The 111,313-nt window shown below is 33.6% G+C and overlaps 11 protein-coding genes and 2 non-coding genes across 15 annotated transcripts; 7 read left to right on the top strand and 6 right to left on the bottom strand.

Moving 5' to 3' along the window:
- Nucleotides 1-2,449: 2,449 nt before the first annotated feature.
- On the top strand, nt 2,450-4,571 carry LOC109011517 (sphingolipid delta(4)-desaturase DES1-like). The gene is made up of 2 exons (XM_018992767.2): nt 2,450-2,768; nt 3,564-4,571. Exons 1-2 carry the CDS (start codon nt 2,607-2,609, stop codon nt 4,380-4,382), a joined length of 981 nt encoding a protein of 326 aa, XP_018848312.1. The 5' UTR covers nt 2,450-2,606; the 3' UTR covers nt 4,383-4,571.
- Nucleotides 4,572-4,601: 30 nt separating this feature from the next.
- Nucleotides 4,602-7,199, bottom strand: LOC109011519 (tetraspanin-19-like). 2 transcript variants are annotated; one of them, XM_018992768.2, is made up of 6 exons: nt 6,867-7,197; nt 6,203-6,302; nt 5,848-5,928; nt 5,637-5,741; nt 5,123-5,302; nt 4,602-4,984 (listed from the first exon to the last, which is right to left on the bottom strand). In XM_018992768.2, the coding sequence occupies exons 1-6, from the start codon at nt 7,022-7,024 to the stop codon at nt 4,973-4,975; spliced, it is 636 nt and encodes a 211-aa protein (XP_018848313.1). In that variant the 5' UTR covers nt 7,025-7,197; the 3' UTR covers nt 4,602-4,972. The 2 variants fall into 2 exon arrangements, with proteins under 2 accessions (XP_018848313.1, XP_035544915.1); XM_035689022.1 differs by having other exon boundaries at nt 4,674-4,984; nt 5,123-5,434; nt 6,867-7,199.
- A 575-nt stretch (nt 7,200-7,774) lies between these two features.
- On the top strand, nt 7,775-7,847 carry TRNAV-UAC. The gene has a single exon. It is a non-coding gene; the product is annotated as a tRNA-Val (tRNA).
- An 815-nt stretch (nt 7,848-8,662) lies between these two features.
- On the bottom strand, nt 8,663-17,595 carry LOC109011516. Its single transcript, XM_018992765.2, has 5 exons — nt 17,342-17,595; nt 15,221-15,274; nt 13,962-14,065; nt 12,211-12,249; nt 8,663-9,254 (listed from the first exon to the last, which is right to left on the bottom strand). Exons 1-5 carry the CDS (start codon nt 17,415-17,417, stop codon nt 9,120-9,122), a joined length of 408 nt encoding a protein of 135 aa, XP_018848310.2. The 5' UTR covers nt 17,418-17,595; the 3' UTR covers nt 8,663-9,119.
- An 8,295-nt stretch (nt 17,596-25,890) lies between these two features.
- Nucleotides 25,891-32,979, top strand: LOC109011515 (endonuclease MutS2). Its single transcript, XM_018992764.2, has 5 exons — nt 25,891-26,528; nt 27,520-28,474; nt 28,560-29,084; nt 29,863-30,321; nt 31,648-32,979. The coding sequence occupies exons 1-5, from the start codon at nt 26,041-26,043 to the stop codon at nt 31,957-31,959; spliced, it is 2,739 nt and encodes a 912-aa protein (XP_018848309.1). The 5' UTR covers nt 25,891-26,040; the 3' UTR covers nt 31,960-32,979.
- Nucleotides 32,980-34,593: 1,614 nt separating this feature from the next.
- LOC109011524 (heat stress transcription factor B-2a-like) lies at nt 34,594-36,087 on the bottom strand. The gene is made up of 2 exons (XM_018992776.2): nt 35,677-36,087; nt 34,594-35,058 (listed from the first exon to the last, which is right to left on the bottom strand). Exons 1-2 carry the CDS (start codon nt 35,971-35,973, stop codon nt 34,729-34,731), a joined length of 627 nt encoding a protein of 208 aa, XP_018848321.1. The 5' UTR covers nt 35,974-36,087; the 3' UTR covers nt 34,594-34,728.
- Nucleotides 36,088-38,881: 2,794 nt separating this feature from the next.
- On the top strand, nt 38,882-38,954 carry TRNAV-UAC. The gene has a single exon. It is a non-coding gene; the product is annotated as a tRNA-Val (tRNA).
- Nucleotides 38,933-42,491, top strand: LOC109011514 (pentatricopeptide repeat-containing protein At2g20710, mitochondrial-like). The gene is made up of 2 exons (XM_018992761.2): nt 38,933-39,470; nt 40,735-42,491. Exons 1-2 carry the CDS (start codon nt 39,219-39,221, stop codon nt 41,938-41,940), a joined length of 1,458 nt encoding a protein of 485 aa, XP_018848306.1. The 5' UTR covers nt 38,933-39,218; the 3' UTR covers nt 41,941-42,491.
- Nucleotides 42,492-50,566: 8,075 nt separating this feature from the next.
- LOC109011513 (E3 ubiquitin-protein ligase RMA1H1-like) lies at nt 50,567-53,917 on the bottom strand. Of its 2 annotated transcripts, XM_018992760.2 has the most exons (3): nt 53,765-53,917; nt 53,492-53,622; nt 50,567-51,648 (listed from the first exon to the last, which is right to left on the bottom strand). In XM_018992760.2, exon 3 carries the CDS (start codon nt 51,597-51,599, stop codon nt 50,871-50,873), a length of 729 nt encoding a protein of 242 aa, XP_018848305.1. In that variant the 5' UTR covers nt 51,600-51,648; nt 53,492-53,622; nt 53,765-53,917; the 3' UTR covers nt 50,567-50,870. The 2 variants fall into 2 exon arrangements, with proteins under 2 accessions (XP_018848305.1, XP_018848302.1); XM_018992757.2 differs by lacking the exon at nt 53,492-53,622.
- An 11,591-nt stretch (nt 53,918-65,508) lies between these two features.
- LOC109011525 (CASP-like protein 1C2) lies at nt 65,509-66,733 on the top strand. Its single transcript, XM_018992777.2, has 3 exons — nt 65,509-65,913; nt 66,061-66,163; nt 66,280-66,733. The coding sequence occupies exons 1-3, from the start codon at nt 65,753-65,755 to the stop codon at nt 66,499-66,501; spliced, it is 486 nt and encodes a 161-aa protein (XP_018848322.1). The 5' UTR covers nt 65,509-65,752; the 3' UTR covers nt 66,502-66,733.
- A 3,849-nt stretch (nt 66,734-70,582) lies between these two features.
- LOC109011512 (probable ubiquitin-conjugating enzyme E2 24) lies at nt 70,583-80,249 on the bottom strand. Its single transcript, XM_018992755.2, has 10 exons — nt 79,829-80,249; nt 76,925-78,021; nt 76,633-76,705; nt 75,075-76,513; nt 73,186-73,323; nt 72,401-72,811; nt 72,245-72,308; nt 71,980-72,119; nt 71,444-71,755; nt 70,583-71,083 (listed from the first exon to the last, which is right to left on the bottom strand). The coding sequence occupies exons 4-10, from the start codon at nt 76,500-76,502 to the stop codon at nt 70,838-70,840; spliced, it is 2,739 nt and encodes a 912-aa protein (XP_018848300.1). The 5' UTR covers nt 76,503-76,513; nt 76,633-76,705; nt 76,925-78,021; nt 79,829-80,249; the 3' UTR covers nt 70,583-70,837.
- A 7,469-nt stretch (nt 80,250-87,718) lies between these two features.
- Nucleotides 87,719-91,905, bottom strand: LOC109011511 (50S ribosomal protein L21, mitochondrial). Its single transcript, XM_018992754.2, has 5 exons — nt 91,320-91,905; nt 91,154-91,234; nt 89,208-89,309; nt 88,361-88,435; nt 87,719-88,274 (listed from the first exon to the last, which is right to left on the bottom strand). The coding sequence occupies exons 1-5, from the start codon at nt 91,809-91,811 to the stop codon at nt 88,155-88,157; spliced, it is 870 nt and encodes a 289-aa protein (XP_018848299.2). The 5' UTR covers nt 91,812-91,905; the 3' UTR covers nt 87,719-88,154.
- Nucleotides 91,906-102,303: 10,398 nt separating this feature from the next.
- LOC109011523 (linoleate 13S-lipoxygenase 3-1, chloroplastic-like) lies at nt 102,304-108,218 on the top strand. Its single transcript, XM_018992774.2, has 9 exons — nt 102,304-102,690; nt 102,783-103,054; nt 104,694-104,931; nt 105,110-105,445; nt 106,067-106,152; nt 106,281-106,388; nt 106,524-106,825; nt 106,970-107,236; nt 107,328-108,218. Exons 1-9 carry the CDS (start codon nt 102,309-102,311, stop codon nt 108,082-108,084), a joined length of 2,748 nt encoding a protein of 915 aa, XP_018848319.2. The 5' UTR covers nt 102,304-102,308; the 3' UTR covers nt 108,085-108,218.
- Nucleotides 108,219-111,313: the final 3,095 nt, after the last annotated feature.

Here is a 111,313-nt window from a genome sequence, read left to right as displayed (position 1 = left end):
TCCACCCTCACAAAACTGAGAGAAAAAACAAAAAGAATAAAAACTAAGGAAAAGTTTTCTTTTTGTTACAATGGGCTCCCCGACAATTTATCATGAACCAAAAACTCAAAGGAAAAAGAAGATAAAATGCAATGTGGCTTTACCATCTTGATTGAGAGCAAGAGAGCTAGGGCTTAAATGGGTATTCGCATAAATCAGAGAGAGGACTCAAACAAAAATACTCATTTCCATCCCTTCTTCCAAAATGGTTTTTTGGGTAGACTTCTATTGATATACTATTCACTTGCAAAAACAGAGAAGAGAGAGAGAGAGAGGGGGTGTGGAGTGACGCTGAGCTGCTATGATAACAGTAGTAGGTGGAGTAGATTTCTTCGACTAGAGTGATTTTTCTATTTTTTGTCTACTTTTGCTTTTTTTAGTTTTTTTTATTAATATATCGGATGACGTGGCCAGTCGATTCCCCAAGGTACCACAACCGCGGTTATATGTAATAGAATTGTAAAAAATTCGAGATATTTTAAATTCTTATTCGAATATTAAGTTTTGAGTGAGAGACACACAAAAAATGAGTTCTACATAATTTATTACACTTCATATAAAATATTTAGAATATCATTAAATAACTAATAAATATTATAAATTTTACTTAATATATTTATCTCTATCCTGAACCTTAAACTCAGATAAGAATTTATCTGAATTTGAGTGAATGTTTTAAATAGAAATAGGCTTTTATGTGTCTACTCGATTCTCAAACCCAGCTATATGGAGAAGCAAAAACACAAAACAAGCTTTGCCCAAAAGTGACGTTGGGCTCAAACAAGAAATAGGCTTTTTTTTTCTTTTTCTTTCTTTTTTTTTAAAAATTTTTTTTTTATTTGTTTATGGGAAATAGGCTTTTATTTGTCCATTCGTTTCTAAAACCCAAGGCTATATGGACTTAAATCCAGAGTGATAAATATTTAGGCTCGTTTAGAACTTTGACCAACTGAAATCAATTTAGTTGAATCTAATTTTAAATTGAGTTTAATATTTATATATTTAATTTTTAAATTATTAAATTTATCTCAATTTAAAGGAAATTTTTATACACTATATTTCATCTCACTAAGTATAATGTGACATATTTATCACTATTAAATGATCATTTATTATATTTTTTATCATCTAATAGTGATTAATGTGTCACATATTACTTAGTATGATCAAAATAATTTGAAAACGTGGTGTATAACATTACTTTAATTCAAAATCTCTTTATATGTGAGACTTGCAACGTTTTTCAACTCTATACCTATTTACACACGAGACCCATAATATTTTTTAACTTTTTATAAATATATCTAAACTCATATTAATCTTAAAATATATCTATACTCATCTTAAATAGACCTTACAAAACTCATTTCACAAACATAACATACTACTATTTATAAAAAAAATTAAATTAAATTAAATTAAATTTAACATCCATCCAGACCTTCAAATACAAGTGCGCATAATTCATTTTTATTGGATCGACGTGGTTATTATTTTCCTCTAATCAAGTCAATGCTACATCATATGAACCAGAAAGCCAGGGATATAACATTTACATGATTACTATATAATTTATCTACGTGATAATTATTATATTTACAATACAGATCAAAAACTTATTGGGCAGTTCGGAAGTTCACCACGGCCTTCTCTTCCTGAGAATTCATACATTTCTTATCTGTATATGGAGAGCTCTCTCTCGAACACTGGTTTAGATTCGATTTCAATGAAAAAATAAAACGGAACATCTAACAATATATCTTCACAGACCAATAAATGGATGAAAAATATATAAATCCTGCCTTCTTGTTCTTACAAATATTGTATTAGCTGGTGGTAGAAAGTCACTGTAAAAAGCTAAAAAAAAAAAAAGGGTATGAATTTTTTAAAATTTTATGTTTTATAGTTCTTACAACAATAGATATTGTATTGACTTTTTGGCAGAAATTATGAAAAGCTCTGAAAAAAGTGTTGAATGGGAATTTCAGGAGGTCCCAATATGAAGAAATTTTATGATCCACATTTTGTATGGGAATTTTAAGGATTTGTTTGGAAATATATATCATATCATCTCATTTATAAACATAGTTTAAATATAAATATTTTTAAATTAATTATTATAATTTTTTAAAATTTTTAAACAAGAAATAAAAAAATAATTCAATTTTTTTAAATCTTTAAATAAAAATAATATTTTAAAACTATATTTTAACAATATTTTAATTTTATAATATTTTTTATTTAATTTTTTCTCTCATTTTTTAAAACTCAAAAAATTTTTAATTTAAACTATCTCACTATTATTTATAAATTATATTATTATTATTTACTAAATTATCATCTCACTGGCACGAATACTATTACGAAACTTCCGTGAATAAATCCTAAAATTGGAAAGACGTTGGCCCATGTCCCACGGCAAGGGGTCCGGACGAAACGGTCTGCTCTAAAAAAAGTCACAGATCATTCAGATTCATCTGCTTCACAGTCAGCGTGAGGAGAGGGAGAGAATATCGTCTCCCACGTTGAGAACGGGAGGGAAAGGACCGGAAGAGAAGAGAAAAGATATGGGGGTTAGAGGGGAAGAGAAAGAAGCGGAGGGAGTAATGGCCACGGACTTCTTCTGGTCGTACACGGACGAGCCCCACGCTTCCAGGCGCCGCCAGATTCTCTCTCAGTACCCACAGATCAAGGACCTTTTCGGCCCCGACCCCTGGGCTTTCCTCAAGGTCCTCTTACTATCTTCTCTCTCACTGTCTATCTCTCTCTGTATCACTCCACAATTTGAATTTATTATTTTCGCGGTTGTGTGTTTTTCCCCGTTGGGTATGGATCTGATACAATGTGGTTAAGCCATGAGTTTTATTGGGATGATTTATGCTTAATGTTTGTTCGTACTCAAATTGGACTTCTGGGTTTCGTTTCTTATGCCATTATATCAGTCTTATCTGTCAGGCTTTTGATTGTTTAGAATTATATTTGACGGTTTCTGCGAGAATATATTATTATCAATTGACGGTGCAGTTTTAATCCATTTGTTCATAATGTTTGATGAATCTCAGAATCTGCATTTGATTATGCTTGTAATTTTGGATCTGTTTTCTCTAATATATGTTCTAAGTCACGCCATGGATTGCCATTATTAAATTTCTCCCATTGAAAATTTAGTTCACTTTGGATCTATTTGCTGATTGAAAAATTATGAAAACTATGCCACTTCCGAATCCACCAAATTATGAAAATTTTCGAAGGGTTTAATGAGACCTCATTGTATAAGTGCTTTCTGTGCTCGTATGTCCTATTTTATCCTCTATCTTGTAAGAAACAAAAGAGTAGATCTGAGATCTATGCGTTCCAAGAAGTTCTCAAGTGCCTGGTTTCCTAAAAGCTTTCTCAATTTTTGCATTGATAGTTTCTCCTTTAAGATTTTTGTTTTTCTTTATAGTATATTGAGACCTACTTGAACATGTCAGCTATTGATATCAAACTTTCTGTTTCATTTCCTTTTAATTGTGGTGATGCAGGTTTCGGTTGCTGTTTCGCTTCAGCTATGGACTGCTACTTTTCTTCATAATGCTGGCTGGCTGAAAATACTGGCAATTGCCTACTTCTTTGGCTCTTTTCTCAACCACAACCTATTCTTAGCCATCCATGAGCTCAGCCACAATCTTGCCTTCTCAACTCCGGTCTACAACCGTTGGCTTGGGATTTTTGCTAACCTCCCTATTGGTGTGCCGATGTCTGTCACATTTCAAAAATACCACCTTGAACATCATCGCTTCCAAGGAGTAGATGGCATTGATATGGACATCCCAAGCTGTACTGAAGCCCATCTTGTGACAAATGTTGTTTCTAAAAGCATATGGGTCATCTTCCAACTCTTCTTCTATGCTCTCCGGCCTCTATTTCTGAAACCAAAACCTCCCGGTTATTGGGAGTTCATCAATTTATTTGTTCAGATAGCCCTTGATGCAGCCATGGTTTACTTTTGGGGCTGGAAATCTTTTGCCTATTTGATTCTTTCCACATTCGTTGGGGGTGGGATGCACCCAATGGCTGGTCACTTCATTTCAGAACATTATGTTTTCAAGCCTGAACAGGAGACATATTCTTACTATGGCCCCCTGAATCTTATGACATGGTGTGTGGGATACCACAATGAGCACCATGATTTCCCCAGAATTCCTGGGAGCAAGCTCTACAAGGTGAAGGAGATTGCACCGGAGTATTATGAGGGTTTAGAGTCATATAAATCTTGGAGTCAGGTCATTTACATGTATATCATGGACCGGGCAGTTGGTCCGTTTAGCCGAATGAAGAGAAAGGCAACAAAATCTGAATAGTTCTTTTATTCTATACTACTTGTTCCATATTTTTTGTCCTCCCCTGGATTGGCAATATTTATTCTCTCTAATTTGCTATTATGTATAACATCTGTGTGGAGTGCTGTAGTTGTAGGCTGAAATGATCTAGTTGTTTGTTTATTCGTTGACAATGCAGAAGTCTTGTTTATTTGGTTTATGTTGCCAATCCGTGCTTTCTTTGACTGGTTTGATTATTTGTAAAATTGAGCATATTTTTTCTGCCTTTTATTTATGAAAAATTCTACTTGCAAGCCGATATGGAAAACACACATTCCACACCACTTACTTGTCAAGATTTGATTTACAAGAAAAGTTTAGAGGGAGATTTTTCTGCTATGAACTTCCTAGACTGCATCATAAGGAAAATAGAAACAAACATTAACATGCAAGTGTTACTTATACATTGTTACATCCACTAGAAAAGCTCTAGGGGCACACATTCAACCAAAATTTCATCATCTTCGCTTGTATCAGAGTCCTCCACCTAAACGTCAAACTCGCCATCAAATGCCAAAATGATTACTCCCTCTCTCATATGCTCCTTACAAGAAAATCTTACACTGGTCTCTTCACTTGTTTGCCTGAGAAGGCCATAATATAACCATTAAAAACTTATTAAAAAAAAACAGAAGAAATCATAATGCCCATTGAAAAAAATTGAAAAAACAAAGGAGTAAGCTATGGGTTATGGAAGTTGAGAAGGAAAACAGAAAACTTACATTCCAGGTGTTATAATTAATGGCAGAACGAGGATCGGACAGATCCTTAACGTAAGGTGGAGGTTGAACTTTATTGTTTACGAGCGGAAGCCTCTCGGGAGCATAATCCCCATCAGAATCATAGTTATAATAGGATGGCCCTAGAGTTCTCAGAGCTACTGCCAACAGAATCGAAAATCCCTGCAGGTGAAGGACATGTGCATTCAGGTCTAAGGAAAATATCTTTGAACAAGCTGGCTTGAATGGCACATAAAAATGAGTCCTTAATTGCATGTTGGTTATGGTTGTGTAATTCTGAACCATCACATTTCCCTGTAAAAATAAAACATCTGCATAAAAGCCTGACTGAATACGTCCTGCCTTTTCTTTTGTTGATAGGCAAAAGGAAGCAAATTTAGTTCAACTAGTGCAGTAGACTCCATAAATATACACAAGCACACTGCACACACGGTTTAAGAAAAAACTGAGACCCTTCATCTTTTCTTGCGCAACCACATTAAGGTCAATGTATTACCTGAGCTAAGATGATCATAAAGCCTATCCATTTGCAAAAACCGAAGTTTGACTTCACAAAATCTTCGAAATCATGGAACCTCCCAGTTGGATCCTCAGGCAAATCCTGAAGTAGATTGTCATAGCAGTTCAAGTTGAGAAACAAATTTACATGTCAAATGTGGAAAAGAATATTTGGGAAGTAAGTATGACAGCAATCAAGATAAAATCACCTTCTCCCAGTCAGAATTCAGGAGTATATCTGCTGACATTGCAGTTTCCAATAGTAGAAGAAAACTGATAATCACCACATACTTTGTTGATTTAAGGCTAACAATATTAAAGAGGCATGAGCCTGAAAGTGGGGACACATCTTGCACAGAAAACGAAGCTACTATATATGGTGTTCTAGATCTAATTTCAATGAAAACCATACATATATCATGTTTTCAGGAACATGAACCCATTGACAGTTAAAAATCACCTTAAAAATTGACTTTCGAAAACATTTTATTTAGGGATTCACTTTTAGTCACAAAACATGCTCCTATTATCTGCACAAGGATATTCAATAATTGAGAAGGATACACAAGAGAGGCAATAACCGTGTGCACTATCGGCAGCAATATGGCCTAGGCAAGTTATCACACCCATGGTAACACCAATTCCAAGAAAAGTGTACATGAACCTGCAATTTTCAAGACAGATTATACTGCTAACTGAGCATCAATAACAAGTAAATCGGACTCGTTTGGATTCGTAAGTGATCTCAGCTCATCTCAACTCATCTCAGTTCATCTCAGCTCATTTCAACTCATCTCACTACTATTCAGCAACTTTAACTCATAAATCTCACTACTATTCACAACTCATCTCATTACTATTCACAATCCATCTCAGCTCATCTCAGCTCATCTCAAATCATCTTCGAATCCAAACGTCTCTAAGTTTCAATACTCGAAAGATATTGAACAAATAAATTCTTCTGAACATTAGTTTACCAAAATATTGATCAGCATTCATTGTTGATGTAATCACGGAATGAAGGGAAAAAGAAGTATATCATTCTTATGGGGTGAAAGTTAAGCTTCTGCAAATAAAATCAATCTAAAACCAGTGCAGAAGCAAGCAAGAATCTTATAATGCCATTGTTCCAAGATCCCAGAAACGATATTGGAGCACTAAATTCACTTGAAGAATGACTAGACAGGCTAAGGCAAAGACAAGGAAGAATGACAAAGAACTACCTTACCATGGACAAGTAGAACTATAATCAACATAGGATGAATCTCTCTGCCAAACTCTAATCATCCAACAACTATACAGAATCAGCATAATCCCCACAATACCCATAGCGGAATTCGCAACTTTCAGCAATGACCTTAGGCAAGTCTTCGCAATACTTCCCATTGTGACAACCCGGGGCCAACTTCTCAAGTCCTCTTGGAGAAAGTGAGGAACACGGTATTGGAAGATTTACAACCAAAATTAAGATCGAACTTGGTTTATGTACGAAAAGCAGACACAGACAGAACTTGGTTTATTGATCAATATTATTAACGACTGTGTTGATTCATAAATTCTATTTCCAAGCACATATATTAATACATTAAACATACCACCGAAGCCTATTGCATTAATTAATAAAAAAATATCTATGCTTGGACGTTTTTATAATTATAATAGGTCTCATGATAGGTGACGTCAAATATACCGACTTGTAAACAGCAGAACTCTATACAATGTTACATGTATCTTAAAGAGATTAAAATATGGGGACTTGTAGAGACAAAAATTAAACTCCCTCACAACAGTTGCCCATATAGTAAGGACAAAGTTGGGGGGTTTTGTTAACTGGTGAAATGTTCTTTCTTTAAGAACTTTGGTGCCACAAAGCTAGTGTAGAAATCATGAGAGGAATGATGGGAAGAGGTAGGGAAATTTCTTAGAAACAAGGTTCTCTCTGTCCTTTTATATTTTTGGGCCTTAGAGGCTTCTTATGCTGGTGACATGACCATCGATATCATCTCCTTTTGTCTCGACGCGGGATGAAATTTCGTCCCCTCAATACCGGTCGAGCCGGAAATAAGCGAACCCAAATGATGATGAAAGTATGTGATGTTTACCAACAATTTTTAATAGACAACATATGAAGGAAGAGTTGCTGTGGTGTAGTGGTTATCACGTTAGTCTTACACACTAAAGGTCCCCAGTTCGATCCTGGGCAGCAACATTCTGATTAACTTCGATGTTTTTTTTTTCTTTTTTTCCTTCTTAAATCCTAGGAAAATTGTAAATTTAATCTATTAAAAGTTTTTCCACTTCTGGCATTACTCATTTTCTTAGATTTTCGATCAACGTCCCCTCATCTTCAAGGTGCGAGGGAAGATGCAAAAGATGGATAAAAGGAGCCATGGCCGGATGAATACTATCCTTCAAGTGTGCCGCTAAATTTAATATTTATGCAAAGATGCCTGAAACGATTCGAAACTAGACAACTAGTGGTGATATTAGTTTGCAACATATTGCTCTTTTCTTTTATGTTTTCTTTATGTTATAAACTTGTAAAAGCAGCAATAAAGCCAAGGGCCTTTCGCTAGACGTGGCTTGTTTGTATCCACCCTGAGCTTTGAAAAAGTATTGTAGACAAACTTTAATCTGCAACATCTACCAAAGAGGCAGCAACATCTGCCTTGCACTCCATAATCATAATGGCTTTGATTTTCTCAAGTAAGTCTAGCTATTAATGTTTGTTGTTTTAGGTATCTTTGCACATAAAGCAAGATTTTGTTAAATCCTAGAAAAGTTTTGTCGATAAGACTGCTTGCTAGGTGAGATATTTCATATTTGTCAGTAAAATCAAACCTTTTTTTTTTTTTTTTTTTTGTCAACTAATTTTTCCTTTCATCTGGCATATCTCCCTTTGTCATGCATGATAATGCTATAGCCTTTTTCCCATCAAAGACCTATCGAGAACGACGGATGCAGAAATTTTACCTTTGCCAAAGACTACATAAAAACGATGAAGCACACAGCATAAGACGTATATAAATATAAAAACACAATCTCATTAAACTAGGTTGGACGGAATTTATATAGGATGGGGCTAGTCCAAAGTCTATCATAATACAGGTGGTTATTTCTGAAAAAATAGATATGCCAAAATTTCTACCTGGATGAAGCATGATTGACCAAATATTCCTAACATGAAACTTGGTACAAAATCTATCAGTTACTTCTCTGTCTCCATCAATATTGAACAGGGACCCAAACTGCACTTTGGTTACCCAGGGTATGCTTATAAAAAAGGAATGAGTGCCAGTTGCTAGGTGATATGAAGATTGAGGAACCCAATGAGGAATAAAAAAGATGTACTTCATCAGTTAACAGAGAGAGCCTAAGGTAGAACTGATCTGAACTTATGTGGCAAAAAAGATGTTCCTGCAATGCTCACCAATTTGTTAGTTTCTGATATTTTGTCAGCAACACTATGCCTGGTTTCTCGTTATGCAGAAGTGCTAAGTACGTCTTCAGCCGTCACATTGGGATCAACAGGTGGTCGAATAGGCTTTGGGACAGGGGGAGGCTTAGGTGGCCTGTTCGGACGAACTTTATCAACTTCCTTTGAAGGAATATCAAACTGCAAAGTAAAATATATATCATTGAGTTACTACGGTTAAAAAAAGATACTTTAATCCAGTGAATTCGTGCATCAAATTTATAGGAATACACTAGCAAAGTAGTGCACCGAAGGTCCAAAATAAATTGATTCTCTAGTAATGACCAGAAATTGGGAAATTAAACAAGAAAAACCCCAATCCATCATCCCTATATGTGTGTAATTAAAATTTAGAATCATATAAACTGCCAGTTTATTGTGCATCTCTAGCACTCTTAATGATGGTGATGTGAGTGGAAGAGAAAATGAAACGAGTCCGGGGAAGAGGGGGGTAGAAAAGTTGTTTAACTGCCACACAAACGATTGTGACCGAAATCCTTACAAGACAGAAACCACTGAATCAAACTAGGGGTACATACCCATGTCCTTCTTCAATTTAAAAAGCCAGATCTAATCAAATTCATCAAGTTCACATCATTACTGGTGAGACCATAAAGCCCATTGACAATGCAAAGCCTCCTTAATGCGACTTTCATTGTTCTCATTCCTAAGAAACAGGGGGCATCAACTATTGAGGACTTTCGTCCAATAAGTCTCATTAGTAGCATTTATAAGATCATTTCAAAGGTTCTTGCTAACCGGCTTAGTATGGTGCTAGAACCTATTATTTCCAAGTCCCAAAACGCATTTATTCGAGGGAGACAAATTCTTGATTCGGTACTCATTGCAAATGAATGTTTGGATCACAGACTACGGGGGGGAGGTTCAGGTGTTCTTTGCAAGCTTGACATGGAAAAGGCATATGATCATGTGAATTGGAAATTCCTTCTATATCTACTTAAGAGGTGTGGTTTTGGAGATAGGTGGATTTCATGGATGAGGCACTGTATTTCAACCGCCCGGTTCTCAGTTTTAGTTAATGGCACACCTGCTGGTTTTTTGATAGTTCGCGGGGATTGCGGCAGGGAGATCCTCTTTCTCCCCTTTTATTTGTTATAGTTATAGAGGCTTTAAGCAGGATGGTACAGGCTGCTGTTGGGGGAGGTTACTTGTCTGGTTTTCAAGTGGGTAATGGCTCAAGTGGTTCTGTTATCATCTCACATCTTCTTTTCGCAGATGACACTCTAGTCTTCTGCGAAGCGGATAATAGTCAGATCCAAACTTTGCGAGCACTGTTACTCTGTTTTGAAGCAGTGTCAGGGCTTAAGGTGAATCTTGGCAAGTCTGAGATGGTTCCTGTGGGTGCGGTTTCTAATATCCATAGTTTAGCACGCCTTCTGGATTGTAAGGTGTCTTCTTTTCCAATGCAATATTTGGGGCTTCCGTTGGGTGCAACTTTCAAGAATAGAGCTGTATGGGACGGAGTGGTGGAGAAGGTAGAGAAAAGGTTGGCTGGTTGGAAAATGGTGTATTTATCAAAAGGGGGCCGCCTCACTCTTATTAAGAGTACTCTCACTAATCTCCCCACATATTTTTTATCTTTGTTTTCTATGCCTGCAGGGGTGATGAACAGAATGGAAAAACTCTTTAGGGCATTTTTATGGGGAGGTTTGGGAGAGGAAATGAAACTTCATCTAGTTAGATGGAGTACAGTTTGTGCCTCAGTTGTGAATGGGGGGTTGGGAGTGTGTAACTTGAGAACCTTTAATAGAGCTCTTTTGGGAAAATGGCTTTGGAGATATCACTTAGAGGGGGGATCATTGTGGAAGGAAATTATTGACGCTAGATATGGTGTCACTGGGGGTGGTTGGTGTTCCAATGAAGTGAGGGGGGGCTATGGTGTGGGTTTATAAAAGTTTATAAGGAAAGGGTGGCCATGCTTTGCAAATCATATACGCTTTGTAGTTGGTGAGGGTAATCGAATCAGTTTCTGGAGGGATGTGTGGTGTGGAGATCGAGCATTGGAAAGGGCTTTTCCGGGATTATATCGTATTGCAGTTAACAGGGAGGTTTCAGTGGCGGATGTGCGACTACTTTCTCATGGCTCGTACCAATGGAATATTCTTTTTATTAGAAATTTTCATGATTGGGAATTACCTATTGTTTCAAACTTTTTCAGCATACTACATTCCTTGGGGACTTCAATAGCACAGCGAGATAGATTGAAGTGGAGGTCTAAAAATCACAAGATATGTATTGTTAAGGCGTATTATAACATCTTGACATTACAAGAGCGTACTCCATTCCCTTGGAAGAAGATTTGGTGGTCCCATGTGCCTTCTAAAGTAGTTTTTTTTGTTTGGACTGCCGCTCTTGGGAAGATATTGACTACGGACAACCTGAGGAAGAGAGGATGTATAGTAATGGATTGGTATTACATGTGTAAAAAGAATGGAGAATCTGTGGACCACCTTTTATTGCATTGTGAGGTAACAAGGGTGTTGTGGGATGAGATCTTTCACAGGGTTGAAGTTGCTTGGGTTATGCCTATGAGAGTAGTGGACTTGTTGGGTTGTTGGAGAAAGCTGTACGGTCGTCATCAAGTGGCAGCGCTATGGAAGATGATTCCGTCATGCATCATGTGGTGCATTTGGACGGAAAGGAATGAGCGTTGCTTTGAAGACAAGGAACGCACAATGGCCGAGATGAAGAATTTTTTGTTACACACTTTAATGTGCTGGTTTTCTGCTATTGTATTGCATGGGGACGATGTTCATGATTTTTTGTCTTTAATTTATCGCTCTTAGAATGTATTTAGGTGTTCTTCTGTATACTCTCTTTGTACATAGGCTATGCCTCTTTCATTCATATATATAATATTGATCTCTTACTTATCAAAAAAAAAAAAACAACAATGCAAAGCACAACGTGCATGCAAAAGTTCATGGGTGACAGGCATTAAGAAAAAAATGCAAATGATCCAGTGCCACTTTTGTACAAAGAACCAGCCATCTAATAGAAGTGCTGCATCTATTAATCTTCTGCAAAAGAATTCTTCAGTGAAACCAAAAGCTCATATCACCGAGAACATACTAACCTTGTAACCACAGCCAGATACGCAAGCACGAAAACACTCCTGTATAGAGAAATGATAAACAATCTATAATAAGCGTGTTCAGCAATGCTAATGTTCTTTGCTTCCATGTCATGCATTTCCACAATTTGAAAACTAAAAGAATGATTGAAGAACATCAAGTACAACTACAAAGTTTTTAACCAGATAAATCCTATATTGATAATAACAAGTTGTCTAAAGAATGACATTATTGTTATAGAAATGCTAAATTCCAACAGTAAGTAAAGCATTTTTATATACGAAGTACTTTTATATTGTGCAATCTTAATACTGGCTTTCTCCTAAAATCCAGAGCCTTCGTATTCAGCATCAAATGTAACTTCTTTAACTTGTAAAATAAAGCATTGGATCTGTTAGGTATGCTTTATTGAGCAGAGCACCAAGTACAGTAGGTTCATAAAGCCATCTTATCTGACAAACTTGTGTATATTGTGGCTGCTGAAGAGCTCTAATTAAGTGTAGTAGTTACAAATTCCAAGAGAATGATAACCAAAATATAGAAGGCATCTGAGTTGCTGGTGTTGTAGAAGAAAGATGCAGAGTGGACAGGTTGTTTGGGTCAAGGTGACAAAGGAACATTTCTTGCAAGAAGTTGGGACGGGTTAACAATGCATTTCCAAAGAAAGAACAAAAAAACACCCCAACGTACAATATAAGTCATCCATTTTTTTTAAGATGCACAATTAACTTCACTCAACTGTCCTTTGAGCGATCTCCCAAATCTGGGCACCACCAGGACACTCCAAATCTATAATCAATTGCCATGTCACTTCAATTTACATGATGTCACTCAAACCCTCTTCTTCTTCTTCTTTTTTACTTTTTTGTTTTTGACAAGTACTCAAGTCCTCTTCTAAGGCCCACAAATTACTTTAATTTAGAAATCGCAAGAGTTCAAGACCAAAATTTCCAAGGATTTTTTGTGCCTAAAAAAAGCTCTGAACTTTAGATTATAGGAGTGAAAGAATGCACAGTACCGTAACCAAACAACTGAACCTTTATATAATCTGTCTTTCATTAACATACCTTCTTTTTTAAGTGTCAGTCATTACTATTACCACATTATACATGTGTTGGTGTATCTGGAGTGAGAGAAATGCTAGATGTTTTGATGATCATGAGAGAACTTTGGCTGAGCTTAAAGCTTTCTTTTTTAAGTCATTGTTCCTATGGGCGGGGGCTATAGTTTGTAACGGATCTAGTGTCCATGATCTTCTCCTTTCTATTGTAACCTCTAGCTAGGCTTTTTCATGTATACTTCCTGTGTACCTGGGCCTTGCCTAGTTCTATGAATACAATATCTTTGATTACTTATAAAAAAAAAACTATTACCACATTATACTCCACTAGTCCCCTGCCCCAAAGTCAATCGATTGCTTTGAAATTGCGAATTTAACCAAATGGAGATGTCATTGGCCATTACCTACCACAGTACTAATAAAAATATTTTTTTTCTTTTTTGACAAGTAAAAGGAGTATTAGTAAAAATAACTTAAAATTGAATTCCCATTTGATTGAAAGGTACGATCACAAATAAGTCCACGCTAACAACCAAAGAAAAAAACAAAAGAGGATAATCACCAGGCAGCTTAATGTGAACTGTGAAGGCTTTAACCATAAAAGCAGTATAAGCGCTAAAATAAATCGCAGCATTCGGGGTCTTGAAAAATAGAAAGGAAATGCAAAAGAACCACAGGTGATAGAGAAAGTGCCTCTGAGTGGCTGGCAGCTCCAGGAGAACGGTCAATGTAGGCACTCCACTGGCGGTCCTTTAATACAGGGTCCTTATAGCATAACTCATTGCACTCCTCCAAGCCTGCAATGATCTTATCATGTGAAGCTTATAAACAACTATAAGAAAAATTGGACTCCTGGCTCCCCAAGTAATAAATGCACCTTTTTGTGTTGGTAACATAACTCTTCAAACCAATTACATACTACAAATCAACGTTCAATAGATGGCTCAATCACTCAACTGAGAAACGGCAAAGCAAAACTTAACCAAGAGTGATTTTTAAAGGCATCAATTTCAAGGCACCAGTTAAGTCAAGCACTGATGGAATTTGTAGCCCAGTGTTTCTCCCCTTTAATGGGGAAAGTCCAGGGCTCAATATTATCTAATACATAGAAAAATTCTGGAATTTAAAGGACTAAGCCCATATAGTAGCTGTAATAGCCCAAACAAGCTATATGTAATTGATGGGGAAGTAATTTAATTTCTGTTCTATTAGAGGGGTGCTTGTACAACATTTTGTTTTTATAATGCCCTCTAGAGATATTGTGGTGACCGTTAAAGCACATAAGGGCATATAGGCAGTTTTGGTTGGACTTTGTGAAATATTAAGGAGACATTAGTTGGCAGTTTGGCAAACAGACCAAAAATGCCGTAAGCCGCCCCTTCTCCACTCGAGACAAGCCTGTTGGTCACCTTTGTGGTTTGGGTTAGACAAGCCTTGCTTTCTGTTTTGGCAGGGTTGTGCTCTCGAGTTTGTATTTTAGATTCCTTTGTTGTGAGTATGAGACACTAGTGCATTGAGGCTGCCTTCAAGAATCAAGATGCTTATGTTTGTCGTTTTCTATCTCTTTGTATTTGTTAAGACTTTGAATTATCATGTATATATTCAGAGATTTTCATAGACTTGATCTTTTCTTGTTCTTAGGATGCTTTTTTACAGGATTAGTTTGGTTCATGCAAATATCTTGTCAAGTTTGGCATTAGCACACCAGTAGACAGTAGCCCATTATTTCCTAATGAGAAATGATATTTGTAGTCTTAGGAGTTAGGATGTGCAAACCCCGCGCACCCCCTTTTAAAAAAGTAAGTAAATCTGGGAACCACATAAAAAGGAATTTCTAGCAATGATATGCTGATAAGTTCCAGAGATGAAAACTTTCAAATCTGACTTGAAATGAAAAAACAAAATGGCTGATTCACAAGCAACATTGACACAAAGAAGAAAGTAAAACTTACATTCTTCCCACGTCTCTGCATCAGCATCACACCCCTTTTTGCAAAATACTCGCCCTACAATAAAAACCAAGCAGGATACAATCAGAAATTTTTTATATTAAAAGAGCAATGATTATTGTGGAAAAAATCAAGAACAAAGACTTCAAAAAGATTATAACTTGAAAGCAACCCACCCTATGCATTAGATTCAGATATTGGTGTGATTAAAGATAGACTGAAGGTTTGATAGTTTCAAAGAATCTTGCATGAAGCAAGACAACTGGTGGATAGCCCCACTGATAGAACAGCTTGAATTAATTGCTCAGCTCATGCATGATTAGATTTCATAATAAAATAACATAGATGGCTGTGAATCACTGCTAATAAGAAATGAACACCCACATATCCATCTTTTTTTTTTATAAGTAAATGATTGTATTAATAGAATAGGCATAGTCCAAGTACACAATATGGTATACAAAAGGAAACACCTATCTAGGATGAAGAAAAGGAAACAAGAAAATCATGTAGGTCTAAACCATTAAAATCTATAGCTATGGCCCATAGGAATAACATTCTAACAAAAAATGATCTAAGATCTTCAAAAGATCTCTCCTTATCTTCGAACGTCCTATCATTTTGCTCCTGCCATAAGCACCAAAATACAAAGAGGAACCATCTTCCACACGGCTTTGATTTGTGGAATACCTCCTAGATTTGTCCAACAAGTCGAGAGCGCCTCTACTTTGGCAGAACCTCTTATCCATCTATGACAACCGCTGAAAAGATCGATATAAGAAAAACTACTTTCCAACTCCAAAATGTATATAGGCTACACTGACCTATTAAAAAATGCTTAGGCTACGTCTTTGGGATATAATCTGGGAAACCGGGAAACAAGATTTTGGGGAGGTGCGGGACATTGGCAGTAATTGTGTCAGGTTGAGGTTGTATGGATGCACTGCAATTGGATTGAAGAACAATCGATAAAGGGAAACAAAAGAGTAAAGGAGCAATTGAATATTCCTTGTTTTGGTATGGATGAATTATTACCATTCGAGTAAAAATGGAAAAACAAAGAACAAATAGTACTAGCCAAGGGCGAAGCAATGACAACACAATGGATTGGAAAAGGTCAAAATGGGTAAAGCATTTTAGAATTCACCCAAAGAAAAATGAAATTTTAACCACAGTGAATATTACAAATAGGTTGCAAACATTCTAAGAAAGCAAAAAATAGAATTAAATCAGATCATCATTGTCTTGACTCCTTCCATAGGCAACCGATTGAAAGCCATGTTCTCTTCGATGGAATCTCTTTCTACTTCTGATACCTAACTAATAGAGATTAGTATTCAGATATTGAGAATTAGCTTATAAGTCTCTTTCTACTGCTTTTTTTTATAAGAAAAATAATACATAGATAACTTTATTAACTCACTTCAAGGTTGGAGCAAGACCCCTGTACAACATATATGATTAGAACTCCTACTCGCTATAAAGTCTCTTCCTACGACTAACATTTTGTCTTTGAGAACTGAAGAACTTACCATATATGCACTAAAGTTTATATTTCATACAATTGGGTTCATAGTGAATCCTACCAACAAGCTCACAATTCAAATTTCATTGCATAGCATCGTTCAAAGAAGGCGAGAGGGTTTAACTACAGCCAATGCATGCACTAACATGAATTTCCCATGAGAAAGGGGAAAGAGTTCATTAATGGCCGCCGAGGGTGCTCCTTTGTGTTAGCATACATTGCTCTGTGCTATAGATTTAATGCATCTACACTCAGAGCTTAGCATATCATTTCCTTTTTTTTGTTGTAAGTTGACTTATAATTGTGTATGCCAATTCCTAACCCAAAGCAAAATTGGACCATGCGCCCTGTTGCTCACCTAAAGAGCAATCCGATGACAAAAAAATGGAATGGAAACTCCACAAGGAAGAAAGGGGCAACCAAGTTTCTGCTCAGACATTCATGACTGGTACTAAATAAAGAGATATTTAATAAAATTATAATGTCAATAAAGAAACAAATTAAGCCTAGTACAATACACATTAACCAAAAAGTTTTATAAAACTACAGATCAATTCTCAAAAAGAAATTATGAAGGTAGAACTCAGAAAGCGAATTACATGGAATCTGCGTCAGCATTGCATACTTGTTCGTGCACTCTTTTCCGCAAGGCGGCGCCCACTGCTGCGGTATCATTTTTGTAACACTCTCGGTCTTGCTCCCCTCTCTCGCTCGTCTGCGCTTGTGACCGCTTTCTCTCTGTCAATGATCGCCGGGGGGGAGGAAGAAATGTAGCAGCGGAGGAGATGGGCGCGGTTTGTTGCGAGAGGGAAGTTGGGACTTGGGCCCAGTTCGATCTCCGACCCCACGAGCCCCATAATTAAAATCCCAACCGCCCCACAATTAAAATCCCAACCCCTATCTACCCGTCGTGTCGTTGCACGATTTTTATTTTTATTTTATTTTTTAAAAAAATTTATAATTTGTAATTTTCAACGCAAAAAATAAATCTTTCTTTAAATACATCATTTTTCATTTCAATTTTCGTTTTCTATGACGCGCGAGGTTCACTTGCTTCTTCATGGACACGTTGGAACCCACCTACCCCATCTGTCCTTTTCTAATTTGTGATTTTCCTATGAGAAAAATATTTGATATTTTTATTCGATAAATTATATTTTCACCTATAAAGTGTGGAAGTACTTTTTTAAAAAATATATAAAAATAAAAAATTTATATAATAAAAATTAATTTTTTAATAATATAACTTTTTTTTTTAAATGAATAGCACTTGCCAAACCTATAATATCCGGTATTACTTTTTGGCCACTAGTATTAGTCGCTAGTACAATTTTTTTTCTTTTCAGTTTTTTTAATATCCTTAATTATTAAAAAAATAAATAAAGATAACTTTACTAATAATGAATTTATTAATTATTAATAAAAAATAAAAATAAAAATTCAAAAAGTAACTTTTAACGATAAATTTGAAAATCAGGTATCAATATTTCTTATTTTTTTATTTGGAATTAAAACTCTTCTCAACTCATCTCAACTCATTATTACAACTTTTTCAAATCTCAATACAAAATATAATAAATAATTCAACTTTTTCAAATCTTAAAATAATAATAATAATAATAAATAATATTCTAACAATATTTTATCATCTCAACTCAACTCAACTCAATTCATTTCAACATCCAAACACAACCTTAGTGTTTGAATGTTAAAGTGAGTTTAATTGAATTGAGTTGAGATGATAAAATATTATTAAAATATTATTTTTTAATATTATTATTATTTTAAAAATTGAAAATTTTGAATTATTTATTATATTTTATATTAAAATTTAAAAAAATTATAATAATAAATTGAGATTAGTTGAGAGGAACTAGATAACCAAACGAATTAGTTCATCGCTCTGAAATACTTTCTATATTTTTTTCGTTGTTTTTGCGTTTTTTCTCCCTGCGGATGGAGCTCGTATTAGTAGCCAGTGGTCAAAGTTCAAACACGCACGCAGGGCCGCAGGCATGTGACACCGTTGGTGCGTATGCTTTGCACACGTTGCTAACCTCTCCACCATAACTTTTTTAAAAATTATATTTACCATTCTCACGTCTCACTCTGCATATAAATTTTTAATTTTTTCTTATCAAAAATATGATATATGGATAATAAATAAAATAATTTAATTAATTTAAAAATAATAAAAATAAAAATAAATAATGTATATAATGTGTGAAGATGATTAGTAAAAAAACTGACTTTGTATAATTATTTTTTATTATTTATTTTGTATCAATATACTAAGAGATGAATATACTATTTAAAAAGTATTATAGTCATAAAAATATCTCATAAAAATAAATTTAAAAATTGACGTAACTTTATATAATACGTTAGATCTATTTTATAATAAAAATAATTTTATAATCTAATCTATTATGTCAATTTGTGTTTGAAATTAATTACAAGATTGGAAAAAAAAAGCTCTTATAACAAGCCGGACGAAAAATTTTAATTAAAGTAATGGTCTAAGCTCTTCCTATATACATTATGAGCTATTTTCAACTACCCAAGTCATTTTGTATGGAGTTATGAGTGCATGTTTGCTAGATTTTGATAGGGACAATATGGATCTAAACGTAAATGTATTGGGTTAATTGGTCTAAAATGTGTGATTTTAAATTGTATGAAGGATTGAGTTTTTGTAATTTGAAGATTTTTAATCTATCTTCGCTCGCTAAACAATGGTGGAAATTGTTGACTAACTCTGATTCTTTCTTGTACGAGATTTTTAAAGTCAAGTACTTTCCACATACATATTTTCTACAGTCTAATATTAGGTGTAATCATTCCTATGTGTGGCAAAGTAGTTGTACAGTAAATGATATTCTCATTGAGGGTTGCATTTGGTGAGTTGGGAGTGGTGAAAGAAATAATATTTGGAAGGTTTCAACTAGTTTAGAGTCTCTTGTGTCTCAATCTTCTCTGTTATTACCTTTGGAGTGACTAATAATATGTTGTTTCATCATTTTTCTAGATCTTAGAATGAAGCTTTGATAACAAATGTTTTTCCTCCTTTTGTGGCCAAAGAAGATTGTTCAACTTCCACTGCATTCTTGGACTATTGATGAGCTTGTTTGGGTGGCAATAGGAATGGTCAGTATTATGTAGAATCAGGGTATCATTTTGCTTTGGGATTGTTTAAGAATGGTGGACAAATTCAAGGCTAGATCTTTTATTGATAGAACGATATTGTTTTATCATATGTTTTATTTAAAAAAAAATGACAAAATGACTTCGTTTTAGGATAAACCTAACCCCTCCCCCTGCACATTCTCTCTTTCCCCTGTCCCCCTCTGTCTCTCTACCCTCTTGTTCGTTGCTCTTCTCTTAGACTTTCTCTCCCTCTCGGCACGTCCTCTTATTCTCTTCCTCATCCTCGATTCCTCTTCTACTTTTTACTTTCCTTCTTTTTGAAGCACTCGACGCTCATGACTGTGCCGCCGTGGGAACCTACGACCATTCATGATTGTGGGTTTGCAAAGGGAAACACGATCACGAGTGGCCACTGTCATGGTTAAGAGGTTCTTTGTTTGGTCATAAATGTTTTACTAGCTTTATTAGTTTAGTCATAAATGTTTTACAAGCTTTATTAGTTTAGGATTTTTTTTGTTGTTTTCAAATTTGTTTAGGATTTGTATTTTGTCATTTGTTGTGAATTTTGATTTTTTTGGGTGTTTTCCTGTTGTCTAAGCTGTAGATGGGTCTTGAAAGGGGGCAATCCCGCCTTGGAGGGTGCATGCAGCACCTATAGTTTGTAAAAATATTATTGATTTTTGTACTTAAATAATAATTAAGTAATGATTAAATGAAAATGTTGAAATTTTAAAAATTTGAATTTGAAAAGTAATTTGTGTTTGATTGATGTTTGAGAATAAAATTAAGAAAAATTTTAAGAATTCTCGTGATATCCAAACATGCTCAAAGAAAATCCAAAACTGTATTTACCAATAAAAAAAAAAAGAAATGTTTTTGAAATATGAAGAATGTGAAACTTTCGTCTCACAAATAATTATATTAATTTATAATTACATAACATAGAGGTATCATATATGTTTAAAAGATGAGAATACCTGGTGGCCGGTCGGGCTGTTTATTGAAGAATAACAGCCATCCAATACTGATGCGCCACGTATGTAAGTTATGAAGCTTATTTTGAAGCTGTCTACACCCGATACAGCCCCCGAGCCTTCTTCGTCTTCCCTTCCATTCCTTTCCCAACCCATCTCGACCCCACGACAGAACTCACCCCCACGACTCGCCCCCACGACAGAAGTCGACCCCACCACGACGGAACTCGACCCCACACTCGATCCCGACCCCACGACGGAACCCCCTGACGGAACCCCCTGACGAGGCTCGACCCAAGCGGTGGCATGGAGGAAAATCGACGTGCAGAGAAAACTGTGAGTTCTCCACCTGTGTACGAAGCTGATTCTAGAAGCTGTTCAATATTACGAGAATTTTTGCTTTGGTTCTTGACTGAGATCACAGTTTAATTTGACGTAGTTCACAGTTTAAATTGAAAATTGTTACTGGGCGATGTTGATTGAACTATATTGTTGTTGCATGGTTGTTGTTGTTGTTAGCCATATATGATGTAAACTGGTTTTCAAGAAAGAGGATAAAACGTTGGAAGCCCTAAGAAAATGCCATGCACAGAAAGTGTTTGGTAAAAGTTCCATGAAGAAACATTATGCTCAAATTGTCTATTTTACATTGTATTGTCGTTGGCATGGGTCTATTTGGATGAAATACACATATACAAACATGTAGTTGTGCATATTAGGTTGCTTTTGAACTGTTGTGAAGGACAGATCCATGGTTGCTTTGCATTGTCTGAGATTTTAGGTAAACTTTAGTGTTGATAGGACCATAATTATTTAAAATGTTTGGGGCACGTCGATGCCGTCTCTCTCACTATATTTTCGCTTTCATTAATCGAAGATCTTGAGGATGAAAATGTCGATCTCTTCATCAAATATTTTAGCTGACCCTCTACTTAGATTAGAGAGAATAAGTGAAAATTAATATTTTAACATATTATGAATGGAATGGGACCTAACATTCTAATGGGGAACCTAAAGAGTAGTGGTTTCGACTTTGTGCCTGTTTTTGCAATACCCAGTTTCTTTTGTGAGCATCTTTGTATTTTTTTTTTTTTTTTGCACCAACAACAACTCAGTATTTTCTTTTGTGAGCATGCTACTTTCTTTTAAAATTCATGACTTTTCTATATTATGACAGACATGGAGAAGTTCGGGCTCTCATTCTAGTTCTCATTCTGATTCAAGTTCTTGGACTGCAAGTGGTAGCTTGGAGAGACCACTTTGCTATTGTGGTTGCCAAGCGAAATTACGCATTTCTGGAAAACCTAATAGTTTTGGTAGAAGATTCTACAATTGCCCAAACTATAAGATGGGCAAACAATGTGGATTTTTTGAGTGGATTGATCTTCAAAAAGAGCAAAACAACTGTTGTAAGACAGCCTTGGAGTTAGCTCAACGGAGGAATGATAGGATACTTAATGAGCGGCTACGCATCGAAGAATTCAAATTTCAAGCAATGGAGAAGAAGTACAAGAGAGTCTTGAAAGTGTTAATCTTGTCATGGTTAATTTTTATAATATTTTGTCGTGTAATTGTTATGTACCCAAAAAATTACAATGTATCTCAGTCAGTGCTAGGACTTATGTAATGACTACATTCTCTTATGTAATGACTACTGAATGACAATTAATGTAATGACTACTTTTATATGGATGTAATGACCTACTTTTATATATGTCATGACTACTCATCACAATATGTTTACTTATCTCAGTGTGAAGTTGCTACCGAAAATCAATATATGTCGTAACAGTTGAATATTGCACATAAAAAGAAAAATTTACCACAAAGTGAAATATTCAATTCCAATTAAAAACAAGATGGTTCCAATGGAAATACAAGATGCCTCGGAAAAAAAACACAATATAGTTCAATTTTCATGTTTCATTACAATTAACAAAATGGCTCCAACAGCTTTCTTTCTTCAAAACCCTTAGCTTCTCCTTGTCTGATTCAAAACTCTTAGCTTCTCCCAAGTCGTTCTCAAAAACCTCCACCTGAACATTGATGCACGCACAAGGAATTCAAATTTTTTATATTTCTAAAGCAATCAAGATGTAGCTAAAGAGAATAAGAAATATATCACATACCAGATATAATAAGAAATATATCACATACGAGATATATTCAAATTTGCAATGATGAATCCAAGTGTTCCGATATGTTAGCAGTTGTTGACCCAATGTGCCTACAAATAACAACAAACTGTATTACTTTATTTAATTAAAAACTAACAAAATACAAATAACTACAAAGGATTGACGCAATTATACCTCACTGAAGGACAATTATTTTTCGTATGTCCCTCATTATTGCAAATACTACAACGTCTTTTCTTTGTATTTTGTGTTTCCTTTGGGTTCTTCGATCTCAGTGATTTTGGGCGTCCTTTTGTGGGCACTTGTGGAGGATCCTGCACCGTTTGTGAAAAGTTTGATATAACTTGACTTCTAAATATTTAATCATCATTAGTGGGCACCGTTTGTGAACATTGTACATTATCTTCCATTGCAAGCAACTCTTTCTGAACTTTTTCTAAAGCAAGTGTGAAGTGATTGTGCTTTTCAGCTGACTGTGATGCAAGTTCAACAATGTCATAAAGTAGTATCATTGACTTGTTCTTTCTCATCCTCGGCTCATCTTGTACTTAATGCACTTGGTTATCAGAACATGGTATGGCAGGAATAGGTCGACTCTTAGCATTAATAGTCCATCTATCCAGAACATAATGCTGTGGCAATATATTCAACTTCGCCTTCTTGCCAAAAACACACAAGATGTGCTTACAAAGAATTCCCATAAACTCCCACATATGGCATGTACATGTAACATGTCCTTCATCACCCGATAACGTCACATGGTAAAGAGGTGTTTCTTTGCCATGGACTGTGACTCCATATGTCTTCACCTCACCACTAACATACAATTTTTTTGCTCGGTACCGTAGACTATTAAACAGTTCATCTTGGAAAATCATGAAAGACTTTCTTGTATAAACAGTTGCCGCCTCCTCTTCAATTTTAAAAGGTGACTATCCACTTTTCACCATCTTTCTTTATTCCCATTATTGCCTTACATCCAATCTTTGTCTCAGCGGGTTCAGGGACTATTCGATCTATGTCTTTCCGACTCACTCGCCGAAATCCTTCCCTCGTGCAAACATAATCTACTGCACAAAGAGTTTTATCATCTTTCGACAATCGAGTATGATTCGTCCGGATTGCGAATCCTTGTCGCCTTGCATATGCCTTGTAAAATGCTTGGGCGTCTTCGACCTCCTCAAAAACCATACCAATGAATGGCTCTAACGGACCACTACTTGAAGAGGGAATCACATTCACTCCATCTTCAACATTGACACTATCTTCATTCACATCACATTGAACGTCTTCACTTTTAGCCTCAAGTTCGTCACTATCAACATTATAAATTGGCTCCTTCAATACAAAACCACATGATTATAAATCTATTACTTATGGAAAATCACCAAATTACATATGTAAAATGTATAAATTCCATCTAAAAATAAGACTAGAACTGAAAAATCCAAGATCAATCAATAAGACTCTTGGCCTGAACAAAATCACCCATCTTGCAAAACCCATTTATCAAAGTATTATAAGTAACAATGTCAGGCAAAAAACCGTTATTTTTCCTATTCTCCATCCATTTGAATGCGTGGTCAACTTCCCCCGCTTTGCAATACCCATTAATCAAAGAATTCAAACCCTATACAAAAATAATAGTGCTAGCATTGCCCGGAATTTGTTTCCGAGGTTGCCTTTTTATATTTGTTCGTCGCCATCAGGTTCAGGTGGTGCGGAAGTGGAATACAACCCTCTCCCTGGTGGCCCAAACAATGGTACTCATAAGCACTCCGAAGAACAAGAAGTAAGAATATTACTATAAACTGTTACTAGTGCCACAGAATTGTGGAAGCTAAATCATTAATCCGATACTACTATAAACTGTTACTAGTGCCACTGTTACTATAAACTATTATCATTTGTATTTAAATCATTTGGCATTACTATACTACTATAAACTGTTACTAGTGCCACTGTTACTATAAACTATTATCATTTGTATTTAAATCATTTGGCATTAATATTTGTATTTAATCTGTAAAGTATATTTGAGGATGAATAGATGAAAAGAAATCACTTGAACGTGATTATCGTTGGCTGCACCTTTCAGACATTTTATCAAACACCTACTCAGCCATGAACAACCAAATCATATAATGTAAAAGAGAGAGAAATACCTCAGCAACTCCAAAGCTACTGGACTCAGCCATGAACAACCGGTGGAGTGGGGCGGTGGAACTGCGCTTGTGTAGTGGGCAAATAACTCACGGGCCGAAATTGGGAGAAATCGAGCTAGGTAGAATCGGCGGTGGAGCGCTAGGAGAAATTGGGAGAAATCGAGCTGCGCGGTTGCCTCTGGACGTGGTGGTGGACTGGTGGTGGACTGACGACGGTGGATGCTGGTTGCTGGCAGTGGAGGTCTCCTCGGCGTGGAAGCACACGGTCGCGTTTTCTAAAGGAAACACAAACGACTACGCTGGGCGATGTTTGCCCCTTCTATCCTATGTGAACGAGTCCACCGTGAGATGATTTCATTTGCTGAGGTGTCAAGAGCTAAGTGGAGGGCTGTTTATTGAAGAATAACAGCCCGACCGCTCCGCAGCGGTTCTGTTAAAAGATATTTATAGGTTTATTATTTTTTTAAAAGGTATTTACTATTTGAGTAACACTACATCTTTTTATTTTTATTTATTTTTTCTCATGAATTTTTTTAATAATCATAAATATTTTAAAAAAATAAAAAATTAATAATATTATTAAAAAATATTTCATTAATCACTAAAAAAAAAAAAAAAATCGAGATACACCTTCGAGATACTTTCGAGATCTTTAGCATTTCTGTTACCATTTATAGTTTTATTCGAAAGAAAAAGAAAAACCACTGTTTGTATGAGCGGCTCCTAGAAAGCCCGAGTGAAGTGTGCACTGTGGCTTTTACGGCCTCCAGAACTCAAATGGATAGGATTGAAAACAATCTCTCACCGAGACACAGATGACCCCGACTCAACCCCAACTTACCGAGTCAACTCGATCCCCCGCTTAAACCCTCCAATGCAACTGATCACCAACCACCCTACCTCTTTCATAAAATCCCCAATTCTATCCCCCAAAGCCCTCAAGCCCTCCTTCTCGCTCTCCAACTCGCGCAAGTCAAACTCTGATCGATTCGCCCTCTCCCAGACCCTCCAATCCGAAACCCTCAAAATCCTAGAATGGCCCTCGGTATGCAAGCAGCTCTCCTCCTTCACATCGACCTCCATGGGATCCTCAGTCGTCCAAAATGCCGAAATCCCCATCGGCCAAACCTGGGAGGAGAGCCAGAAGCTCCTGGATCAGACGGCCGCAGCGGCGGCAATGATGGATTCTTGGACGTTGGATTTCTCTGGGATTGAGGATGTCTCTGGGATTGTGGATTCAGCGGTTTCGGGTCAGTTGCTCACGCTTTTGGAGCTCTGCGCGATGCGGGGAACGTTGCGTGCGGCCAAGAGATTGTCTGAGAAGTTGGAGCAGTTGGCTGCTAGCGGAGATTGCTCCGAGAGGTACTGCATTGCTATTATCATTGATATTTTTGATAAATTTTTAGAGAAATAGAATGTCTAAGCAATGGCGGGGAAGAAACAGCGGGGGCTTTCAGTAGATATTTTGATGGGGGGAGGTATTGGTGTTATTGCAATCTCATAACGGGCATAATGCGTATTGTTTACACGATATGTATATTCTTTCTTTTCCTGACGAGTTAATCTGTAGGTAGATACTGAGTGGAGTTATTTTGATCAAGTGGGAGATATTGGTTTCGTTCATCTTCATTAGTTAGTTTTTGGTTTTTGGCTTTTTTATTAAATGGTTGCGCCCATTTAAACTTTAAACCCATTTGCATACCACTAGCAGGAATCAATTTACAAAAGCTACGACTAAATGGAGGAACTACCTGAGCTAGTGATAGTACCATCAGAAGCAAAAGGAATCTTTTTTTTATCATAATAAAATAGATGCAGAATGGGAATATCTTAATAACTGCACTGGTTCGTCTGAAATTTGAAAAGTTTCTGAAAATGGATATAGGAGAAGCATATTTTGAGTGGGTTGTTAAGCATTTTTCCGTTTTCTTATAGTTAGAGTCAAGAAACCATAATTTGATCCGGGCTCTCTTTTAAAATGTTTAATAATTCTGGATCTTCTTGGTTTTGTTCTATGATCTGGTTTTAAGACAATGGACACTTTTTTAATATTTTCCAAAAGTAGGTTTTCAGGGCTCTGAAGGCTCCTTCTATGTGCAATCAATTTTCTCTGATCCATTTCTGGATAGGTTGTTCTATTTGCCTGACACAGTCTGGAAAGAAGCATTTATCATATGGTAATGGATTCTCCTCTCACAGTAGGGGCCTCAATAAAATTTGTTTCGAAGGTACACTCACATATTGAGTGCTGTGCTTACTTTTCCTACAATTTTACATAAATGAATGCAGAAACTGTCCACATGAAGTTTCAATCGAGGAATGACAATTTACCTCTCTGAATGTGTTCAAACAGGTACTTGCCCCTGCTTGAAATACTGAAGGACTGCAATTTCCAAGTGGAGTTAGAGCATAAAATACAGTTTTGCATAGATTGCAATCTGTTAATCATCCTTGATAGAGCTAGCGAAGATTTGGAGATCATTAGGTCAGAAAGGAAAAGGAATATGGGAAATTTGGATTCTCTGTTGAAGGAAGTGTCATCTCGGATTTTTCAGGCTGGGGCAATTGACAGACCTCTGATAACCAAGCGTCGGTCGAGGATGTGTGTTGGTGTCAGGGCTTCCCACCGATCTTTACTTCCAGGTGGTGTAGTATTAGATGTTAGTAGTTCTGGGGCAACATACTTTATGGAACCCAAAGAGGCTGTGGAGTTGAACAATATGGAAGTGAGGCTTTCAAACTCTGAGAAAGCCGAGGAGATAGCAATTTTGAGCTTGCTCACGTCTGAAATAGCAGAATTGGAAATAGAGATCAAGTATTTGTTGGATAGAATTTTAGAAGTTGATCTTGCTTTTGCAAGAGCTGCCTATGCTCAGTGGATGAACGGGGTCTGTCCAATTGTCACTTCAGGGGATTGTGAGGCCATTTCTAGTGAAGCAGATTATACTTTGTCGGTAGATATTGATGGTATACAACATCCTCTGCTCCTTGAGCTCTCTCTGGTAAAATCTTCAGATCCCCTTGAATCTTATTCTGGCAATGCAGTTCAGTTTGGTAATGGAAATGGAAAAATGACTTCTGGAAGTTTGTCAGGTGTATCTACTTTCCCTGTGCCAATAGACATTAAAATTGAAGGTGGAAAGAGGGTGGTTGTGATATCTGGACCAAATACAGGAGGGAAAACTGCTTCAATGAAAACCTTGGGCCTGGCATCTCTTATGTCAAAGGCAGGCATGTTCTTACCTGCTAAGAACAGCCCAAGACTTCCATGGTTCAATCTAATTCTAGCCGATATTGGAGATCACCAGGTAGTTGTTTACCATTTTTATGGCAGATTAATGCTTAGGTCTTTTTAGTTGTTCTATTTAGTCTGACTCTGGTTTTTTTTTATAGTCTCTGGAACAAAATCTCTCAACTTTTAGTGGCCACATAATGCGGATTTGTAACATCTTAGAAGTGGCCTCAAAAGAATCACTTGTCCTCATTGACGAAATTGGTAGTGGAACTGATCCTTCAGAAGGTGTGGCCCTTTCCACTAGCATCTTGCAGTATCTCAAAGACCGTGTTAACTTGGCTGTTGTGACCACTCATTATGCCGATTTGAGTATCCTGAAAGAAAAAGATAGTCAGTTTGAGAATGCAGCCATGGAATTTTCACCAGAAACCTTACAGCCTACTTATCAAATCCTCTGGGGAAGTACTGGTGATTCAAATGCGTTAAGTATTGCTGAATCAATTGGTTTTGATCTAAATATAATTCAGCGGGCTCAACAGTGGGTGGAGAGGTTAAAGCCAGAAAATCAACAAGAGCGGAAAGGCGTGTTATATCAGTCGCTGGTACAGGAAAGAAACAAATTGGAAGCTCAAGCCAGAGGAGCAGCATCTCTTCATGCAGAAATTATGGATTTATATCAAGAGGTATTTTGGAAAATTCTAATAGGTCAGACAATGCTTAATTCCATTGCCATTTGCTTTTGAACATGCATCATAGGGTCAAGATTAATGTTTGAAAGTCCAACCTAGGCCTAGATGAGGTTCTGAGTACTTAATGTGGGGATCAATTTTTTTTGTTTGGCGTACCAGCGTGTTGCAATATTTAGGTTTATCCAAATATCTAACAAATCTTTTACTGTTTCCCTTTGATATATAACTTATTGGCTTTGATATTATTCTCTCCAATCGTCCATACTTGGATCATGGCCACATATCTGAGTGCATGCATTGAACTCGTAACTAAATTTTTGTTTAGGTATATCTTGTTGTAGAAACCTCTCATGTAATTGGTAGAGTTATTTTAAGTAGGATGCTCAATCCAATTGAGGAAAACCCTGGATGTAATAATTTGATTATTTTTTTGAATACTTGACAAGGGGTTTGGAGAATCTTTTTTCTTTTTTATCCCTTAAATGGTTTCTACTACCATTACTTCCTGATTCTAGTGCCCAGAGAAGATTAAGTTCCAGAACTTATTCGATATATGGAAAAGGACATTCTAAACCTTGAGTGGAAAACTAAATGGCATTTTGCAACGTTAGACCATACATCAAAATTCAAACATAATGCTTCATTTATATGAAGCTGAACCACAGTGACTTGAGTTGTAATGATATGCTATTCTTAGATCAGTTACTGTGACAGTTGTTTGATTATCTTTTTCCTTTGTTTTTTCCCTTGCTGTCAAATGTTATGATTGAAGATAAAAAATGAGGCAGAAGATCTTGATAAGCGCGAAACAGCTCTCAGGGCAAGAGAAACTCAGCGTGTCCAACAAAATTTAAAGACTGCAAATTCTCAGCTGGAAACTGTGTTGCAGGAATTTGAAAATCAACTCAGAACTACCAGTGCCGATCAATTTAATTCCCTGATTAGGAAATCAGAATCAGAAATTGCATCTGTTGTTGCAACTCACTGTCCTCGTGATGTTTTCTCTGTTAGTGAAATGGACACCAAATCGTATACACCAAAAATTGGAGAGCAAATCTTTGTCAAGGGACTAGGTGGTAAGTTGGTTACTGTAGTTGAAGCACCTGAGGATGATGAAAATATCCTAGTACAACATGGTAAAATAAAGGTCCGTCTAAAGAAAAGCAACATCAGATCTATTGCAAGTAGCAAAAGAAATGCGACAACTGGTTCTGTCCCAAGTAAACAGCAGGTATGAATAGTGCTTTTAAGATATTCTGTTGACTGCATACCTGTCATACTTTTTTGGTGTTTTAACTGGATGAGTTGTTAAACTGAGCATCAATTGTGCCTAATCTCTCTGCACATACAAGGATTCACCTAAGCAAGGAGGGAGGTCAACCAAACTTTCACCCAGTTGGACAAACTGATTGATTAATTCGATCAATTTGACTTTGCCTGAGGGCATTAGGCTCGTTTATGTGCATGCAAAGCCTTCCATCCTTGCAATTTGCATCACCTGCTGCTAGAATAATCTCCACTTATCTATAATGTTGGATATATCCTGCATCAATTGAAGTTAACTCTCTCCCTCTCTATCTCTCTCTGTATGTTTGCTTAACCTGATTCATTTTTGGTCCTGGCTCTCTTTTCACCCAACCATCCTCTGCTCCTAGGTAGAATCACACTTCTGAGAAGTTCTGTATGCGTTTTCTTTTTTCTTGAAACTGTAATATATATCAGATCCGTTTGTGTTCAATATCTTTGCCGTTGTGCTTGTTGGTTTCTGGGAAGATTTGTGATCAGGTTGGTGGAAATAGGATTCAAATGGTATTTTATTTTGTATACCTCACTACCTATTAATTTCATTATTGTAGTATCTGTGATACCCCCATATGATATGAGGATAAGGTATGTGGTGGATTGGATCCCACATTGCTTGGGAAGGAGAAGTTCTTGCTCTTTATAATGTTCTAATGAGGCTCTAATTGTATCAATGATTAATCATTTTAGAGTATAGACCATGTGGTTTGGGCCTTCCATTAGGGCGTTACAGTATCATTGACTATAATCAAAACTGCATTTGGTCTTCTATGGCGTCCTCCTTTCTCTTGAGCAGTGTACCCCTTTGGGTGTTTGGAAACAATGTCGCTGTTTCTATCACGTCTTTTTGGGGCATCTCTCTTGTTTTTCTGATGCCTTCTACTTGAATAAAGTTTCTTTCTTTGCTGTCCAATATCAATTGCAATTCTTGCAGACAACTGTTTTCTAGTTGTTTCTACTGTTTTACTTTGTCACTGAAACTTGGACGAAATTTTCCTTCCAAAATCCGTGTGAAAAGTTTTTTAAGCCCAGATGACCATTGACCTTGTAAGAAGTGATTTAGATCACTCTATCGTAGCTTTTTTCAAGTTCTTAACGCCCAATATTTCAAAGTGCAAATATTATGCTTGAACGTGGATCTTTCTAGTTAAGACAAAGATCTTAAGCAACCCTAGTGTATGTTGCAGTTGTTTGATGAATTAGTAATCTTGAATACAATAATCATGAATCTGATCAACTTTGACTTGTACTGAAGGGCCGCCGGAGCAAAGAGTTGCAGGGTCATCCAGAGGTCGAAAAGGATGAGGTGGCTTCTTATGGCCCATTGGTGCAGACATCAAAGAACTCAGTGGATTTACGTGGTATGCGAGTGGAAGAAGCTTCTTACCACCTTGACATGGCCATCTCTGCAAGCGGGCCGTATTCAGTTCTCTTTGTGGTTCATGGGATGGGCACTGGTGCTGTTAAGGAGCGTGCACTTGAGATGTTAAACAACCATCCTCGCGTAGCCAAGTTTGAACAGGAAAGTCCACTGAATTATGGTTGTACAGTTGCATATATCAAGTAAAATCTCGATTGTTTGGTCCAATGAACTATCATTACTCAATCCAGTTTTTATTTTTATACATACATGTGCTAAAATGCCAATAGATTTACAATAGAAATCTGGTTCATTGAGCTAAAATACCCTCATCACCTCTAGGACTGTTCATCCGGGTGGATTTTTCTGGCCTGGTCCGGTACCTGAATGGCAAAACCTAAACCCGGCTCAGTCCGGAACCTGGGTTGCAAAATCCAGATACATCCAGTCTGGGTACCGGGTTTTAAATCCGGAACACGGTTTTTTTTTTCGTTTCTTTGTGACAATTTCTGGTATTTGCGGGCAAGAGTACTGAGTTACCATGCACGTACGTAGTGCTTGTCTGGGCAACATTATCTCTCCAGATAAGTCATAATAACTGTAACCCACGCCGAATCATCCTCTGTCAATCATTATCTTCCTCAAGATGTGTCCTCCAGAAATCTCTGGTCCCACAAGATCACAACTCAAACGGTTCAGATAATGAGTTGAAGAGGTGGTCCCACGTTGATCATCCGAGGGTCGGGACATCAATTTACATTCCACAAAAGATATATGGGAGAAAAGTTGGATGCTTTTTTGTTTGTTTGTTACGGGTAGCAGGGGACCAAGCAAGCCTTTATCAGAGCCCCTATCATAGAGCAAAGAGGGAGGAGAACTGGAGAAGGCCTCTGAGGTTTAGAGACGGAAGGTTGATTCTTCTTTTCGAGGCCAGTTCATTGGGCACTTCCTTCGGTATCTCTCTCTCTCTCTCTCGAATTCACAAGCCCCCGGTCTTTCATAGAACTCCACTGGCAGCAAATTCTTTATGGAAGATTTCGTCTTTCTATAATATTTGGATGGGCACTTCTTTTTACTGTAGATTTAAAGTGTGGAAATGGGTAGTGGAGATATTTGGGTGTAATTGATTTGTTGAAGTCAAGTCGTTTGTATATCTTTTTGTGATTTATGGTCTGTTTGGCTTGTGGAAAAATAAGGAAAATAGAAGAAAACTGAAATTTATTGAGATATCGGTGTTTGATTCATTCCTTTTCTTAGCTTCTCTATGCAACTAGCCAGACTTCAATACATATTCCAAATGGGTTTGTCTAAAAAAAAACCGGGTTAAATCTGGAATCCGGATGAACAGGCTCAAGATTCACCTCCACCATGATTGGCACTATAGTACTAGAACTGTTCATCCGGATTCTGGCCCGGGAACCCCAGTATACTCGGACCGAAACTTGGTTTTAAAATCGGACCAAAACCCGGGCCGGGTTAGCCTTGGTCAAACCAAGGCCGAAACCCTGATTGAAACCGGTTTTTAAAAACCCGAAACTTGGGTTTCGGGTTATATATATTTTTTTAAATCAAAGCCTACATGTTATGAATATTTTTTCCTGAAAAAAATATTGATGCAGCATTCAAATTGTATTTATTTAATTTTTTAAATCAAAGTCACGTGGAGAAGAGAGTAAAAAAAAAAAACATAAAATGGATGATTTATTAGACATAATATGCATTTTTCTTTTGACTTTCTGTTCATTTAGTTATTAGAAAGGAATAAGAAAAAAAGGGAACATCATAACTTTCAAACCAAAAAAAAGAAAAAAAACAAACCGGGTACCGGGTTTTTCTATGTGGATACTAGTCCATAACTGGATAGTAAGAAAATAGTAATCCTATCACAATCCAGATAAAAATGGGAGATCAGTTGAGTTTAAGCTTTTGAATATGAGCTTCAAAGTACCAAGTGGGGTTGCTTGAGTACATAATTTGCGAATATGGGCTCGAATGGTGTTTTGTGTTTGGGCTAAGATATGTGGCTCAGTTCATCATTGTGTGCTACAGTAAGAGCCCAACTGATCTGCTCTGTCCTAGAATCTGTGGAAGAGAAGAATTCCATTTTTTTTCCCAAAGAAATTGATGTTTTATGGTTTATTGGAGAAATATTAGATTTATAAAGCGAATCACAACAAAATTACTTTACAAGCGAATAGTGTTTGAAATGATTCTAAATTTATTTTTTATTATAAAATAAATTTAAACAGATGACATATAAATTTATCATTATTATTATTTGTAATTCTCTTTCCAAATCTAGTATTTCTTTATTTTTGTAGGAGATCCTTCTGTCCCCCACTTTATTTTTAAAGGAAACGACTAAAAACTAAGATAATTAATAATTACCTTTTATCAAATAAAAGATAAATAACTTCCTAGCTACTACCCAGCACAAAGAATCAAAATGATCTCTATAAAATAAGATTTATCCACTTTTGCTTGACTCCTGCAAGAGCCGCCTTAAGCATGGGTAATAATTATAAATTAGTGATCCATCGGTAATAATAAATTATCAAATAAAATAGAGATGCCGTTTACACGCTAATGTGATTTAATGTGATCCATCAATATATTATAAAATTATTTTTATTGTAAATTAGATCTAACGACTTATATTAAATCACGTCAAGGTATAAATTTTCATGTTTAAAATTTGTGTATAGACCTAATATTTCTCTAAGAAATATGAGACGCAGGTAATTAGACATTGTAGATTACCATATAATATATCTAGCAACAAAATGAAGACATTTTTCTTCAAGTTGCTTCACATTAATATACCTAACTGATAACCTCCAGGAAAAAAAAACGATTGATTGAGCTTAAGGATATATGATATTTGATTCCGTTTTCATTTTCCATAAGAGAATTGAAACAGATCCAAGGCCATAATACAAATGAACATTTGTTTATTAATTCAGCTTAGACACTAAATTAACATAGCCTCCTAACTTTGTTCTGTTTGTTTCCCATCATGTATTGTGCAAGGTAATCCATCAACTTTATTTCTAGTGCTTTGAACTGTGCTATTTGCATCTGCAGTTCCAAATTCTCTCTCTTTAAGACCTCGTTCTCCTTGAGGAGTTGCAGACGATTGCTTTCCTCCATTGCTGTCATCGTGCTCTCTTCAGAAGCCTTCAGGTACGCTGGAAAGACACTTGGCTCGCACTTCTTCCTGGTGATCTCCACCAGCATATGCCTGCACCCCTTCTGGAACTTCTCGTGCTTGAATTCCCATATTTTGGAGCATGTCTTCTTGAATCCCTGCGTTTTGGTATGAAAAGGGTTAGCAAAGAATTGCGGCCAATACCCAAAAATGTATAGATCACAATACTTAGATTCCATTGTGTAATAGAGTTCATGTACGTACGTACAGAGTCCCACGCGCTAGCTAGGAATATTCAGAGAATTAAGATTTGTCGTGTGAACTCAATCTCCGGCCTTTCTCCCTTTTCCTGGCCAGCCTGATTATTTTGACTCGTTTAAAAATATCACATTAATCTTTTTTGACTCTTTTAATTTCCCCCTGATTTATTAATTATGACTGATTGGGTCGAACACGATATGATTCGGTACAACATCATCATCGGCTTTCTGTACCCTATCTAGATTGCTTTGAAAAATGAAAAAAACTGGGCATAATAGATATATCAAACATCTGAGCTCATGATTTAAATGCTACTACATATGAATACGGGTACGTAGAACTGCATGCGACTTTGCTACCTAGATTCCGCATAGAAATTAATTAAGGAGGTGCATGGCCAATTTACTCTTGACATGGAAGATCAGGATTAATTACAGTATTCATGATGTTCTTGGATTTCAAAGCATGACATGAGGCATTGACGACAGATGAGAGTACAGGTACAGTTAGCTTACATAGGTATTCAGCTGGCGAATGAAGCTAGAAAAATTGTTGTGTTTGAAATATTTAGGCAGTACGAGCTCCGAAAACTCGGCCGGAGACCATACTACAAACCCCGTTCCCTCCGCATTCCACGACACAGTTCTCAGCTTTCCACGATCATCATCATCATCTTCTCCTTCTAACAAATCATAAGTCTTTGACAAGAATGGAGGCGGGCACCTTGCCCTCGGAGACTGGCTTGAAGTGGTAGCACTCTTGCTGGTTCCCTTCTCCAGCTCCAGCTCCAGCTCCAACACTTCTCTTGCCATGCTTTTAATAAGCTAATTTATTCATGGAGTACCCAACTGTTCCTCTTTTCTGACCTTCTTCCTTGTGTATATCACTCTCGTAGGAAAGTAGTAGCTAGCCAGCGCCGTGAAGAAACTTTTCTTGTCCTTTTTTTTTTTTTTTAAACAAAATCTCCCCTTCTTTATTTATAGTGTATTTATGCAACTTTCCCAAAAAGCAAAAAGAGATATAAATATTGGGTGCGGCTACTGTGCCGACTGCCGCCCCAACTTGACCGAGGGGCGTAAAAAGTTTTTTTTTTTAATATATTTAAATATATTTAAAAAAAATACATCAATATATTTAAAATTATTTTTTTAATTATTAAATAAAAAAATAAAAAAAATTGACCAACGGTCAAATAAAAGTGTCAAACAAAATGGATATATTAGTGTTTTCCATAAACATTCTGGCAACCGTTTTGAACTTTTGAAATCTTACCAAAAGATTGGATTATGGCTGATAATGTTAATTGGCAAAAGCTACGAATGGTACCATGCAAGTTTCATGTGCTCGGCTTTGGGGCAGTGACAAGTGGCATTTCAGGAGTAATTAGCTGCACATCACACACCACACTATATATATATATATATGAGAAATAATTTGTATAAATTTCAAATAAACACGCTCTATGCAAGTCCTCATAAAAAAGTAGACCTTACCTTAAAAATTGTAAAAAACTATTTTTTATTAGTGGGATTAACTTTTTTATAAAGGACTTGTATGAGACTTGTACCTAACATTCATATATATATATATATATATATATATATGAGTTTTACTACTCATCATTCCCACATATCACAATGGCAGTAAAGAATATGGTTCAGACTGACAAAATTGATCAGACCGAATTTTGGACCAGTCAATCTCGATCATAAAATATGTGGATTGATGAAATTCGGTTTGGTCTCAGAATCTACAAATTTTGGATCGGACAGAAGTGAACGTAACCGAACTCTTATATATATGTTTTTAAAATATTTTTAATAATTTGAGAGAGAATTTGGCTTATTTTTATTTTTCTTGGATAAGGAATTATTTCGAGCTTTGCCTGAATTTACAAATAATATTCGGTCCAATATTCAGTAAGATTTTTAAACAAATATATAGAAATTTTAAATAAATTAATTTATATAAATTTATAAAAAAAATATAATTTTATGTGAAATTACCTCAATTTATAAAATTATTTTTATATAATTAAAGTAGTTAAATATTTCTCTGACTAATTAAAGGAGTACTACTTTGAATATTGTTATCTACCCTCCCATTCACTGTATCGGTCTCCCGACACAGTCGACGAAAAATAGGTAAATCAAAGCCAGTAGGGCCGCCAACTCTGACCCAAACAAAGCAAAGAAAAGAACTCTTGACTCAGTATTTGGAAACCATCTCGATCGCAAAATCTGATCTCTAATCTCCTCTCATGTCTCTGCCGCCGATGCCAATGGCACCATGAAACAACAGCAATGCTCCTGGTGATGTTGATTAGTGAGCATCGCTACCTTAATTAGTATCCTATCCATTTCTTCCTAATTAGGCTCCGATCGAGAGAGGGTAATAATTTATGAGTTTTGTTACAAATTAACAACTGTTCACATCACACACTCCACACGTAACACATAAATTTATTTTTTATTTTTATAAGATTTGTGTGTGTTTTTTTATAGAGTGTGTGGTGTAGCGTATTGAATAGCAGCTAATTAAAATAATTTTTCATAATTTATTAATCTAGTGGTAACTATAAGCTATTTACGTCTACAAGAAAATTGCTTATTATCTATTAGTTATAATTTATCTTTCAAAATGCTTATTTCTTATTAAAATAAGTTTATCATTATCGTAAATAATCATTTTCGTCTCAAATAACTTATCATAAATATTTATTTTTCTTGTAATTACGTCCGTACTCGTAAGCATATATATAATAGAAATGTCTTTTTCATGCCATTATATTAATAATAATAGTAATAATAGGAGAAAGATTGATCAAATGAATGGTAGGATGTGATATATTTAATGCATGCACTACAGTCATCGTTGGTTTTCGTTAGTTATTTTGATATTTTTTTAACTTTTTTTTACATGTATTTTTTTAACAATTTTAAATATTTTTTTAAAAAAATTCACACCATCATTAAAAAGAATATTTTCTTAATCACCAAAAAAATAAAAATAAAAACATTCCAGAGGTAGCTCCCAGCAGGGGAGTGGTGGGACTAGTCTTATCCATAAATTTATATATTTGTATGATTTTATATGATATCATCTAGTAGTTTTACAATCGTACTATATTAAGTTACGTCAAATTATGAATTTAATTTTATAAAATCATAAAATGTAAGTGTTAGTGCACACAAATGTCTATGCACACAACAGCACTCATGGTATATTATTCTATTTTCTTCATATTCTTCTTTTTTTCATTTTAAATGCTTAAGCCGAAAAGTTTTGCACGTAATTCGTTCTTCTTCAACGTCGATATATCATACTAGTCTACAGAATATATATATATATATACACATATACACACACACTACTACTACTAAAAACAAATAAATAAAGTTTGATACATGTTGTGGATTAACTTGATTTTGCTTGAACTTCAAACAAAATGAATTTTTATATATAAAAGTTATCAGAATTGATGCTTAAGGAGTCACCCCTAAAATACCGAAATTAACCGAATTTTTTTATTATGTTTTTCAAATTTAAACTTTTTTTTGAATAAGAAAGATTTTTATACCTGGTTCATCTTTTAAAAAGATTCAAAAAGTGAAAAGAAAATTAAAAATTAAAAAATATATATATTTCCGTCAAATTTTGGATGTTCGAGTAACAGTGTTCTTAAGTTAATTAATTACGAGTGCAGAAGAGGCCAGTCAAGTTGCTGTGGTGTAGTGGTTATCACGTCAGTCTTACACACTGAAGGTCCCCAGTTCGATCCTGGGCAGCAACAATCGGACGTAGTTTTTCTGTTTTTTAGATATTTGAGCCCAGTTCGATCCTGGGCAGCAGATTTTTGAGCCGATATACGGTATGCCATATCTTCTAGGCTTGTAGTGAGATGCGCTCAGTTAATATGTAGACGAATAACACACCAAAACCCCGGTTTTCTGTCACGAGTTTTCGTCCGAAATTCTCTTCCCCGATCTCTGCCTCGTCTTCAACAACTAAAACCCAAAAACCATTATTGGCTTTGCTTGCTTGTTTCTTCCTCCAAATGAAGCTTTTATTCCCAAGAATATTGCCTCTGCGTCCTTTGTTCCCTGCTCAAAAGCTTTTGGCTTATTTCTTCTCCTCGAATGCCGGAGTTTCTCTGTACAGAAGGATATCACCGGTGGGTGACCCTAACGTTTCCGTTGTGCCAATTCTGGATCAGTGGATCCAAGAAGGTAGGCATGTGGACAAAGAAGAGCTTCAGAGTATCATCAAGGAGCTCAAAGATTACAAACGCTTCAAGCACGCTCTCGAGGTCAAGTCTGGATCTTTTAAATAATAATGATAATTCCCTTCTTTCTGTTCTCCCGATTTGAGTTACATCGTGGCATTTGAAAATCATCTACTACGTGAAAATGAATAGGATTAAAAGTTAGAAAAGAAGGGGTAATTATGATTCCCTTGAATTGTTGTTTCTTTCATTAATTTCCATCAAAATCCACCAGTTGAGGCCAAAGGGTGTGCAAAGATCGACATGGGGGGAGAATTATATATAACATCATGGTTCTAAATAGCTGCAAATTGTCATTCTTGTTTATTATTGAGTTAGACCACAGAAATTTCTGTCCTTGGTGATGAAGGTATTATAGACTAATGAGATGATGTTTATAAAGTTGGTTTTAGGAATAAGTGACGAATGATGGCCAATATAAGCACAAATTGTTGATTGGTCTGGCAGTGGGTACTTTTCTCTTTTCTCTTTGCTTTTTTTTTTTTTTTTTGCATTCTTCAATTTTGACATATTTTTTAGGTTGAAGCCAGTACTTTTGGGAGAAATAATCAAGCTGATCGAGGTGGAGAATATTTATCATATCACTGAACTATATTTCACAAGTCTGCATGGTAAAATAGTGTTGAAATATTATTATAAAAAAAAATAGTGTTGAAATATTTAAAAGGGCAGTATAAGGCACATCACTGTTGAAAGGTCGTACGCTCTGCTGCCTTAACGCTGTATCCTTTCTATGATGAAGCTCCTAGTGGATATGTGTTTATACTTCATGGGTTTTGTTTGCTTGCTATTTGGGTATATACTGTATGTTTGCTATGATTACATTGGCAGAATGCTGATTTTACACTGGCAATGCAAAGATTCTCTAGCAACGGGCTGGCTCATATCTAGTTCTGTTGAGTATTGTTATAAGGATTTTTGAACTTTCTCTCCTGCTGCTTTGAATATGAATGGGGGCATCTTGAACATTCTTGAGCTTTTTTGTTTCAACTATTGAAATAGCTTGATGATCTAAGCGGCTCAGGTTTAAAATCATGCCTACCTTTAGAAATGCTTGGTTGATGGTTTGATTTATATGTACTCAGTGCAGAAGTATCCTTCACCACAGACCCCACCCCTCCAAGCCCCTTTTTGACCCTTTCCCACCTCCTTCAAACTGCAATAATGCCAAAAGCTCTAGCTTAGGTGCATTTAGTGGTAGGTTGGTCAATGCCATTCATTTATGCAAACATGTTTATTGATATCAGAATTCTTATACCTGATTTTTTTTCGCTTGTTCTTTTTCCAGATATCTGCATGGATGAGCGAGAAAAGGTACATTCCACTTTCAATGGATGATATTGCCGCACGGATGAACTTAATCTCGAGAGTTCATGGCCTAGAACAAGTAGAGAATTATTTCAATAACATCCCAGAAAACATGAAAGGTTTTGTGGTTTATACTGCTCTTCTCAACTGCTGTGCCTATGAAAAGTCTGTGGAGAAAGCCGAGCTTGTTATGCAGAAGATTATAGACAGGGGGTTTGCTAGGAAACCTTTATGTTATAATATTCTGATAAATATGTACTACAAAATCGGGGAACATGAAAAACTTGATGCCTTAGTGCTCAAAATGGAGGAAAAAGGCATCAATCCTGACAAATACACTCTCAGCATCCGGCTTAGTGCATATGCTGCCATCTCTGATGTGGAGGAAATAAACAAGACCGTTGAAAGGATGGAATCTGATCCACATATAGTTCTGGACTGGAAACCTTATTCCATTGCCGCAAGTGGATATCTAAAAGTTGGGCTACTTGACAAGGCTTTAGAAATGGTGAAGAAATTGGAGGGACTGATAGAAAATTCCAAATGGAGCAGTATTGCATTCGATGTGCTTCTCAAACTGTATGCTAAAATGGGGAAGAAGGATGAGCTGTACCGCATCTGGGAACTTTATAAGGAGAAGGGAAAAATATACAACAAGGGCTACATAAGCATGATAGGCTCGCTTTTAGCATTTGATGATATCGAAGGTGCAGAGAAGATTTTTGAGGAGTGGGAATCCATGAAATTAACATGCGACTTTCGTGTTCCAAAATTAATGATTGATGCATATTGTAGAAAGGGTCTTCTAGCAAAGGCTGAAGCCCTCGTAAACAAGGCCATGACTAAAGGAGGAAAGCCTTCATTTGATTCATGGTATTATTTGTCTTGTAGATATCTTGAAGATAATGAAATATCAAAGGCGTTGGAGACTATGAGGAAAGCAGTTGCATTATGCCCACCTGGATGCAAGCCCAACAAGGAAATATTGGCAACCTGTTTGGAGTACTTGGAAGGGAAGGGAGATGTGGAAGGAGCTGACAAGTTCATAGATTTACTTAGGGTTGAGGGTATATTCTCTGCTCTTGTTCACGACAGGTTGCTGAAATACATTAAGGATTTGAAACCAAACTCCAATGAACCCTTTCAAACGGAAGGGAATATTTTGACTGGGGATAGCAGCTTCTGATTTGCCAAAACATCTTAGGTCCCCAAGCTCAGGAGCCTATAAATCTTCTGGAAACTGATTGGCAGTGTTTTCCATATGTCATGCCAGGAAAGAGTGTCGGTTTCCTTCGTCATGTTTATGGATGATGGGATTATTATTTCAGGAGACGCAGTAATGCAGATATGCCTTACTGATTGAGACTGCAATTTTTTGGATTCCGAATCTTCTAGTCACTGATCTCTAATCAACTTTGTCATTGTTCTACATAATATCTTCCCATAAAAGCCAACAGTTAAATTAATTTAATCGAGTTTTCATGCGATTTAAATTTGGCTGGCCTTTTATGCATGGTATCAGACTATTGACTGGTAGTATCTACACCATGCAGTTCTGAAATTGATGAATAATATTCTGCAATTATGTTCTCTATCATAGCATATTTATCTGGGACTGCAGGAGAGACAAAAAGAGGCAAACCTGTCCTTTTTGTGCATCCAAAACCTGGCTACTAAATGAATTAGGAAAATGTAGTGGCAAATTAAGCTGGACTGGTTTTGTGCCATGCAGAGGGGAATGGAATTACTGACTATTTTGACCTCATAATATTGATATTGTGCACCATTCTAACTAGGACTGGGGAAACTCACCTCTTGTACTGCTTTTTTGTATGGATCTCGACCCCAAAGTTATTGATTTACTACCTTTGGGCTGTTTCTAGTCACTTTGGGCTTAGTCCATTAATATTGGATTTTCAACTGGGTATTCATTGAACTAGGGTTTGTGCTTTCGATCCATTAATATTCTACCATGTTACTGCTCAAGACCGTCCTAGAAATGATTTTTCCTTCGAAAATAATTGTTATAGGCATGACCTGTTTTTGGCAATCGTAAAAGCCATTCCAAAATCCACCTGATTTTATTTCACATTATTTTTTCCTTTCGTCTTGGAGTTGTAACATCTTGTTACGATAACACATCGACTAAGTATGGGATTGGTTGGTGGTTTATAAGCATCTATGTACTATTTTCTTGTAAGTCATTTTTTAAAGGTGAGTTCTACCTAGTGTGTTCATAATAACTGGTATCAGAGATACCTCATGTATACAATCTATATTGGCACAGTTGCAATTGTGCGGCACAGGGGGTGATGTTGGCATGATAGTGTTCATCCGAAGCTAGGAAAGACCTAGCGCACAACCAGTCCGTGTGAGCGCCAAGACTGTTGTGGACGTCGGCTGCGGAGTGTGGTGATTGTTACGATCTCACATTGACTAAGTATGATATTAATTGGTGGTTTATAAGTCCCTATGTAGTGTAGGCACCATTCCCTTATAAGCTAATTTTTAAGGATGAGTTCTAACTAGTGGTTCATAACACAAATCTTCTACAATTATCAAACAAGACAACCACAGGTTATGAGCAAGCACCAAGATGGCTTTCATGGAATACAAAGGTCATACTCAGCCTCCCTTATCCTTCCTTTTATAGGCCCTTATGGCCACTACCTTTTGCACCCCCGAGCAAAAGCAAAAGGGAAATCTTTTGATTATAGGCATGAAACTGGGAGTAAATTAAGTACCTAAAGTCCCGGAGCTACCTCGAGTTGCAATGGGCGGACAAGTGGGTCGGTTTTGAAAAGGAAAAATTTTACTTATAATCTCTATACTATACATCTATTTTTATTTATTTATTTATTTTTAAATAAATGTATAGTATAGGATTGATGAGTAGAAAAAGTCTTTTAAAAGTGTGAGGGTCGACTTCAAGGCTTCTAGCATCATCGATTCATCATTATCATGCACTGGTATTCCACGAAGATAATGGTTGTCACATCAAGCCAAGTGAGAAGGCAAGTTCTTGCAGCTGGGTTTCCATCAAGCTTGTTCATGGTGGCAAAGAAAAATCAAGCTTAGAGAATGACGTACGAGTAGGGTTGGGCTGCACAAATAAATTCAAATTGATGGTACGTAGCAACTAGCAAATTGAATTGAATTATATGCGGGTAAGTTGAAAATGTTCCTCCTAAATATTAGCTAAAGAAAAATTTAAAAATTATTAAAAAATCTTTAATTATTTTGTCAGAAAGTCGACCTAAAATTGCTTTTAAAGATTTACAAATCAAAACAATAGATCAAATGCTAACTGAATCTAAAAAAAGAACTACAAGTACTTTAACTAACAATGAAAAAGATACTGTTATTGTAGAGACCATAAAAAACTCATCTAATAAAAAAGATATAGATTTACTTAAAAAATAATTTTCAGAATTTAGAATTAAAATATATTATATATGAGCAAGATACTGGGACAACGAGTCAATGGGGTCAATCATGCTTGGAGTTTTGTAGAATAATATATGAGAGAATGCAACAAAACTATCATTCTCATATATCTTCATCAATCACTGTTTTGAGTATGCAAAAGTCTTCCCCAAGTCATCATGATGTTCTTTGGGGAATTTTTTGGTGGATGGTAATTTTGATGTTCCTTGCAATCCAATTATTACAAGTTGTTTTTGAGGATCATGTTATTCTTTGGTTATTTTTTAATCATTTTAAGTGCAAAAGTGGGGGTGATCTTCCCAAAATCTTTGCCCCTCCCACTACCAAAAACTAATAAAAATAATATAAACACCAATATTTAACTAAGCTATACATCATCACAAGCTTTTTAGAACTTTCTTAAAAACTTTATTAGAAAAACAAAACTACTCGAAAACATTCTAATTTCTAACAAGGAAATGGGTTACACATAAATCATGTTTCGTATCCTAAAAATTTAAAAAGGTCTTGAACCTTATTTTTTATAGAATAAATATAGATAAAAATTATTATTAAGAATATCTATTTTATACATATGATATAACATCATCTAGATTATATATTTCTTCAAGTGAATGTTAGAAACAATCAATTAGAAGTAGTCATGTAGTGAGTGTAAAGTGTACACTGTTATAATAACTTCTCTCTAGCATTATTGAAGAAATTCATGGGCCTAACTCATCTCATAAAACCGGTTGTACAAGAGAGGATTGCTCATTGCTTATAAACATGCCCAAGACCTTGTCCACAGCCAACGTGAGATTATTCCTCAACACCCTCCCTCACGTGCAGGCCAGTATTTTTTCTGGTCCTTGTCACGGGGTAAGTAGTGTGGGCCTCCATTCGTCCTGTGGCAGGCTCTGATACCATGAAGAAATTTATAGACCTAACTCATTTCATAAAACCGGTTGTACAAGAGAGGATTGCTCATTGCTTATAAACATGCCCAAGACCTTGTCCACAGCCAACGTGGGATTATTCCTCAACAATTATTAATTTATAAAAATTAAATAAAATATTATTACAATATTAATTTTTAATAATATTATTATTATTTTAAAATTTAAAAAAATTAAATTATTTATTATATTTTATATATAAATTTAAATGGCCGAAGACAGCTGGAAAGGCTAAAAAGTACTCATTAACGTCATTTTTCCAGACACAGTTACCCTATTACGAAAATAATGTTGAAAACGAGAGGAAAACAGTCTGATAATGTTATATAAAAAGAATTTAAAAACTAGTATAGTTGGATATAAATTAATTAGAAACTAGTAAAAAATTTTCAATGGCTAACATCAAAAGTCATAAGGTTTAGGTATAGGTACCTAAAAAGGCGTTTAAGATTTTGGGGGAGTCGAGGAAATTGAATATTGTGGGACTAAAATTAGACCAACTTGCCAGTTGTCTCAAGAAACATTGAAGGTTAGCACATCACACGTCAAAGACCTCCTTATTCATATGGAAAAAGAGCATTGTAATTCGTGTTTGGTTGGAATTTAATAGATAATATTGAAAAATAGAGTGCTGAAATAGTGACAATGACACCGTCCTCTTCCTCCATTGCTGTCGAAGATTCCCCCGATATTATTAATGGGTTCTATTGCACAGCCCCACCACAGACAACACTCGACCCCTCCCAATAATATATACTTGTTTTTTTGTTAGATATTATATCTTTTTGCAACTTTGTTTAAATTTTATCATTTTTAATGTCTTTGTCATTGAAGATCCCAAATCATCACAATAACCAATAATACAGAGCTTGGCCTAACATCTTGTATTGGCCGTCTGTGTGTGTACGTGTGTATATCTTCCAATATGTTGAAAGAATGAATAACGTGAATCCAAATAAATAATAATTATTATTTATATTAAAATATAATAAATAGTGATTACTATTCACGTTAAAAAAACTAACAAATAAATAGTTATTATTATTTACGTTAAAAGTCAAAAGTAATTGAACAATAATTACTGTTCACGAATTACTTTTTACGTTTAAAATCAATAGTAATGAATAGTGATTGGAAAAATTAAAATTCGAGACTTTAAATCTAACCTTTAGAGTATTAACATTAGTCTATGCATATGTATATATAAAATCACATCTTTTATATATCCACTTTGTCATTCAAGCAAAATTTTTACATTGGCTTATGCATATTTAAGACAAAATAATAATAAAATATTATTATTATTAATTTTTTGTTAAAATAAATTTTTTTATATATATTTTACAATTAGCATCCACTACATATATTTGACATTAATAATATAAATGCAATAAGAAAAAATATAATTTTTTTTATATATTATATTAAAAATATAATAAAATGAATAATTAATATATAATATATTATAATAATAAAATGAATATGCAAGTTAATGTTTGTTGTGTTGTTGAATGAGAGAGAAAATGAAAGGATTGTGAGAGAGAAAGAGTGGGAGGAGAGAGAAATAATAATTAAAATATGATTTGGAGAGTGAATAGTGATTATCTAAATTTGGATAAGCACTGTTCATAGGTAACTAAATATTTGGATATGCATAAGCTAATGTGGAGGATTTTGGGATCATATTATTCAAATATGATTTTGCATATTATGCATATGCATAGACTAATGCTAATGCTATTAATCTTGAATCTCCATAATTGATTCAACAGTAGAGGTTAACTAAAATCATTTAGATAAAATAATTTTTTTAGTACTCCCTGCGTCATTGAGTAATGTGATTAAATTCTACAATTCATATATTTTGTTAAGAAAATTATTGTTAGAATATCTAAAATTTTTTAATTTTCATATTATTTATATTAATATAATATCTTATTATCATTACGATGTTTATTAAAATTTATTTTTTTATTTTTGTATATTAAATTATTGATTAATTAATTTTATTTAAAAAAATATATTATTTTTATATTTTATAAATATTAATCAGTAAGAAAACGTGCACGTTACTCACTGTTAATATATATATATATATACTAGCGGTAGTAAACGTGCAAAGCACGTTTGCCACATCTGTCAAATTGAAGAAAAAAATAAAATGTAGCTTTGAATATTAAAATAATCTAATGTATAAAAATAAAATTATTATTTATTTATATTCATCATTTATTATGAAATTTAAATTATATTAAAAATTCAAATTAATTAGATAATTTTTTTTCTTAAAAATGTACAGTAAAATTTTATTATTTATTTAACGATAAAAAATTAGTATTTTAATTATCTATTTTATGTTAGTTTAAATCAATATTTAAACTTCTATCATTAGATTAAATTTGAAAATTAAAGATGAAGAGTTATAATTTAAAACCTATAAACCAATATTTTTCCCCACCTTTCATTTCTCTCTCTCTCTCATTCCCCACGCACAATTGTAGTATTACGTCGCACATTGACATTCATAAAGACGAACCCAAAACGAAACAGAAAAACAAAACAAACGTGAAAAAAAAACCTCTTTACTGTTCATTACTATTGGTGAATAGTAATGAACAGTATAGGGATATACGAAAAAAAATCACACAGCCTTTTTACTGTTCATTACTGTTGATGAACAATAATATGATAGCCTCTTTTAAGATATATGCAGATATATATATATAAATTGAAGTTAATTTTAAGTGTATGATAGAATATTTATATTTTAATTATCTATTTTATGTTAGTTTAAATTAATATTTAAACTTCTACCGTTAGATTAAATCTGAAGATTAAAGATGATATATCACTTTTAGTATTACTCTATAAAAGTCTAAATAATTTAAATAAAAATCTAAAAAATACTTATCACACAAATTTGATCCAATAAATTCAATTATATATACTTGCTTTTACAAATTCTAATACAATCACTAAAAATTCAAAAATTATAAATAAAAATTACATAACAATCCGACTATAAAGCAAGCATTTGATAGAAGTAATAATTTATTTTACTCCTTAGATGAATACAAAAAAAAAAAAAAAAAGACCTCTATATTATTTATTACTGTTGATGACATAGTAATGAAGATAATATAAACACTTGTGAAAAAAAATACATAAAAATAAAAAATAAAAAATCACTATAGTGTTTATTACTGTTGATAAACAATAATATTAATAGTAATAAACGGTATATATATATATATATATATATATATATATATATATAACGGCTTTTAAGTATAGGCAGAGATATATATTTTACGTACATGAAGCATGAAGTGTTTGCCGAACCTACAGCTTTGGACAGCTATGGCATGCACAAGGTTTAATCAATGTGGAGGTGGAGGCAGAGAAAGTCAGTACCTTTCTGGTTTTTGATGTGTTTTCCTGTTCCAAGATGTGCCAGAGATATTCTTCGGTAAAACGCTGTTGGTTCAGATGTGATAACAAAGGACAAATGTAATGTTTTGAAGCTACACTTCATTTGCCTATAAATTTTGGTTGAGAGTAATCCTAGCTTTTATCCCATTAAAAATACCTGATAATTTCTCCTTGCTTGACGAGCCCATCTTTACCGTGAAAAAAAAAAATGTATTGTTTAACAGTATTGATATAATCACAACAAAATTATATAATTTTTTTTTTTATAAATTGACGTAATTTTTGTGTAATTTATTAAATTTATTTTATAATAAAAATAATTTTATAATCTAAAATTTTTTATAAAATTATATAATTTATGAGATTATTTTTATATAATCTATTTGTAGTTAAAATATTTTTATTTTTTAAAGATAAAAAAGAGGACGAAATTCTAGTTGAAAAGTTTAAGATAAAACTCGAGCAAAGCATAATTTGCCGCAAATTAAGGAGATTTGGGAAAAAGCTTGGGAGTCAGTACTCAGTGCAAACAGCTGGGCTATATAATTTATTTGGAGGAATTTTATGGCGTAATATATGTTGTTGAGAGCCGATGAAGATGAGAGGCCATGTCCCATCACCTTCAATAATTTGGATTCGAGTTTGGCCACCAATCACGACAAATATGCTTGTTTATTTTTAGAGAAGAGATGAGATGAATTGAAATTAAAATTATAAAATTAAATAAAATATTATTAAAATATATTTTTTAATATTATTTTTATTTTAAGATTTAAAAAAGTTGAATTATTTATTTTATTTTACGTGAAGATCTGAAAAAGTTATAATGATAAAGTGAGGTAGGATGAGATGAGATGAAATGTTTACTGAAAACAAATTAAGGTGCTCCACAAAAATAATAAGAATTTTGAGCTTTTGAATACTTTAGGTGTTTGATCAGGATGATCAGAAATTCAGAATTGTGTGTTTTTTTTAATAGCAGTCTCTTTAGTCTCAGTTTGGATAGTAAATTATTATTATTTATTATTATTTAAAATTTAATTATTATTTATAAAATATTTTAGACTACTTCACTATCCAAATATAATTTTAAAAAATTCAGAAACAACGGAAGGTAATCTGCAACACAACCTGTTGCAATTGAAATTTTTTAGTAATGTTTGTGTTTTTTCTATTTGTATGCTGGATTGAATTGAATTATTTATAAATAGTAGTAAGTTGAAATGATGAAGTGAGCATTGTGAGATTTAGCTAAAATAAATTTAAATATATTTATGAGAAGTTAAAAAAAATTGTGTGTCCTACGTGCAAAGAGTTGTTGAGATGAAAATGATCTTAGGTCTCACGTATAAAAAGATTTTTAGTTGAGATGAATTTAATAATTTGAGAGTTAGATATTTAGATGTTAAATTCAACTTAAAATTTTAACTCAGTTCAGTCCAAGTTTCAAACGGAATCTTGGAGAGTTAGGATTACGTTTGAATGTTAAAATGAGTTGAGAATAATAATATTTTGTGAGATCAATTTAATTTTTTAATATTGAGATAAGTTTAACTTTTTTTAATGAAAAATTAAAAAAATAATAAATATCATCAATAATTAATTTGAGATAAATTAAATTTAGTTCAATAACCAAAAATTACTTAAATTGTGCAGACACACCAAATATTTATAAGTTTTAGATTTTTAAATTTATTTAGCTCATCAAATTACGTTATATTTGCAGTGTGAAAAGTATGCCTTTCCACACCGAGAAGTTCACATCATTAATCAGAATCATGGCATCACAATTTCAAGGCGTGGCTCGGTTGGCTTTGAAATATCGTAGGAGATATTTTGATGGTAGGTCCGGTTAAAAAGCACAGGAAAAATGAAATAAATGTGTATCTAATGGCAGATAAAAGGGTTAAGTGTTCAAATTAGAACAGTGTGAGTATTTATTTTATCTTGAATGTTCAAACAAAAGGTGGATGAAGATGGCAAGTTGCTTGAGGCAAATCTCATCAAAATATCACTGTGATATATAAATAGTATTTGTATCCATGCTCATAAGCTCCAAGTCCGTACTCTTTACAATGTACACAAAACAGCAGGGGAGAGAGGAGGAAGGGTGGTTACAAATCTCATAACCACCCTTTTTTCATGCTTTTTTATGGCCAAAGGCTCTCTGAAGACTGCAAAAGTCTTCAGGTTAAATCTCAGTGCCCGTGGATCTTGCAAATCATCGACTTTTGTATCCAAGAGTTCGAACCTCCCAGGACCGAAACTCTTTACCACTTAAAGCTGTAGTTAACTACATTCAGAAGACTACAAGGCACAGAAGAAAGCAACAGAAAAGAAAAAATGAAATTCTGCTCAGTGACTTGTCTGCTTGCATCTCCTGCCTTCTCAACCTCGGGCTATTACCAGTCCCCATTACGTGATATGAGTTTGGATATGCATATAAGCTCGCTGGATTCCCAAACACCCTTGCATAAACCATTTCCCCGAACATGCCAACGGCCGGATGCTGGAAACCTGAAGTCCCTCCAAGATTAAGCCATGGAGATGTAGAATCCTCTCCATGGCTTCCATATGGATGAGGTTCATGGTCGTACTGTTGGTTCTGATAAGGATTACGGTACGGAAGCTGCTGAACAGTATTAGACATTGTAGATATCAGAGATCGAACGCTGCATGCCGCAGGCCTAGGAGGTATAATTATACCCCTATGTGGTGCCTTGACTTCATCTTCAGCCTCGGTAAGGGTTTGGCCCCGGCCATAGAGGGGGACCATGGTGGTGTGAGATATTTCAGCCTTGCAAACTGGACACTGTGGGTGCTCATCAGGGGCAAGGCCTGCACTCTGGACGTGGAGCCATTTGTAGATGCAAGGCCAGCAGTAGAGGTGGCCGCAGAGGGTGACCACTGGCTCGTGTGCAAATTCTAAGCAGATGTTGCAGTCAAAGCAACCATTGGAACTTTCCGAGCCTGTTGCTCCACCTTGGATAGATTTCCATTCCTGAGCAAAGTAGTGCTCAAAGGCCATTGATTCCTTGTTGCTAGACCTTGTTTTGACCACCAATATCCCTTTGATTCTGTGACAGATAAAGAAGAGCAAAGAAAGCACTTTAGTGATGAATCCCCCCACATATTTCCCAAAATCTAGAGTTGAAATCCAACAGAAAAAAAAACATAACCGGTTGGTCGGCGATTAAAGTAAGAATGGTAGCAATAATAAATATAAAGTATATACCCCACCATGGGACTTTATCTAGCTGGAACTTAGAATCAAACAAATGGACCAAACAGATAAGGCCCCACCACGGGACTTTACTTTTGCCGATGGCGCCTAGACCTCTTCTCTATTAAATCCAAAATAAGACAAGAACTAAAAAGGAGCCCAACTTCTAATCAGATAAAGAAATAGTGATTAAAAAAATAAAAAATAGTAAAAAGGTATCCACAATCATCATATGATACATGTGAGTGGTTTCTTTTCTTTTTCTTTTGGAATCGATATTGCATTAAAGATGTCGTTTCCCATTTATCTTCTTCAAAACCAACTCCAAGTTGCAATTTATCTCCATTCTAGGCCCACTCGGAGTGATAACGAATGGTTGAGCCAACCAACACACCAATTATCTGTGCAATATGTGAAAATATAAGAGGAATGCTAGGCTGCCGGCAGCGGTGACAGCTGGCATGCCGGCTACACAAAATTCTTTTTTTTTTTTTTATTTTTTAATATTTTTAAAAAATAAAAAAATATATATTAATACACTAAAAGTAATTTTCTTAATTAATAAATAAATAAATAAATAAATTATATGGACGATCAAAATAAAATAATAAAATAAGAAGACAAAATAGCATTATTCAAAATATAAAAGACCATTCAACTGCAGCCCCTTAAAGGGGTTGGCAAGTCTTTTGGATCAGATTTCGGTGAGACGCCGAAACCAACCATATCCGATCATTTCACTAAAAAGAAAAAATTGCAAAGCTTCCAAGCATAATCCAACAGCGCAACTAGAACATAATAAAACAACTACAGCCCTTCAAATGGTCAAGGAGCAGCCCGTGGCGTAGGAGAATATAACTAATCTTCTAGAAAATTGATAAATTCATTTATAACGTTTATCATCTATAACATTGATAAATTCATTTATAAATTAATGTCTAATTTATTTTTACAATTCATCTCAATTCATTTTCTTAATCATTATAATTTTTTTAAATTCACACACAAAATAAAATAAACAATTAATTTTTTTAAAATTTTTAAATAAAAATAATATTAAAAAATATATTTTAATAATATTTTATTAAACTTTTAATTTTAATTTTAATTTCAACACATCTATAAAAACAAATTAAGCCTAAGTTTCAGTTAATGATGGATTTCGTTTAAGGATCTTTAATGATAGTTGAATTCTTCATTTAGCATTGATTGATGGTCAAAATCATCTGAATAGTTACTCTGATCGGTGAGAAACCAAGCAAAGATGAGATGATCATTTCAACAGAAGTTCAGAGAACAAGCTTCCTTTGGGTCACACGCAAAGGTCTCCCAAAGCTCAATAATTGTAACTCCCAAATACTAGAAAGAAATCGGGATGCAGACGGCGAAAAAACCATAGAGCTCATAATTACACTCTAAACATCGGCAAGAAAAAACAAGAACATCAAGTCGCAGCCAATCTAAGCCCCAGTAAAAACATTTGAAAAAGATGTGTCATGAAACAGAACAGTCAAAGAGAACCCAAAATCAGTGGAATTCAGACTATTATTCTAAGGGTGAACTCTGCAGTGAAACCAGAAGCATGTTGCGAAGAGAGATCGGAGAATCCCAAAGTCGAGTGCATGCCTTACTAATATTTTCTTTAAAAAAGTGTTAATGCCGATAATCATTAGCCCAACAAATAAAATAGCCGTTACCTCTCCGTTTGGTTCTCGAGAAATTAAAAAAAAGAAAACGAAATCGCAGGAGTAATCTTTAAGAAAAAGGAGCCACTTCCTATAGCGTTTCATCCATTTTCTCCTATTCTTGCCAGGAAACCAACCAAACCCTACAATGCAACGAAAATAGAATCCAACCCAAGGCTTAAAAAAAACTCACGAGATCCATCCCTTCAAATGAAAGCACCATGCTAAAAGATTAAAAAAAAAAAACGGAGAGGAAAAAGAGTAGAAGAGTTGTAGCACACGTACCAAAAACCTGAAACAGATCAGGGATTCGGGGCCAGAGACACGCACGGTGCCTTGTTCGAATCTGACAGGGGGCTTCGGCGAAGCTGCAATGCGTTAAGATGAGAGAGAGAGAGAGAGAGAGAGAGAGTGGACGTTTCAATAAGAATGGTTGAGCGCGTCCCTCGTCCGGATTTTTATAGGCGAATGAATCTCACCCTCAACACTCGCCTACTAGCTAAATTCTAAATTCTAATTTAATAAAAACTATTTTTTCCTCTCTCTCTCTCTCTCTATTTTAGTAAACGATTTTTTTTAAGGCATATCTAATCTTTATCTACTTTTTTAGAGCGCTCTTTATTTAACTGCTCAGCAGTTGGTGAATTTAATTATATCATTGTAGGATTTTCTTAAAGTATTGAAATTAAGGTTGGATTTGGATAGATAATTCAGTTGAAATGAGATGAGATGAGATGTTTTAAATAGTAATTGAATAAAATATTATTAAATATAATTTTTTAATATTAATTTTATTTTAGAATTTGAAAAGGTTGTAAATTGTTTATTATATTTTTGTGTAGAAATTTAAAAAATTTGTAATGATGAGATAAGATAAAATAATAAAATTTGTGTATTCAAACCCAGCCTAAATTAAAAATATAGGAAAATTATTGGGACTCCAACAGAACCACTAAACAGAAGATTCTAAATTAAAAAAAGAAATTTAGGATGAATAAATTAGAATAATGCTAGTATGATCTCTCATTTTGTCATCTTATTTTGACCGTTTATATTTTTATTTATTTATTTATTATTTTTACTTACCTACTAAGAAATTAATTATTGGTGTATTGATCTTTTTAAAATGTTTAAAAATATTAAAAAAAGTAAAAAAAATAAAAAAAAATATGAGTTTTTCCTAGGAGGCACATGGCCAGGCTTGGCGACAGCCTAGCATCACTTAATAAATTAATGCCATAATATTTGGCCCTAATGACGGTGGAAATCACCCGACAAAGCAATTTACATGCATTTTTATAATGGAATTACATATTGATATTGAGATGTAAGAGAGAAACAGATATTGGAGACTCTTGTTGATGGAGACTTTTATTTTCGCTTGTTTGGGGATCTTTTGGTTAATGAGGTTTTGACAACAAAGAAATAGGGTTGATGCTGGTGGGATTGGGTGATGCGAATAGGAAAAGTGGAGTTAAAAGAGTCTATCAATTAGAGTGTAAAGATGTGGCTGTGCGTGGGATTCGCATGTAGCTTGAGCAAAGCATGGGCATCACACTCCTATCTAACAGAGGCATTGCTTGATCGAACTTGAAAATTGAAAGTTTGCAGCTTAATTAGTAGAGCATGCAGTGTGTGTCTTGTAGGCAGGCGGCCCGACGCAATAAATTGATAATACCAATCTAACGAAAAAGTAACAAACATACTTATAAAAGGAGGAGGCAGAAAGAAAAGGAGAGTGCCCAAACCACGATGGGTTTTACCTTTGGAAGATAAAAGTTGTGTAACACCCTACTCTATGTAGGAAATAAAGACAGTAAATAGTAAATAAAGACAGTAAATAGAATCGTTTTGTATTAAAATTTTAAATGAGCGCGTAGAAGTATTTATTAAAATTTTTCAAAATCTATGCCATAAAAATTCTAACTTAAAATCTATGTGCATAATCTAGGCCACTATCGCGTCTTAAGTCTTGTCTTACACCTCTACCTTCATAAATATTTTGACCGGAGGTGGTTTGAAAATATAAAAACAAACTAAAATGAATTAATGACTCAATAAGAAACTCATTATAACGTAAATATACTTGACACAAGGTTTTTATAAAATATTTCATGCTAATAATTAAAATTACAATTGATTATATTGATGCTCATGTTATGCATGACTTATTGATCTGAATTAACTAATTGATATGATTTATTTGACTGACCAATAAACACTGGCTTCCAAATAATTGGTTTTAATAATAATAATATATAACTAACTAACGTATGCTAATCTTAATTTATGATCAAGCTACTTAATTACTTCGTAGCGTTAATCCAATATTTCTTGCATGAAATCGATCAAATGAACAAAAATGAGAGAAAAAAACGTGAGGGATGTTGTAAGAGGAATGAGGCAGTCAGCTATTGGTGTGGTGAACATGTGATATGTGCAGTGTTATACTGGGTATCTTGGGTTCGGCTGCTGCACTTATGGAAATTTATGGTTTTTCAAATAACATGAAATGGAAGATACTTATATAGAGATTTGGAAGAGGGTGCCAATGAATTTGAGTTGGACTCAATCACGGTCATTCAAGAATAAAGTTTGAATTTAAAAATATAATCTAGCAGTTTATTCAATTTAGGATTATCAGTGACTAAAATTGCGTGAGGGACTTCAATAGTAGTGATTTTAAATTGAAATAAATCTATAATGACCAATTCTTAAATTCTAAAAGGAATCTAACTCATTCAATAATAAATGAGATTTAATCTAGTTATTGAGATTAATTAAAACTTTTAATCAACCTCAATAATTTATCGCTCATGAGCTTACCTTTGACTTTAGAATTATTAGACCGAATTGTTACAAGTTTAGAGAAAGGGTTTCTAATTGATTATTGGGGGCTAGCGTGTGAGGAAAATGATTTAATTTTAGAAACTGATAGACAATTATGTAGAGTTTACAATATTTGATGCAGTGTATAAGATTTTTTTAGTGATGAAAACCCTTTACGGGCATTTTAATATCGAGTCTAACTTTATTTTTATTGGACCATCCAATTCGATTAAATAATCGAATAATATTTTAGTTAAGAGTAAAATTTAAATAAAAAATTATTATTAAGTGGTACAAAAGAAGTGTACACTCTCATCTTCGTTGGACTCAATCAAGTAGTTTTCTATTAAGATTGAATAAATAATCAATGATATTTTAAGAACAAAAATAGAAGTCAATTTACTGTTAATAAACACGGGAAACTACGAAATAATAATTTAGAGATTTGGTAAAGTTGGTTTTAAAATAGAAATACAAAGGCGGTATTCAAGAAAATAGAAAATATTTTAGCCGGCCTCTTTTATATTCTAAAGGGAAAATTAAATAAATAAATAAAATCGCATTTAGTGGCCCATGATTGATGGAAGAAGAATTTTAAATTATTTATCTCTAGTTTGGATTCATTTGTGATTGGGAGGAAGGATTGGTTTGAACACCACATGGCATGGCCTCGATCGGTTGTCTAAACTACTGCAGTAAACTGTAAAGGGGCCTTTACACCATTCATTAGGGTGTACAAGAATCAATGGAACTAGTTGGCACCGACTGAAACCGGTTATCGGAGTCAGGAATCGGAGAAGAACCGATCGTTAAATGATAGAAATTTGAAGAAACCAATGCCGGCCGGTTTAGTCTTGATCTGAACCGGCCAATATAATATATATTATATATTTTTTAAGTAAAACGACGTCATTTTACTTAAATGAAATTGTCTCGTTTTATACAAACTGTTTAGGAAAAATAAAATAAATAGAAATGAAGTTGTTTGGGTTAATCCTCTCTCTCCCCCCTATTCTCCTTCATTTTAGTCTCTCTCTCTCTCTCTCTCTCTCTCATCGCAATGCCAAGCCATTTCCCTCTTTCATCGCACGGTCACTAGGGCTGCAAACAGGCCGGTCCGGTCCGGCGATGGACCGAAAATTTTCGGTCCATTATTTTTCCGGACCGGACCGGACCGAACACCCAAAGGGACCGGACCGGACCGATAGCTATCGGTCCGGTCCGGTCCGGTTCGGTCCAGTCGGTCCGCCCTTCTTTTTTTTTTCTTTTTTTAATTAATAAAAAAATTTATTTAAAATACTAAATTAAATTAAGTGACTTATTAATGTGGATTATGTAACAAACTCAATAAAAAAATATTTTATATGGTCAATAATAATAAATTAGATGAAAATTATATTATTAATTTATATAATTACTATATAATTAACTAATTGATATTATATATTTATTAATTCATAGAATATTAACAAGTGTTAATAGTATATTTAAAATTTTATATTGTTAATAGTGATAGATTAAATGAAGATATATATAAAATATTGTTAATTTATAGAATATTAACAAGTATTAATAATATATTTAAAAATTTATATTGTTAATTGTACAATTATTATATATAAAATATATATAAAAAATATATTTTTTTTTAATTTTTCATTCGGTCCGGTCCGGTCCAGACCGAAACGGTCGGTCCGTTCGGTCCGACCGGACCGTTAATCACCCCTAACGGTCACGACTCCGCCAAAGGGAGATCGACACTGAGCCATCTCCTTCTCAGCTTCTAGACATTTGCGATGCCGAAGGCAGACCGACGTCACTGGTTTTCTACCCCTTTACCGGCCAATTTCGACCAATTCTATCAACGTGTAGTAGCTGTTGGTGTGGTTTCGGTTTACACCCCTACCATTCAATTATTCTATTTGTAAGTTGGTATGTAAAGTATACTTTTTATGTTAACAAAATGTCAATACTCAATTTGTAAGAGAATTAAATTTTAAATTTCTTATGCAAAAATAAAATCTTGCCATGCCAAAGACATGGATGTTCTGAAAAGTAGGGGTATATAGTTTTCAGTTCAGCTTGAAAAATCCGATCAGATTGGACTAATTGATCGGTTTCAGTCCCAAAAAATTGTAGACCAAAGAATTTAGGTACGGTCCCGGGGTCTATAAATTTTGGACCGGACCGAACTATATATATTTAAGATATTTTAATATATTATATTTATATAGTAATTATATAAGTTAATGATATAATTTTCATCTAATTTATTATCATTGACAATATAAAATATTAAATGATATATGTTGTCAATTAATAATAAATTATAAATTATGTCATGATTTATGTCATTATATGTAAATAGTTAATACATCATATATTCATACATACTCTACTATTTACACTCAATTAAAGTAATTATGTAATTTTTTTAAAATATCGAACTTGCAAGCAAGCATGAATAATTTATATACAATAAAATTATTTGATATTCATTAACTATATATAAAATGTATGATATTATTAATAATTATGCATACTAAAGAGTAAAATTTAAATTAGTAAGTAGTAACTATCAGCATAATAAATAAATTTCTAATTAAATATTTTTTTAATGAATTAGATACATAATCCACATTAAGAATTCACCTAATTTTAATTTTAGTAATTTAAATAAAACTTTTTTATTAATTTATTTGAAAAAAATGAAATAAAAATAATAATAATAATCAGGCGTGACCAAACGGACTAGACCGAACTGATAGCTACCATTCTGGTTCGATCCCTATGGGTGTTTGGTTCAGTTTGGTCCGGAAAAATAATGGACCAAAAGTTTTCGTCAATCACCCCCTGGACCGGACCGAACCGAACTGGACCGATTTAAATCCCTAGTGGAAACTATCGACTATGAACAAGTGAAAGTCAACACAAACAATCAATTACACGATTCAAAATTAACGTGGTTCAGCAATGTGTCTATGTCCACGAAATTGAAGAAGATTTTATTATGCTGAGTGATATGAACTTGTGAGAATAGAATTCCTTGAACTTGTATCAAATTAATTAAAACTGAATCTTCATCCCTCAAGCCCATCTTGCATGTTGAGCTCTTGCTAGACTCGTCTCAAATGGATTGTATCAATCATTGCATTGCCTCATTCATCTTCTTGGCTTTTAACCTTATAATTGATCTATCTGGAACTTACAAAAGATTTTTAAGACTAGGTCAATCTTGGTGCCCATCATTGAGGAATCTCAAAATACATTTTGGGGGTGAAATCTCACTATTCAGAATACTCATGACCTACTAAACTGTTCATTAAGTATATATTTATAATGTCATACGGCGAAAATCATAATTTTTACTTTTCTACATTATTCACTCGAGTAGAGTGTTGAGCGTCTCGGACGAACTATCTGTCTGAACTTCACTCGAGCCACCTGTCGTGCAAATATCAAGCAAATTTTATACCTAGTGCTGGCTCTACAAACCCAACAATAGAAAATATGCTTTACCTGCCGACTTACAAATAAAATTTTCAAAATACATAAAGCACGTTGCAATCATTCACCATCAATATTTTAGGAGAAATGAGAACCCAAATCAAATAAAAACGCTGATAAAGTTGATTTGCCACGCTTTTGGTGGCATTTTCATGACTCCGACTTGCAAAGAAAAGTTTGTCCAACGATTGTCATAAAGTTGTAATCGTTATTGGCGGAAGATAATGGTATCAAAAGAAATGGTATCCACCAATCGATTGATGATTAGTGTTCATGATTTTAAATTTAACGAATCGTATATAGTAATTATGCAAGTTTATAAATTTTTTATTACGTATTATCAAACTTTCTTGTATGGTCCAACGTAACTCACTTTCTTTAAAATATCAGAGGGACAGTACAAAAACATTGGAGATATTTGGAGATCTTCTCAAAGCTTTGATCCTATCCTTGAAAAAGAAAGACCAACTGGATTCATAACACATGATGCAATGTCCTGATCTACGTCCCCACAGATTATCAATACATTGGGTTCCTTCCAGACTCTGATCGTATATACAGTTTAATGAATAGAACATGCAGTTTCGTGCATGTGACTCACCTGCTGTTTTTTTTTGTCTGTCTTCGAATATTACAAACATTTTGACACGTGTATTAATTACGGCATGAATTAAATGAATCCCATTAGCATACGAATAAGTTGGATTTCTGAATGGAACAAATCGGCCGCCCATATCTTTATATTCGGCAAATAATAGAACAAAAAAAATTAGACAATTAAAATTAGATGGCTGTCAATCTTTTACGGAGAAATCGGATTTTAGTCCATCTTTAGACATGTCACGTCAATTAATAACGAGTAAGAAAAACATTTTAGTAGTAAAAAAATATCTAAATGAATTTACACGATTTCATATAAAATTATTTTTATTTTAAAATAAATAATTAAGTTTCGTTAATTTATAAATTTTTTTATATATATTTTTAGTACGTTGTAACACTTTTCATTTAATTGCAAAGAGTAATAATACACTATAACTCTTTTATAATTATTTTGAATTTCATTTTCAATTAATCTCACTCTATTAAAAATATATATTTTAAAAGTACAAATCAATTTTTATATTTTATATAGAATTGAGATTTTTTTGTAAATGAATCCCTGGAATCCATTTCCAAGCATTTTTTTAAATAAAAAACAAAATTACAAACTCGTTTAAAAAGAAGAGTTAGTTTACAAGTTCATATAATTATATTTAAAAAAAAATTTAAATTATAATAATATTTTTTTTAAAATGATACTTTTCTCATTTTACTCTCACTCATCAATGAGACTGTAAATATAATTAGCACAACTCATTGGCAAATTAAGATCACTTAGGACTCGTGTTTATAACATAAATTAAGCATTTAATGTTATTTAGAATATTTATTTGATCTAAACTTCAAAATATGTATCTCTAATGTTCTAAAAAAAAATGTATCTCTAATTCAAATTGTTAAAAGAGTTAAAATTAACTCAGCGTTGAAGTGAAAAAAGTGGAAGTGATAAACATATGCTAATGCCATCGATGTGATTCGTACTAGAAATGTGCGCTGTAGTACGTAGGCGAGAATGGAGATGCATGCGCCCCCGCTGATCATAGGGTGGCGCCACCGAATTCGCGCCATCCCAATTGAAAGCGCATCTCATTAACACATGCGACTTTAGTTTTCCACGCACTTCGTACGATTGAATAGGGCTGCCGTGATACTTTTTTAAGCCCCATTTTTTGAATAGAAAAATAATAGACATAAAAAATTCTTTTTATAATTTTTTATATAATTATATATATTTTAAATGAGGAATATTATATAAAGTAATTTATAAAAATAATATTATTTTAAAATATGGTTGATACAAGTATTCCCTATTGGCCTACCGGCCTTTCTTCTCGAAGCGGACACGTTGTAGATCATCGATGGCGAGATTTTGATAGATGGAATGGACCACAACATTGACGTGAATATGAACAGCAATTACGCGACCGTATTACTCCATTGGGCTTGTCAATTGGACACATTTGAAGAGGATATGTATTCTAGTCCATTGATATAAGAGATAGAGAAATCTTATCGGTAAATATGGCATTTCTTTTTTAAAAAATTGAATAAATATCAGAATTATATGAAGATTTTAATTTTTTAATAGTGTACTTTATTTTTTTAAAAAAAGAATGTACGATATTTATACGACAAATGATTGTATCTAATATTACTTATCTGCTTATAGATATGAGACACGCACGCACTCCATCTTCATAAATTAACCCGTTGCCTATTTGCTTCACCTACTAATCTTGTTTAAATTTTAATTCCCAATGATCACGCAATTAAATATTCAAACTTACAACGTAAAATGAAGGTAAAAATGATTACAATTTGAAATTATAAACATGACAATTGACATTTACATTATCATAAGTTTAAATGAATAGTGTGAATGTAATTCCGTTTGAAATTAAAAAGGGTACACGTTAAGAAAAGAGTGCATTCTCGTTCTATTTGATATTTTCCACACCTAATTAAGAGAAATGATATTTACAGTCGTGGAGTATATAACTGCTATATAATCTCTTCATCCAAAGTGAGTAAATATGAGACTTACATAAAAAAAAATTAATTTTTTAATAATAGATTTTATTAATTTTTTTAAAAATTATATAATATTTATAAACTTTACGACTGTATATAACATTATTCACTAATTAATGACGGTTCGAACTTCAAACTTATTCATCAACTTTTCATATTGATGATTATTACAGATATGACTTCAGACTTGCGTGAACTCAAAAAAGAAGAAGAAAAAGGCAGGCCCATACCTTAAAATGGAAGGCCCAATAGACGACCCTAATTGATTATTTAGCAATTAGCTGTTTGGCCCATTTATGACGTATAAATGAGTATATATGAACTCAACTCAATTCACATCCCATTATACGCTTCACCTACTACTTTTAAGTTCACCAGCAAATAATCATTTCAAATATTTAATGCTGCTTAAAAAATCACATGTACATCTGTCGTATTCTCATATTTAGAAAATAAATTAAAGGTTATTTTTTCATCAACCACTAGCATTAATATTGCTAATGAAGCTATCTTATTGTATTGGATGTGTCAACAAATGAATTTAGGTATGTACGTTTAAGTACAAAACGACACATTGTACGTGAGTCATTGGCGTATCCCTGCACGGCGTCGTTCCAGTGCTTCATTAAGGAAGACTGAGCTACACAACATGCATCATAAATTCATAATGATCATATAACGAAGAAGTTTTCTTCAAAAATAAAAAAATAAAAAAAAAGCATCAAATACGTACATGATGTGGAGTGGACGCTGGAGCCATGCACCTATAAGGCTATAAATGTTTGGTGAAAAATAAATTTGAAGCTGACTTTACACTGACCCTTGTCAGCCTATAATTTGAAAGTTCATAGTTTAAAAAATAAAATTTCTATTGGTATTTTCATCCAACACACATACTACATTTTTTTTTATATTTTTTTTTCTTATTAAATGTATGTTATATAAATGATGAATTGAATTTTAATAAGTTTAAGAAAAATAAAATTAAAAAAATATTTTCAAAAAAATAAAAAAAAATGTGGTGTGTGAGAATGATGAAGAATAAAATTCTTTAAAAATATATAATTTTTCCATAATTATATAGATTTATTTGATTTATAAGTTTCTAATTTATTGATAATTATTTTGATACTAAAATATGTCACATCAAATATTGATAATATTGTACGTGTCATGTACCAATCTTATAAATATCAAAACTTCAACAAATTTATTAATCATGAATATGTTGTTCATGTTTGGTGTAGTGCGTATGACTTGAATCCATTAATTTGACAAACAAATGATGAAATTACTGCAACTAATTAATTAGTAGATCACACGGGCAGCTAGCGATGTTAATTAATTAATAAAGAAACAAAATCCCTATTGGAGCGGCCTCTCTCTATCAACCCACAAAATCTGAAATTATATACTACTTGTCTTAAAGAATTTAATTAAATTAATAATTTTATTATTTAATCTATATGTTAACACAAAAAAGTACTCCCTCAATTAGAGAGTCTTCGAGTCAACTGTGGTGGAGGCAACCTACAGGAAAAAGAAATTCTGATAGCTAGTTCAGGCTTCGTTTGGTAACTAAACTCATCTCAACTTATTATTATAATTTTTTAAAATTTTAACATAAAATATAATAAATAATTTAATTTTTTTAAAATTTAAAATAATAATAATATTAAAAAATAATATTTTATTATATCAATTCAATTCAATTCAATGTTTAAACGTAGCCTAGCTCTCTCTCAAACCTTTTGATCAGGTCATTAATTAATACTTGTTTAATTAAGCTTTTATTTATTTATTTATTATTGTTTTCCTCTCATGTGAGATGCATGCATGCATGCGATCACATAGTCATTGTGAGGCTCCACATAAAGTCGACGTGACTTTGAATTTGAAAGATAAATTTTGAAACATATTGATCAGAAGATTTTGGCCGGCGTGCATGCAGGTAGCTCAACTTTATTTATGGCAATTGAAAGGATTTCAACTACTACTTGTCCCAGCTCTTCAGGTAAATTAAAAACTGTTACCACCCAACTCATCTGCCACGTTCAAGAACCGTACTAACTGCGTGTGTGTATATATATATATATATATATATATATATATATATATATATGATCTGTGATATTCATCAAGTCCGGCCATAATAAGAAGCCATAATTATTCGTGTTCAGAACTGCTATCACCCGTACAGTTTATGCGGGGTAGTTGGACGAACCAGTGAGAGGTCCTTGCTGGCAGTACCAAATATATAATATAAGTGGAATAATTTTACTATCCTCTTCAATTTGTTTTTTATTTTAATATTTATTTATTTTAATTTATTTTAATAATTAAGAAAATGATTACTAATATATTTCTATTTTTTAAAAATATTTAAACATATTTAAAAAATATTAAAAAAAATTAATTTACTAAGCGACACACAAAGTAAACAAATGCAGCAACAAAGTAGCACCATTTTTATAAAGTGGTGCTATATTATATACTTATAATTTTTTTTTTATATTTTTATTTACAAGATTTATTTTATTAATTTTATTTTATTTTTAAATTTAAAATTTAAATTTTATAATTTACAGTATATCAATAATTTATACGTGAACAAATAAGTTTTTATAAATTTTTATTAAGTGGAAATATCATTTTTCATAATATAAAGCCAAAAAATCTTTCAAAACTTCACACGTTTGAAGTGATTATTGGTGGACTCTTAATATCCGGTTTCATTATTTGTCTGCATGTATTGTTTCTTTGCTCAGTGTTAGAGACATATTATTTTAAAGTGAACAAATAGTACACAACTTCACCAATCTTCATATATCATATTTTTTAAATTTTTTAATATTTTTTAAATTTATTCTTTTTAAATTAATTCAATTCTTCTATTCATTATTCATATTTTAAATATTTAATAAAAATAAAATTAAAAATTAAAATTAAAAAAATATGTGACTCGTAGAAATTATATGAATAGAATTAAGAGGTTGGGTAGATTATTTCTTTTAAACTCTTCCATTCATGACATTGCATTTATAGGGTTACCAAACCCTCCTGCCTTTAGGGTTGGAAGTGAAAATAAATTGCGCCCCCGTCTTTCTATATACTAGCTGTGTCCTTCCAATGCACTTGAACTCCTCACTCCACTCTTTCATCCAGTATTTTCTCCGCTAATTTTATGACCTAGCTTCCCCAAGAGAAAGTACGTACGCACGAAAGTAATTATACCCATCTTCTTCATTCACTTAATTTACTCGTTGAAGGTAGCTCGATCGACGTCGATCTCCGGCGGCCATCATGATCACTAAGACCTGGAAGATGATCTTCACCCTTTTGCTAAGGCTCCTAGCCTTGACTGCAACATTAGCAGCAACCCTAGTCATGGTCACAGCTCATGATTCTACTGAAGTCATGCACTTCACTTTCAAAGCGAAATACAGCTACGAACCGGCCTTCAAGTAAGTTTTTTATTCGATTTTTAGGCTGCAAAAATAGGATTTATGAGATCAATATCTGTCTAGCTTACCGATCTTATTTCTCACTAGTACTACTGATATGATTTCCAAACAAATATATATATATATATATATTTATATAAAATATAGGTACTTCGTGGTAGCAGAAGCAATTGCAAGTGGGTACAGCCTGATTGTTCTCTTTCTTTCTTCAAAGAATTCCTTTTCGCGCTTGGTTATGATCCTAGATATGGTAATGAGGCCTTAAATACGTACATATATATGTTATTTATTCTCATAAAAAAATTTAAGGGAAGTATATATGTTTGTTGTTAATGATTATTAATTTTATCTTTCTGTATTTTTAAGGTTGTAGCGATGCTACTGATCTCAAGCGTGTCGGCGGCGATGGCAGTAGCTTATGTGGGAAAGAAAGGGAACATCCATGCCGGTTGGCTGCCGATTTGTGGAGAAGTTGCTAAGTTTTGCAACCAAGCCACTGGTGCTCTAATATCAGGTCTTCTTGCTGCAATAATGTATTTGCTTCTTCTCATCTACTCTCTTCATGATACTGCCTACTGGATGTCCTAGTTAATGATCATCTTCCCTAATAATTTCCCTCATGTGTAAAACCTTAAACAGCGTTATATATCCAGCATAGAGATTTTTTTTCATATATATATATTTTCTTAGGACATGAGTAATTAATTACGATCCTTTTTTTAGATACTGTTTAAAGCTTTTATATTCGAAAGACTGATGATTTTATGTACTTATATTTGCTGAAAAGCTCGCAAAGTAATCAAGGAACGTTTGGTACGTATAAGTAGAGTAGCATTCCTATTCCGTTGCAAATAAATCACGGCAAGATAAAATACCTTAGCGAGATTCACTACAAGAAAAATGATTATTTATGACGGATTATATGTGATGAAAATTACTATTTATAATTAAAATAAATTCATTTTAATAAAAAATAATTATTTTTACAAGAAATAATTGATCACAATTAAACAGTTTTATTATAATGATTTCACTAAAATAAATTTATTCTAAAGTACATCGTTGAAAAATTGAGGTATTTCCAATTGATCAAAGATATTCTTGGCAATTGTTTGGTAATATTAATATTGGAATTAGAGTACTATAAGTAGTAGACTCAATAACGTCCGGTAAAAATTTAGTTAGAAAATTCATTTTTATAAATTTAACTAACTACTTTTCAACAACACCAAATAATACTCTCCAAATTTATGATCATTATTTTATTAAAATATTAATTTTGAAATTTTTATTTATTTTAATTTTAATTATAATTTGAATCTTTATTCGTTTAAAAAAAAACGTACACATTATTATTTTTTTATTACTAAGCCAACAACACATCTGTTAAAGCCCAGCTTTTGTTGGATATCAAATACTCATAAAAGAAAAGTTTATAAAATAGATATTAAAAGTTTTTCATTTTCAACGTCAAACAAAATAGTGATCATAACAGATTCAGGATGTGTACTAAAAAGCTTCGTCCCAGACAGGAATTCGGCGTGGGATTGAAGCTCATACGTTTGTGGTTTTTCTTTCATTTTTTCTTCTTGCGGGGAGAGTAGCATACAATAGGAAAATGATTTATTTAGTCTAAAATAATATTTAGCCAGCCTATGATGCTGGTCTGATTTGGCCAGTGAAATAACCTAGCTTGGGCTATAATTACTGTTCATTTGTTGATTCTATTATTTCACTTTATTGTGCATCTTAGTTAAATTTTGACTAAATTTTAGCTTTGTTGAGTCCATTATTAGTACTTTTAGAGCATTGACATGGACTTCATAAAAAATCTAACCAAATGTAAAATATGATAAATTTCATCAAAATAGAACTGTATTATATTAGCTAAAAAGATAAGTGAGAAGTTTTTAGTTACAGTAAATGTATGAGTTTCTTCAAATTTGAAAGGCTACTGTTCACCCATCAAATTTATTTTTTATTCACTTTTAATCTCCAACAGTCTTTTTTATTTACGTTTAATCTCCAACCGTCTTGTAATAATAATGTAAGAATCAAATTAAATTATTAATTAACATATGATTAGTGTAATTGTAAAATATGAAAAAAAATATATTTTTATTAAAAATAATATTATATTATTATTTTGATGAATTCAATGGCTAATTAAATGTGTGGTTATGGTTAGGGAGGTTTTGAATTTATAGAAAATATGTATTTTTCATCAAATTTTAAAGATGATTTTAATGAAGCAAATGCGAATACTCTTTGATTTTAAAATATCTCGATTAGCACAATTAGTCCACTACTAGTGCTCTCTCTGTTTTTGTTTTGTTTTTACTTTTTTCCAGCCTAAAAGGTTGAAAAAATGGTCGCCATCGGCCACCTAAAGACACAGGGAGCATTAATAATGGAGTTTGTTTCGATCGCATGCATACCCAACATATATATATATATATATATATATATATATTGATGTATTTTTTTGTACATAATTATGAAAACCCTAATCCAAGACGTTGATGCTGAGAAAAACTGATCAGAATCTACGTACCTAACCAACTCTTCCTATTGTGGCGATCTAAACCAAATTGAAGTTTAGGTTGCGCGCGTGCGTGAATTACGTGCATTAATAAAATTAAAAACAAAAAGGAGGCCTGGAGTGAGAGGGGCTCTAGCAAAAGCCCCCATATATATTAGATTTACAATACATAAATTAGTGATCATCATATTAAAATGAGAAACGAAACGAAGAAAATGAGTTAGGTGATCTGGTCCCGTCCCAATTTAGATTTCTTTAGAGTTTTTGACTTAATTTCAAGATTTTAGACATATCAAGCTGCTTCACAATATAAATATTCAATAAATAGTTCTTGATCGAACTCTAGATTCCAGAGAGAGAAAGATAAACCTATGATTTTTTTTTTAAAGAAAATGTTATCATTCATTCATTCATTTATTCATCAAGAGAAACTTAAATTCATGATCAGATACATGTGGAGATATTCTCATATCAACCATTTAGAGTTCTACCAGTACACTACTAGACTAGTCTAGATTTCATTGCTACTGAGACTCTTTACAGACAAACGTCTAAGAGACAGCACTCTGTCTAAACAGAGACTCTACTTCACCATTCATAGAAAGTGAGGACTCAATCTCTACGGAAAAACCGTCCAAGAGACTAACTTCTTTTTTATTTTTACTATACAATAAGGAAAGAACGAAAAAAAATAGATTACAGTTTGGACCAATTTCTATAGACTTTGATGGCGTGTGAAAGGCAACAAACTTGTCTTTTTTCAGCTACAAAAGTCAGATTTGAAAGATTTGGTGTGGTGATCCGGTGCGTGAGGACCACATGCGGTGATTTAAGCAAAACCGTCACTATCCTCTGAACGATTTTGTGGTCTGTGAGTCTTCTTGTATTGTGTGTGTCTCTCGAGAGTTGTTGGAAAACTGTAGATTTGATTTTTTCAGCCTTGAGGGAAGAAAAATAAACTAAGAAATGAGGGAATGAGAGAGAGAAAGAGGAAAATAAAAGAGAAAATAGGGAATGAGAGGGGGAATGAGGTGAGGCCCCCTCTCACGAAATTCAGATTTGGTGATTTTTTTTTTTTTTTTGAGAGAGATAAACCTATGAAGTTACTTTCACATTATAAATATTCAATAAATAATATGCGATCTATTTCATATTTTTATCCCTTAGTCTTAAATTCTTAATTCTAGAATTTAGTAGAAAAAAAAAAAATCAAAAGAGTCCAATCTGTCTGGTCCTACGTTTTTCAACCAATGGGCAAGACGATGCCATAAAGGCAAATCTTGAAACCAACAACCTGTTTAATAGATTGTTACGAGTCATGAGATATTGTCGTTGGAACCAACAACAGTAGAGCATATATTGCGATGGATGTTGCTAGAATCATCATCAGTAGATTGTATTGGAGAGGAATGACTTGGTCAATGTGGTGTTGTGAACGTTCCTATCCTACCCAGGGGCCTTATCAGAACATTGTAGGCTGAAGAATTCCAGTAAGTCGGTACTACATCCTCAACTAAAAATTACAGTTATTCGACAACAGCCATGGCACTTTCTCTTTGAACATGTTCTGATGAAATCAGTTGAAAAATGTTACCTAGTAAATAAAGCGTGTTATAACATGTAGGTGTGCTCTTACCAAATTAAGATAAATTGTGAAATAATGAGGACATTAATGGCGGTTCTTTAGCGAATAGCAATGGACACGAAAAAAAAAATTTAAAAATACAAAATCCTCTGTTTTCTGTCCAAAAAAGAATGGGAGGGACTGGGGGTTTTATGGGTTGAAAAATTCTAGACAGAAGCCCCACACTCCTGCACACCACTTAAATATGTGATTTTACTGTTTTACTATCATATTTCATGATTTTAAGTATGAAATATGGAATATGGTAAAAGAGTAAAATCACATATTTTTAAGTGGTGTACAGGAGTGTGAGATTTCTGTGTAGCACGACTCGGGTTGGGTTAGGGTTGATGTCATGGATGTTAGCTTCATGATAAGAAGATGTGAAGCTCCGGAATCCAGATTGAACATGAGGGACCAGCATTGGGCTCCAGATTGGATAAAGGATCACCACCTATTTGCTTAATTTGCAGTCTTATAATAACCTTATCAAGAGTTACAGATCATGGAAAGTCATAATAATCATACACACCAATCCAAACATGGCTTTTATTTCATATTTTGAAAGTCTGAGAGCCATAATTATTAAGAGATACACCACAGCCTTAGCAATACATATTTTCACAACTCACACAATAGCAACATATGCTAAGCATGGCCAATCTTTGGCCAAGCATGTCTTTGGTATTATACAGATATAGAAACAAGATAGAAGTCTTTGTATTGTAATTCAGCAGTACCTGGATTTTAGAGAGAATTCATTTTTCGGGCTTAATGAACTGGTTGCAATCTATACCCTTGTCAGAAAATGCCTTCACAAGCTTTGGCAAGAGCTTAGCAAGCATGATTTTGAACCCGGTAGAACTTCCCTTTAAATTTTCACCCTCAGTCTTTCCCCATTCTATAGCATAACCCACCGGAGCTCCTTCCATATATGCCTTACAAGCACTTATAATAGACTGAGAACATCGCCTGAAGTGTTCCTCCACTAGTGCCTCGAAGTGCTGCACCAGCAAAAGTTGAACCTTGTAAAGTGATGTTTAACTACGCGGAAGACAAACTCAAAGGTTCTAATTAAATACAATCATTCTCTTTTGAAATAGGGTTTGGTCATGTAAGTTGTCAATCTAACTTTTTTGTGACATTCAATCTTTGGGGTATCATGTAAGCTTTGAAAGAATAATTTAATGGAGGCATCCTTTTCATGGATATCTCTCCCATATGAATCCTCCAAGTAGATTCATTGTAGACAATGGAACTTATGCAATTGAAGTCATTGCAAACAATAAATGATTGAAAATCATGCGAGACTCAAACCACCACAACGATAGACTGAGTTGAGCTTCGAGAACTAATGGTTGTACCTTGGGGGGATTTCGTAGTAGATATAGCATGGACTTGCACGTGACAAGGAATGCATTTTCATTGTAGCTTACTGAGTTTTTCTCTCCCTCAACTCTTCCAATCTGCTTTTCATACCCCGCTTCATTGAAATAAGGCTTATCATTAAGCACGAGGGCCTGGAGCGAGAGAAGAACCTGAAGAATGGTTGAGCTTCCTGGATTCCATACTTCAGAGCCTGTACCAGTCCATGTATTGAGAAGACTAAGACAAACCTTTCCAGATTCATACAAGTTAGGGTTTACACGGAGACCACCGGAATTGTAATGCACCACCTGCATGAGATTTCATGTCACAATAACAACATAAGATTCTTTTTGGATATAAAATACCAGTCTCTTTTATGAGTGATTACATGCATGTATATACACAACAGATTCATGCATGGACTGTGAACTTGGACACCCACCCTCTTTCATTTAGTTGAGCACTATTTAAGTATTATACAGAGCACAAAGTTATTAGTAAGTAAGCACATTAAAACTATGAGAAAACTTACAGGTGGTTGGTAAGGATAATCTAGGGGAAGGAAAATGTCAAAGAAGAAAAGTCCATCATGATATGGAGTTCCAGGTGCGCCAACAATGGCTGCTCGCAGTAGATCCATCCTTTCATCAAAGACACGGACATAGATTGTTTCTGTGAAGTCACCAAAGGTTTCTAAGTAATAGCACAACAAACATGGTTTGCAAAATTTGCAGAAACCCCATCCAATTTCCAGAAAAAAAGAAAATAAAAGAATGGGAAAAGACAAAAGTGCTAACCAGGAAGATCTTTCTCTAGAATGCTCCATTCTTGCTGAACCTTCTTTAACCAAACTCTTTTTACCTATAAGGGAATTGAAAGGGAAAAAGAATGATCATTCTGATTGTTTGAACATATTATCTTCTACATTTAGGAGGGTAAGCCACGTTTCTTGCCTGAGACAATGCCAACCCTTTATCCGCACCAAGAAAGTGATGGTCTGAGCAATCACCAACCATATCAAACCACCTAAACTGCTCAGAGTTCTCATTGGCTGTTGAAAATGGAATGGCTTCATCACCTTGAGTTTCTTTAACTTCATGATCTAAACTTTTCTTTCTAAATGTCTGCAACAGCTCACAACTATCCATCACTTCGTTCTCGTGGAAAATCCTAGATTCATTTCCATCTTCAGAAATCAAGCCGGATACAACTGGGCATGAAATTGAAGTTGAGCCAACAGATCCAAACAGGTTTGTTGCAATGCTAACGAAAAATTGAATGGCAGCATGAGGAAGGAAAAAGAAACCAAACTCCCATGAATGCTTTTTGCAATTTTCACCAGCACCATCAGAATCAAATAAATCCTGAGTGTAAAAAGTGCTATTCAGATCACACGGAGACAGTTGTGATAACACAGTTTCTTTAACAACTTCCAGAATCATATTGGAAATATTAAAAATCCCCTCACTTACTATTTTCGACTGCAGAAAGACAAATTTTAAGACAAAATGTTGCTCATATCTTAAGATGCACTCAGTCTCAAGTTAGTCTAGAGTTCTTAATTTTAAGGTGCCACCAATTCTCCCACTTTGCTCTACATAACCAATCAATTTATCATTTTTTAAATACTGTAGTCACCAATTAATCCAGGGCATTGAAATCACTACTCCAAATCTGTTTGTACGCTATTTGACAAGTGCGTCAAAGAGAGAGGGAGAGAGAGAAAGGATGGCTTTACCTTTCCTGTATGGTTATAAGACTCTTTGTCATGTTCAATCATCTCTTGATTCGATTCCTCAACATTTTCTTCATAGAGCACAGGAATTGCAGTTGGACCTTCATATTTATCCACCCGAAATATCTCATCAGGTGTAACCTGTAACGATGGCCAAAAAATAATTTGAAGAAGTTGCAATCTCTAATTCATGCATTGAACAATAATATAGTAATTCACAAAATGGGTTTCATAAGTTGCTGAAGTTGGCTGGATATCATAACACTCGCTTAGTATGGGTGTTTGCATTACCACATCTATACCTAATCACTGCATTTTAATGAAAGCTGGAATGATGATCAAAATCTATTGTATCGCTGCCCCAAGAATCAAGAATAGACATGCATCTCCCAAATAATTATCACAAGTGGCAAAATTTGGTCTTAAAATGTTACAAGGTCACCTAGTTGGTTGTTTGCAACTATTACCTCTACTACAGGATAATGTTGTTTCACTAAAAGTCGAATCCTATCCTACATTAATGAACGCTTTCCTTTCCCCCTGGATAATTCATACAAAATTTTAAATTTGGAGAAATATTGTATGACAATACCACATTGTCAAGTTAAAAATGTCAAGAATATATAATAAGCAAAAGCCTCCAATAATTCATTAAAAAATCAACAGGTCATCCATATTTCACAGGAAGGCAGAAGATGCATCAGGCAATGGCATTTTTTTTTGAGTTCAGTGCCAGCTCAATGCCAATTACCACCAAAGTTACTGAAAGTGTTTATCAATGTGCAAACATGACAGTTTTGAGGCATGTGCTACAAGAGGGGAACGGATCAACCCTAAACCAAACTCAAATTGGATTAACAATGGTCACAAATCAACCATCTGTAGGGTGGAGAAAATTTTCAGCCCTATGAAAACTACATTTTTAAGCACACACCAAGTACATAGCCTGTCCAAAAATAGGGGAATGAATGATGGAAATTACCATCTAAGCACAAAATTTTGGGAAACGATATCTTCATGCCGTTTTTGTTTCTTCCACACCACCAAATATGGAAATAGTGCTACCCAGTTAGTTTTCTTAAGCCAGATAATTATATATGCACGCAATGACTAATTTATCAATGATATACAGAAGAAAACACCAATCTGGTGAAAGATTCCCTGTAACGACAAGCCAAACCTGACTTCAATTAAAAAAATTCTTGTTGACCCCACCATAAATCCCATTTAATAGACAGTATTATTTTTTAAGTTTACATAAATACTCTCAAAGAGTGACTCAATGATCTGTTCTTGTGAAGAAACATTGTTAGACTTGATTAAACAATCTCCCAATATAATGCAAAACTTGCTGAATTCCAATACTAGCTGAGTGATTCAAACGACAATAGGCCTCACATTTTCAGCTCTCTCATGTGTCTCTTTCGTAATGATTTTTCAGTGGTCGTATACTAATTAATTGCATGACAGTGTGCAATCTTAGTTTGAACATATCCCATTTGCCTAACATAATCATCTGAACTTTTCCCCTTCAAATATAAAAAATTCCGAAAGTAATTGTGAAGACTTAGGGTAGGTTTGGGGGTGAGATGAGAATTTTGTGTTTTGTTTTGAAATTTAAAATATTAAGTTTTGGTATTATTATTGTTTTGAGATTTGAAAAATGTGTATTGGGATTTGAAAAAGTTGAATTGTTTATTATATTTTGTATGGAGATTTGAAAAATGTGTAATGATGAGATGAGATGAGATGAGAATTTTATGTTTTAGTTTTGGTCCCAAACCTGCCCTTAGTCCTAGTCACAACAGTATCTTATACAATCAACAAAATCTCAACTACAAGTGATTGAGTACATGCATGCACAAATAAATATTTAGATGACTATATCATACCTTGGTTTGCAAACCAGTAGCCCATCTCACCTCAACAGAACCACCTTTGAAGCCTGTGACATTGCCAATACACGATAGGTAAGACTTATCAAGGTATTGGTTCTGATCCTTGTTGCATTTCAAAGCGGCCTCCTCACCCATGCAAGTTTCTGAGGTTACATGATCTTTATCCTCTGAATCCCCAAACTGGTTCTTGACTAACCTAAACACAACATCACCAAAACAATACGAAAACTCAGGGTGCTCAACCAATTCATAAGCACTCAAAGTTTCCTCCATCATGCATCCATCCAAATTACTTGCTTCACTCACAGCAAAATTTTTCCACTGCACCCTTACAGTTCGTTCCTTTGCATCCACAGACTGCACAACACCCCATCTGTGGCTGCTAGACATGTGTGGATCCTCACAAGTTCCATTTTCCAACACAAATTGTTCAGGCAAGAATTCACAATCGTTTACAACAGTCATAAGGAGTAAATTTTGCGAATCAAGTCCAAAAGAGTAGCTGCCATCCTGCCACACAACATCGACTTTAATCTTTGTCTTCACAATCACAAAGACCTCATCTAAATTTGAGTTCCTAGCCTTAAATACACTTGCTAAGTTCTTATGATCTTTAATCAGCTGACCAGTAGAGTGCTCCTTTTCACCCTCACTGTCAGCTCTTGGAAGTAGGCACCAGTCACCAAGCTGCCAATTTGCATATGAAAAACAAGACAACAAAGTCAAGTTTTTCGGATCCTGCAAACATGGTGGAGTAGGCAAGCTCAAATCACTACCCAAGGGAGCAGATGCAAGCCAATCCACATACACCAAACCTGCTTCCACAGCACAAACAGTTCCTTCATCTTGATTTTGCCTCCAAGTACCACGTAACCAACTAGTTGGTGTAGAAACATTTGATGGCCTAATTCGCACTCTCTGCCCTGGATAATATGGATACTGTGAGTCTTCCAGTACATCATGAGAAATTGGCAAGACTTTCTCTTGGTCTATGACAGTGACTACACAGTTTGCCCCATCATCAAAGTTAACAGTGACTTTGTCAACTACTTTGTCAACCCTTCCAAGCCAAGGCCCACCAACCACATAATCCCCAACTGAAATGGAGCGGATCTTTAGAAGTTTCTTGGAATTTACATTTTTTACTGTTTTTCCCCAAACGGTCTCCAAATCTACCAACATATCAATGCCAACCACTCTGCCCATCTGTCCAGATGGATCTGTTACGGAGCCCACCAAATCCCCATGTATAAATCCCCTCTCAAATGAGAGAAACTCATCAATTTTCCCAATGCTCTCCTCGAGGCTTGACAAGATGCTGCTAGCCTGCCCACCATATAAGTATTCAGTTTCCTCCTGACCCTCACTGCTGCCACTTTCACTGTAACTCTCCCAATCAGAGTCATTTAGGAACACATCCATGATTCAGATGCCTATTAGAAGATACGATTACAACTCAGTCTAATAACAATTGCATAATTACAAGAATAAAAAGGAAAGGCATCAACAGAGAAGAATTAGAGCCTGTAGTCTAATAGGCAGGATCTCTCACCTCAGCTGAAAAAGATACGGACTCACAATTATGTTTTCCGGTAAGCCTGCTCAAATTCCTCAGTTGATCTTCACTGAATATCACAAGAACAAGATTCTTTTAGGAAGTCAAATATCTTCAAAGAAAGCACATACTCCTTAACATTTATAAAGAAATACTGGATTAAAATCAAGACTTAACCACATTTCTCTTAATTGACATGACTTTGAACTACTTAGGATGTACTTTTAGATTGTAATACTATAACAATAGTTACCAAGAAGAAAATTAAAGTAGGGATAGAGATAGGTACCGTAATATTTTTCCCCTTGTAAAGAAACTGGAGAAGTTGACAGTCTCGCTCCTAATTTGAGCTCGCTTTGTTAATATTTATTGCCTTGAGGATGAGTAGTTTGTAGTTGTTCCAAAGGAAGATACCAATTACAGATTAATACACACACACACACACTAATTGACGATGATATCTGATAGTTTGTCTATATCTCCAACCGGATATGTAAATTGCTAACACTGGAGATCTGCTGCCAAAGGAGATTTGCCCTATAGAGATAACAGGAGTCGAGTTACAACCCCAAATGCCAAAGGAGATTTGCCCTATAGTGATAACAGGAGTCGAGTTACAACCCGAAATGCCAAAGGAGATTTGCCCAATGAATGGACAGAAGTTCCCACTAGAAGAAACTTCTGAAAGAGACTTTCCCACTGCAGAGGAGTACAAAAGCTACCACTGTCAGATAGATCTACCCCACAGATGAGATAGAAGATCTTCAGAAGGAACAAAAAGTAATTGCAGGAGATATTCCAATAGCAAGGGTGGAGTTCCAGTTAAGACGGATGAAAATGATGAATGTCCAACCAAACAACTCTGAAGTCACCCAACTGAAGGAATCTTTAGTAACTTTTGCCAAAGGAGATTTGCCCAAAAGAACTGAATCTTCACAAAATTATGCTAAGCAGTTTGTTAATCTTGAAACTTATATTGCCAAAGGAGATTTGCCCCAAAAAATAACTATAGTTTCTGTCACGTTATCTTCTGCCGAAAGAGATTTGCTTCATGTAAAGAGTTTGATTGACCAACTGAAATCCAAGGTCCAGATAAGGTGAGTCATTTCACATAACAGGATACCAATTGTAGATATATCTAGCAGCTTGACTGACAGAAACTCAGTTGCATATTGTTTGTCTCTGAGAGCTATCTGAATAAGCACTTTAAACTGAAGAAAGTTTCTCTAAACAGCTGAACATCACAATTGAACCTGAAGCAACACCATATCTATAGCGACTTTGAAACAAACAGGATGCTGTCTCTGACAGAACTAGCAGTGTAACCAAGTTTCAGAGCTAAAATGCAGAAGAGCTTCTCTAAGCAGTTTTACATTTCCACAGAACCTGAAAACACAAAAGCTGATAATAATAAGTCCTTAAAAACTTTTAAATATTGACAGAAAATAGAAGCAGCAAAATCTGAGAATCCAGAATCAGTTAATCTGATTGCTTCTACCATTCTTTCAAAAAGTAAACTCTTATAAACTATAATAAAGAGACCAAAAATGGCCATACAAGTAGACGAAGAAGAAAAAATAGAGAGGTTGAGTATTGTTAACATTTGATTTGACTTTAGACACTCATAAGCGAAAAACTAGTGTTGTTTGTGTGTAAACGATAATTAGCTAACCATTACCAGAATACTACAATTATATACATAACAGAATTAAAACCAGGATCTTTTTAGATACATACAGCTCTAAGATGTGTGTTTTTTTTAAATATTAATTAATCGAATTAAAGGTTCACCTTTAAGAACAATGGATATGATAATATGTTAAAATTCTTTCAATGCATGAGCTTCATAATGTAACCATCAACTCAGGGTACCAGAGAGAGTGACAGAGAGAAAGCAGTCATATGGTATAACAAAATCAAAGTTGGTGCTCCACCATTTATATTGCATTTGAATTACGGATTTTTCTAGAGGGGTTTAATTTCAGACTCCAGGATGGATTGCTGGAAAATGTAGTTTTAACAACACGTGAAGGTCAAGGGAAAGTAGAGCAACTATTGAACAGATACCATAGTTCATCCAAGTCTATTTGTGACAACACCTTTAACCTAATAATCATTGCTTTTATCTATCAACAAGGGACCGATTTCACCAAGATTAGTTAAAAAAAAAAAAAAAATTACACGAGAGAGTAACTCTCAGTTGTCATATATCATTCAAGCAATTGAAAACATGAGCTAAAAATTCAAGTTCCTAGCTCCAAAGTTTTCAAATGCAAATGAAAACAAAAATTATATACAAATCCCATTAGCCATCAATTTCATTTACAAACAAATCTTCACTCCATTTCGAAGAACGTCCTACAATGGCCTAGTGAAAGTAATCTTGACAAACTATAGTAACGAAAGATATACCACCAGCTTCACTGCAACACCCTTACAAACTGTCGTGACAGTCCCATTCGGTACCGCCACATTAGTTATTAAACTCATGTGAAGAGTCCACTTGTGTCAGGTGCCACATTAGTCTTATAAACAAAGTAACCATTTTTTAATGAAAAACAAAAAATGTAGGGATGGCCAAACCACCCCAACCCCTTTGAGGTGAGGGCCGGCCACTGCCTCAAGGGAGTAGTCAGCCACCCCAAGGTCCCTATTTAAAAGTAACTTTCGGCTATTTTGTTCTAAATTATTTTTAATTTTATAATTATTTACTATTGTAGCTTCGATGACAAGTGGATTGTCCACGTCAGCGTGTGGCAGTGACACATGCGACTAGCATGTTAGTTAAGGTATTGTAGTGAAGTCGGTAGCATATCTACCATTAATCTACTCAATCTATACGAACAACCGTGCCCCTCAAGAAACTCAATCGCCATCAAAGAGAACTTTTCCAAAGTCTAAAAACAGAGAACTTGCATATTCTCACACCAGACTTCCATAAATATCACTATTCCAAGCTTATGCCCCCAAGAAATTCAAGTCCCACGAAGATCCAAAATATATAAAAAGTTAAAAGCATTTCCAATAATTTCTACAAATTTAAACACCCCATATTAACCGAAAGCTTGTTGCTTGATTGTGGGAAAATTCAAGATAAAAGTTAATTCATTAATCCATAAACAACAAAAAAGAAAGAAGATGTTTAGAAAAGATGGAGATTGAATGACAAAAATAGAAGAACAAAGTACTGTACCATTGGCCACCTCTGCTATTCATTTGACCGCTCAATTTTATTATCAGCACCCAGAAAACAGCACAAAGTCTTCAAAAAGCTGATCAAAGGAATAACACCCAGAACATTACTGACCGAAAACGAAGCCGCTCCTATGGTTTTCTTTACTTGAAAGTTTTCTTGTACTTTCTCGCTACCTCTTTTCTCAGCCAACAGAAGAATTTACTGTTGGTCAAAGAAGGGAAAAGCTGGGAACTCAGAGAGGCGGAGTTCCTCTCTGAAGCCCGCCCTTCTCACCATAACCGAGCCTCCAAACCATTAGAGCTAGCACTGTGTCTCTGTTTCTGAGGATTGGTGTGGCTTCCTGGGATAGGTGTGGCTTCCTGTTTTTGTTGCTCTTGGAACGTTGTAGGTTCTGCGAGTGGGCTGCGCTTGTGAGTCTCATCCAAATAAACGAGGAGAGCGACTATTAAAAATGGTTACGAAACAAGAATATACCAACAGTAGTATCGGACATGCCGTAGCTGTTACAATCTTAAAATTAAAATTATGTTTTTTTACCAGTAAATAAAGTTTTGAATAATGTTAGATGGAGCCCGACGCGCACTCTTATTTTTTTAAAATAAAATTCATTATTAAAAAATAAAAAATAAAAATTTTATATTTATTATTTTTATTAAAAGAAGTATGCAGTATTTATACGTTTTAAAATTATACAAATCATTTTTTAAAGAATACTAGATATATACAATTAAGAGCTAGAGATTGATATAAGGAAATAATTTCTATTTTTTGTTTATAGTTTAATTAATTTGTATACTTCTAGGAAAGAGAAGATTAAATTATTGGTTCTAGAAAGGGGTGATTAGATTGTTGATTCTAGAAAGTAAATATTGTAGATTATATAATTCAAAAAATAAAGGAAAGTGAATTTTTGGAAAAAGAGCTAGAGTTACAAAAACTATTTATATTTTAAGATTTAAATGCCATATGAAAATTAAATAAATTATATATATAATAATACTAGAATTATGCTTTTTTTTAGTTAAGATTATATAATTAATTTGATATTCTTAAAATGTTCTGTTGATGTATGTCAGCTAGCAGACCAAATTATATATGGAAGGTGCTAGCAGGCTGCCCATCATTTATAGTTGGTCGTATTGCTAATTATAAATTTGTTATTATTTTTTTAAAATATTTTTAATTATTAAAAAAATAAAAAATATATAATTTTATTAATAATTACTTATTTAATTATTAAATAAAATATTAAAAAAATTAAAATACATGAACGATAAGATTGAATGGCTCCACTAACATTTTCCATTATATATATATACAAACACTTTTGGCGATGGCTGCAGCTTGCTTTAGTTTCCCACGATAATGGCCTTCACATGTTAACGTTCACGTACGTAAGTAGCTTTTAAAAGTTAAAAGGATCCAATATTCCAAAAGAGTATATGCTAGCTTGATCATACATTAATTACAACATCACACGTTTTATTATTGTGAAATCATATTTTTGATCATAAACAAGGATATATATATATATTTATATATGTGTGTTAAGAGAAACCAATTAATCAATAATCATGATGAAGTCATTAAGCATTTAAACTCATTTATGCTTTACACGTAATATGAACGGCCTTATTGATCATGCATGTTGTAATCATCATTTCTCTACAAAATAAATAAAAATCACGCATGCATGCATGCCATGAGGCGTTTCCGACTAATTGCTACATATATATATATATATATATATATATATATATAAGAACTATTAATCCTGACTTTCTCCAATGTACGTATATATATAGTTCAGACAAGTAGTGTTTGTTTCAATATATGATGGCTCTCCAGCTTGCACCATTTATTCATGCCAAGCGCATGTCTACTCTTGATCTTCTGGATATCCATGAAGAATAATACGAGAAAAAGATGTTGAATTAATGAAAGATGAAAACCGAGAACTCTTCTGATCTGTACAGGCCAAAGAACGAATACATATTAACGAACGTGCAGGTTATAAATAATATTTAGGACATTGCTAATGCTTGTTGAAGTAGGCCACTTTTTAGAAGCAATAATGGAAGTCACTTTAAATTATTTCCATAAAGATGAAAATAACAAGTTTGGTCGATCGAGTAAATATGAACACATATATCTGTATATATAGTAAGCATACAAAAAAGAAAATGGACGTTGCTATGTTCATGAAGAATTTCTATCGAAATTCTCTACCCAACACTTCAACTCTTTTTTTTTATTATTTTTTTGTACTTTTTCTTTAACATTTTTTTAAAAGTATTTAGCTATTTTTTTTAAAAAAAAATACATATTCATTTAAAAACATTTACTTAATCATTAAGTAAAAAAGAAAAAAATTTAAAAATAATAAAAATAATTTCGGTAGAAGATCTTCTATGGACAGTGTTTTCCAAAAGAAAAGTACTTTTAACACAAATGCAAAATTACTGGTTTTGATTGTTTATAGGGAAGAACAAGAATATAATATGGAGTGAGAAAACAAATCAGGCAAACTGGTTCTTTTTCAACGGTACTACATTTTCCTTAGGATTATGAAGATCCTCTTTTAGGTACAATCTTCATTTGAAAAACGAGACAACTGCATCTATATCTTGCCGAAAAGACATATCATACACTTTGCTAAACACACGTTGCAATGAAAATGACAGATTCCTAATTACTGCATGCATGCAGTTTATGTACTTTGTATAATCCATTATATGCTTTTCTTTTTGCTGGATCGCACACAGTTGCTAAAGTTTTAATTCTAGGCGTGCATTTTGTCATGTAGTGCATGCCCTCATGAATATGCCTCCAAATTCAAGTAATCTGAACCAAAGACGTTTTCGCAAATTAAGGACCAAACCACACGTACGTACAAGCTGATCAGATCTGAACTGGGATGTTTAGTAATTAATCTATTTTTTGGTAAGTATTTTATAAAAGTGACATATATCCGAGGAAAGAGTACTTACGATCGAATGCCTGGTTATTATAGCCAGCCATGCACCATATTTAGACTAACTTAGTATTGTTGCACAAATTTTGCGAAGCCAAACTGATCATGATCATCCATGCATGCGCTGCTCATCAAGCTCCATTAATATATATATATATATATATATAAATATGATAGATTACATAAATAATGTCAGTTTATAAGATTATTTTTATATAATTTCTTTATAACTGTATCACTCCTCAATATTATTAGGCGAGGGCAACGTCTCTCTCTCGTTCGCGCACAAAAATATTTGTGATTATAACGAACGTTCTATATTGAGCATAGTGGATGGTACATATGCATCAGAGAACACATAGAATATCACAAGCAAATGAATGTAAAAAAGTCAAATGGAATTATTCATTTAAGAATAATAGGGTGCCAGCTTATATACAAAGCGCTGTATAGCAGCTGGTACAGTACAATTAGGATCCATCAGATGATCAGATTGATATCGAGTTCAAAATATCCAGAACTGGCTTATCCCTCTCATCGTTATAAGTGGCAGCGGTTGGCAAGATACTGTGCGCTCAAGGTCTTTAATTGGCACTTTGCTCGGTATAACCCTATTCTTTGGGAAAACAATAGAAGCATATTCTACCCAATACAAGCTGCATGTTGAAGATGACTAGTTTCCACGCACTGATCGACAACTCATGACATATAAGCGTAATTATTGTTAAATGAGCTATGTGGTATATTAGCACAGTACTAGAGATATTCTCAAAATCCTCAGAGCCTTATACCGTTGAACGTGGATACAGATCTTATTATAATTTATCTACTTTTGAATGGAAAATCGACACATGGTGGAGGGTTTTAGATCACTCACAAAATGGCTGTCACATGCATGTTCTAGATCATGAGTCACAAAAATGGCTGTCACCTGATCAATGTTCTAGATGAGTCACAAAAAGTGCATTCAGAATCTCTCTCTCTCTCTCTCTCTCTGTAATCTCTCTCTGCTAGGCAGCCTTTCAGAATATCTCATTATGAGAAGAACATGTTTTTCTATGAACTTTCTATTAACGTATCTAACGTACAATAAGATCATCTGAATTGATAAATACCACGAACACATGATGTAAAAAGTGTACGGTAACGACAATAAAAGTAACCCATTTATGGCTCAACTTGAAATTAACAAATATTGGAAGAGATTTATACATAATTCTTCAGTTAGCGCACCAATATATATAATATATATATATATATATATGCTTACTCGCCTGATCTATTAATCTTTGAGCCCATGTTTAAGTACACAGATCACAAATGGTTTTTCCAAGGAAATATCTGCGTGCATATTGTATATTAAAAGTTTTCAATACTGTTGTTTGCATGCAAAAGGTTTTATAAATTAACCTAGCTAGGTCATGAGTATCTTTTCCTGTGACTGTTGTGGAGGCTAACAAACAGGACAAACAATTATAATTAATGTGACCATCTTGTTTATTATAAGTACTGGATCATCCGTTATCTTTAAATTATGAAAGGGAAATATTTATTTAAAAAAATATATATAATCATGATGATCAGAAGGATCATGAGATCCACTAGGCCGGAGCGAGAGGCGCATTATCTTTATTTAATAAGAAAAAAAAAGTTGATATAATTCGAAAATTTTAATTAATAATTATCCATTAACCAGTCGCATTATAAACCACTAGGGATCGATGGCGATAGTACTGCTGGGTCCAGTGGACTAAATACAGAAAATATGGTGGAGTAAGGAGAGTTCCCATGTTCAAGCGTTTATTATATCATATGTTGTTTCCTTAAATTAGGAACCTGATCTATGATGAAGTACTAACAATAAGCCTCGTATGAACCAACGCTAGCTAGCTAATAGATCATGGACTTCGTAAAAAGAAACAAACACGAAGAATGATTCATTTTATTATTGCTTTCTGTTTTTGGCTCAAAATGAATGTTTACTTTCCCAGCCGGCCAGTATGATCCACTACTACAGATCATCCACCCTTTTGCATGTCTAATAGTACTTCCCATCTTGGGGATCGGGCCACTATTCCTAATTCATTCGATGCTTGCTTAATTCCTGTTTTCAATGGAAGAATGATATTGGTTTTTGTACAGGTGTACGCATTTGGGAGCCGGCATCGTTTGTTTTGTTAGATGAGATTATAAAATGAATTAAAATTAAAATTAAAAGTTAGAATAAAATATTATTAAAATATTTTTTTAATATTATTTTTATTTTAAAATTTAAAAAAGTTTGAATTGAAATTTGAAAAAGTTAAAATTTTTATTATATTTTGTGTAGAAATTTAAAAGAATTATAATAATTAGATAAGGGGTAATGTTACGTACAGTCATAGAGTGCGTAAATGTCGTGCAATTATTTTGAAAATGTAAGGTCTACAATTAAAAAATTAATTTTATTTTCATGTGAATTTTATATTTATTTTTTTAAATGATTACGTGACACTTGTACACTCACAACTATAGAGAAATGATACTTGTAGTCGTGAGTGTGTAAACGCCGTGCAGTCATTTTAAAAAACATAAATAAATATGAAACCTACATGAAAAGAAATTTATTTTTTAATAATAGATTTTACTCTTATTTAAAACAACTGTATGACATTTACACATTCCACAACTGTATATAATATTACTCCAATAAATATCATTTCTTCGGAATATAAAAGACGTTATCTACACAGCACATGACTCCCTCTATACCCAATAAAGAAGATCGATGCCCTTGCTTCAATTATTGTTTTGCAGAAGATTGAGAATTGCCCATTTCAACTGCTCAATCATTGTAAAAGATGAACAGAGCTTGTGATATGATGCACAGATCTAGCGACCATGTCAACGTGTTCATATCCGCGCGTATATATTTTTATAAGAAATCTCTCTCTCTCTCTCTTCGAATTTTCACCTCTTGTTTTAAGTGGTCCATTGCCGGCCTAATGTTTTTAGGAAAAGACCAAGGAGTGATACAAGTCAAATAAAAAACCCCACCATGTTCTATCGAACAAAACGGAAAAGGTGTCTCTGATCGGTAAATGACAGTGACATATAAAGTGGAAGCTGGATGGAGCAGCATGCATGTTTATCGCAATCTACAGCGCTTAATATAAATAAAATACAGAACACTACTTAAACTCTGGACATTATTATTGTTAAATGGTGCAATGGAGACCTGTTATGGCCAAAGTGAAAAGAAGTGGACAAAATTATTGTGACAAAGAATTCCATTACCATAATCATAATATCATATATTAAATGGAGGTGGGGAGAGAGCACAGAGATCACCAGGGATAGAGGGAGGGAATACCATGTCAGTTTTCATATATAGTTTGTTGCAGAAAGGGGTAATGGATAGGTCGCCGCCAAGAAAGCGAGTCCACTTAAGAACCACTTCGCTTCATGGAATGGGATATTCTCCAATTACTAATTAACACATGAATCACAGAGAAGCTTTGGACTTGAATCGGAAGCATCAGAGAGAGAGAGAGAGAGAGAGAGAGAGAGAGAGAGAGAGAGCAAAACCCATAAAGATGGGTTAATTGGGGGGTCCCCAAATGACCTATAAACAAGCCCCACCTGTCCATAGGGCACTACTAATATCAATACATCGAGAGAGAGAGAGGAAACACTATTTTGGAGAATGACCCAAACTTGGTAGTGGGTTATAAAGGCTTTTGAACACAGCTGGCATTCATTGATTTGAGTTTTGTGGGAGTAGCCAACAAAAGCGCCAAACAGTATAAAGATTATCTTATTTATTTCCACACCATCACTTCTTATAAGATTGGTTCGATTTTATCATAGAGGAATGATGTTGATTCTTGAGGAAACCAACCATGATCTCTCAAATACCATTTCCTAGTTAGTATTTCAAATTCCGTAACATAAAGTTTCATCCTAAGCTATTTGGCCATACGATGTGTATTAATTAATTTGTACGCCAATGCGATTGCTTTCGGTAGGGAGGAGTTGGAGTGGATGGGACTTCCTAGATCTAGCCCTCTACTGTTGTTGGAGATGGACTGCTCTGTCACGTCTTTATCCATATATTATATATATATATATATATCCCACAAATTTATACGTGGCCACATGTACTTTTTAGTAGCATAAAACGTGTTGAAATCTGTTTTTCCAATTTCCATTCTGCATAATTAGCCCATCCACGAAAGTGTTTTTCTCCATCCATCCATCCATCCATCCATATCCATCTATTCATTTTTTCAGGTCTATTGAATTCCAGCTTTAGTCGAATCGACTGCAAAATGACAACGAGAAGTAACTCGTTTTGCATGCATGTTTGTCGACTCATATATTGCAATCATATATATGTTTTGGTTATTCAAACATGGCATAAAGTTTTATCTGAAAGCAAAAGAGAGTTAAAGATCATATGACCCCATGAATTATCAAACACTTTTATCGGTCTTGGGCTGGACTGAAATCCACAGGGCACACCCAAGCCGAAGAAAGACGATAAAAAGAGGTGAGAAGTAGCGATGGGAGCAATACTGTCTACTCTTAACATCTTTGTCACATTTGAGAGTATAATACTCAGCTTCCACTAGCAAAAAACATACAGATCTAACCAGTTGGGAGTAGCTAATTATGGAGTCTCAAGCACTTTCAACGACATAGCTTAAATACTGGAAAAAAATTATTTGAAATCAAGAGTCAATGGACACGTAAAGCACGACAGAGTAAATAATCGTATTTGCTCCAATACGCACCACAGACACATTCCTGCCATCCTAGAACCACTTTTCATGAGCATAGATTATTTGAGTTTGACAGATACAAGACATGAGGGTGTACCTCAAAACTCTAAGTTTCGATTTTGAGCCCATAAATTTCTGACTTTAAAAGGATTAAAATCAATGCAAAGTAGGTATGATCATTATGTAATGTGCAAAATGTGCCATTTAAAGGGATACAAGAAGATTTATTACACGAGGTTGCAACCACATTATATGCTTTAGGCTCCTAGAGTTAGGTAGAATCTAGGAGCAAATATGTAATTCTCTAAGACCTCGAAAACATCTCTGTTTTGGGAACAAAATTGATTGATTACACAAAAGGTTTAACGATTCGAACTGCTAACTACAAAAGATAAAGGGAAACACAAGTCCAACATCTGCCCAATTGGATGGTGGTTGGTTATCTGCTCGACTTGACATCCAAGATGTACATGGTCCCAATTAGAATGTGATCATGCTCATCATATAGCATCAAAAATTCAAAACACAGATGATATAAACATGGACATCCATTAATGTTGGTGTATATAGCCTCGGGCAAAACCTCTTAAGCAGCAACTGCAACTTTTTCTGGCTTCTTCCCGGAACCCTTTGAAGGCGTCCCAGTGACTATCTTTTCAGGTTTCTCAATTCCTTGAATATCAGTTATCCTTAATTTAGTCAGCTCCTGAGGATAACCATAGATAAAGAAAAATTACAACCATGATGTAAGCACAATGCACTTGTTCAGCCAATTTCATTTCAAAAACATACTTGGCGATGTCCTTTGGTGCGACGATAGTTCTTCCTTCTCTTTTTCTTAAAGATAATTACCTTTGCATCTAATGCCTGTGAGAAAGAGAAACATAAGAAAATAACTGAATGCCCAAGAAAAAAGAGATGCCATAACTTTCACCATGTTTCACAAAAGCTCTATGTTTTTATCAGAAGAAAATAAAGTTTAGAAAAGACAGAGATCTATATAAGATGGAGTCACATTAGTTATCTTATCTGCATGCGTTTTCCCTCTGCCATGCATTTTACGATTTTTCAACTAGCACCAGCACCTTCAGGTGGTCTTTTTAGAGGTCCTTAATCATATCCAAACCGTCAAAACCAGCATGCCCTCAATCTATCACTAGCTTGGGGTACATAGAAGATTGCCTGATTGGGTTCATTTTTCTTATTACTTCTATAATTCTCAGCAACCCTACTTATCGAAACATAATTTGCAGCAACCCATTAATCTAGATCGTTGGTCAAGGATTGCCTTTGTAAAGTTCAAAGAGTTGCCAGGGTCGACCCCAACCCTGTTCAATGTAATATATTTATCTGCGGTGTTGCGTATCATATAAAAGATCAGACCTTCAGTATTCTGGGGTATAACAAAATTAAATATCCAGTTTGGTATTATTTCCCTGAACCCAAATATAATTACTATTTCTGTTCTGAACTAAGCAACTCTCCACATCTAGAATTCCCCTCTTCCTCTGTAATTAATCTTGGAAGAGATGTCACCAATTGATTGAAAAGATTATGTGCACTTGAGAACACATTTGCACAATTACCATATACATGAGAGAGAGAGAGAGAGAGAGAGAGAGAGAGCAGTAACACTCACGTGCTCCTCAACAACTGCATGAACAGCTCCATTTGGTACAATGGGCCTGCCAATAATGGTCTGACTACTGGTGCCGAGCAAGAGGATCTTGTTCAAGATCAACTGCAACAAACAAAGACAAGGAAGAATTAATAAATTAATCAGCTAATTGAAATAAATAGATGTTTGAACTCCATGGAGAAAGTAAACTAGATAACTCTCCAGTAAACTACAGACAAGACAACAATAATTAAAACCAAAGGAATCATATATTAATTTCAGTTACACATCAAATTGGCTAGAGCATAAATTAACAAGGAAAATATAAATTAATTTTAATTGCTTTACAATCAAGTTTAACACTTTGACTTCACCTAAACTTTCATCAACAAGGCCTCAGTCCTATATCTGAGTTATACAAGCTCAATTGCATGAATTCCATTTTGCCACACAAATCTTTAACTTCCTTACAAAAAGGATAAATAACTGCAAAATGAAGTGAACATCATCCAGGCTGAGTTCAATGCCAATAACAAGTTCATCTTCTCAGTGTCTCATTTTCACCCAAACTGGCACTACATACAACTTCTTGCCAACATACATTCCTAATATTCCATCTTAAAATGCATTTTAGTCACCGTTTAACTGAGCACATTAATATTTTTGATAAGTAATGAGATTTCGTTAAATAGCACAAACTGGCCAGCCCAATTGATCACATTAATCTTAGCTGCTCAACATCCAAAATTAGTAAACATAAATGGTCTTCCACTTTTTTTGAAAGTTGCCCTTCAATCTCTCCCTCTTTAAAGGTAAACCAAGACCGGTAAATTTTTTTTTGATAAGTAATAGATTATGGTAATAAGAATAGGCATAGCCCAAGTACACAGAAGGTACACAAAAGTTAACACCTAGTTAGGAGGATGAAATAGAAACAAGCAAATCGTGAAAATTTAGGCCATTGAAATCTACAGCTTTAGCCCAAAGGAATAAAGTTTAAACAAAGAACAATCTAATCTCCTCCAATGAGCACTCCTTATCTTTAAAAGTCTGATCATTTTATTCCTTCCATAGGCACCATAGAATACATATAGGAGCCATCTTCTACACACACAGCTGTGAGTTGTGAAATACCACCCAGAACCTTCCAAGACCGGTAAATAAAACCAACTTCCTCTTTGAGTATTTTTTCTCATGAGAAAGAGCAAGTCATTCATGAAAAGAAGCTAAAAGCTATACGGAGGATTGAAGATATCTTCCCACGGAAAAAGGGGAAATATACATAGAAAGACAGAAACCTGTGTGGCATGAAACTCAGACAGGCCTCATTAGGATACAGAAACACTCTCAACTCATTTCATCATTACAATTTTTTTAAATTCTCATACAAAATATAATAAATAATTCAACTTTTTCAAATCCCAAAATAATAATAATATTAAAAATAATATTCTAACAATATTTTATTTATCTCATCTCATTATCCAAAAGGGCCCAAAAGTGCACTTTATTTAGCAACAAAATCTACTCTTTGAGTTGACTTATTAAAGAATCAAAGAACACTGATCTCACAATTGAGCCACTATATTTTAACATAAAATACTCGGTGGACAAAATAATTTTTTTCATTTGGAACGTATTGAAGAAAAGGAACAATCCACCCGATGAAGGCAAGGTTACAAGCATGAACCAAACTGTTCACGCGAGTTAATCACACAACAAGTGGATCAAGCCGTATGATATCCTATTGTGGCAAGTCCAGAAGCATGCTCGATATTTATGAGACTATGGCAAGTCCAGAAGACAACACACCCAATCATTCATCCCGAAACGCATCAACACGATATACAATGAGAAACACAATGTTCATTCCCTAACTTTTAAACGATATCTTTGAGCCCACCAATCAACAATGCATTACATATCATGCGATTTATACCCGACCACGTAAATACAAGAGAACCCACCTTGTCATTCACCTCGCAGAATTTCAATCTCTCGGTGAAGATGCAATCCCCGTTACTCACCTTGAACTGGTGCGATCCAATCTGCAGATACCGCATGGTAATCAGTACCCCATAAACACCCAATAAAAAACACCATCAAAATAATAATAAAATGGCGAAAACGAACCTGAACGACAGCGAAAATAGGCTCGTAGGGCTTGAAAACCCAGTCGGAGCGCTCGAGCGGGCCAACCACCTTGTAACCAATCGCCGCCGCCTCAGCCTCTCTGTCTTCCGCCGTGTACTCTGTTTTGAAATTCGATACCGATGCATTACCAACTTTCTCATCCTCGCTACTTTCGCACAGTTCCTCGTCATCGCCATCGTCATCGCCATCGTCATCGTCATCGTCATCGTCATCGTCATCGTCATCCTCGGCGTCCTCGTTTTCGCCTTCGGCCTCGGTGTCCCTGTTGGAAGAGAAATGCCGAGGGTGGGACCAATGGGAGCACCGAGTAGGTCCGATAGTGGTGTAATCGTGGGCCAATTTGGAAGTGATGGTTTTGAGCGATTGGCCGGTGAGGGGAAGCGGTGTTAGGAGGGAAGAGAGACTGCTGTTTGTGGAGAAGAGGGCCGAGGCGTAGCGGGTCAAAGCGAGAAGGCACCGCCTGTTCGCCATGGATACTCCTGGAGCTCGGTTCCAACACTCTGATAGGACTAGGGTTTTTGGCTAGACGGAGCCGGAGGGTTTTGAGGTGGCCCAGCTTTTCGTGGGTTTTGACATCTCTTAAAAGAGGCCCAACAGAAAGCCGAAGCCCACACTCAAATATGATAAATTGACATCTCTTTCACTTGCTATTTCCGCTCTGTATGTTGTTAATTGAGATAAGGTTGTAAATCGGTCGGATCTGGTTCGATCTATCACCCCTCTTCCGGACTAAACATCTTTAGGAATCAGATAGACCGATAGCTATCGGCTTGGTTAGTCCGTTCGATCCGGCCTACTTATATTTTTTATAGATATTTTTTAAATTAAGTGAATTATTAATGTGGATTATATAACTAACTCAATAAAAAAATATTTTATATGGTCAATGATAATAAATTAGAAAAAAATTAAATTCTTAACTTATATAATTACTATATAATTAGTTAATTGATAGAATATTAATTTGTTAATAACAAATTTAAAATTTTATATTTTTAATTGTAATAGGTTAGATGAAATTATATAATTAATTATACAATTATTATATAAATAATATATATAATATTTTTTTTAAACTCGGTTGGTCAGGTCTGGAGTGGGAAACCCCTGGACCGGGACTAGGCTGAAAAGTCTTGGTCCTCTATTTCAGGGATCGAGGCCAGTCCTTGGTCTGTCTGGTCCGGACTGAACCAACTGGTCTGATTGGTTTCTCCGATCCAGACCGACCAACTTTCACCCTTAATTGAATCAATGAGATGGTAGCCCAAGGTATGCGTATGTGGTGGAGCTTTAGAGGCAATTCACTCTCGTAGAGAGAAGATTGCCCCATCTCTTACTTTTATGGTTCCAGTCGCAATTTGTGTTTTTGGATTGTGTTCGTGTCATACCGATTATAGAAGTCAATCCAAACTTGTCCCGTTAAGTTAAATATGTCAAACGTTCAAAATTCAAACTCTAACCTGATTTATTTAGATAACGGATCGTATCGTGTCATGTCGTGTTATTTGTTTAATAATTAGTTAGAAATATGCTAACAATATACGACTCATTTAAATCTGTTTTATTGTAAGTGTATTGAACTAACACGTATGACCCATTCGACTTGATTAACATAGATTATAATCCCCGAAAAAAGTTAAAATTTATATTTAATAGTAACCACAATATCTTTAAAAAAATATAATGCTACTTACTAACAAAAAATATCAATATTTTTCAAATTTTAACATATAATAAAACCAATATTACAAACCCTATAATAACAAATATAAGCATAGATCCAAAATTACAATTCTAATAATAAAAATATAAGCATATATGGTATATCAATAATATAACTCAAAAATAATAAATTTGTAATTTTGAAATAAAATCTAAATGAATCACAACGGGTTGATTTCGGGTTAGGTAGATTGGCTCATTTATATATCGTGTCTTAACGGGTCAATCTATTAATATCAAATCCAAATTCACTACTTTCGTATCGTGTTTGTATTAGATTAATGGATCATGTCACATATTGTCACATCTATCTTAAAGATATTGTTATGCTCCAATACAATTGGATTACATTTTTCTTTGTAGAAAAATAAGTTTTCCCACCTTTGGCTCCTTTGAAATATGAATCGCAAAGTCGTTCATCTTGTTTATTGAAATATCGTTTTGTTTGTTATTTGCATTTTACCATAATTCAGAAAAAATAAATGTTAACACCAATTTATATCAAACTAAAAAAGTTTCTTAATTAATTTAAGAAAAATTATAATTACAGTCGTGAGTATGTAAGCGTCGTGCAATCATTTTGAAAAAAATCAATAAATATGAGATCCAAATGAAAATAAATAAATTTTTAATAGTGAATCACACTCTTTTTCAAAATAATTGTACGACGCTTGTGTATTCTACGACTGTATATAGCATTACTCTTAATTTAATGCTCAACTTTTCAACGCTACCTATTAAGTTGTTGAAGCTTCAAATCATCATCAATATGATATTTTCATCAAAGAGATATGGACACACATAGAAACGATACCCTCGTATTTGATAAGGAAAATGTTGTATATACTATCATTATCGTCTGGACAATTAGACATCCAACCCGTAATCGCAACGACCCAATTGCAAGAGCGGAGCTCTACCAACTGAGCTATATCCCCCCGAGCCCAGTGGAGCATGCATGAAGGAGTCAGATGCTTCTTCTATTCTTTTACTTGGCGCAGCTGGGCCATCCTGGACTTGAACCAGAGACCAATCATTTTATTTACAAAATCACGCACGTTGATATGTCAATTATTAAAAATAGTAAAAAATTTGAAATTTGAAAGTTGAAATTTAAATTAATAAAATATTAATAAAATGAAACTGTAACTCAATACATATCATATTAGAAATAAAATTATATGTATGTATAATATTACTCGAGAAAAGAATGAATCAAAGTGAAAAAAAGAAAGAAAGAAGAGAGCAGACAAGTAATTAGGAGGATGTCAACTAAGGTTCAACCACTCTATCCAACATCCATCTCCTAAGTGCGTGTTTTACGGCTTATACTTGTAGCTTAATGGCTTATAAATCAGTTCTACTATTAAAAAATTATTTATTACTTAGTAATTATGTGTTTAAAAGACTTTCAAACATGTTATATTTGTTTGAAAATAAATTAAAAAAATATTTTCACTGAGGTAGAAATGATAATCATTTGAGTTTTTTAAAAATTATGACCATATTCTTAAAATTTATAATTATCTTAAAGGTCTATGGATGTTTTCGCTCATTGATTGTATTTTTAAAATCTCAACTACATTTTAGATTATTTGAAAAAACACGTTTAAATAAAAAGCATCAAAATGATGTTTTTCTTCAAACGTACTTCTAAGTTTATTTGAGATTAAAAAGTATTTCAATATGTAGAATCCAAACAACTTAATTTGTAAGATTTCAAAATATATGAATAGCAGTAAAATAATTTAAGTTAAGATATTTTATTATGTATTGGGATACAAGAGAGAAAAAGTTTAATTAAGATATTATAAAGTTAAAAAACAATTTGAATATAATTTTTTAATATAATTTTTATTTTGAAGTTCATAAAAGTTATTTTAATTTTTGTGTTTTATTTTGAATTTTGTAAAAGTTATATTTGTTTTTGTGTTTAGATAATGATTAGGTATATAACGATTAGATAAAAAAGTTGAAAATTTGATATTTGGGTACTGAGTTGAGATTAGATAAAAATTTAGATAGTGAGTTGAGATGAGATGAAAGTTTAAAGTTAAATAAAATATTGTTAGAATATTATTTTTTAAAATTAGTATTATTTTAAGATTTGAAAAAACTGAATTCTTTATTGTACTTTGTTTGAAATTTGAAAAAATTGTAATAATTAGATCTGATGAGATGAGATTTTTTTTATATCTAAAGTTAGCCTAAAAAATATTTTGTATTTAACTGATTTTTGAGTATAAAATTATTACAAATTTTGATAATTTTGTATCTCTTCCACTTAGGCTTTGTTTGGTTACTTAACTCATCTCAACTCATTTCAACTCATAATTACAATTTTTTAAATTTCAATACAAAATATAATAAATAATTCAATTTTTTTAAATTCTAAAATAATATTAATATTAAAAAATAATATTCTAACAATATTTTATCATCTCAATTCAACTCAACTCAACTTATTTCAACATTCAAACACAACATTCACATGTTTCGAGTATGTAACCCAAGTTTGATATTGAGCACGTTTTCATTGCTCCAGCATGAAATTCAGAATAAGTTAAAAGATTGATAATGCTGTGCTGTGCTGCGCTGTGCTACGCTACAAAAGTAAAAAGTACCTAGGGATTGGGTAAAGTAACGTAAGTAAGAATATTCTTTAATATATTGCGCTGTGCTATGCAATATATATTTTTTTTAAATAAATGAGTAAGGATATAACAATACATTATATAATATATTGCATAATAATATTATAAAATGAAAATACTTTATAAAACAATATTATTTTTATAAGATGTTTTATAAAAATATTTCTTATTTAAAATATAATTATGTAAAATATTATAAAAAATATTATGCATAAATAATTTTTTAAAATAAATTTATCTCGCTCATCGGCCAAAATGGTACATGTTAAGAAGTGATATATGAATATATAATTATATTTTACAATGAGTATATTTATATAAAATAATGTTATTTTTATAAGTTTTGTTACTCATTATTTCCACACACTATATATCATATTTTTTTTATTTTATTTTTTTTTTATTATTCTTCTTTATCATTCATATACAACACATTTAGTAAGATTAAAAATAAAAAAATAAAAAAATTATGGTGTGTAAGATGATAAATATAATTTTTTTATTTTTATAAGTTATTTTCTAAAAATGCTCCTAATTTAAAATATACTCGTAGTAAAAATTGTAAAAAATATATTATGTCAATCATTTTCCCAAAAGGATTACATAAACTGGCTCAAGTTGACTTGCAAATGGTGCATATTTTTCTGTTCACTTCATGTATGTAGTGCCTATTTGGTTTTGAAGTACTTTAATAATTTTAAAAAAAATTGTTATATAAATAATATGTTTGATAAATTATAGAATAATGATATATACAAGTATCAATATTCAATTCTCTCACAGGCCTTTTTTTTTTTTAATAAGAAAATGTATCTTGCTAGGAAAAATTTAATTTTTCTAACTTGGGTAAATTCGGGCCGGCACCTGACTCGAGTTTGCTCAAGTACACCTAGGTATTCAGTCCGAAATTCTAATGAACAGTCCTACTCTAAATTCTAATCCCACCCACATCTTAAGTTTCAATAAAATGTTGTAAGAAATATTTTAATTTCAAATTGGTGGCCAGGTGAATGGTGAAATGTCTAAGAGCCCTTCTACTCACTATCCCTAAACTATACACTAAATTTGATTTTTTTTTTATTCTTTTATTTTTGCTAAACTAAATGAATTATTTTACTCATCATCTATATACTACATAATTGGTAAGAAAAAAATAAAAAAATCACATGTGATGTATGGTATATGAATGTCAGTAAAATTTTTCAATTTCTAATTTAAAAAAGATGTCCAGTCTATTCGCGGAGCACATATAAGTTTGGGTCTCTTGAAAAAATGAGAAGTACTCAAATTCATTTTTACAATTATATTTCAATAAAAATATTTTATAAAAATAATATTATTTTATCAATTTATTCCTATTTTAAAAATATGATTTGTGTGTAGAAATATGGTGCAAAGGGCGTGCGGTAGTTTGTCGCCCAACAAAGTTTCTGATTAGATATTGCATTTTTTTATTTTAAGCCCCGTTTGGATGTTGAGATGGTCTCATCTCATCTCAATATCTAAATACTATTCAAAATAAATACTTTTTAATTTTTAATTTTATTTTTTTCACCTAATCACTACATAATTATTACAACTTTTTCTCAAACAAAACACAAAAAATATTTCAACTATATATTTCAAATATCAAAATAAAAATATATTAAAAATATTATTCTAACAATATTTTAACTTTATAATATTTTTATTCAACTTTTACTCTCCTTTTCTCAAATTCTTATAAAACATCTTAACTCAAACTATTTAAATATTATTCATAAATCATTTTACTATTATTCACAGATTTCTTATCTTATGTCATCTCGTCTCAACATCCAAAGGAGGCCTAATATTCTCAAGCTAATGTGTAGAGTATATTCACATCACTTAAATAATAATATTTGATTTGAAATATTTAAATTTTAAAATTTATCTTTTAAATTAAATTATATTATGTAAAGACTTTATTACATTTTTTTTAGTTTTAGAAATCATGAAATTAAATTTGAGCCATCCGTTGCCTCTCATGTCCTTTCTCTTTTATCTCATTGCGTCGATTTGTACTGTGTTGTAAGAAGAAGTTCAAAAAATGGATGATAAAAAAATGATAAATTTGTTTTATATTTTTATTTTTTACAATTTCTTTTCGATAAAATTATTTTTAAACATAATAATATTCTCACAATTCTATTTTATAAAATTGTATTCCATCTAATTCAGAGTTATTAAAATAAAAGTTATCTCATCTCGATTTGGATCTCATCTCGATTTGGATATAAAAATCTTCCAACTCATTTCAATTCATCTAATCTAATTATTATAATTTTTTCAAATTCTCACATAAAATATAATAAAAATATAATTTTTTCAAATCACAAAACAATAATAATATTAAAAAATAATATTCTAACAATATTGTATTCAACTTTTAATTTTCTTTTCAACTGATCTCATCTCAACTTACTATCCAAACCTCCTATTATCTGTTGCTTTTGTGTTTATCTTCTGATTCATGCAATTGTGTTTGTGCATACAGCAGGTCTTATATTGTATTATCTTGCAAAAATAAAGAAGTAATAATTCAAGAGTAATGCAAGATTATAGAGAAACAGAGAGAGATCCGAGAGTTTCTAATTTGAATGAGATGACTCACACACAATTTCATTTACAAGGTAAGTATATATACACGTTGAAAAGCTTGAGTTAAGCCAGAAATAAAGCTATTCTATAACTGCTAATAAGTATACATTTAATACTATGAGTTGTACGATTTACATATTAAGAATTTGATATTGCAAAATCAGATTTGTGATGGGTTCACACCTTGGGCAATTTGATTCCTCAATGCCTTGCATGAGACAGGAGTCCCCTTCATGAAAAGTCAGCTCAGGACTATACAAAATAGGCTCACTCAAGCTTTCCTTAAAAAGCATCGGGGTTGTCTCTGTAGAAATCCTAGAAGAAAGTGTGTTTTTAGTTGACATCAAATTGGCCGTGCATTGTCAACATTAGGCAGACCAGTTTCCTGAAATTCTACAGTTGACTCAGTGTTGCTTTTTGGACCTTCATCCATGTCCTCTCTTCCCTTCCTCCATGACTGTCCCTCTCCTTTGTGCTGAAGGTCTTCTTCCCCATATTTCTTATTTGTGCTCTCACTATCCTTCATTGTTGGAGCTCGCATCCACACCCCATATTGCAGCTTACTGCCTCCAAGTGAGCTGACAGTGCAACCTTGCTTAGCATGCTTAATCACACCACACTTAAAACAGAAGATAGGAAGATGTTCATACTTCATAGGGACCTAGGTTTTCTTGCCTTCGAAAGATAAAAACACCCCCCCAAGGAGAGCTTCTGAAATATTAACCTCCACCTTTATACTCAAGAACTTCTCCCATCCAATGCCTCTGTCATCAACTTGGACAGTTATTACTCTACCAATATTTTCACCAATATGGACTCCAACCTCATATGTCATGCTTGCAAGTGGCATGTTATAAGCCTGCACCCAAAACTCTTCTTTATTAAAGGGTACTTCATTTATGGATCTGTTGCCTTCAAAAACTTGCAGACACAGCAGCCATCTGTCAAAGGACCAAGGTCTGCCACTAATAACTTGCAGCAGATCCTTCTCTTTGTTAAACTCGATCAAGAACTTATTATTCATGCTAACTTCTGAGAATTTAAAACAACTCTCACATCTCCATATCTTAGCCATTGTGGACTTAAAGGCTTCTCGGTTGACTGGTCTTTCTGCTATGATCATGGCCAGCAAACAAAACTTGCCATGTTGTGATGTTTTGGTAGTCACGTTTGTAGGTAAAACCATTTCCTCTTTTTCCTTCTCATTGAGACAAAGGCTTTTCCACTGTTTAATTGAATCCTCCTCCATTGTAACCTCTTCATACCAGCCAAGCTCGTTTAAGAGACTTAACTCTCCCTAGAGAGAAAAACCTCACCCTGCTGGGAGAGGACTCATGTAACATTTGTAAATATGTATGTTTATATAAAAGAATAAGAATAAAAAAATCACATATTGATATGTGTTGTGAAGATAATAAGTAGCATTTCACTATTAATTAAACAATTGAGGTGGAGGAGGTGAGGATCAAGGAATCTCTTAGAGAGGTTTGAATAGTGAGTTGAGATGAAATGAAATGAGATAAGATGAGATGAAAGTTGAATAAAATATTATTTTTTAATATTATTTTTATTTTGAGATTTGAAAAAAATGGGATTATTTATTGTATTTTATGTGAGAGTTTGAAAAATTTGTAATGATTAGATGAAATGAAATGAGATAAGTTGAGATACTTCTTGTATCCAAACAACTAAGTTAGGTTTGGTAGTGCGTTGAGATGAAATTTGAATAAATTATTATGAAATATTATTTTTTAATATTATTTTTGTTTTAAAATTTGAAACAATTGAATTGTTTATTATATTTTATATGAAAATTTTAAAAAATTGTAATAATTAGATAAAATGAGTTGAGATCAACTCTGAATTCAAACGGATAAAATCATCTAGGCCTAAAAGCTATCCTGGACTATACATCGTCTTCCCTCCTTTTCACGTGAAGTTGTAAACTAATTGTAAAATGGTAGTATAATCTGACAAATCTAATTACATAATAGAATCCAATTTAACTTGTTTACGACAGTAACTATAGAAGCAAGATCTAACTTAATGTTTACCGTTAATTAGCTGTTTGGACCGGCAAAGAATTCTCAAAACTTCTTATGGATTTATTTCCAAATATTACTCAGACATAGAGCACTTTTCGATTTAAAACTTTTATTACTTAATCACTATTTAAATACAAAAATCAATATAATTTTCACAAAGTTTAAAATAAAACACAAAAACTAATACAATTTTCACAAATTTTAAAACAAAAGTAATATTAAAAAATTATATTCAAACAATATTTTAATTTTATAATATTTTTATTCAATTTCATCTATCTCATTTCTCTAAATTCAATAAAACATCTTTACTCAAACCATTTTAGTAATATTCACAAAATTCTGAAATACTTTAGGGGATGCTTAAAGAATGAGATGAAATGAAAATTTTGTGAATTGTAGTAAAATAGTTTGAGTTAAGATGTTTTATTGAGGTTTTGGAAAATAGAGAAAAAATTGAATAAAAAATTGAATAAAATTAAAATATTGTTAGAATATAATTTTTTAATATAATTTTTGTTTTAAATTTTGAAAAAGTAACATTATTTTTTATATTTTTTTTGTAATTTTTGAAAATTTGTAATGATTAGGTAATGATTAGATGAAAATGTAAGGATTTGAGATTAAAAAAATATTTGTATTTGAGTGATATTTAATTAAAAAAATTATGAAAAATTTTGAGATAAGATAACAGATGTGTTTCCAAACAAGGCCTAAGACCTCATCTAGGCTTCAAGTTAAACACAAACTGTCTGAGGTTGTTTCGTAGGGCCATAGTTGTTTGCATCCAAACGTCTTATAAAGCACTTCACGGAATATTTCACTTCAACTACGTTTGGATGTTGAGGTGATCTTAAATTATCTGTAAATAATAGTAAATAAATAACGAATAATTTATGAATAGTTGTGAGATTATAGTCTGAGATGATCTGAGATCACTATACTAACCAAACATAGCCGAATCATAGTAACTGAGAAAGAGGCAATAATTCAAAGTGAAAGAAAGGAAAGTACTAGACTAATGAGAGACCAATATTGAAGATGCGCTCGTTTGGTTATACAGGCAAGTTGAAATGAGATGAAGAATTTATAAATAATAGTAGTAAAATGGTTTGAGTTAAGATAATTTGTTAATAATATTAAAATAGTTTGAGTAAGATGGTTTATGGAATTTTGGAAAATAAGAGAAAAAATTTGAATAAAAATATTATAAAGTTAAACTGATATTGTTAGAATATAATTTTTATTTTAGAATTTGAAAAAATTGAATTATTTTTTGTGTTTTATTTGGAAGTCTGAGAAAATTGTAATTATTAGATAATAATTAGATGAGAAAGTTGAAATTGAAAAATATTTTTATTTAAATGATATTTAGATGTTGAGATGGAGTGAGAAGAGATTGGTTGAGACCATTGAATACAAACGGAGCATTGCGATTGGCTTGACTGTAATAACACATCATCACCTGTGTGCAGTACTTGTGATTATAATTGGGTTTTACTACACAACCTCCACCACACTCCACACTCAATATTTTTTTAAATTTTTTAAATTTTAAATTTTTTTTTTGAGTTTATTCTATTTAAATTATTTCAATTTTTTTTATTCATTATTCATATAATAAATATTTAATAAAAGAAAAAAAATTAAAAATAATGTGAAGTGTGGAGTGTTAGGACTTGGGAGGTTGTGAAGATTTTTTTATTATAATTTTCTCCTCTTAAAAATCATGTCCATTCTAGCTCAACGTGTTTTTCATGGTTCACAAGTGAGGATCACCAGTACATGGTAATTATTGGAACGCCCCGCCCCACACCCCACCCCTCTTCTCTATAAAAGCATAGCAAGATTATTACTTGTATAAATTATCTGCATTGTTTGTTATTCCACATACGGTAAATGCAATCATGACTACGAAACTCCTCATGAGTGCATTTATCGTGGGAGACTGCCAGCTTTTTATTACTCCCTTTACAAGATCTCTTCCCCTTAGCCATTCCCTTCATCACACAATCTTTCGGCCTACTCGTATGAAAATACTGCAACTGAGGAAGCAGCTGGGAGTGATCAGATCTGGAACATCTGCCACGGCGGCTCAGTACACTGTAAACAGTCGGCCGCCGGTGAAAACTGATCATGTTGATCAGAAACTTGTGGCATTGAGCGTTACAGCTCTGGTCACTATTAGGAATAATGAGATGGGAAATCTCATGGAAATGATGCCTCGGTTAATGTTAAATGCTTCAAATCCCAAGCAGCTGGGAGGTGTTGTTCTTCAGCTTGTTAGCAGTACTCAAATCGATCCAAGTAATTATAAAGATCACTTCTTAATATGTTTTATTTATGTTTTTTTGTAAATTCCTGATGACTTTCTTACAACTCTCCCCAATAATATGAAGGAACGATGAAGCCAAAGATGAGCAAGGAAGCAATATTGGACTGGTCCATGAAAGCACTAACCGCAGGTGGTGAGACGAGTACTTACAGAATTGATTTCATGGTGGAGTCGGACTTCGGCGTGCCAGGAGCCATCACAGTGTGCAACAAATACCAGAAGGAATTCTTTTTGGAAAGCGTCGCCATTGAAGGAGTTGTTCATGAGCTTGTGTGCAACTCTTGGGTACAGCCTGAAAAGGTCTATGCCGGTAAAAGAATTTTCTTCTCCAATAAGGTAATTAACTATATATGGTCATGATGATTCACTGTTTCAGCGCTAGCTCTTGCTGTTGATCTTAACCAATTAATTAATTGCTTTGTTATTAAATAAGACGTACTTCCTGAGGGCTTTATTAATAAATCTGAGATAGCATCGTTTTGTGTGTAACTACTGGCTCTTCGATAGAAAAAAAAAAAAAAATGCTTGGTTTGTGAAAATTAAAATGATACTACCCTTGAGTTTTTTCTTAATATTTTATTTATTTAATAATTAAAGAAGTGATTATTAGTATATTAATTTTTTTTATTTTTTAAATATATTTAAACATGTTTAAAAAATATCTAAAATAAAAAACCAAAAAAAATAAAATAATACAATTTGTACCAAGACATATCAAGTAAGCAAATTCAGAACTCTTGTAAAAAAAATGATAGATATATAATTTTTTTTACAATCTTTTATATAATTATGTTTAAAAAAAATATTTTTATAAAATAATTTATAAAAATAACATTAATTTATATAAATATATTTATTTTAAAATATATTTATATAAAAATTTATTAAAAAAAAGTCTTCTATATATCGTTATTCCTCGCAAAAAAGGAAACAATTACTCTAAGTTGGCTAATATTTTAAAAAGTTTGATGAATTAAGATATGTTGAAATGATTTATAAATAATAATAAAATTTACGTGTTAAAATTTATATAAACACAATAACCTCTTCAGTTGGAATTTAGTGCAGATATGATGGGTCCCTCAAAGATTCTATATGTGTAACCAATTAACTATCACCATGCACGTTAATTATAAATTCTTTTCATGTCAACGACAATATTGACGGTAGTGCTTTCTTTTCAGGTGATTTTAGATAATATTAAATAATAATAATAATAATAATAATTTATAAATAGTAATAAATAATAATAAAATAATATGAGCTTATCACTAATTAGGTCATGTTTGAATTTAAAATTCCTTCTAACTCATCTCATCTCATTATTATAATTTTTTTAAATTTTTATATAAAATATAATAAATAATTTAATTTTTTTTTAAATTTCTAAATAATAATAATATTAAAAATAAGATTCTAATAATATTTTATTCAATTCCTCTAAAACCATCTCAACTTATTTTAACTCATCTCTAAATTTAAACGGGACTAAACATAGCCTAGCTAAGTGATAAAAGTATAATAAAAAGTGAAATTAATCACACTAGATATAGGATTTATGTAGTTTGATAATATGCATGTGTTTACGGAGTGGCAGAAAATTATATTTTAAATGATAAGCAAATATGATGGTCGTACAAATACAAAGTAATACTACAATAAATGGTAAATTCTAAAGTCATCGGGACATGTGAGAGCCCAACCTTCGTTAAAAATCCAACAAAAAAACCGTGACCGATCTTTATAGAGTTGGATAATCATACCAGATTGTCACATACACAATCAGGCTCGCACATAAAAGCCCAACAAAGATCTATATTCTACTGTACAATGATCATCATGTATGTTGCTTGAATGGTTGTTTAATTTTCCGTGCTGTTTATGCTGAAAATGGGGAAACTCATGAATATTTTACTTTTAAAGAAAAAGAAAAACCATTCATCTTCATTTTGGGGATGTGATTTACATGTGGCAGGCGTATTTGCCTTGGGAAACTCCAGCGGGACTCAAGGAGCTAAGAGATGAAGAACTGAGGGAACTTCAGGGTGATGGAAAAGGACTCAGGATACCTTCTAACAGAGTATACGACTACGACGTATACAACGACTTAGGCGATCCAGACCAGGGAATCGAATACGTGAGGCCAACCCTTGGAGGTCAAAAGAACCCTCATCCAAGACGTTGTCGTACTGGACGGCCTCCTACTGATACAGGTGAGTCTATCACTTAAAAAGTACGACAGATCATGCAATTAATCCTGGAAATTCATGTTCACTTCCTAATTGGGTTGTAGAATCTTTGACTTATTTTACAACAAGATCGATGATCTGTTGTAAGATTTGTGAAAATTTCTGAGAGTTCTCGTTCATGGATGTTTCATGAATGGCACAGATATAAATCAAGAGTCGCGACTGAATGCCTCCCAGTCTGTATACGTGCCGAGAGATGAAGCGCTGGAGAAGGGCAAAAGAGATGCTTTCAATCTGGGGAAGTTGAAGGGAATACTCCGGAATATAATCCCGTCCTTAACTGTCGCAGAGAGTGATGATGTTTTCAAAGGTTTTTCTGATCTTAACGGCCTCTACAAAGAGAGGACTCTCCATGAAATGAAGCCTCGAGATGGAAGTCGTGAGAAGAAGATCAAGCGTTCATTTCCAAAGATTTTAAGAAAGGTGCAAGATTCTGTAGAAGAATTCTTCAAGTTTGACCCTCCACAGATCATCTCCAGTAAGCATAATTTTAATTATAGTACTCCTTTTGTCACTATGACAACAAAACAAAAAGTGGTGTCCGTACTTACTTATATGCTCTTAGATAAAGATATAAGGAATAAGTTATCAGCATTCTTGCAATTGATTACAGGAACCTTAAAGAGGTTCTTGATATATGCTTGGAAGAAATTATATAGGGTATAGTTCCATTGCATGCTGTGACAAAATCCCAGAGCTCTAATGAGTAAATCTCATGGGTACTGGCAATGATGGGAATGCATGCATTACTACTCCATGAATTTCTTTACATTTGGGGAAGAGCTAGCATGCATATATATATATATATATGAGAAATGATACTTGCAATTGTGAGTGTGCAAGTGTTATGCAGTTATTTTAAAAAAAGTGAATAAATATGGGACCCACATGAAAAGAAATTAATTTTTTAATAGTAGACCTCACTCTTTTTCAAAGCGACTGTATGGTGTTTGCACATTCTATGACTGTACGTAACATTACTATATATATATATATGTACTGCTCTCCTTTTGAAGTGTAATTCCTCGAGGAATTACACTTCTTCCTATATATATATTAAGTAGTATTTATATATGTGAGAACCTTGATCTGGTTTCAGGGGATACATCTTGTTGGTTACGGGATGATGAATTTAGCCGTCAAGCTCTCGCAGGGATAAACCCTTTAAGCATAGAAATTCTCAAGGTAATTACAACTGCATGCAGCACAATGATAACGCCTTAAAAAAGGAAAAAACAGCAATGGTTATGACATAGGCTTTTCCCACTGAGACTATTTAATTTCTTCTCTCGAATGTACAAAACAATATATAGGATTTTCCACCTAAAAGCAAATTGGATCCCTCCGTCTACGGTGCACAAGAATCAGCACTCAGAGAAGAACATATTGAAGGCCATCTAAATGGGATGTCGGTACAACAGGTAACGATACGTACAAGAAATTATTATTTGTAGCACAAAAGAAATACATGAGTTCATTTTCTCAATACAGTTAACAACAAACACTTCTTCTTCTTTTTTATATCTGATCATCAACTTTTTAATATACTTTTTCAGGCAATGGAAGAGAATAAGTTGTTCATACTAGACTATCATGACATGTATCTCCCATTTCTCAACCAAATAAACAGTCTTGAAGACCGTAAAGCCTATGCAACTCGCACAATCTTCTTCTTAACCCCAATGGGAACATTAAAGCCGATAGCTATCGAGCTCAGCCTTCCAGCAGTGGATCCAAATTCTTCTCCAAATCAGGTCCTCACACCTCCTGTAGATGCTACCACACATTGGCTCTGGCAGCTTGGAAAAGCTCATGTCTGCTCCAACGATTCTGGTGTTCATCAACTTGTTCATCACTGGTATATATGCAGAAACCACCTAGCTCCCTATATGTCTATACAAGAATAATCTAAACCTGACCTTTGCCCGTGATGTCAAGAGATCAAATGATCCACTCACTTTCCTAACCAAGGAAAATTAATTGATTGCCAATGATTAAACAGGTTGCGCACCCATGCATGCATGGAACCATTAATAATAGCTGCTCACCGACAGCTGAGTGTGATGCACCCCATATACAAACTTTTGGATCCTCACATGCGATACACAATGAAGATAAACGCAATGGCCCGTGAAACTCTCATCAATGCCGGAGGTATCATCGAGACGAACTTCACAGCCGGCAAATATTGCATGCAGATTAGCTGTGCTGCCTACGGGAACTGGTGGCGCTTTGACAAAGAAAACCTTCCCGCAGATCTCATTAGAAGGTTTGGGATATGAACTGTTTAAATCCTTTGAATTACTGATTTCCTCTCTAAAGTTGATTGTCTTTAGATTTAACTCTTCCTCTCAATGTAGAGGAGTAGCGGTACCAGACCAAACTCAAGCACATGGCCTAAGACTACTCATTGAAGATTATCCTTATGCAACAGATGGGCTCCTCATATGGTCTGCCATTGAAGACTTGGTTCAGACTTATGTGGGTTACTACTACAAAGATGCAAATGCAGTCTGTTCAGATTTGGAGCTTCAAACTTGGTACAATGAGTCGATCAATGTGGGCCATGCTGATCTACGACATGCTAGTTGGTGGCCAAAACTCTCTACTCCTGATGATCTTACCTCCATAATCACCACAATAATCTGGCTCGCATCAGCTCAGCATGCAGCATTGAACTTTGGGCAGTACCCTTATGGTGGTTACGTCCCAACACGACCACCATTAATGCGACAACTCATACCAAAAGAGAATGATCCTGAGTACAAACTTTTTGTCTCGGATCCGCAGGGATATTTCTTATCCTCTTTGCCAAGTTGGAGTCAAACAACGAAATATATGGCTGTGATTGATATAATTTCATCACACTCACCTGACGAAGAATATATAGGAGTGAGGAAAGATTTATCGACCTGGTCGGGAGACACTGAGATCGTTGAGGCATTTTACAGATTTTCAATGGAGATAAGAAGAATTGAAAAGGAAATTGAGAAGAAAAACTCTGATATAAACCTTAGGAACAGATTTGGGGCAGGGATTTCACCATATGAGCTGCTCATGCCGAGCTCAGGGCCTGGGGTTACCTGCAGAGGAGTGCCAAATAGCATAACAGTGTGAATATTGAATAATTCAAATGTTTATAATAGTCCACTACTTTGGTTAATGATTACTTCACATGAAAATGATCGAAGTGTCTTCAAAAGTGGTCATGCAAGAATAAAGTGGACAAATATCATATATAGCTACGTAGAAAGTACGTACTACGTGTACACACACATATATATATATATATATATTATATACATACTGACAGTGGTTTAATGTGCAAAGCATGTTTGCTACATTTGCTTAACTGGAAGAAAAAATAAAATTTCTGAAAATAATGTGTTCAAACAACAAATAAAGTGTGGCTGCTCCTTATATACAACACATAATCTTAAATAATTGAATTAGTTGTTAGTTCACAATCATCATGATTGAAAGAGTACTTAAGATTGATTAGTAAAAAGCCTAATGCATAGGAGCATAAAACCTAATATAAGTAAACATTTATGAATTTTCATATTTCTCTACTTTAACAAGAAAAGTTTGTTCCAACTGCAATATCTCCAAACATTTCCTTTGAATTGATCATTTGTATGTGAAAAACCAATCATGATCACGTGTTAAAGCTCTGCATAGAAGTTTCAGCTCTACAAATTAACCATATTTGACTGTAGAGATCAATGCATGTCATGTTACCTCCAACCATGCAGAAAATGTAGTGAGCTCATATGAAGCAAATTCACCCTCCCTGTTTCTACATTTTCAAGAATAAGAAAATATATTCAAATTATGGCAAGAGAAGATACTTTCCAAAATTTGATCAGATGAACAAAAAAATTATCTCACGATTAATAAAAGTTCAACCACACTACTCGATGACCTAGGGAGCACTAAAAAAATACAGAGTATTTTATTCTTATGTTGCTCTCACGTTTTTTCATAATTAAAGTAAGCCTTTTATATTTTGGAAGCTCCAAAAATATTATAATTGTAGAAAATCATTTTATCTTAATGATTTTACTTAATTAAGAATATTATGAGATTTAAATTATGTTAAAAACTCTAATTATTTATATGGTTTTACTCTCTTAAAAATATTTAGCAAAATTTTATCATTTATTTAATGATGAAAGATTAGTATTTTATAAATTAAAGTTGATTTTAAATGTATGATATGATATTTATATTTTAATTATCTATTTTAAGTTAGTTTATTTTCCGTATTTTAACCTCCACCATTGGATCAAATCTAGAGACTCAAGTTGAAAAGTTGGGATTTAAAGTCCAAACCCTAACTTTTCTCTCTTCCCTCTCTCTCCTCCCTCCCTCCCTCCAGCCGCACGCCCCTCTCCCTCTCAGAAGGTTATCACATTGCCGAACGTTTCATCGAGATACGGACAAACCACCATGCCCAGCCCTCCAACCTTCTCGGTTCCTCCCTCACGTTAGTTTCTCTCTCCTTCTCTCTCTCCGATGTCTTCCTTTTCCCCTCCATTGTAACATAGACCTATTAGTGTTGATACTAACATTATTTTATTTATGATGATTTTGTATAATATTACCAAGAGAGAATAGATTTGTGAGTGTTGAGATTTTTTTAAGGTTTATTATAGTTGATTGGAGAAATTAGGTAGGAATAAGTTATTTATAGTGATGATATTCTAGGGTTTTGAGAATTTTAGACATAAGGAGATTATAGATTTTTAATATCTCGAGTTTTAATTACAAAGTATGTGTTCAATTGGAAGTTTACACAAGTTACGTGACTATTTTATAGGTGATTATTGTTATTCACTTGGCATTGTTGTGAGGAAATTTAGAGAAATTAAAAAGTTTAAGTAAGTGAAGTTCCTTCATTCCTATGCTAGACTTTGTATAAAAGAAATTAATTGAGGCTGATTTTGGAAAATATGCATGTTTGGTTATGAAAGAAATTTGAAACAACTTCAGTTATTTATTCTGCATTACTCATGAAATTTGGATGAAAGAAAAAAGTGTTTTTATCATAACCGGTATAGACATAAACAAATTTTTAGCATTTTGTTTCTGATTGTGCAAAAAAGCGAATATGTAATTTAAAAATTTGTGCATATGATGTGAAGATTTTTTGAATCTGTTTTTTAATATGTAAAATGATTTGAATCTGTTCAGCACTCTGTTTTGATATGATGTGACTTTTGAAAAACTTTTGACATGACTTTCTGATTTTATTTATGTTATATTCCCTTAAAGCCTTGTCACGGGTGATAATAGTGATATACAATCCTACCACGAGTAATAGTAATGGTATACGGCCCTGCTACATGTAACAATAGTGGTATACAATCTTGACACGGGTTATAATAGTACCATGACCTCTGTTCTGATATAATGTTTTGATATGATGATGATGATGCTCAGTTATGTTATGCCAAATGATAGTTTTGAATAAGAATATTTCTAAACTTTCACTCTGATATTTTTTATAATATGTTTTGATTTATGTATTCTGAAAGTAAAATTGTTTTATTCTGCATTCTGAATTCTATTAAGGCTCATATTTACATACTAGTATATGTTCTCTACTTACTGAGTTGTTGATAATACAACTTTTATCTTTACAATATTTTCAAATGTTTTGAATGTTTCAACTGATGATCAAGAATAGGAAGTATAGGTAAGACTGTGTGAGCATAACAGATTAAGTATAAAAAGAGTACTTTGATTATTGGAGAGTTTATTTAGAAATTTTGTTTTGCTCTATTATCTTGACATTTTGGAATGTTAAGATTTATTTTGAAATTTTGTGGTATTCCTAATTAATTATTTTAGAGTAGTTTGTTTAAAATAAGGAGATCTATATGTAATCAAGAAATTTAAAATTATATCTGTATTGTAAGATATGATCTAAGGCGATAGTTAGTAATTTTCCAACCTATCCGAAGCCCGCGCATTACATGGTCTCTCTACCTGATCATAACAACATCGTTTTAGGGCAGGTTTGGTAACTAAAACAAAACACAAAATTCTCATCTCATCTCATCTCATCATTATACTTTTTTCAAATCTCCATACAAAATATAATAAATAATTCAATTTTTTCAAATCTCAATACACATTTTTCAAATCCTAAAATAATAATAATATTAAAATATAATATTTTAAACTTCAAAACAAAATATAAAATTTTCATCTCACCCTCCAAACCTACCTTTACTGAATAAGAGAGACCTAAAAAGCAGAAAGCATATTCTCTAGAGATTTCCTTGTTTTTTTTTTTTTTTTGTCTTCATGGTCGTGAAATCGCACACATGCAGTGTCC

This window comes from Juglans regia, chromosome 4 (assembly GCF_001411555.2).
Source record: "Juglans regia cultivar Chandler chromosome 4, Walnut 2.0, whole genome shotgun sequence".
Classification (NCBI taxonomy): Eukaryota; Viridiplantae; Streptophyta; class Magnoliopsida; order Fagales; family Juglandaceae; genus Juglans; species Juglans regia.
Note: the sequence above shows the minus strand (reverse complement) of the source record. Positions and strands in the feature narration are given on the sequence as shown.

Excerpts from the sequence above, each read along its gene's own strand:
- LOC109011511 (XM_018992754.2), bottom strand. The coding sequence starts at position 91,811 with ATGGCGAACAGGCGGTGCCTTCTCGCTTTGACCCGCTACGCCTCGGCC. Across the intron at positions 88,436-89,207 it reads ATGCAGTTGTTGAGGAGCAC|GCATTAGATGCAAAGGTAAT; the intron begins GTGAGTGTTACT and ends TCTTTCTCACAG. Across the intron at positions 88,275-88,360 it reads GCACCAAAGGACATCGCCAA|GAGCTGACTAAATTAAGGAT; the intron begins GTATGTTTTTGA and ends GGTTATCCTCAG.
- LOC109011523 (XM_018992774.2), top strand. The coding sequence starts at position 102,309 with ATGAGTGCATTTATCGTGGGAGACTGCCAGCTTTTTATTACTCCCTTT. Across the intron at positions 102,691-102,782 it reads CAGTACTCAAATCGATCCAA|GAACGATGAAGCCAAAGATG; the intron begins GTAATTATAAAG and ends AATAATATGAAG. Across the intron at positions 106,826-106,969 it reads CATCAACTTGTTCATCACTG|GTTGCGCACCCATGCATGCA; the intron begins GTATATATGCAG and ends ATGATTAAACAG.
- LOC109011519 (XM_035689022.1), bottom strand. The coding sequence starts at position 7,024 with ATGGGAAGTATTGCGAAGACTTGCCTAAGGTCATTGCTGAAAGTTGCG. Across the intron at positions 5,929-6,202 it reads ACGGTTATTGCCTCTCTTGT|TATGTGGTGATTATCAGTTT; the intron begins GTATCCTTCTCA and ends AAATCAACAAAG. Across the intron at positions 5,742-5,847 it reads TGAATTCTGACTGGGAGAAG|GATTTGCCTGAGGATCCAAC; the intron begins GTGATTTTATCT and ends AATCTACTTCAG.
- LOC109011514 (XM_018992761.2), top strand. The coding sequence starts at position 39,219 with ATGAAGCTTTTATTCCCAAGAATATTGCCTCTGCGTCCTTTGTTCCCT. Across the intron at positions 39,471-40,734 it reads GCTTCAAGCACGCTCTCGAG|ATATCTGCATGGATGAGCGA; the intron begins GTCAAGTCTGGA and ends TTCTTTTTCCAG.
- LOC109011515 (XM_018992764.2), top strand. The coding sequence starts at position 26,041 with ATGCAACTGATCACCAACCACCCTACCTCTTTCATAAAATCCCCAATT. Across the intron at positions 26,529-27,519 it reads AGCGGAGATTGCTCCGAGAG|GTACTTGCCCCTGCTTGAAA; the intron begins GTACTGCATTGC and ends GTGTTCAAACAG. Across the intron at positions 29,085-29,862 it reads TTATGGATTTATATCAAGAG|ATAAAAAATGAGGCAGAAGA; the intron begins GTATTTTGGAAA and ends TTATGATTGAAG.
- LOC109011516 (XM_018992765.2), bottom strand. The coding sequence starts at position 17,417 with ATGATACCGCAGCAGTGGGCGCCGCCTTGCGGAAAAGAGTGCACGAAC. Across the intron at positions 14,066-15,220 it reads TGCAGAGACGTGGGAAGAAT|GCTTGGAGGAGTGCAATGAG; the intron begins GTAAGTTTTACT and ends AGATCATTGCAG. Across the intron at positions 12,250-13,961 it reads GAGCTGCCAGCCACTCAGAG|GAGTGTTTTCGTGCTTGCGT; the intron begins GCACTTTCTCTA and ends TTCTCTATACAG.
- LOC109011524 (XM_018992776.2), bottom strand. The coding sequence starts at position 35,973 with ATGGCAAGAGAAGTGTTGGAGCTGGAGCTGGAGCTGGAGAAGGGAACC. Across the intron at positions 35,059-35,676 it reads TTCGCCAGCTGAATACCTAT|GGATTCAAGAAGACATGCTC; the intron begins GTAAGCTAACTG and ends ACCAAAACGCAG.
- LOC109011525 (XM_018992777.2), top strand. The coding sequence starts at position 65,753 with ATGATCACTAAGACCTGGAAGATGATCTTCACCCTTTTGCTAAGGCTC. Across the intron at positions 65,914-66,060 it reads AGCTACGAACCGGCCTTCAA|GTACTTCGTGGTAGCAGAAG; the intron begins GTAAGTTTTTTA and ends TATAAAATATAG. Across the intron at positions 66,164-66,279 it reads TGGTTATGATCCTAGATATG|GTTGTAGCGATGCTACTGAT; the intron begins GTAATGAGGCCT and ends TGTATTTTTAAG.
- LOC109011517 (XM_018992767.2), top strand. The coding sequence starts at position 2,607 with ATGGGGGTTAGAGGGGAAGAGAAAGAAGCGGAGGGAGTAATGGCCACG. Across the intron at positions 2,769-3,563 it reads ACCCCTGGGCTTTCCTCAAG|GTTTCGGTTGCTGTTTCGCT; the intron begins GTCCTCTTACTA and ends GTGGTGATGCAG.
- LOC109011512 (XM_018992755.2), bottom strand. The coding sequence starts at position 76,502 with ATGGATGTGTTCCTAAATGACTCTGATTGGGAGAGTTACAGTGAAAGT. Across the intron at positions 72,120-72,244 it reads TCTAGAGAAAGATCTTCCTG|AAACAATCTATGTCCGTGTC; the intron begins GTTAGCACTTTT and ends GTGACTTCACAG. Across the intron at positions 71,756-71,979 it reads ATTATCCTTACCAACCACCT|GTGGTGCATTACAATTCCGG; the intron begins GTAAGTTTTCTC and ends AATCTCATGCAG.
- LOC109011513 (XM_018992760.2), bottom strand. The coding sequence starts at position 51,599 with ATGGCCTTTGAGCACTACTTTGCTCAGGAATGGAAATCTATCCAAGGT.